Source organism: Schistocerca gregaria, chromosome 7, assembly GCF_023897955.1.
Source record: "Schistocerca gregaria isolate iqSchGreg1 chromosome 7, iqSchGreg1.2, whole genome shotgun sequence".
NCBI lineage: Eukaryota > Metazoa > Arthropoda > Insecta > Orthoptera > Acrididae > Schistocerca > Schistocerca gregaria.
The window spans coordinates 461,903,355-462,047,533 of NC_064926.1; the positions used below are offsets into that span (position 1 = coordinate 461,903,355).

Here is a 144,179-nt window from a genome sequence, read left to right on the forward strand (position 1 = left end):
ATCACAGTGCAGGCAGGTCAGTTGGTAAATCACGTGGGTGCTTTCACATGTGGCTCTCCCTTTGATTGTGTACACCTTCCGGGTTACAGGACTGGAGTAGGTGGTGGTGGGAGGGTGCATAGGACAGGTTTTACACCGGGGGCGGTTGCAAGGGTAGGAGCCAGAGGGTAGGGGAGGTGGTTTGGGGATTTCATAGGGATGAACCAAGAGGTTACGAAGGTTAGGTGGACGGCGGAAAGACACTCTTGGTGGAGTGGGGAGGATTTCATGAAGGATGGATCTCATTTCGGGGCAGGATTTTAGGAAGTCGTATCCCTGCTGGAGAGCCACATTCAAGGTCTAATCCAGTCCTGGGAAGTATTCTGTTACAAGTGGGGCACTTTTGGGGTTCTTCTGTGAGAGGTTCTGGGTTTGAGGGGATGAGGAAGTGGCTCTGGTTATCTGCTTCTGTACCAGGTTGGGAGGGTAGTTGCGGGATGCGAAAGCTGTTTTCAGGTTGTTGGTGTAATGGTCGAGGGATTCAGGACTGGAGCAGATTCGTTTGCCACGAAGGCCTAGGCTGTAGGGAAGGGACCGTTTGATATGGAATGGGTGGCAGCTGTCATAATGGAGGTACTGTTGCTTGTTGGTGGGTTTGATGTGGACGGATGTGTGCAGCTGGCCATTGGACAGATGGAGGTCAACATCTAGGAAAGTGGCATGGGATTTGGAGTAGGACCAGGTGAATCTGATGGAACCAAAGGAGTTGAGGTTGGAGAGGAAATTCTGGAGTTGTTCTTCACTGTGAGTCCAGATCATGAAGATGTCATCAATAAATCTGTACCAAACTTTGGGTTGGCAGGCTTGGGTAACCAAGAAGGCTTCCTCTAAGCGACCCATAAATAGGTTGGCATACGAGGGGGCCATCCTGGTACCCATGGCTGTTCCCTTTAATTGTTGGTATGTCTGGCCTTCAAAAGTGAAGAAGTTGTGGGTCAGGATGAAGCTGGCTAAGGTGACGAGGAAAGAGGTTTTAGGTAGGGTGGCAGGTGATCGGCGTGAAAGGAAGTGCTCCATTGCAGCGAGGCCCTGGACGTGCGGGATATTTGTGTATAGGGAAGTGGCATCAATGGTTACCAGGATGGTTTCTGGGGGTAACAGACTGGGTACGGATTCCAGGCGTTCGAGAAAGTGGTTGGTGTCTTTGATGAAGGATGGGAGACTGCATGTAATGGGTTGAAGGTGTTGATCTACGTAGGCAGAGATGCGTTCTGTGGGGGCTTGGTAACCAGCTACAATGGGGCGGCCAGGATGTTTGGGTTTGTGAATTTTAGGAAGTAGGTAGAAGGTAGGAGTGCGAGGTGACGGTGGGGTGAGGAGTTTGATGGAGTCAGGTGAAAGGTTTTGTAGGGGGCCTAAGGTTCTGAGGATTCCTTGAAGCTCCGCCTGGACATCAGGAATGGGATTACTTCGGCAAACTTTGTATGTAGAGTTGTCTGAAAGCTGACGCAGTCCCTCAGCCACATACTCCCGACGATCAAGTACCACAGTCGTGGAACCCTTGTCAGCCGGAAGAATGATGATGGATCGGTCAGCTTTCAGATCACGGATAGCCTGGGATTCGGCTGTGGTGATGTTGGGAGTAGGATTAAGGTTTTTCAAGAAAGATTGAGAGGCAAGGCTGGAAGTGAGAAATTCCTGGAAGGTTTGGAGAGGGTGATTTTGAGGAAGAGGAGGTGGGTCCCGCTGTGATGGAGGACGGAACTGTTGCAGGCAGGGTTCAATTTGGATAGTGTCTTGGGGAGTTGGATCATTAGGAGTGGGATCAGGATTGTTTTTCTTCGTGGCAAAGTGATATTTCCAGCAGAGACTACGAGTGTAGGACAGTAAATCCTTGACAAGGGCAGTTTGGTTGAACCTGGGAGTGGGGCTGAAGGTGAGGCCTTTGGATAGGACAGAGGTTTCGGATTGGGAGAGGGGTTTGGAGGAAAGGTTAACTACTGAATTGGGATGTTGTGGTTCCAGATTGTGTCGACTAGAATTTTGAGGTGTTGGGGGGAGTGGAGCTGGAAGTGGGAGATTGAGTAGATGGGAGAGACTGGGTCTGTGTGCAATGAGAGGAGGTTGAGGTTTGTTGGAAAGGTTGTGGAGGGTGAGTGAGTTGCCTTTCCGGAGGTGGGAAACCAGGAGATTGGATAGTTTTTTGAGGTGGAGGGTGGCATGTTGTTCTAATTTGCGGTTGGCCTGTAGGAGGATGCTATGTACGGCCGGTGTGGATGCGGGAGAGGAAAGATTGAGGACTTTGATTTGGGATAGGAGTTGACGGGTGTGTTCATTGGCCGAGTCGATGTATAGGTGAAGGATTAGGCGGGTGAGGGCTATGGATTGTGCTGTTTGGAACTGGTATAAGGACTGATGGAAAGAAGGATTGCAGCCAGAGATGGGAACTTTAAGTGTGAGGCCTTTGGGAGTAATGCCAAATGTCAGACAAGCCTGAGTAAATAAAATATGGGAGCGTAATCTGGCTAGGGTGAAGGCATGTTTGCGGAGGGAATGTAAATAAAATTTAATGGGGTCGTTGTAGGGATGTTGTGAGGTTGACATGGTATTGGTAGGTGGAAAGGGTAATATGAGGTTAAAGTGAAAGTAAAGAGAGATTTATATAGGGAGAGATAAAGGTGTGAAAAAAGTCGAAAAAGTGTTGGTTTGAGATGAGCTATGTTGATCATGTGCTGAACTTAGGTTGGTGAACAACAATGGGTGCAAAGGTTGGGTAGTTATGTTGTCTCCAGATCACGTTAAAGGGTGGGGAAATTCAAGAAAATTTCGAGAAATTCAAGAAAATTTCGACAAAAAAATTTTTCGAAAAAAGTTTCGAAAGAATGATTTGCGAAAAAATAAAATTCGAAAAAATTTTTGAATAAAATCTCGAAGAATATGTGTGTAAATGTATTCAAAGGACTGGTTATGTACTGGCAGGTTATGATAATGAGGCTAACAATTGTTTGATGAAGAAATAATAACGTGTAAACCTGTGGGAAGCTGCTAGAAAATGATCGGTTTTGTGGGAAAAACGGGAATGGAAATAAAACGAAAGTTGTTGAAAAAAAAAAAAAAAAAAACTGAGATGGTTGTGTAATGGGTGAAAGGAACTGAAGCTGTGAAATAGTATTCACGAGTTTACACGAAATGTTTGTACACTTGGAACAATGGATTTTATAGCAGCGGTTATGTTGAAAGCGTTGAAAATTTTAGGTTATGGTTTGGAAGTAAATTACGTATTATTGAGTATAATTAGGCAGGATAAAATGTATGGTAGATTACGGAAAAATGGAAGATGAATACAAAGTGGAACTTCTTGTACAAACGAAAAGAGAAAGTAAGACGATAGAGAAGATTTCGAAATGCAACAGAGACAATAACAAACGTAATTGTTGGGTTCAAATTAATGACGATGTAAATAAAACAGAAAGAAACTTCCACATGGGAAAAATATATTAAAAATAAAGATTCCAAGACTTACCAAGCGGGAAAGCGCCGGCAGACAGGCACATGAACAAAACACACAAACACACACACAGAATTACAAGCTTTCGCAACTGGCAGTTGCTTCGTCAGGAAGGAAGGAAGGAGAGGGAAAAATGAAAGGGTGTGGGTTTTAAGGGAGAGGGTAAGGAGTCATTCCAATCCCGGGAGTGGAAAGACTTCCCTTAGGGGAAAAAAAGGACAGGTGTACACTCGCACACACACACACACACACACATATCCATCCGCACATACACAGACACAAGCAGACATATTTAAAGGCAAAGAGTTAAGGGCAGAGATGTCAGTCGAGGCGGAAGTACAGAGGCAAAGAAGTTGTTGAAAGACAGGTGAGGTATGAGCGGCGGCAACTTGAAATTAGCGGAGGTTGAGGCCTGGCGGATATCGAGAAGAGAGGATATACTGAAGGGCGAGTTCCCATCTCCGGAGTTCGGATAGGTTGGTGTTGGTGGGAAGTATCCAGATAACTCGGACGGTGTAACACTGTGCCAAGATGTGCTGGCCATGCATCAAGGCATGTTTAGCCACAGGGTGATCCTCATTACCAACAAACACTGTCTGCCTGTGTCCATTCATGCGAATGGACAGTTTGTTGCTGGTCATTCCCACATAGAAAGCATCACAGTGCAGGCAGGTCAGTTGGTAAATCACGTGGGTGCTTTCACATGTGGCTCTCCCTTTGATTGTGTACACCTTCCGGGTTACAGGACTGGAGTAGGTGGTGGTGGGAGGGTGCATAGGACAGGTTTTACACCGGGGGCGGTTGCAAGGGTAGGAGCCAGAGGGTAGGGGAGGTGGTTTGGGGATTTCATAGGGATGAACCAAGAGGTTACGAAGGTTAGGTGGACGGCGGAAAGACACTCTTGGTGGAGTGGGGAGGATTTCATGAAGGATGGATCTCATTTCGGGGCAGGATTTTAGGAAGTCGTATCCCTGCTGGAGAGCCACATTCAAGGTCTGATCCAGTCCTGGGAAGTATTCTGTTACAAGTGGGGCACTTTTGGGGTTCTTCTGTGAGAGGTTCTGGGTTTGAGGGGATGAGGAAGTGGCTCTGGTTATCTGCTTCTGTACCAGGTTGGGAGGGTAGTTGCGGGATGCGAAAGCTGTTTTCAGGTTGTTGGTGTAATGGTCGAGGGATTCAGGACTGGAGCAGATTCGTTTGCCACGAAGGCCTAGGCTGTAGGGAAGGGACCGTTTGATATGGAATGGGTGGCAGCTGTCATAATGGAGGTACTGTTGCTTGTTGCAAGGATTTACTGTCCTACACTCGTAGTCTCTGCTGGAAATATCACTTTGCCACGAAGAAAAACAATCCTGATCCCACTCCTAATGATCCAACTCCCCAAGACACTATCCAAATTGAACCCTGCCTGCAACAGTTCCGTCCTCCATCACAGCGGGACCCACCTCCTCTTCCTCAAAATCACCCTCTCCAAACCTTCCAGGAATTTCTCACTTCCAGCCTTGCCTCTCATTCTTTCTTGAAAAACCTTAATCCTACTCCCAACATCACCACAGCCGAATCCCAGGCTATCCGTGATCTGAAAGCTGACCGATCCATCATCATTCTTCCGGCTGACAAGGGTTCCACGACTGTGGTACTTGATCGTCGGGAGTATGTGGCTGAGGGACTGCGTCAGCTTTCAGACAACTCTACATACAAAGTTTGCCGAAGTAATCCCATTCCTGATGTCCAGGCGGAGCTTCAAGGAATCCTCAGAACCTTAGGCCCCCTACAAAACCTTTCACCTGACTCCATCAAACTCCTCACCCCACCGTCACCTCGCACTCCTACCTTCTACCTACTTCCTAAAATTCACAAACCCAAACATCCTGGCCGCCCCATTGTAGCTGGTTACCTAGCCCCCACAGAACGTATCTCTGCCTACGTAGATCAACACCTTCAACCCATTACATGCAGTCTCCCATCCTTCATCAAAGACACCAACCACTTTCTCGAACGCCTGGAATCCGTACCCAGTCTGTTACCCCCAGAAACCATCCTGGTAACCATTGATGCCACTTCCCTATACACAAATATCCCGCACGTCCAGGGCCTCGCTGCAATGGAGCACTTCCTTTCACGCCGATCACCTGCCACCCTACCTAAAACCTCTTTCCTCGTCACCTTAGCCAGCTTCATCCTGACCCACAACTTCTTCACTTTTGAAGGGCAGACATACCAACAATTAAAGGGAACAGCCATGGGTACCAGGATGGCCCCCTCGTATGCCAACCTATTTATGGGTCGCTTAGAGGAAGCCTTTTTGGTTACCCAAGCCTGCCAACCCAAAGTTTGGTACAGATTTATTGATGACATCTTCATGATCTGGACTCACAGTGAAGAACAACTCCAGAATTTCCTCTCCAACCTCAACTCCTTTGGTTCCATCAGATTCACCTGGTCCTACTCCAAATCCCATGCCACTTTCCTAGATGTTGACCTCCATCTGTCCAATGGCCAGCTGCACACATCCGTCCACATCAAACCCACCAACAAGCAACAGTACCTCCATTATGACAGCTGCCACCCATTCCATATCAAACGGTCCCTTCCCTACAGCCTAGGCCTTCGTGGCAAACGAATCTGCTCCAGTCCTGAATCCCTCGACCATTACACCAACAACCTGAAAACAGCTTTCGCATCCCGCAACTACCCTCCCAACCTGGTACAGAAGCAGATAACCAGAGCCACTTCCTCATCCCCTCAAACCCAGAACCTCTCACAGAAGAACCCCAAAAGTGCCCCACTTGTAACAGAATACTTCCCAGGACTGGATCAGACCTTGAATGTGGCTCTCCAGCAGGGATACGACTTCCTAAAATCCTGCCCCGAAATGAGATCCATCCTTCATGAAATCCTCCCCACTCCACCAAGAGTGTCTTTCCGCCGTCCACCTAACCTTCGTAACCTCTTGGTTCATCCCTATGAAATCCCCAAACCACCTCCCCTACCCTCTGGCTCCTACCCTTGCAACCGCCCCCGGTGTAAAACCTGTCCTATGCACCCTCCCACCACCACCTACTCCAGTCCTGTAACCCGGAAGGTGTACACAATCAAAGGGAGAGCCACATGTGAAAGCACCCACGTGATTTACCAACTGACCTGCCTGCACTGTGATGCTTTCTATGTGGGAATGACCAGCAACAAACTGTCCATTCGCATGAATGGACACAGACAGACAGTGTTTGTTGGTAATGAGGATCACCCTGTGGCTAAACATGCCTTGATGCACGGCCAGCACATCTTGGCACAGTGTTACACCGTCCGAGTTATCTGGATACTTCCCACCAACACCAACCTATCCGAACTCCGGAGATGGGAACTCGCCCTTCAGTATATCCTCTCTTCTCGATATCCGCCAGGCCTCAACCTCCGCTAATTTCAAGTTGCCGCCGCTCATACCTCACCTGTCTTTCAACAACTTCTTTGCCTCTGTACTTCCGCCTCGAATGACATCTCTGCCCTTAACTCTTTGCCTTTAAATATGTCTGCTTGTGTCTGTGTATGTGCGGATGGATATGTGTGTGTATGTGCGAGTGTACACCTGTCCTTTTTTTCCCCTAAGGGAAGTCTTTCCGCTCCCGGGATTGGAATGACTCCTTACCCTCTCCCTTAAAACCCACATCCTTTCATTTTTCCCTCTCCTTCCCTCTTTCCTGACGAAGCAACTGCCAGTTGCGAAAGCTTGTAATTCTGTGTGTGTGTTTGTGTGTTTTGTTCATGTGCCTGTCTGCCGGCGCTTTCCCGCTTGGTAAGTCTTGGAATCTTTATTTTTAATATATATATATATATATATATATATATATATATATATATATATATATATATATATACTCCTGGAAATTGAAATAAGAACACCGTGAATTCATTGTCCCAGGAAGGGGAAACTTTATTGACACATTCCTGGGGTCAGATACATCACATGATCACACTGACAGAACCACAGGCACATAGACATAGGCAACAGAGTATGCACAATGTCGGCACTAGTACAGTGTATATCCACCTTTCGCAGCAATGCAGGCTGCTATTCTCCCATGGAGACGATCATAGAGATGCTGGATGTAGTCCTGTGGAACGGCTTGCCATGCCATTTCCACCTGGCGCCTCAGTTGGACCAGCGTTCGTGCTGGACGTGCAGACCGCGTGAGATTACGTTTCATCCACTCCCAAACATGCTCAATGGGGGACAGATCCGGAGATCTTGCTGGCCAGGGTAGATGACTTACACCTTCTAGAGCACGTTGGGTGGCACGGGATACATGCGGACGTGCATTGTCCTGTTGGAACAGCAAGTTCCCTTGCCGGTCTAGGAATGGTAGAATGGTAGAACGATGGGTTCGATGACGGTTTGGATGTACCGTGCACTATTCAGTGTCCCCTCGACGATCACCAGAGGTGTACGGCCAGTGTAGGAGATCGCTCCCCACACCATGATGCCGGGTGTTGGCCTTGTGTGCCTCGGTCGTATGCACTCCTGATTGTGGCACTCACCTGCACTGCGCCAAACACGCATACGACCATCATTGGCACCAAGGCAGAAGCGACTCTCATCGCTGAAGACGACACGTCTCCATTCATCCCTCCATTCACGCCTGTCGCGACACCATTGGAGGCGGGCTGCACGATGTTGGTGCGTGAGTGGAAGACGGCCTAACGGTGTGCGGGACCATAGCCCAGCTTCATGGAGACAGTTACGAATGGTCCTCGCCGATACCCCAGGAGCAACAGTGTCCCTAATTTGCTGGGAAGTGGCGGTGCGGCCCCCTACGGCACTGCGTAGGATCCTACGGTCTTGGCGTGCATCTGTGCATCGCTGTGGTCCGGTTCCAGGTCGACGGGCACGTGCACCTTCCGCCGACCACTGGCGACAACATCGATGTACTGTGGAGACCTCACGCCCCACGTGTTGAGCAATTCGGCAGTACGTCCACCTGGCCTCCCGCATCCCACTATACGCCCTCGCTCAAAGTCCGTCAACTGCACATACGGTTCACATCCACGCTGTCATGGCATGCTACCAGTGTTAAAGACTGCGATGGAGCTCCGTATGCCAAGGCAAACTGGCTGACACTGACGGCGGCGGTGCACAAATGCTGAGCAGCTAGTGCCATTCGACAGCCAACACCGCGGTTCCTGGTGTGTCCGCTGTGCCGTGCGTGTGATCATTGCTTGTACAGCCCTCTCGCAGTGTCTGGAGCAAGTATGGTGGGTCTGACACACTGGTGTCAATGTGTTCTTTTTTCCATTACCAGGAGTGTATATATATGATATAAATAAAATAGAAAGAAACTTCCACATGGGAAAAATATATTGAAAACAAAGATTCCAAGACTTACCAAGCGGGAAAGCGTCAGTAGATAGGCACAATAAATAAAACACACAAACACACACACAGAATTTCTAGCTTTCGCACGGTTGCTACTTCAGGAAAGAGGGAAGAAGAGGGAAAGACGAAAAGATGTGGGTTTTAAGGGAGATGGTAAGGAGTCATTCCAATCCCACGTCAGGGTTGTGAATCTGATGGAACCCGTGGTTGATCGTCGGGAGTATGTGGCTGAGTGACTGCGTCTGCTTTCAGACAACTCTACATACAAAGTTTGCCAAGGTAATCCCATTCCTGATGTCCAGGCGGAGCTTCAAGGAATCCTCAGAACCTTAAGCCCCCTACAAAACCTTTCACCTGACTCCATCAAACGCCTGACCCCACCAACACCAAGCACTCCTATCCTCTACCTACTTCCTAAAATTCAGAAACCCAAACATCCCGGCTGCCCCATTGTAGCTGGTTACCAAGCCCCCACAGAACGTATCTCTGCTTACGTAGATCAACACCTTCAACCCATTACATGCAGTCTCCCATACTTCATCAAAGACACCAACCACTTTCTCGAACGCCTGGAATCCTTACCCAGTCTGTTACCCCCGGAAACCATCCTTGTAACCATTGATGCCACTTCCCTATACACAAATATCCCACACGTACAGGGCCTCGCTGCAATGGAGCAATTCCTTTCACGCCGATCACCTGCCACCCTACCTAAAACCTCTTTCCTCGTCACCTTAGCCAGTTTCATCCTGACCCACAACTTCTTCACTTTTCAAGGCCAGACATACCAACAATTAAAAGGAACAGCCATGGGTACCAGGATGGCCCCCTCATATGCCAACCTATTTATGGGTCACTTAGAGAAAGCATTCTTGGTTACACAAGCCTGCCAACCCAAAGTTTGGTACAGATTTATTGACAACATCTTCATGATCTGGACTCACAGTGAAGAACAACTCCTGAATTTCCTCTCCAACCTCAACTCCTTTGGTTCCATCAGATTCACCTGGTCCTACTCCAAATCCCATGCCACTTTCCTTGACGTTGACCTCCATCTGTCCAATGGCCAGCTTCACACATCCGTCCACATCAAACCCACCAACAAGCAACAGTACCTCCATTATGACAGCTGCCACCCATTCCATATCAAACGGTCCCTTCCCTACAGCCTAGGCCTTCATGGCAAACGAATCTGCTCCAGTCTTGAATCCCTGAACCATTACACAAACAACCTGAAAACAGCTTTTGCATCCCGCAACTACCCTCCCGACCTGGTACAGAAGCAAATAACGAGAGCCACTTCCTCGTCCCCTCAAACCCAGAACCTCTCACAGAAGAACCCTAAAAGTGCCCCACTTGTGACAGGATACTTGCCGGGACTGGATCAGACTCTGAATGTGGCTCTCCAGCAGGGATACGACTTCCTAAAATCCTGCCCCGAAATGAGATCCATCCTTCATGAAATCCTCCCCACTCCACCAAGAGTGTCTTTCCACCGTCCACCTAACCTTCATAACCTCTTGGTTCATCCCTATGAAATCCCCAAACCACCTTTCCTACCCTCTGGCTCCTACCCTTGTAACCGCCCCCAGTGTAAAACCTGTCCTATGCACCCTCCCACCACCACCTACTCCAGTCCTGTAACCCGGAAGGTGTACACGATCAAAGGAAGAGCCACGTGTGAAAGCACCCACGTGATTTACCAACTGACCTGCCTACACTGTGACACTTTCTATGTGGGAATGACCAGCAAGAAACTGTGCACTTGCATGAATGGACACAGGCAGACAGTGTTTGTTGGTAATGAGGATCACCCTGTGGCTAAACATGCCTTGGTGCACGGCCAGCACAACTTGGCACAGTGTTACACCGTCCGGGTTGTCTGGATACTTCCCACCAACACCAACCTATCGGAACTCCAGAGATGGGAACTTGCCCTTCAGTATATCCTCTCTCTCGATATCTGCCAGGCCTCAACCTCTACTAATTTCAAGTTGCCGCCGCTCGTACCTCACCTGTCTTTCAACAACTTCTTTGCCTCTGTACTTCCGCCTCGACTGACATCTGTGCCCGAACTCTTTGCCTTTACAAATGTCTGCTTGTGTCTGTGTATGTGCGGATGGATATGTGTGTGTATGCGAGTGTACACCTGTTTTTTCCCCCCTAAGGTAAGTCTTTCTGCTCCCAGGATTGGAATGACTCCTTACCCTCTCCCTTAAAACCCACATCCTTTCGTGTTTCCCTCTCCTTCCCTTTTTCCTGAAGAAGCAACCATCGGTTGCGAAAGCTAGAAATTTTGTGTGTGTGTTTTATTTATTGTGCATGTCTACAGGCTCTTTCCCGCTTGGTAAGTCTTGGAATCTTTGTTTTTTAATATATATATAGTGATTCGAGAATTTCTGCATAAATTCTAGAACCACTCAGCCTTCTACCATCTCAAACACACAATATTCTAGAGACAAGTGCGGGATGGTAACGTTCTACCTACTGCCCATCACATGTTTGTGTGTGCAGGTTTAAAATCAGTTGCTAGAAGAAAGTAGATGTGTCAGTTGAATGTCACCAACAAGTACTTGTCAGGCAATACATAGATGTTTTAGAGGAAGAACCATGGAGTTTTTATGCAGCTCTGTGCCTACTGTCTCATTGACTATTGTTATGTGAAAGAAGAACATTTGAAAAAGTAATCTTGGGAATTATTAATCCAACCTTGTCAGAGGCAAGACCTTTTTTATGGTTCATGTGAAGTAGAGTCATGGTTATTAAGACAACCCTTTTATAACAACCCTTTTATAACTGTAATTAAATTTCTTCTGATGTTGGATGGAGTGAGTGACTTACTGGAAGTCAGATATGTATGTGGAAAGTATGAATTTTATTCTGTATGGAGTTCAAATATACCACTGGTTGATGCAAAGTAAAGTTTGTGTTATCTACTTATCTCACAAGTTGAGAGAGAGGGTTAAATCTTCCCATACCTAGCATCATTCTATGGAGACGAAGTCAAGAGAGTTTTCCAGCAGCCACCTAGCCAACAAAGAAGATCGGCTGCAAATCTCAAGTAAGTCACCTCATATGAAAGAAGTGGGAAGTTTGTACATCTACCTTTCACTTTAAATCACTGTAAAAAATGTTAGACAGCAGATGCTTGTCACACAATGTATGAAATCTGTGTCTATGCAGATAAATGTTTTCAACTGAGTGAACATCATAATTATTGTGCACCTTGTCTGAAATCTCTTTGGTAGCCTTGCATTCCCAAAGGTAAAGTGAAATCTTGGGGTCACACAACAGAATTAGGTGTTTTCTTGCCTTTGCATTGTCCTGCACCTATTTGCATGACCATTTATGGAATTTTGAGCATTTTTTTCTGGCTTAATCAATTTAACACGAACAATGTCAAAATTTTCTTCATACTCTAATCCAGTTGTCATTATAACTTGCAGGTTCACCAGTTTTCTTCTTGTCTTTCATATGCCAATGTCTTGTCTTTACACCTCTATAACATTATCGTTGAAGTCACATACAATTGTTGCACTTCATGAAAACTTTACCTACCATATCTCTCTGCTACAAGACAGGCCATTTTCAAAATAAAATATTTATTTGAAAACTTCAAAAGTCCAAAAGCACAGCAAGCACACCTCAACAACCTATGAGATTCTATAATGTCGTCTGACTACATTTAAGGAATATTAATGTGTAACAACATTGAAAAACACTGATACTTTCATATCAAGGAATAGTTATTCACAGTACTAACCTGCAATTTTTCAATGTCAGAACTGTCTAGTTCAAACCATTCAGAAATCTGGCCTAAAATTCGTGTTTTTGCATCTGATTTTGATTCCCAATTATGCTCCAATATAGGTTCTGGTAATTCTGCTGTAGCAAGTTCTTCAATTACATCTTCAATAGTTTCTGATGTTGCATCATCAAATGGGGATGGTTCATTAAGTGGGTTCCAGGATACTGTACGACCTGCGAATTTCAAATGGATTAAAACACTTGGAGTGTGCTAAAATATGTAGCAATGATCTATTTCTGAAGTATCTAGCTGTTGACTTCAATTTCTATGAAAATCTCTATACTCTAAGTCTGTAATTACTATTCACACAAATGAGTAAGATAAATAATTATGCAGCATAAATCACAAGAACAAGGAATATGTTCGCAATTGTTAAATTTATTTGTAGACTATATGTACCAGTAACAGGAAGAAATTCCTGAGGAGATAGTAATAATAGGGATAACAACAACAACAACAACAACAATAATAATAATAATAATAATAATTATTATTATATTATTGCTATTCATGTTATTATTCTCCTGTTCAAATATATTACTTCTTATTGCTATGAAAAGAAGTACAACAAAGTACTGAAAATTTTGCTGACCTGTGCAGTGGAGCACATAGATTTAGTAAGAATATAACTCAACATTAAACACTTAAAAAACAGACATGGTATCCTCTGCATATTCATGTATGGGCTTAGTGTTGTCATATTGCAGGATCCAATGATGTACACTATACATCATTTAATTATAATAAGTACAATTTCATTGGTCTGAAGCATATACATACATACATCCATGCATACTCACATATATCTAGTTGATTTCCGGTACACACATGTTTATAGTTTTGCATCACAACCACAGACTGCTCCCAAAGAGCTTGGAAAACAAAAATGTTAATACCTGACTTGGTCGATAGTCACCACATTAGCCAGCCAACCCCCCACCCCCAGAGTGTGAAGCACGAAGATAAATATGAGGGAAAATATGTAAAAGAAGCACCCGGGTGGGCAGGGGAGTGGGGTAGGGGGTGGGGGGTGGTGGGAAGAGGATATTTAACATAAAACAATACGCGACATTAGTAAATTAAGTTCTCAAGCCAGCAAAGGGGGCAGATGGCCCTGCCCAACTGGCGAATGCTCGTACCGCATTGGAGAAATCCAGGGAGGGGACGGTGGATTGTGAGGAGCCAGCATACCAAACCTGAATGCCTGTTGTGGTACGAACCACTTTGACTGTTGAAGGGTCAGTACCAACAGGCAAGGGGATAGATTCGAGAAAGTGAAAAAAGTGAATGTGGATCAAGTTGTTATTGGGGAAGCTCACTCGTTTGTAGAATACAAACACATTATCAGGATACACAACAAAAAACACTTTAGAACCACAAATGAAATCAGTGTACACATTAACATTTTCTGAGGAGGTGGTGAAAGAATGTCCACACGAATCGCTGTCAGCGACGTCACACGTTCTGAGGCTGGCCTCTGATACATCCTTAAATCTTAATAAAGGAGAGGCAGGGCAGCTGCCTATAGGAGGAGGAGTCATCACATGTCACACTCTGTAAGTGATGTCACACACACACATGTAGCACTGTCATATGACTGGGGGTAGGTAACGCCAAATGTGCGGGAATGGTCATCACTCACCCGTGAACCGTCAATAGATAGCTCATGCGAGGTAGGTGTAGCAGGAGGTGGGGGTTGCTGGGTGGAGTATCGAGCAGTTCTCCTACAGACCACACTGGTTTGAGGTGGCAGACAGATACGGTTTGAGGTGTGCAAATAATGAGCACATCAATCATGTTGTTACACTGTGAGATGACTTTGTGTGGGTATGAGTATGAAAGGCTGAGTGCAGGTCAGATAGTGTCATTGCACAGCATGATGTGAGTGCACAATGCTAAGTTCTTGTGCAGGAATATGGGGGGTAGTGAGTGCAGCTGAGGAGGGGGCACATGAATGTTGGTGATTAGCTGCTTAACATGCCCGAGGAAGGTCGAGTCACAGATTTGATCCTGAGGGAGTGAAGGCTTGACTAACTTAGCTGGGAGTGTGAGGGGTTCTCTGTATAGTACTTCTGCCAGAGACCCACCAAGATCTTCTTTGTATGCAGCCTGAGAGCCTAACGTTACTCATGGTAGAGCATCAGCTCACTCACCTCCATGGCACATCAGTGAACCTTTAAGTTTTTGGTGCCAGCATTTGACAAGCCCATTGCTCTGTGGATGGTTGTTTCACCCCACACAGTTCCCAAAGCTGACGGAAGAGGGTGGACTTAAACTGGCGGCTCTGGTCAGTGGTGATAGACGCTGGGCAGCCAAAGTGCGAGATCCACGTTAATAAAAGGGCTTGGTCCACCACATCATCTGTGATAGTAGTGAAGGGAATTACCTTCACCCAGTGGATAAACCTGTTGGTGGTGGACAGTATGTAATGAAAGGGGCCCGAGGGGGTATGAGCCCAACGATATCGAGGTGTATGTGTTGAAATATTTGTTTTGCCAAATTGAACGTATCCATGGAAGGCTGTGCATGATGTCCTACTTTTGCACACTGATAAGCCACACATTCTTCTGGCCAAGTGCAGTGTTGTTTAATCCCTCTGAGCCAAATGAAATGTTTGGATCAGACATCAGTGGTGCATATGCTAGGGTGTGCAAATCGTGAATACTATTAAAAATGTCTGGGCAGAGAGGTGCAAGAATCACTGGATTGATGCATCCTGTTGAAATGTCACACAAGATGGGTGACGAGAACCCGGGAAGTGTCTTAGTTCAAGTTTGAGCCCTGCTTTAGTATCATAAAGCAATGCAACAAGTTCAGTATCATCTGTTTACAATCTAGGGAGTTTGCTGAGGTTCAGTTGTAAAGATAATACCAACACACAAGATAAAAAATCAGTGACGACGCTGTCTGCCCATCTGATGTAATGCACGTCAGTCGTAAATTGACATATGAGGTCCATATGATGGAAACGCCTCAGGGATGAATCCTTGCCTGGGTTGCAAAAATCGTATATGAGTGGTTTGTGGTCAGTAAATACCATGATATGGTGACCTTTGATATTGTCTTGGAAATGTTTGATAGCAGCGTAAATTGCAAATAGTTCCTGGTCAAAGCTCAACCATTTGCACTAAGAAGCAGACAGTTTGTGGGAGAAAAATCTCAGCGGTTGTACAACATAACCCACAGATTGCTGAAATATCACCTCCACTGCTGTATCACTCACATCTGTAGTAAGCAAGATGGGAGCATCAGGGATGGCAGTGAGTAAGAGTAATGGCCATCTGTGAGGCTGACTTGAGGTTATCAAATGCACATTGCATGTCTGAGGTCCACGTGACTGCCCGAGACCCTGAAGTGGTGTTGTTTGCGAGGACACCTCTCAGTGGGGATTCTATGTTGGCAGCTTGGGGAATGTGTTTGTGTCAGTAATTTACAGTGCATAGGAAGTGACAGAGGCACTGAAAGTCTTTGGACAAAGGCACCGTACTAATAGCCTCGAACCGTTCGGGTGAAGGGTGGATGCCGTCAGCAGAAACCATGTGACCCAGAAAAGTGACACTAGTGCGGCAAAGCTCCGACTTAGCAACTTTATTGTTTGCCATGACACTGTTTGCTTGTTAAGAGTTGTAACACCATATTTAAGTGGAGTTCATGTTCCACGAGAGAAGAAGAAAAAGTTAACAAGTCATCCAGGTATGCATATGGAAAGCCCAGTTTTCCAACTAATGAGTCAATGAACCATTGCCACATATGTGCGGTGTTTTTAAGGCAAAAAGGCATAAATAGATACTCAAACAATCTGAATGGGGTGATGATGGCGTTTTTTCAATGTTCTGGGATGCCACTGGCAGTTGGTGGTAAGCTTTGTCACAGTTGATTACACTGAAAATTTGTGCCTCGTGCATTTGGGAAGCAAATTCTTGAATATTAGGGATGAGATAATTGTCTAAAATTGATCTGGTGCTAAGCACTCAATAGTCTCTGCAGAGATGGAAAGTGTCATCTTTCTTAGGCGCCAAATGAATGGGCGACGACCAACTACTAGAAGACGGGCAAATAGTCTTACAGTCTAAAAGTACCTGAATAATCACTTTGGCGTGTTTAAGTTTTTCTGGATTTAAACTCCTAGCCTTTGTGCACACCAGTGGACCTACCATGGTACTGATTCTAAGGACAGGACCATTATTGGTTGCAAACACTGACGGCAATGATGGACCCACATCTGATAAAGTATGACTAACCTGTAATGCACACGCTTGTGTGTCCCAGGCCGGTGGATCAACAGCAGTGGTGGTAATCCACTGGTACTCCCTGTCATGGAGCTCGGAGGGTTACTTGAACGTAGAAAAGTCATGCGCATGAGCAGCGGGTGCAAGGAGGCGGTGTGGGGCCTCTGGGCGTGGCCATGCAACCTGCTTATGAGCATCCATGAGCTAGGCTTGTACGGAGGCAATGCGTAAGCGGAAGGCCTCGTTATAGTCCAGAAGCTCGTCACTGTGTGATTTAAGAGAGAGCACTCTAATGGTGGCTTCAGCTAGCTCGCACAGTAGAGTAGCACTCTTGGATGAGAGGGAAGAAATATTGGAACCAGTGGTACAGTCTACCAAGTTAAAGATCAGTGTACCTCACTGTAGGTTAGGTGAAAGAGCACGGGCTATGAGAAAATCAACCCCAAGTACAGGTTCATCCACATCGGTGATAATGAAATGCCATTATAAGGGAGTGTTAATGTCCTACAGTAGAGGGTTTAAATTAGTTATGGCACGAGATAGAAACAAAGAATTATTGGCGGCTCAAAGTGGCTGGCAAGACTGATGCTCAAATTTAATACCTGCAGACAAAGAAGTGATACTGACCTCGGCCCCCATGTTGACTGGAAATGAAAGACAAGACACTGCGTCTTTCACATACAAGCGTTCTGGAGCATGAGGTGAAGAAGTATTAAGAGAAAGGTGTCCACGAGAACATTTCTTAGCTGCATCCACAAAGTGGCAATGGAAATAACCCCAAGCAGAGCAGGTTGTAGCATTGTCCATCAGGCAGCCTCATGCCAAAGTGGCAGTAAGGGGGATCATGTTTGTACATTCCTCCAACAGCAGCACTGCAGTAGATCTGGTAAGCGAGGAGTTACAGTGGTGGCTGCCAGGCGGCATTGGATCTGTGTGCATGCGCTGAGAGAGTTGTGCACATTCTGGCATGAGGTCCCCCCGGGGGGTCACGGGGGTGACAAGATGTTGTAAACCTCATCTGCAATCTTCAATTTAGCGTCCAGTGATGCCGAAGTTAGATGGAAAAGAGGAATTTTAACTCCTGGAGGAAGTTTAAGCAACCAGATGGTCCAAATTGCAGCATCCAGCATATGATTTGTGACAATTGTAGCACGGAGTTTCCTCTGTAGATCTAGATGTACACTCAAGGATGGTGTGTCTGGTGAATGCATATTTGCTTGCAGAGGGAGGCGAAGCCACAATATCACAGATCAGGTCTCAGTTCATCATGGAGGTGACACAGTAAGCAAAAGAACTTACAGCTGTTGTTGGCAACACCATATAGCTGCAGGACATGGTTGACCAAGGCAAACCATGTGAGTGAGTGATCCTTGTGAAGGGACAGTAGTTTAGGCCAATGGATGGATGGATGGATGGGGGCATCTTGGCATAAAAGTTTGTAAAAACTGTCTCTCCCTGTCCGTAGCTCTGCACCATAACTGGCTTGGGTGCAGTAGTGGTGTACCAGTTCATAACACCGTCAGTGGCATGCGACACGGTAGGTGCAACTGGTAGGTGCAGCTGGCTCGACTGTCTTGAGAAATCGAGTCGGGCATTTGATGGAGTAATGCCAACAGGCATAGAGTGGACTGGCGTGGAAGAGTTGACTGTAAAGGTGTATTAAAGTTGTTGAAGTCATCTAACATTTGTGGAAAACTCGCAGCCTATGCGGCAGGAGTGGTGTGTGCCATTGGTAACATTCATAAAGCAGAGACTGGTAATGTGGGGGGATGGGGAGGGGCTGGCGCATAATCCGGAGTTCCGGGATGAACATGAAAATTCCTGACCTGAGCATCCCGCTCGATTTGTAACATCACTGACGTGGGTGGAAAGTTCACACTGGCACTTTCGAAATTTGTAAACATAGTCATTGGTGTTTGAGCAAATTGTCAGCTGTTGTTGAGCACTCGGTGTTTGTGGAAAGTTCACATTCAATGTAAAATGTTCACATCTGAAGTTTTGTGAATGAAAAATGTTCTGTTGGTACAGAGCATTTCCGCATGATAGCTGATTCCTGTAGGATAACGAAAAGTTATTGATCATACCTGATGCCATCACATAGCATTTGAGAGTTGTAGCATCGCGCTTTAGTACCTGAATAATGTAAATTCGCGTAGTCGTCTGTCTTCTGTTTTTGTTTTGAATGGCCAGTGTCAGTTGGTCACAGCCAGTGTGCTCCCTGCCGCTGTTGGATAAGCAGCTGCCAGCAGAAGGTCGTATACTCCTAGCTCCCTCATTTGTTACATAGTTTAATTCTTAATTTCTTTGTGTGTTTTTGTACTTGCATTGTTTAATTCATAAATTTCTGGCGTATTATAGTATTTGAGAGTTGTAGCATCGCATTTTAGTACCTGAATAGTGTAAAATCGCGTAGTCTCATTCTGCCGCCAAGCAGTGTGTCAGCAGTGCGCAAGTAGCAGCATTACTGCATTTACTAGGCAATGTTGTATTTTAATAACCATTTAAATTTTGTGTCGATTTGTTTGTGCTCTCTGTAGATTAATTCAGACGTTCTTTGCACAACAGTTTTTATCATGGATAGGGACTGCAACTGCTGTATTCGGATGCACGCTGAGTTGGCATCCCTTCGTTCCCAGCTTCAGGCAGTGTTGGCTTCGGTCACACAGCTTGAGGCTGTTGCCAATGGGCATCACTGTGGGGGTCCGGATGAGGGTTTGTCAGGGATGACCAGCTCGTCCCACGTATCCCCCCATTGGACTACGACTGTGGTTGCCCAGGATACTGCCCACATTGAGGGTGATCCCTCACCTGTGGTAGAGTGGGAGGTCGTCTCGAGGTGTGGCAGGGGGCAAAAGACATTCTGGAGGGCTGAACGGCAGTCCTCTCCAGTTTGTCTGAAGAACCAGTTTCAGGCTCTGTCTCCGGCTGATACTGATGTTCGGCCGGAGATGGCAGCTTTTCCTGTTCCAGAGGTTGCCCCTCAGTCTGCAAGATCCGGGCAGTCACAGAGGGTGGGCTTACTGGTAGTTGGGAGCTCCAAAGTCAGGCTGGTAATGGGACCCCTTAGGGATATGGCAGCAAGAGAGGGGAAGAAAACCAATGTGCACTCCGTGAGTCATTCCAGATGTGGAAAGGGTCTTTCTGGATGTCATGAAGGGTACAGGGTGCACCCATCTGCAGGTGGTTGCTCTTGTCGGCACCAATGATGTGTGTCGCTACGGTTCGGAGGAAATCCTCTCTGGCTCCCGGTGGCTATCTGATTTGGTGAAGACTGCCAGTCTCGCTAGCGGGATGAAAGCAGAGCTCACCATCTGCAGCATCGTCAACAGGACTGACTGCGGACCTTTGGTACAGAGCCGAGTGGAGGGTCTGAATCACAGGCTAGGACGGTTCTGCGACCGTGTGGGCTGCAGATTCCTCGACTTGCACCATAGGGTGGTGGGGTTTCGAGTTCCGCTGGATAGGTCAGGAGTCCACTACACGCAGCTAGCGGCTAGACGGGTAACAGGGGTTGTGTGGCGTAGACTGGGCCTCGGGCAAGTACAGAAAGGGCAACAGCCTCAAAGGGTGTGGGGCCAAGTCAGGACATGCGGGTACCAAGCAACAATCGGTATTGTAATTGTAAACTGTCAAAGCTGCATTGGTAAAGTACCAGAACTTCAAGAGCTGATAGAAAGCACCGAAGCTGAAATCGTTATAGGTACAGAAAGATTGCTGAAGCCAGAGATAAATTCAGCCGAAATTTTTAAAAAGGCACAGACGGTGTTTAGAAAGGATAGATTGCATGCAACCGGTGGTGGCGTGTTTGTTGCTGTTAGTAGTAGTTTATCCTGTAGTGAAGTAGAAGTGGATAGTTCCTGTGAAATATTATGGGTGGAGGTTACACACAACAACTGAGCTAGGTTAATAATTGGCTCCTTTTACCGACCTCCCGACTCAGCAGCATTAGTGGCAGAACAACTGAGAGAAAGTTTGGAATACATTTCACATAAATTTTCTCAGCATGTTATAGTCTTAGGTGGAGATTTCAATTTACCAGATATAGACTGTGACACTCAGATGTTTAGGACGGGTGGTAGGGACAGAACATCGAGTGACATTATACCGAGTGCCCTATCTGAAAATTACCTCAATCAATTAAACAGAGAACCGACTAGTGGAGATAACATCTTGGATCTACTGATAACAAACAGACCCAAACTTTTCGACTCTGTAAGTGCAGAACAGGGAATCAGTGATCGTAAGGTCTTTACAGCATCCCTGAATATGGAAGTTAATAGGAATATAAAAAAGTGAGGAAGGTTTATCTGTTTGGCAAGAGTAATAAAAGGCAGATTTCAGACTACCTAACAGATGAAAACGAAAATTTCTGTTCTGACACTGACAATGTTGAGTGTTTATGGAAAAATTTTAAGGCAATTGTAAAATGCGTTTTAGACAGGTACGTGCCGAAAAGAACTGTGAGGGACAGGAAAAACCACCGTGGTTCAACAACAAACTTAGGAAACTACTGCGAAAGCAAGGAGAGCTTCACTCCAAGTTTAAATGCAGCCAAAACCTCTCAGACAAACAGAATCTAAATGATGTCAAAGTTAGCATAAAGAGGGCTACGCGTGAAGTGTTCAGTGAATTCGAAAGTAAAATTCTATGTACCGACTTGACAGAAAATCCTAGGAAGTTCTGGTCTTACGTTAAATCAGTAAGTGGCTCAAAACAGCAGATCCAGACACTCTGGGATGATGAGGGCATTGAAACAGAGGATGACACGCGTAAAGCTGAAATACTAAACACCTTTTTCCAAAGCTGTTTCACAAAGGAAGACTGCACTGAAGTTTCTTTTCTAAATCCTCACACAAATGAAAAAATGGTTGACATCGAAATAAGTGTCCAAGGAATAGAAAAGCAACTGGAATCACTCAACAGAGGAAAGTCCACTGGACCTGACGGGATACCAGTTCGTTTCTACACAGAGTACGCGAAAGAACTTGCCCCCCTTCTAACAGCCGTGTATCACAAGTCACTAGAGGAACAGAAGGATCCAAATGATTGGAAAAGAGCACAGGTAGTCCCAATCTTCAAGAAGGATCCTCGAGCAGATGCGCAAAACTATAGACCTATATCTCTGACGTCGATCTGTTGTAGAATTTTAGAACATGTTTTTTGCTCGAGTATCGTGTCGTTTTTGGAAACCCAGAGTCTACTCTGTAGGAATCAACATGGATTCCGGAAACAGCGATTGTGTGAGACCAAACTCACTTTATTTGTTCATGAGACCCAGAAAATATTAGATACAGGCTCCCAGATAAATGCCATTTTCCTTGACTTCCGGAAGGCGTTCGATACAGTTCTGCACTGTTGCCTGATAAACAAAGTAAGAGCCTACGGAATATCAGACCAGCTGTGTGACTGGATTGAAGAGCTTTTAGCAAACAGAACACAGCATGTTGTTATCAATGGAGAGACGTCTACAGACGTTAAAGTAACCTCTGGCGTGCCACAAGGGAGTGTTATGGGACCATTGCTTTTCACGTTATATATAAATGACCTAGATAGTGTTGGAAGTTCCATGCGGCTTTTCGCTGATGATGCTGTAGTATAAAGAGAAGTTGAAGCCTCAGAAAATTGTAGCGAAATGCAGGAAGATCTGCAGCGGATATGCACTTGGTGCAGGGAGTGGCAACTGACCCTTAACATAGACAAATGTAATGTATTGCGAATACATAGAAAGAAGGATCCTTTATGGTATGATTATATGATAGCGGAACAAACACTGGTAGCAGTTACTTCTGTAAAATATCTGGGAGTATGGGTGCGGAACGATTTGAAGTGGAATGATCATATAAAATTAATTGTTGGTAAGGCGGGTACCAGGTTAAGATTCATTGGGAGAGTCCTTCAAAAATGTAGTCCATCAACAAAGGAGATGGCTTACAACACACTCGTTCGAACTATACTTGAGTATTGCTCATCAGTGTGGGATCCATACCAGATCAGGTTGACGGAGGAGATAGAGAAGATCCAAAGAATAGCGGCGCGTTTCGTCACAGGGTTATTTGGTAACCGTGATAGCGTTATGGAGATGTTTAGCAAACTCAAGTGGCAGACTCTGCAAGAGAGGCGCTCTGCATCGTGGTGTAGCTTGCTTGCCAGGTTTCAAGAGGGTGCGTTTCTGAATGAGGTATCGAATATATTGCTTCCCCCTACTTATACCTCCTGAGGAGATCACGAATGTAAAATTAGAGAGATTTGAGCTCACACGGAGGCTTTCAGACGCGACTGGAACTGAAAAGGGAGGTAATGACAGTGGCACAAAAAGTGCCCTCCACCACACACCATTGGGTGGCTTGCGGAGTATAAATGTAGATGTAGATGTGACTGTGGAACTGTAGAAACACTGTCCTGTTGACTACAGCTAGTCGGTGTGTTCGGAAACTGAGTCAAACTGTTGTGAACATGAGGTGGATAATTGGAAAATGATACCAGGGCATCCATTGGAAAACCTAGTTGGCTGGTGTGCGGTGTAGCAAGTGGGAAGCGGCCCATTGTGTACTGCATGATGGAATGAGAGTTCATTGTAGCACTCGCAAATAAATTCGGGGTCACCAGTATGGGTTCAGTGTTGTCGGATTGTAGGGTCCAATGATGTACACTGTACACGATATAAAAAGTATGATTTTACTGGTCTGAAGCACATACATACATGTATCTAGTTGATTCCTGGTACACACATGTTTACAGTTTTGCATTGTGACCACAGACTGCTCCCAAAGAGCTTGGACAACAAATATGTTGATACATGGCTTGGTTGATAGTCACCACACATTCTTATACTACAGAAATAAACTCAATATAAAAAACCTTTTTGGCATGAAGTGCAGGGGGAGTGTAGAGTAACATTCAGAAACCCTGCAAATGTTATGTCAGTCTCATTCACCAGTTATATACTGTTAATACTAAAAATATGAAGCATTTTGTGAGATCTGTGTAATGTGACATTTTTTATCTTTGTTATGCAAGTGCAGTTGGATCTGTGGGCTGGTGAAACTGAAAGTGTCTTTGCTGTTTGTTGTAGTTTGTCTACATCTTGTCTTGTAGTTTGTCTAAATCTTTTGTAGTCTGTTTGAAATAAGTAATCTTAACAGTTTATGGGCCCAAGCATGTGAGAAAAGCTACAAAATATTTCGATTTTGTTCATGTATAATTTTTTTTTGAAATAAGGTGAATTGCCTTTTTTATTGTATCCAACAAAAATGGCAGCTGGCATTGGTGTTACTTCACCCAGTCTTCCTGGTTGGATTTTGTCTGTTAGACATCACAGTTGTTGACAATAAATGTCAGCAATGATGATTACACATCAGAAAAGCAATTCCTTGTACACCATACCATTGCTGTTCCACCAGATGCACAGAATTAACTTTTGCTGACACAAGCAGATCTTTACATGGGGAGTTGCTGCATTGTTTGGGCTTAACCATTCCTTTCTTTTCCTCATGTTAGCATAAACACACAATTTCTTATCACCAATAACGTTAGCGGATAGGAGCCTTTGTTGTTCATGAGTTGATTAACGACGATCAAGCAGATATGCACATATGGACACCCACTGATTTTTGTGATTCTGGCTTACAACATGCAGTATCCATACACCTGATTTTTGAACCTTCCTTATTGCATGCAACTGTCACATCAAGGTCGAATGATCACGGATCATCACATTTACTAGTTCTTGAGTACACTGACATGGACCATTATTGATTAATGTATTTAAACAATCTTCAAACACCAAATGTCTTCCTGAACGCGGCCAGTCACTAAGGCCAAAATAATCTTCCTTAAAACGAGGAAACAATTTTCTTGTTGTGCTCTGTCCAAAGGTATTATCCCCATACATGGGACAAATGTTTCTGGCTGCCTCCACTGCTCTTGCCACTCTATTGAAGTCAAAAAGAAGAATATGTCAGAAATGATCCAATTTCTCCACTTGACACTCCATTTTCTAGCGTCCACAAGTGTCCACGGCTCTGCTCACTATCTTCAAATGACAAAATGACAATACATGACAAAATGACAATACGTAAACTTAAGTAGCAGCAATGAACTATAAACAAAAAATTATAATCTAACTCTTAGCAACTGGTATGCCAACATACAAAATAATAAAGCTATGAACTTATGCACCAACCTAATAAAATACATGTTCCAGTGCTTTTTCCAATCTTGCAAACACTTCTGAAGCTCACTTTCCTTTATGGGGTTCAGCTCCTCTAGTGTTTCTGTTTTTATCTTAGCTATAGTGTAAAAAGAACATCCTTTCACAGTTCTCTTCAGACTCGGGAATAGAAAGAAGTCACAGGGGTCCATGTTGGCAAAAACAGATGCTAACGCAACACAGCTGTTTTGTTTTTTGCCAAAAAATCACAAACAAACATTGAGGTGTGCATGGAACCATAATTTTGATGGAATTTCCATGACTGCTTTTGCCACAATTCTGGTCTTTTTCTTCAGAGTGCTTCACACTAACAGCACTTAACTTCCAGGTAATATTCCTTCCTGACTGTATCACCACAAAAAAGCAAGAACACATGATGCACTATCCCATTATAATCAAAGAAAACAGTAAGAAAAACCTTCTCATCTGATCGAACATGTCGAATTGGGTCTTTGTTTCAATGTCATACCCATATACCCATGTTTTTCCACCTGTTACAATATACTTTAGAAGTTCTGGAAAATTTTCAGAAAAAACTTTGCTGCTACACATTTCATGCCAAAAACATCTGAAAACATTGCTTGACATGAAGCAAAGGATATGCCAACATCATGAGCAGCCTCTCTGACGGTGATTTGGCAATTCTGCTGAATCATTTTCTTTACTTCCTGCACATCGTCATCAGTAATTGATGTGTTAGGATGTCCAGGGCAGTCATCGTTTTGAACATGTTCTTCACCTTGTTTGAAATATTTATATCAATTGCACCTCTTGCCTTGCTCACAGTAGATTCACCAAAAGCCACATCAACATTTTGAATGCAGTGCTGCATTTTTTTTCCATTTTGAAGCAAAATTTAATGCACATTAAGTCTTCTCAGAACAGACAAATACAGGTCCTGTATGGTTTTCAGGGAGAGAAATAAGTTGAGCACATTCTAAATTAGATGCTAAGTTAGATGACCAGAGAACAGAGTCAAATGCACAAAATGCTTCATTGAGAGATGAAATGAGTGCGAATTTAAGTACAAATTTAGAAGCACAGAGTGCAGTTTTAAATGTGCAGTCTTAAGTTAGATTCAGGGAATACCCAATTAAATATTAAATTAGATGCTCAGAGGGTAATTTTAAGTAACCAGAGTGAAACCTTGAAATAGTTTTATTAAAGACTGAATTTGAGTCTTTAAATAATAAGGTAGACAATCTGAAGTTAGATTTAAAGAGTGAACTTGCTAGTTCTTTGAATACTAAAGTAAATCAACTATTTACTGAATTTAACCAGAGATAGGATGAGCAACTTCAGAGTTAAATAAAAAATTAGAATTTGACACTGAAGATAAATATAATAATATAGAATCTGAATTTAGTGAAAAATTAAAATCTTGTGAAAATGTATGTAATGTTAAATTTAATTTCAAAAGACAGGAAATGAATACTTTGAAAGAACGCACAGATCGACCTAAGGAAGTAATTCCAATTATTCAATTGAAAATCCCAGGTGTTACTACAGGCATTGTTAGTTCATGAGTAGATAATATAGGAGGAAGTTTTAAAGGAAAAACAGTCAACTTTGACATTATAAATGTAAGTAGTTTGGCGGAACCATTTGAACTAATTAAATATCAAGAAGTTACTGATAGTATACTCTCTGGAAACATTTTGATGGGTACTTTTTTGGGACTTAATGATGCAAGCAAGGTTATCGATGACTTGTGCAAAGAATTCAAACTTGTCCATGACAAAGTAGAAAATAGAATAACTTTACCTAATGTTGTGTTTCCCAGTAAATTGGTAACTGTTTTGTTAGGGGGAGGCTTTCACACAAAATTTAAAGAGAAGTATTGGTCTGTAAGTAATTGAGTGAGGTTAAGGTTAGATCCATGGAATCCAGGTGGAATCCATCTGTGTCCCAGGGACGCTAATATTCTGTGTTAATGGGTGGAGTGATGACCGTCGGATCCCTAGTTGTTTTCGGTGATTCTTCAAATTCAGTTTTCCTGCACCAAATTCCTTTCAATTCTTCAACTAGTCTGTAATCTATTCCTCAATTCTTAAGCTATCCTATACTGTTAGTAATTAGGAAACTTGATATGACTATAAGATTGAGACCTATTTAAGAGAATCACAGATAAACAGTGATCTCTAAACATGGAATGGAACGAATAGAATATAGTACTATGAGAATGCAGGCTTTCTCGGCGAATCTTGATGATAAATTCTTCTCGGGTTGACAGCCCAGTCAATGTGTTGTTCTCCAGCAACGTTTCAGCAAGTTTGTTACTTGCCATCTTCAGGCGAAGTGTCGGGTTCACGTCTCGTCCTGGTCTTTATAGCCGCTGGACCACGGGCATCTCTGCATCCTCGGCACGGGTGCGAGCGAAATCGGCGTGGCGGCGCATGGTGGGAGGGGGAGCCACGGGAGCCGGGTCCTGGCGTCTCGTCTCGGTGCAGCCTGTTTATTCCATACACCGCCACCGACCTACCTCGATCGGAGCGCTCTCGTCTCATTCTTGATAATGTTGTTTTCCACGCACTGCTGAGTTGGAAGCCACTGTCCCAATTGACCAGGTTGTCACTAACCCGTATCTCCACTGCCTCTTTAATATTTGAGTCCCAGAAACCTTTTGCTCTACACAGTCTCTTTGTTTCTTCAAACTGAAACGTGTGTTCTTCAATGAGGCTGTGCTCCGCTACCGCAGGTTTTTCTTTTTGTCCGAGGCGGACGCTTCTCACATGTTCAGATATGCGTTACATTATGCAACGCTGCGTCTGCCCAATATATTGTTTCCCACATTCACAGGAAATACTGTAGACACCCGGAGTTCTTAGACCCAAGTTGTCGTTCATTGAGCCCAGCACATTTCTGATTTTTGTTGGAGGATGGAAGATGGTTTTTATCTTGTTCTTCTCCAGTATCCTTGCAATCTTGGCCGTGGGTGGTCCTGTGTATGGGAGGAACGCCAGACCTTTGTTGTTCTCATCTTCCTGAAGGTTCTTCTCCTTCTTCTTGCTCATATGGAGAGCGCGCCTAATCTGCGTTTCGGAGTATCCATTCATCTGGAAGGTTTTCTTCAGGTGCTGAATCTCAGCAGATAAACTGTCCTTATCGCATATGTCATGATCTCTGCGGACAAGGGTAGTGAGCACGGATTTCCATTGTGCTGGGTGATGGCAGCTGTTGGCATTGAGGTACAGGTCTGTGTGTGTTTTCTTTCGCTAGACCGAGTGTCCCAGTGTGCTGTCCATTTTCTTCTTTATAAGGATATCGAGGAAGGGTAGGCACCCATTTTCTGGCAAGTAAGAAACTTGCTGAAACATTGCTGGAGAACAACGCATTGACTCGGCTGTCAACCCGAGAAGAATTTATCATCAGAATATAGTACTAGTATAAAGATAATATCATGGTACTATTCAAGCAGAGTGATATCTAGATGACTTAAACTGAACAGAATATTTTATATGTGTACAAGTGTAAAGTGATTAGCTAAACAACTATTTGATTGTAGTGTATAATTTTCTATTTTTATAGGATATTTTGTGCCTTTTGTGAGGTGTAATGTAAATGGGAGGGTTTGTATCACTTTCGGAAGGGGTGGGTAGTGTAAGTACAAGCATGACTAACACTAATCGCACACCCCACCTTTCAGACAACCCTCGCAGACAGGTGTGACTGATTCTTCACCATCTGCCATTCCATAGGTGTTGCTAAGATTTTTCGTTGGGGGCTTCAAAGGTGAAGGTGAGAATGTCCATTCTGTAGGAGACTTTTAACATCATACCTCCTCAGGCTTCTCACTCAAGTACCAGTGAAGTAGGGATCCTAGGGAAGGGAAATGGGAAGGGTTCTCCTGTCTTTGGGGCTATTTTCTTCCTCTTCTTCGATCTTAGCAACAGTTTCTACTTTTTCCTTCATCTGAATACCCTTTCCCTTTTTCCATATGCATATACTTCTATCACTGAAGTCCTTTCTATTTTCCGTAGTTACCATAACTTTCAACTTATCTCGTATAAATAGGCCAAAGAATCAGGATACACGAACACACATTTACATACACACAAAGGTATAATTAAACACAAACAGGAAAATTAAGAATTTAAACCTGAAGTGTATGTCAGAACTGCCAAGGGATGTAGAGGAATAAAGATATATGTACATCTGAGTTGATGCACATATTGCATTGTTGATATGTCATGGTTCATCATTATTTTTTGTCACACTCATACATATATTTACATGTATATAAAGACCAGAGAATAACAATCAATGCATGTGCTGTGCTAGTCCCTTGAGAAAAGGCATAGTATCTACTGGGAGTTGGTAAATACAGGTAGACATTGCATCTACTATGTGTGGGCACGATATCTGTCTATTTAGTAGGAGTGAGGAGTGAGAGAGGACTCAAGGGTATAAGATGAAGTATTAGAAAGTGGAATAGAAGTGTAAAGTAGATTTGTAATTTTACCAGAGAATATTTAAGACTTGTATTCATAAAGATGTATGCTAGAGCAATGAACCAGGAGACCTACTCAAGAAGAATACGGAGGGCATACTCGACTTTTATTGGATGAGAAAAAGGGCAGATAGGCAGACCTATGAAAGGCTGACCTATACTGCACAGACAGGGGCAGCAAGAAGAGGATTGACCTGTACATAGGAGGATAGGAAGTACTAAAGAAAGAAAAACACTACAGAATGGTAGTGTAAAGAGCAACCATAACTAACGGTCTGTGACACCTGGAGTTTACGATAGGAAATTGAGACAGACTCCTAACGAATCCTTAGGAAAACTTATCAGAGTACCATTAAATGTCTGAGTTTGAGATCAACTCAGTGTAAGAGTAGAATGAAGGAAAAAATAGTTAAAGTTTTCTCTAAATAAGTACAAAGAGCTGTGTTGCAATGTATACTGTTAGAATTGTGTGTGATATAAGTTTACCTAATGATTTTATAAAATATCGTGAGTTCGATTTAAGGGGGGGATATGTAGTGCTTTGAAAATTTTCGAGGAAATTCTAGAATAACTCGGCCTTCCACTGTTTCGAACACCGAATATTTTAGATATGAGTAGGAGAAACGAATCAGCCAACTGCACATACTTTATTTGTATGTGCAGGTCAAAAAGAACAGCCACAAGGAAAAAGAAGGACATGGTGGCCAAATGTCTGCAGACAAGTACTTGCTGTATGGTCCAGAGAGTTTCATGTATGGGCAAAGAAGAACAAGAAAAGTTTATGTAGTATTCTGTGCTCTTTAATGTCTGTGATGATTGTAAAAAGACTAGTGGACAGTTGAATAGTAGTCTCCTAAGGGCAGTCATGTATTGGAATTGTTTGAGATTAGAGATGTTAAAATTATTTCATGTCTTGAATATGAATGAAAAAAGACATACATATGCTTTTTGAATATGTGTAAATGATTCTTATGTTCAAATAATGAGTTAGCTTGCCGAAGTTATTGTATTTGAACGTTGAAAATATATTGTGATTGAAATGAAAAGTTTTCTACAAGTACACAAATTATTTCAAGAATAGAAAAGTAGTTAGTAAATTCCTTCAACCAACACCATATCTTGGAGAAGAAGCTTTTGGGAGATCGTCGCAGCAGATTAACCAGAGAAGAAGATTGGCTACACACAACGGGCCAGTTAACTGAATTGAGAGACGTGTGAGTCTTGCACCCCAGCACCACGCTGTCTCTTGACATCATCCAGAGAATGTTAGAAAAGACCCTTCTGTTAGACTGTCTAGATGGGCATTGAGGCTAAGCAAGTTCAAGTATGAAGCCATACAAATGCTTGATTGAAAACTTGCAAACACAGATAGTTTAAGCCAAAAAGTAGAAGTGATACAAGCACTAGGTCATGACCTTGCACAATGGCAAGCAGTGCAACAGGCTCACACAGAATGTAAACAGTATGCATCACAGCTGCTAGTCACTGTGTAAGACGACAAGCTTGGGACCATGTGTAGTAGTGCCAGTGAAACTAAAAGAGGAAGTGCTGAAAGAAGCACATGACCACGTATTTTCACAACATGGGCGTTTAGACCAATGATTAGGTGAGTAGCAGAATGCTACTGGTGGAAACCTAGGAAAGAAGATGTGGATTGGTTGATGAGGGATTGTGTATAATGTTTGCACTGGGTTGATATAAGCCACAGGTTAATATCTTTGCAGAAGCTGATTTATTGGGCTGGCTGTCATTGGATCATGTAACAGACTCTAGGAATTGACTTGTGTTATTATTGATTGTTTTTCTAGATATGTGGAAATGATTGTAATTCCTAACCAACAGACAGCAACGGTACTACAAGCACTGGTCAACACCTGAGTGCTCAAATTTGGAGTGCCAAAAGCTAAGATCACTGATCAAGGTTAATCTTATGTCAGATTTCTTAAAGCAACTGTGTAATTTCCTAAATTCTAAAAAGTTAAAGTCCATCGCACTTTCAGACTAATGGTAGGACAGAACGGATACTTTACAGTATTGGAAGGATGTTGAGTCATGATGTGACAGTATATCATAATGGTTCAGACATGGGGTTATCTTTCATTGTGAGTACTTATAACTGAAAACTCCATTCTGCTAAAGTATCATCAGCATTAAGGTAGTTTGCAGGAGCATATGTGATGTAATTAGGTTTAACTTAATGCGGTTACCATCATTCGAATTCAGCCCTGTTTCCAGAGCACTCAGAAATCAGGGGTTTCTAATGTATGCTTCTCTTCTCTGTATGTGCTTCTTGGTGCAGTTTGAGAGGGGCACAAAAGACTCCTCTGTGACAAGTATGTAGTGTACCGGTAGTGTCATTCTATATATTGTATGTGTGTGTTTTCTTTTATACAGTTAACAACAGTGATGATGTGTGCATTTTAATTCAGCCACCAACCCATGTTCTTGTGTTACTATGCACTGAACATGAAATAATTGCAACAGGTTATGGCCCCAGTGCTTAGGTGTAATGAGTATGTACACAATGTACATGAAGTGAAAAAAACAACATATCCGGCATTCTTCCTTAGCTGACGATGAAGAAAAGAATTCAGAATGACAGAACCATCAGAGAAGACTGATCGTCTGTACAGCAATAACTATTTCACCTGGTGAATTTGTGTTTGTTCACTGATACAACATTGTGAGGCATGGGACGCCATAGGACCTGGATTTGGAACATATTAGGGGAAGTAATCACAAAGCACACAGCAACAGCTGATCCACACAGCAACAAGATGACATCAGACAATACCAATATGGTGCAGTTGTGCTTCCCTGAGCTATCAACAGATGACGACCAGTAGAAGACAATGTGGTTGACAGAGCAGCTGTTAAAGGAGATGGGAGTTAAACGCGGGTTGGAGAAGAAGATGGATATGATACTGAAGGTAATGTATTTATCACTGGTGATGTGAGTGGGGAGTGTGATACCATGTTGGAAAGTGAAATTTCTAATGCAAATAGTGAATTAGGGTTTCAACAGTCTTTGTGTCTAGCAAAACGTGTGGTTCATGTTTCTTTGCATATTTTTTTGCTGTCATGTGCCAAGTGAATCCTTCTGATCCAACATCAGTAGAAGAGGCTTTAGCCTCAGTTCACAGGGATAAGTGGTGTACAGCCATGGAGTCAGAGATGAGTAACCTAAAATGCTACAATACACGGCAACTTGTCAACAGATCAAAAGCTGATTGCGTTACGGGAAGTAAGTGGGTGTTTACTACAAAGAGAAACAGAGAAGGTGAGATTATAAAATTTAAAGCAAAGTTAGTAGCTCTGGGTTATAGCCAGATATTTGGAGTATATGTTGTTATTGGGAAAGCTACAGCCCAGTAACGAGACAAAGTAACTTGAGGATTCTGATAGCAATTGCAGTGCTTAGGGGATGGAAAATCAAACACATTGATGTAGAAACTGCTTATCTCAATAGCCCCATAAGTGACATTGTTTTCATGGAGCAACCAAAATTGTTTAGTGTGAGAAATATGGTGTGTTTATTTAACAAGAGTTTGTATGGGCTTCACCAAGCACATAAGGATTGGAATGACTTATTCTGCTCTCTGACAAAAAAGTTAGCATTGAAACAATGTGAAAAGTTCCTTGTGTATTCTTCTCTAATAATTTGATCATTGGGGTTCATCCTGATGATGCTGTTGTAGTAGATGAGAAAGAGAGGCCTGAAAAATTCAAGAATGTTTTGATACCTCACATTAGCATTGATAACATGTCATTTATTTTGAGACTTAAGAGTGAGCTGTCTCAAGGACAAGTGAAATTAACGCAGATTACTTTCATTCAGCAGACACTGAGGGAGTTTTAAACGCATGACTGGAAGGGCATAGCTACAACATGTAATGATAACCATTTTGGTGAAGATGAGAATGACAATTCATTTGATGAAAAATTGTACTAAAAGGTGTTGTGACTCGCCGATCATTCAAAGTGTTGCCATGCAATTACATGCATCCTCTACGTGCATTGCTGTCTGCCAGCCATGCAGCAGCTGCGCCACCTAAGCGGCCAGCCGAGCAATGGCCGCTAGACTGTGACTCAGTTCTTATTCGAATGCTAACGTGTACACGTGTCTTGCTTGTCAACTTACTCTGTAACTTATATGTGTTGTGTCGTTCTGAAATATATGTGTTAAACTTGATGTTGTAACAAAAGGCATTGGGCTGTTTTTTGCATACATCTAAATGTTATCAACCTGATACTGCCTTCAATGTGGGAAGGTTGACTCAGTTCAACTCTAAGCCAAGTGTTTCTCAATGGGCCACAGTAAAAAGGGTGTTTCATTACCTGCATCAGGCTAAATATCTGAGCTTATGTTTCAATGTCATTTGTTTTGATCCTAGTGCATTCAGTGATACTGACAGAGCAAATGATTCAGCTGATAGTAAATCTGTAACAGGGTACACAATTTAGTTAGCTGGAGCAGCAATCAGCTGGAAGAGTAAAAGGCAATCCATGGCAGTCATCTCCACAATAGAAGCTGAACACATTGCAATGTTCGAAACAGGCAAGGAGGTGGGATGGTTTGTAATTTTTAAAATGAGATCAACTGTTCTGAATTTGTTAGACTACCTCTTCAGGTCAATGCTGCCAACACAGGTGCCAATGAGATTACCAAGAAAAAAGGGTCCATCAAAAAGAACCAAGCACTTCAAAGGGCTCTATCGTAAAGTTATGCAGACTATCTTGGACGGATTTCTTAAGTTTCATCAACTGATGACAATGCTGCAAGGGTCTTAGTGGTATTAAAATTAAGAGATTCAGAGACATGTTAGGATTAAAATAAGTATCATATCATGTTGAACTATATGCCTGTGAAATTTTGTCTCATTTTTGTGAAACTGATAAGTTATTCTCTTATGATGCCCACCGAGGGGAAGTGTTGGTAGGCTTACTTAATGCTGTAATCATCATTCAAATTCAACGCTGTTTCCACAGCACTCAGAAGCCAAGGCTTTCTAGTGTATGCTTCTCTTCTCTGTATGTGCTTTTCTGGTGCAGTTTGAGAGGGGTGCGGAATACGTCTCTGTGAGTAGCATGTAGTATTAATGTAGGGCCATTCTATATTGTATGTGTGTATTTTCTGTAATACATTTATGAAAAGTGACGATGGGTATATTTTAATTCAATCACCCACCCTCATCCATGTGTCAATACTCGTCGCACATGTAAAAATTACAACAGTATGCCATTGCTGTTTGACGAAGTAGGGCCAAGATTTGGCAAGGATGGGGAATCTGTCATGGAATTTGCTAAAACAGAGAGAAAAATATGGAAGCTTGTTCAGGCAGTGAACACCAGAGCCTTAAAATGCCAGGACTAACTGGTAAATAGTGTGGGCACATTACCACACCATAAAGTTGATCAGTGGGTAATGTTATTGAACCCATACATTCTGAAAGGCAAGACCAAGAATTCTAAAATTCCTTACGAGGGGATACATAAGGTAGTTGAAACAACATTTCTGGTAAACTTTAAGCTTCAGTACTGATTCATACAACTATTGTTCATGTTTGACATCTGCAGAGACTTCAAGATGCTCCAGATGCATTGATGCAAGTGACATCAAGGTCTGAGGGTAAAGCTATATGTAGTGGACAGAAGGGGAAATATGCAAGCCTTACAAAACCTTTATAGGAGATTACATTCAGATTAAGATCAAGAAGGTTGGATAGAGTAGTTTACATTTTTGTTAGGCTGTATGTATTTTTCAGATGCATATATGACTAGTGTGTCAGTTTAGGATGACGCTAGGAGGAAGGATTTTTTTTTTTGTTTCATGTTATATGTGATGTTATACTTCTGTATACATGTGTGTGTACGCTAGGTTTTTTTAGGGCTGAGTTTCCTTTTTGTTTGACTACAAGACTGCGTACATTTCAAAGGGAGGAAGGAAGTGATGGGGGTTCCCTGTTCCTAGGTTGCCAGCAGGTGAGGGAAGACTTTATCTTGGTAGTGTTGCACCTCTTCACCAAGATTGGTGTTGGTGTGCAGTGGATGCTACTATTGGAGAATGTAATACTTTTCACAACAAGTTAGGATGTAGAACTCACAAGCCACCATTGGGCACTGAAGCTGACACTGAATGCATTATGCGATGAGATGTTTAGATGATGTGTTTATGGCATTACAGACGCAGATGGAAGAAAACAAAGAGTGAGTGCAGTAAGTGTCACAAGTCATACCAGCAATTGTGAAGCCAAGTCCAGCAGATAGTGGAAGTAATGCCATACATGGTATGGAGACTTAAGCAAAGTTGGTTAAATGTGGAGGATAGGCTACTGAAAACAGATTTTGCAAATGTAGATGTTGGTGACATCCAGAAACTGAATGGTAAGACAGCAAGAGTAACTATTGTAGAAAGCAGGAATAAGGCTACCATGGAATGCTATGCTACACAGTTAATCTGTTTGGAACAAATGGTATTGAACAACACATGAGCATTAAAAAGGTTAGCAATGGAGTCAACACAGCTTCTAAAACTGACAGTAAATGCTATGAACAATGACCTAAAAAGTTGTACAGACTCAGTGGTAAGGTTGCTGCAGTCTTTAGCTGATAGCTTGTAGGTTGATTAGGTAGTGGTAATGGATTTGCAGGAAGCACTATTACATGCAGCACATCGGCAGCTGAGTCCGGCTCTGTTAATACTGGAGCAGTCCTTAGCAGGCCTGCAGAAAGTGCAGAAGGAGATGCTGCTGGGATGTGAACATGTAGGTGAACCGGGCAAGTAAAATAGTCCACTGGATGAACACATAGCAGTGGTCAACTTTAGGATGTATCTAGCACAATTATATATACTAATATGATTTACAATTAGCAATGAGCAAGCCAGATTCAAATGTTATACCACACAAGCATACGCATTAAGTTGGGGAACCTTAGGGAAGTTTATCTGGGCAAAGACACAGGTGGTACTGTTGATCACAGAAGATGGTGTTAGTCACATGGCAATGTCACAAACTGCACTTGAACATTGTCAGAGGGAGAGGGTAACCATCTGCCTGACCCAGGTCCAAGATGCAGTTGTACTTATGCAAAGAAGAAGGTCAGAATTGTCCATGTGATGTCCCACAGCTGCAGCCCTATTTCCAGCAAACTGGTTTACACTGGTTTTATTCTGTATACAGTGCCAAAGTTATAGTAACAAACTGCTACAAACTGTGTAGGCTTTGGGGAGTTGAATGTTTGGAACTGTATGAGAAAGGAAAAATTATTAACAGGACACACTGTGACATAACAGGACAGACAATTTACCTCAGCCTCTGTTACAGGGGAAACCAAGCTGAGCTGAACATAATACAGACAACACTGTTGGTTGGTTGGCTAATTTAAAAGAGGGGGGAAGGGACCAAACTGCTAGATCAGCAGTCCCTCATTCCAATTCAAATAATTCCACAAGGTTGGGAGTAAAACAAACAAGACATACAAAACAAAGCTGGAAGAAAGGAAAATCCACAAGAATGACAGAAGGGCAACAAACACTAAAATGGAAGAAAGTGGACAAGAAAACGACATAGAGACATAAGAAACTGGTAGAAGGGATAAAAACAAGATAGCAGATGACCTGGCTGGCCAACCATGAGAATAAAAAGAATAAGCCAGCAACTTTGCGACACATTAAAACCTCCAGCCTAGAAGCACTAGGGTGGAGAGCACAAATTCTCAAAGGACATTCACTAAGACTTAAATCGAATGATAAAGCCCACCCTCACGTATGAAATGTAAAAATGAATTAGCCTGTGAGGCAACGTCAGCTAAAATTAATGGTAATGAGTCCGGTAACTGAAGATTCCATCTCAGGGCAGCCAAAGGAGGGCAGCTCAATAAGATATGTCAGCCAGGCACTACACCAACACTGAGGTGGGTCTTCACAGTGCAGGAGGTAGCCAAAGGTCGCCCATGTGTGGCCAATGGGGAGCCGGCACAGAACCACAGAGTGCCTGCGAAAGGCCCACATGGAGGACTGCCACACATTCATTGTCTCCTTAATGGCACATAGTTTGTTGTACATACCCAGATTATGCCATTCCGTCTCCCAAAGCTAAAAAGCCTTACAACCTAATAAGGAATGCAGGTCAGTTACAGGAATGCCGATCTCCAAGAGCAGTTTCCGCGTAACCTGTTTGGCCGGCCAGTCAGCTAGTTCATTTCCTGGGTTTCCAATGTGTCTCGGGGTCCAGACAAATACCACTGAACAGCTTGGCAATTCCAGAGCATAGATGGACTCCTGGATGGTCACTTACCAATGGATGATGAGGGTAGCACTAGTTGATAGCTTGTAGGTTGCTCAAGGAGTCAGTACACAAAAGAAACGACTCGCCAGGGCACGAACAGATGTGCACGAGAGCACGAGATATAGCCACCAGCTCTGCAGTGAAAACACTGCAGCCCTCTGGCAAGGAGTGCTGTGCAATGTGTCATCCATGAGCATATGCAAAGCCAACATGACCGTCAGTCAATGAGCTTTCGGTGTAAACCATTTCATGTCCCCAGTGCATATCGACAATCGAGAGAAGTAGCAGTGGAGAGCCGCAGGGTTAACTGAGTTCTTAGAGCCATGTGAAAGGTCCAGGCAAAGCTTCAGCCAAGGTTTACACCATGGAGGTGTACTGGAATGGACCTCGAGCAGAGGTGGTCAAGGGAAGGACTCCAGTTCGGACAGGAGGGAGTGGACATAAAGCACAATCGTAAGCCCTGACCTGGGTCACCGATGCAGGAGATGAAACGCCATGGGTGGGAAAAGGAGATGGTAATTCAGATGCTCATGAGAACTACGAATGTGTGCAACATAACTGGTGAGCAGTTGTGCATGTCGGATCTGCAATGGAGGGACTCCAGCCTCCACCAGGATGCTGGACACCAGACTCGTTCTAATAGCTCCCGTCACTAGGCGAATGCCGCAGTAGTGCACTGGGTTGAGGAATCACAATGCTGAGGGCGCTGCTGAACTATAAAGCAGACTCCCATAGTCAAGGTGGGATTGAACAAGATCTCTGTGGAGCTGCAGCAGCATAGAGTGATCTGCACCCCAGTTGGAGTTCCTCAGGTAGCAGAGGGCATTGATGCGCTGCCAGCACTTCTGCTTAAGCTGACGAAGGTGAGATAGCCAAGTCAATTGGGTGTTGAAACCAGTCCTAAGAATCGATATGTCTCCACTACAGTGCACAAATTGTCATTAAGGTAAAGTTCTGGTTCCGGATGAACAGTATGACTCCAACAGAAGTACATGACACATGACTTTGTGGCTGAAAACTGGAAACCATGAGCTAGAGTCCATGACTGCGCCTTGTGGATGGCACCCTGTAGGAGCCACTCAACAACACGAGTGCTGGAGCAGCAGTACAAAATTAAGAAGTCATCAGCATACAGAGAAGGAGAGACAGCCGGCCCTACAGCTGCTGCTAGGCCATTAATGACCACTAAAAATTGAGATACACTCAATATAGAGCCCTGCGGGACCCCATTCTCCTGGATATGGGGGGAACTATGGGAGGCACCACCTTGGATATGGATAGTATGGAGAGACAGGAAATTATGAATAAAAATTGGGAGCAGGCCCTGGAGACCCCATCACATACTGTGGCAAGGATATGATGTCGCCAGGTTGTGTTGTAAGCTTTTTGTTAGCTGAAAAAGACAGCAACCAGGTTTTCAAATCTGGAAAAGGCTGTTCAGATGGTAGGCTGGAGGAGCACGAAATTATCAGTGATAGAGTGACCCTGGCAGAAACCACCCTGGTATGGAGCCAGTAGGCCATGTGACTCCAACTGCTGACACCAAATACGTTCTGGCAGCTTACAAAGAACAATGGTGAGGCTGATTGGCAGGTAGCTATCGACATCAAGCAGATTTTTACTGGGTTTGAGTACAGGAATGATGATGTTCTCCCACCATGGAGATGGAGAGATGGAAAGATGCAATCGCACCAGATCTGGTAGAAGATGACGAGGACATGTCAGTTGTAGTCGGACAAGAAATGTTTAAATATCTGACTGTGGAACCAAACTGGCCCAGGAGCTGTGTTGGGGCAATGTGCAAGGACGCTGAGGAGCTCCCACTCTGTAAACGGGGCATTACAAGGTTCACTGTGGCAATTATTGAAAGAGAGGACTTCCCTTCCATCTGCCATTTGAGGGTGCAAAAGGGCAGAGAGTGATTTTACAATGCAGAGGCTCGAGCACAGTGCTCAGCAAAATGCTCGGCAATTGTGTTTGCGTCAGTAGATAACAAACCATTGATGTTAACGTCAGGGACACCGGATGGTGTCTGGTACCCAGAAACACGTCCGATCTTTGCCCAGACTTGGGAAGGTGACATATGGCACCCAATGGTCAAGACGTACCTCCCCCAACACCCCAACACTCCTGTTTCCATCTTTTTACAAGCTGGTGAATGCAAGCACGCAGCCATTTAAAAGCTACTAGGTGCTCCAGGGAAGGGTGCTGCTTATGTTGTTTTAGAACCTGCGAATGCTCTTTAATGGCCTCAGCAATTTCCGGTGACAAGCAAGGTATTGTCTTTTACTGGGGTGACACCAGAGGTGTCCCAGTCTGCCATGTTTAGAGCCCATCTGGGTAGACGCCCATGGGCATGATGCTGAGGGAGTGACAGGAAGATGGGGAAATGGTCACTATCACACAAGTCATCGTAGACTCTCCAGTGGACAGATGGGAGAAGTCCTGGGCTTCAAAGTGATAAATCAATGGCCGAATAAGTACCACAAACCATAGTGCAATGTGTAGGAGCCCCAGTATTTAGGAGGCAGAGGTTGACTGAGACAGTAAAGTTTCAACCTCTCTACCTTGGCCAGTAAGCATGCTGCCACCCCACAAGGAGTTTCCCAGAAGTAGGAAAGGTTTATTTATTTTTATTTTATTTAATTATTTATTTATTTCGTGTTCCGGTGATCCATGTTGTGCATACATCACAGGATATGGAACGTGTCAGTTTTACAAACTTTTTATGGTATTTTGTAAGTATTGCTATTATTCATATTAAAATTATATGGCTTAGATTAACATTACAAACTAAAATCACAAAAAATAAATGTTACAAAGTTAAGTATTACAGACTCTATACACGTACATACAGAAAATATACTACTGAAAACTTAAGATGTTTACAAGTAATAGATATACAGGATCACAAATGAAGAGTGGGAAATGTATCTGAAACTTATCCGTACAGGTACTAGGGTACTATTCATCGTGATTCGGGAACTCTTCTGTAGTATAAAATGACCTTTGCAATAGGAACTGCCTTAAGCTTTTCTTAAATGAGAACTCATCATCTACTAAACACTTAATTTGTGAAGGGAGGGCATTAAAAATCTTACAACCACTGAAGTGGACCCCCTTCTGTACCTTACTCAGGTTTGCATGCTCATAATGGATATCATCTTTTCTTCTAGTATCATGATTATGATAAACACTATTAGGTTTGAAGAGGGGCTTTTTTTTTTCCTTATGAAACACATCAAGGAGAATATATATTGTGCAATGGATGTGAAGATTTGAAGTTCTTTAAAAAGATTTCTGCATGTGGCTCTCAGGTGGGCTCCACTCATGATTCTGATGGATCTTTTCTGTGCAGATAGCACTTTCCTAGCAAGTGGCTGATTTCCCCAGAATATGATTCCATATGCCATAATGGCTGAAAATAACCATAATAAGATGATTTACTGGTTTCCGTATTTCTGTAAGAGCAGATAATGCGTAAAGCATAAGTTGCCAAATTCAGCCTTTTGCAGAGATCCAAGATGTGGTTTGACCAGTTTAGTTTGCTATCTATATGTAAGCGAAGGTACTTTGTACTATCGACCTTAGCTATCTGCATGTCACCTAGTTTTTGTTCTTGTTCATCTTCTTTTGAGACTGTCTGAAACTGGACATAGTTTTTTTTTTTACTGTGATTAATAGAAAGACCATTTACATTAAACCAGTTCACAATATCACTAAAAACTTTATTAGCTGTCACATCAAGTTCATCCACTGAGTTATCAACCAGTAGCGTAGTGTCATCAGCAAAGATGGTGAATTTACAAAAATCTGTACATAGAGGAAGATCATTAATAAAAATAATAAAAAGTAGGGGGCCCAGAATGGAGCCTTGAGGCACTCCACAGGTGATTGTTCCCCATTCTGATGATGCTGATGCACCTTCTTGACTATCCCGTACAACTTTCTGTTTTCTGTTTGAAAGATAAGAATGGAGCCACTTCCCTGGTGCCCCACTTATGCCTAGATATGAAGCTTTATGCAAAAGTATTTGGTAAGTGACACAGTCAAACGCTTTTGAGAGGTCACAAAATATTCCAACTATCTTCATCTTTTTGTTGATGGACTCCAAAACATTGGCAGCAAATGCAAATGCAAATATTGCATCTTCTGTTGATAACCCCTTCTGAAATCCAAACTGACTTTTAGTGATGATCTTATAATTCAATGAGGTGATTAACAATCCTGCCATGCATTAGTTTCTCTAAAACCTTAGAAAAACTCGTCAGTAGTGAGACTGGCCGATAGTTAGCAGTATCTGCCTTATCTCCCTTTTTATACAGAGGTTTCACAACTGCATACTTAAGTCTTTCGGGCCCTTTTCCTTACTTAAGTGATGCATCAAAAATGTGGCAAAGGATTCTACTTAAGTGGCCACGGCAGTATTTTAATAATTTGCTAGATATGTTGTCAACTCCAGTGGAGTTTTTACTTTTCAGGGATCTAATTATTCTTTCAATTTCTGGAATAGTGACTGTTGTTATTTTGATTTGTGGTACTGTGCCAGGTACGCTGGCTTGCAGAAAACTAATGGCTTGATTTATGGAGCCTTGCAATCCAATTTGTTCTGTTACTGTTAAAAAATGTTTGTTGAACATATCAGCAACTGTTTTTGGATCACTAGCAATATGATCCTGAGTTTTTATTTGAATATTTTCACTGTGAACTGCACTTTTCCCCGTTTCCTTCTTTACAAAATTCCAAATAGCTTTTACTTTATTGTTCGAGTTATCAATTTCTGCCTTTATGAACATGTTCTTTGATGCCTGTATGGTTTTGTTAAGAATTTTACTGTACAATTTGTAATGCTTAATCTTATGTGAATCATCTGATGTCTTGGCTCCTGCATAAAGCTCCCTTTTTGTTCTACAGGAAATTTTGATGCCCTTAGTAACCCAAGGCCTGTGATCTGATTTATACAGATTTTCTCTAATTAACTTTTTAGGAAATGTTTCTTCAAAAATACTTGTAATCTCGTTGATAAATATATTAAATTTGGAGTTTACATTAATAGCAGCATACACAGAAGACCAGTCCATGTGCTGTAGTTTCCATCAAGGCGACAAGTGGAGTCCAACTGCACTGGGAGCCAACTGTAAGTGGCACAACGGATGAGGGTGGAACAGTAGTTATAGCAGCAGCATAGGATGATGTCATGTGCATGGGATGGAACCTTCCAAATTTCCTCTTAGCCTCAGTGTAGGTCAGTCAGTCCTGGGTCCTGTATTCCATGATTTTTTTTTCTTTCTGTAAAATTCTGAAGTCTGGCAAGTTTTCATATATTTTTGGATTTTGTCATGCATTTTATGTTCATTAGTGATCTAAACTAGTTAACGGGGATTCCAGTGTCTTTAAACTGTGAAACATCTTGTTCGTCATGAAGAAATACCATACTTCGTATATGCAGCTGTCTCCAGAGAATCATACCATAAATCATAAAAACAAGTTTTTTTAATGACAATCAATTTCATAAAGTCTCTAGTTTCAAAGCACATGTTTCTGTACAGTTCTAAAGTCATAATATTTACTGAATTGTGGTAAAATCAATTGCACATTTGTTTGCAGAAATAACCTATAGATTTTGTAAACCGTTCCACCATTTAGTCAACATTTTCTACAACAGCTAAAGATGAAATCTAAGAATTGATGTTTTCTTCCAAATAACTGTGTTTATACCAGTCCTGTAAAATCTTGCTCTGATTTAAGGCACCATTTCCTGGGACAGTTACAAACAGTAGCTACTGAGATCTTTGCAAGTAGAATAAAAGGTGATGAGCTCACTTCCTGTAGATTTTGCTGTATTCTCTGCTGGTGCAGTTAGTTGAGTTTCTGAAGGAACTGTGCTTCCTTTGCTCATAGCTGCAGTGCTTTTCCTGTTCATTTCATAAACAGCATCTGCAAACGTTTCCTGAAGAAAAGAAATGCACGTAACAACTTAAAAAGATATTCTCTACAGATCTGGCGATATGTCCATGAAAGTGACATGCTTTTGTGGACTGTGTCAAGTGAATCTAATATACTAATGGTAGCATCATACCAACAAACATGATACATAGAGAAGGCTACTAATAATATACTTACCAGCATGGATGATGTATAGTATTCAGCTAATGAGTCAAGAACAGAAATCTAAATGTATCAAAATGAATTTGTGAATTGTGTCAAATGAATGTAATCTACTAATGGTAGTATCAAACTAACAAGCATGATATGCAGTAATGACTATTAACATTATACTAACAGCAAGAGGAATGTCTATTTCTTGGCTGCTGAATCAAGAATGGATCAAAATATACATAAATTTAAAAATATGTTTGAAACTAAAGATTTTTTATTTCATTAATGAAATAATCTATATTGTGGTTCATGGTGTGGGTTCCTGTAGTCATGTCCTACTTCATGAACCACAGGCAACGTATGAGTGGCCAAGTAAGTGGTCCCGACAGTTTGGATACCAGTTACTTTGGAATAAGGCTGGGCATCTCGGACATATTCTGAGTCGTGGTCACCTTTGTGCTCATACGGCAAAGACTACCAAATCCACCGGTTAGTCCCTCAGCTGTTAGGGGTAAAACCCAATGGGACTCGGGGCAAGTAAGGCTAGCAACCTGCTTCCCTGGTACTTTAAATATGATGCTGGCAACAATCAGAGCAAAATGCCTCGGACCTTTGGAGGTGACGGAGTCCCACCTCTAACTGACAAAACAGGGACACCTAAAATACAACTTGGCAAACAAGTGGTAATGGGAAGGGGAGCTATTAATATCAATGGGGGGTACTCTGGGAAGAAGGTAGAGCTGGCAGAGGCTGCAAGTAAGATGGGGCTGGACGTTTTAGCTGTTAGTGACATTTGGGTAAGGGGTGAGAAAGAAGAGGAAGTGGGAGAATACAAGGTCTACCTGTCAGGAGTCAAAGCAGGAATAGCACAATGGGATGTAGGGCTTTACATCAGGAAATAAATGGAACCCAGCGTAGTTGCAGTAAGGTATGTAAACGAATGACTGATGTGGATAGATTTGACAGTGTCTAGCAAGAAAATTAGGATTGTGTCAGTATATTCGCATTGTGAAGGGACAGATCAAGATCAGATGGATAGTTCTTATGAGGCACTCAGTGATGTAGTTGTCAGAGTAAAGGACAAGGACAGTGTTCTGTTCATGGGTGATTTTAATGCCAGGATTGGAATCCAAACAGATGGGTATGAAAAGGTTACTGGTAAATTTGGAGAGGATATGGAGGCCAACAGGAGCGGGAAACAACTCTTGGATTTCTGTGCCAGTATCGGCTTAGTAATCACAAACCCCTTTTTTAAACATAAGAACTTTCACCGGTATACTTGGGAAGGCAGGGGAATCAGATCTGTCATTGACTATATAATAACAGATCAGGAATTCAGGAAGGCTGTGAGGGACACACGTGTATTCAGGGGATCGTTTGATGACGCTGATCATTATTTAATCTGCAGTGAAATTGGGATTGTGAGGCCGAAAGTGCATGAGGTCAGGTCCATATGTAGGAGGATAAGAGTGGAGAAACTTCAGGATAAGGAAATCAGGCACAAGTACATAACAGCGATCTCAGAAAGGGACCAGTTAATTGAATGTACTCAATTACAGTCATTGGAAAAGGAATGGACAAGGTACAGGAACACAGTACTAGAAGTGGCTAAAGAATGTCTTGGAACAGTAGTGTGTGAAGGTAGGATGAAGCAAATAGCTTGGTGGAATGACACAGTCAAGGCAGCTTGTAAAAGGAAAAAGAAGGCGTATCAAAAATGGTTACATACTAGAACTCAGGTAGACAGAGGAAGTTATGTTGAAGAAAGAAACAAAGCCAAACAGATAATTGCAGCATCCAAGAAGAAATCTTGGGAAGACTTTGGAAACAGGTTGGAGACTATGGATCAAGCTGCTGGAAAACCATTCTGGAGTGTAATTAGCAGTCTTCGAAAGGGAGGTAAGAAGGAAATGACAAGTATTTTGGACAGGTCAGGAAAACTGCTGGTGAATCCTGTGGAGACTTGAGCAGATGGAGGGAATATTTTGAAGAGTTGCTCAATGTAGGTGAAAATATGATCAGTAATGTTTCAGATTTTGAGGTAGAATGGATAGGAATGATGATGGAAATATGATCACATTTGAGGAAGTGGAGAAAATGGTCAATAGATTGCAGTGCAATAAAGCAGCTGGGGTGGACGAATTTAAGTCGGAACTCATCAAATACAGTGGAATGGCCGGTCTTAAATGGCTACACAGGATAATTGAAATGGCATGGAAGTTGGTACAGGTTCCATCAGACTGTACAAAAGCAGTAATCACACCAATCTTTAAACATGGAAACAGAAAAGATTGTAACAACTACAGAGGTATCTCTTTAATCAGCATTGTGGGTAAAATCTTCTCAGGTATTGTTGAAAGGAAAGTGCGAGTATTAGTTGAGGACTAATTGTATGAAAATCAGTGTGGGTTTATGCTTCTTAGAGGTTGTCAGGAGCAGATCTTTAGCTTACGGCAAATAATGGAGAAGTGTTATGAGTGGAACAGGGAATTGTATCTATGCTTTATAGATCTAGAAAAGGCATATGACCGGGTTCCTAGGATGAAGTTATTGTCTGTTCTACGAGATTATGCAATAGGAGGCAAACTTTTGCAAGCAATTAAAGGTCTTTACATGGACAGTCAGGCAGCAGTTAGAGTTGACGGTAAATTGAGTTCATGGTTCAGAGTAGTTTCAGGGGTAAGACAAGGCTCCAACATGTCTCTACTGTTGTTCATATTATTTATGGATCATATGTTGAAAACAATAGACTGGCTGGGTGAGATTAAGATATGTGAACACAAAATAAGCAGTCTTGCATATGCAAATGACTTAGTTGTGATGGCAGATTCGATTGAAAGTTTGCAAAGTAATATTTCAGAGCTAGATCAGAAATGTAAGGACTATGGTATGAATATTAGCATCTCCAAAACGAAAGTAATGTCAGTGGGAAAGAAATATAAACGGATTGAGTGCCAAATAGGAGGAACAAAGTTAGAGCAGGTGGACAGTTTCAAGTACTTAGGATGAATATTCTCACAGGATGGCAACATAGTGAAAGAACTGGAAGCAAGGTGTAGCAAAGCTAATTCAGTGAGCGCTCAGCTACGACCTACTCTCTTCTGCAAGAAGGAAGTCAGTACCAAGACTAAGTTATCTGTGCACCGTTCAATCTTTCGACCAACTTTGTTGTATGGCAGCGAAAAACTGGGTGGATTCAGGTTACCTTATCAACAAGGTTGAGGTTATGGATATGAAAGTAGCTAGGATGATTGCAGGTACTAGTAGATGGGAACAATGGCAGGAGGGTGTCCACAATGAGGAAATCAAAGAAAAACTGGAAATGAACTCTATAGATGTAGCAGTCAGGGTGAACAGGCTTAGATGGTGGGGTCATGTTACATGCATGGGAGAAGCAAGGTTACCCGAGAGACTCACGGGTTCAGCAGTAGAGGGTAGGAGGAGTCAGGGCAGACCAAGGAGAAGGTACCTGGATTCGGTTAAGAATGGTTTTGAAGTAATAGGTTTAACATCAGAAGAGGCACCAATGTTAGCACTGAATAGGGGATCATGGAGGAATTTAATAAGGTGGGGCTATGCTCCAGACTGAATGCTGAAAGGCATAATCAGTCTTAAATGATAATGATGATGAATAATTTATAATTTATAATCTGTTATTACCAGACAGACCATCTTCAGATATATGACTAGAACAAAGAAAAAGATAAACATTATATATTCCCTGTTATCTAGGCCATTTATAGCAATGGGGGCCTACACGTAAAAAAAATACAGAACTGAATAAGGTTACATAAAATAGAGGACTACAACTGTACTGTTACTGATCTGTGTGGGTTGCCTAATATAATGAAAACTATTCTATCTTTGCAGATGGCTTATGTGGAGTGCCTCCTCTCATAATAGAAAAATATGAAGAAGAGCCATGTCTGGTACTTTTGCTATCGGCAACTTAATTCATATTAATACTTGACAACAACAATCAATCATGGATTTTATACCATTTGATGGCATTGTTTTTACATCACCTTGTATGCTTTTGTAAATACTTTGTGAAACATGATCATCTGTTGACCAGAACTGGTTATACAGAAAGAAATTTTTATCACAAGGTCTTGGTAGTGAATCATATTTTACAACTAGACACTACAGTGAGCTCCAGGTCCATAGTATGATACCCGACAATACAGCATTCATCTCAGAAGCTTCCTTATTTGTCAGATGAAAGGTGCATACACGCAGCTGCTATTTTGTACTAAACTCCACAGTCATAAAATGCCAGTATACAAATAAATTTCCACCATTTGAAACTGTAATTGTTTAAATTACATCAACACAAGTAACATCTTGTTCAAGTGTAATAAATACACTGAGTCATGTCCCTAAGATTAACTTTATAGGGTAACAAAGATTTCCATAATAGTACTACTGCCTTGCAGATTCATGTGTTAGAACAAGTAGAATTATTGTACATAATGGATGAAGTTATCTTTATTGTGGGCAGGAGGGACATATATATATATATATATATATATATATATATATATATATATATATATATATATATAGAGATAGAGAGAGAGAGAGAGAGAGAGAGAGAGAGAACTCTATAGATTTTAATCAATTGATCCACTTTCATTTAGCAGCATTAAAGGAAGACTCACAGAACCGGTGAAATCCGATATGTAGCTAAAACTAGCAAAATCATAGAGAAGGTAGATGTTCACAGAAAATAATAGGAACAATGGTAGAAGGTCACAAAATTGTGGCTGTAAAAGTAAAAAAATTATCAAAATTCCTGGATGGAAAATAAATAAGGGAAAGGTCACCACTCTCCTATATCAGATTGATGTGTGGTGCACAGAAACATGTAACAGAAAACAACATTCACACTAGATTTCAAGTTCTTGCTCTTTTTCTAGTAAAAATAGAAACATTCAGACACACAAACACACAGACACATAAATGTACACTCCCGCAGTCCCAGTGAGGCTGATTATTGATTATCAATTATCGAGAGCTGTTGTATGGGCAGATGCTGGTGGGCAGTGGGTTGGCTGCACAAAAAGGTGAGAGGAGTTTAGAGGGTAGAGCATATAAGACATGAGAGGAAGAAAATTTAGGGGGGATGGGAGGGGATGAAAGGAGAGGTAGGTGGAGGGGATGAAAGGAGAGGTAGATGGAAATGTTGAAGGAGACAAGGAGGGAAGAGAGAAAGGGAGAGGAGGGAAAAGGGAGGAGGGAGAGGGGGAGTGAAGGAATGCCTACATGGATTGGGGGAGGGGGAGTAGTTGGAGAAGACAGTACAAGATCTGGACAGGAAATGAGTGATGTGGATGGTAAGAAGAGAGAAGGGGAAAGGCGGTGTGAGGCAGTGAGAAACAAGTTAATTGAAGCTTATGCCAAAGGGGTTGCAAGAGTGCAAGCTATGCTGGAGAGAGAATTATTATCTGCATAGTTCAGAGAAACTTGTTTTGGGAGGGAGTATCCAAATAGCTCACATAGTGAAGCAGCTGTTGAAATCATTAGTGTTGTGAAGCACTGTACATCCAGCACAGGGATGGTCAAGTTTGTGGTTTGCCACAGTTCAGAGGTGGCCATTCATGCGAGCAGACAGGTGATTAATTTTCAGAGCCACATAGAATGTTGTATAGTAACTGCACAATAGCTGCATATAACATGGCTGCTTTCACACATCCCTCCATTTTATTGAGTAGTGAAAGTATACTCAGGCTTGTTCACTACCTATTTTTCACATGGCTCATGTGCAAAGGAGGTTGGTAGTGAACAGTTGCATTTGCACCCCTACTATTGAGTCATATATTGGCTAGCTTTTGAACAACAGTGAACTGAAGTATACATGTTCAGACTGAAACTTATTTATTCAAAAGAAACACTTTAACCTTGTGGCCATGCATTTTTAAGTTCACTAATAAATCTGATCTGTATAAATAATAATAATAATTGGTGCAATTCATACACTGTTTATTGTCTCGCACCTACACACTTTCATGTGGTTCCTTCACATACACTGGCGTCCATGCTTACACTCAGGCACTTTGCCACTCCCAACTTACCACAACAATGACCAAAGGCCAAAGACCCCAATTTTCCCGCTCATATCCACAGTCCTGAGTTGGGTCACGTGACACTACATTAGTCAAAATAATACCTAAACATGTACACAATTCGTTTACAATTTTTATAAGATTTAAATACTTAAACCTAAATACATTATAAAATTTTATACACATTTATCACCACAGTTTTGTAACTCGTTGCATCAAAAGACAAAACACTATGCAACGGAACTACAATGCCCATCAAAACACAAAACAAGTATTTACTCGTCTATTGTGCCCAACATATTAATCCTGCTGCCATGCTTTAAATTTAAATTACTAACTACTTGAAAGAGCTCCATATTATCCCCTTTTACCTTACAGTAGGAGAGGCCTGTGATTGGACTGGTTGCTCCATTATGTTGGTGGGCCACCATCATTCAGAATCCATGACTAGGCTCCACTCTTACAGTTTACTCATAGGTCCTCATAACACTGACCTAATGCATTACCACACAGCATGGCCAGACTTGCTGCCTGAGTTCCGCACATGAGACCACCTTTTGCTCATCATTATAGCACTCTAATTTGCTGCTCAAGAAGGCGAGTTATTCCTGTCAACTATAGTGTACCAATAAATGAAAATAACATTAGCAAATAAAATGTACAAAATATGTGGAATGTCACAACACCACTAATGTTTCCCAGAAACTGGCAAAATTTCTGTTAAAGTTTTGCATTATGAACAGTTTTATTTAATAACTTCAATGACATTTAAATATATTTGTCTTCCCAGACACGGATTGTTTTGGATTCTTTGTCATAATGGAAATTTATTATTGTTGTTGAGCATTGTTCGTAGACCTCTAATTAAGCATTGTGTTTTTTTTTAATCTTTGAAAAACAGGTTATGGGCCCAGATGTGCTACTGTTTAACTGTTTAAAGAAACTGATTAAACACAAGTTGTAAATTTCACACGTAAATGAAGTGTAAATTTTGAAATTTGCATATTGTGACTTTTGTATGTTAGTGTAACTTTTGGATTGAAGTTGGTGTGGTGTGCGTACTGTAAGACCTTCAGTACACACACCATCAGATTATTTGACTTGTCGCTCTAACAAAGTAGGCGAGTGTCAGCATAATGTCTAGTGGTCTTATTGTGGCGTGTTTATCTTCTGTCGTTAGGTCAGTCGATAGAAATGCCACTTGCACGCTGAGTAGCAGATTGACGGTGACCAACTTTAAACAGAACTTGATTAATTTTCACACACATTTATTAAAATAATAACAAGCGTAAAAATAACTTCACTTTGTTCTGGATGTTATTTACAATTGACAATCTGAAGTTCCTTTGGTCTTGGTACGTTAATCTTATTCTTACATATCTCTGATACTTGACAAAGTGTCTATACATTTCTCTTCATGGCTATGTACGGGAATATGATAATCTTATTAGGCGCAGACTGCAGACTAATGTAGACTCTCTCATCAGAGGTCTATACATTCGTTGTAATACCTCAAGCATTCAGATATCACTGCACGAGGGTGATCCGTGAGGAGAAAAGGTTCTACATTAGCAGCAATCTCATTGGCTGCGTTACATATTAATATGCAGATCGGCAGAAGCAGAATTTGGTCCGTCTCTAAGACAGCGCCCTCTTGTAGTGAGGAGACGGTTGTTGTACTAGCGGGGCGCGCACTAGTGCGAAAGTTGTGTACGCGCTGACTACGCGGAACTATGTATACAACAATTGGTTTACTGGAAGGGCAACCAAATTGGAATACATGGAAATACAATGCAAATGTCTGTCTAAGTAGTATTCTTGGACTGCTTGATGTTATTGAAGGTAGGTTAGTTAAATCTATAGAATATGCAGAAGATGCTACTGCTCAAAAGCGAAATATAAGAACACACTAAATAATTGTCTTAAGACTGACAGCAAAGCTTCAATTGAATTGACCATGAATATGACAGAAAAAACATTCAGAAAATAATGCATCAAAAAGTATTGGCAGAATTGCATAAATTATTTGATGATGTTTCTGAAGATAAACTTTATGGCCTTTGTTTATGATTTTTTGACATATGAAAAATTCTAGTGGTGATGTAGAAACTCATATATCAAAGCTGAAAAATGTGTGGAATGATTTGAAGCAGGAAATGGCCACAGATTCACAAAAATAATTCAGAATTACCTGATTTATTTCTGATCACTAAAATTTTAGGCACGCTACCAGATGAGCATTTTCATTTAAATCATGTTGGATGCTTATGTCGAAAAGTGATAGGTGTTGATAATGTGACAACTCAACTTTGTGCACATGAGAAAGCTTTGTCGAGTTAAGGAGGAGATTTTACATCTCAAGAAACTCATTGAAAAAGTCTTCTAAACAACCACAGCAGAAAAAGAAAGTTGTCTGTTATTACTGTAAGAAATCAAATCATGTTATCAAAAAATTCTGGAAGTGGATTGAATGTGATGGACCACAAAAGCCTCAGAACAGTGATGTGTTGGAAGCTGCTGAACTTCAAATATGAACATGGTTCTCTTTGCTGAAACATTTGTTGTTATGTCATCTGAGTGTGATATTCATTGCCGGTTTGTACAAGTTACTCATAGCTGGTTTGTACAAGTCATATCACCAATACTGGAAATTTTTTCAAGATATTTTAACCATTTTCTATGACACATACAGTTACATCAGCATACAGTGGTAACGTTGATGCTGTTGGCAAGGGCACAATAGAAATGGAAGCAGCAGTGAATGAAAGTGCCACAAAACCACTGTGAGTGATGTATTGTACACACTAAGAATTAAAAAGAAACTGTTGTGCATTGTAGCAGCGCAGCTCAAGACAAAAATACAAAAAATACGTTTTTGTCCATAACAGAAAGGTGTCATTTTAAAATTGGTGAAGTCGTAAACTAGATAGACTTTCATTATTATTATGGAAGACTGTTTAAATTAATGATGAGAAGATTTCCTCCGGAAGGAAATGAAATCAGTCAATAAAATTTATCACAATTGTACCTTGAAAGCTTTGGACATCAAACTCAGTGACATGTCAAGTTGTTAATCTCCAAGATCTTAGGCACAAACATGGAACTGGACTCTAAGCTCTCTGAAGACTATATTTATGGTAGGACATCAGCTTCCATTTGGCATCCGTAAGAGAGCTTCTGAACTGGGAGAGCTGATTCTCGCATATGTCATGGTCCTTTTGAAAAAGTCCAGTTATGGGTATTGCTACTTTGTATGTTGTTAAAAAAGGATTACAGTAAATTTAGAGCAGTTTACTTCATCAGGGAAAAATCAGAAATTCCTAATAAACTAAGACAGTTTATAACTGATGCAATGAGTGCTGGGCATACAATTAAAAACCTCTTAAGTGATAACGGAGAAGAGTTCAACAATAAACAGACAAGGCAGACTTTATAGAAGGAGGGCATAATCCAACATTTTACTATGAGAGCATAATCCAACATTTTACTATGCAATACACTCCACAGCAAAATGGATACAGTGAAAGAGAAAATCGTACTCCTGCTGGAATGGTGAGGGCTATCATGCATGCTCATGGAAACATTCCTCAGTCATTTTGGGCTGAAATGATAAATTCTTCAGCATACACCCGGAATTGTACAGAACCTTCCAATATTTTATGAATATCTCCATACAAAACATGGTATTGACAGAAGCCTGACATGAAGCACCTATGTATGATAGAGTATAAATGTCATGTCCAGATTCCAAAACAATTAAGGATGGAAATGGATCGAAAAGCAGAAAAAGGGATCCTGATTGGCTACGACCATGATGGTGATTGGATCGTGGGATGTTATGTTTGAAGAGTAAATTATGCAAAAGGAAATTTCAGTAGTTTCTGTGAATTTTGATCTCCTTCATCGGAAGTCGCAAGAGTCATCCTACAAAATTAAGAGCAAAGTGAATTTTAATTTTCCAAGAGAAAGTGAGTTTGACAATTATGACGATTTACAGGATGAAAGAGAAGAGAAATTAGAACAAAATGATTTTACTTTTGTATGGAGCCACAATCATACAAAAATTTCTGAAAGATATAACCACCACTTGACTGTACAAAGTGTATGATTAATGGAGCATGGCAAAGTAATTTCAAATTTTTTAAGAACAAAATGAGTTCGATAATAATGATGATTTACAGATGAAACTGAAGAGAGATTAAAACAACCATATGATGGAAGAATTAGGCCACAACTGCATGAACATTTAACACTAAAACGTCCAAAAAGACTTCAAGATTATGTAACGCAGTTAATGACCTTTGAGGACCCAGAATCTTATTGTGGCGCCACAAATTCAAGTCGAACAGATGATTGAAAAGCAGCATTGGATGAAGAAATGGCAGCACATCAAGAAAATGGAGCTTGGACTTTGGCAGAGTTACCACCTGGAAAGAGGGCAATTCAGTGTAAGTAGATCTATAAACTGAAGATGAGGCTAATGGATCAGTTGACAGATTCAAATCAAGATTGGTTATAAGAGCAATTTCTCACAGAAAGGTACTGATAATGAAGAAACTTTCAGCTGTGTGGCAAAGATGTCAACTATTCAAACATTACTCACCATCACAGCCAAACAGAAGGTGTGTTACACAAATAGATGTGACTACTGCCTTTCTTTATGTGTAGCCTGAAGGAAATGGTATTTATTACACAACCTGGAGGTTATAAGGATGGTTCTAGAAAACCTTGTCAATTAAGGGAAAGCTTATATGGCCTGAAACAGGCACCTCTCTGCTGGAATGAGAGATTCACTACTTATGTAATTGAATTAGGACTTACGGGAAGTGAAATTGATCCTGCCTGTTTATGAGACATAAATGTTCTTATAAGATTTTCTTTGTACTCTATGTTGATGACTTATTGATTGTGGCAAATAATGACAGTGAACTTAAGGAATTTATTGGAGATCTTGAAAGAGAATTCAAAATAGAATCAAAGTCAGCATCATATTTCTTAGGCTTGTAAATAGATAGAAAAGAAGATGGGTAAATTCAAGTTAGTCAGTCACACAACATCAAGAAGTTTTTGGAGCACTTTGCCATGAGTGACTGCAGAGCTGTAACAACTCAATTATCAAGGACAACAGCATGGAAGAGAACCCTTTCAACACTGAATATCCTTACAGACAAGCATTTGGATCCTTGAGGTGTCTGATGTGTAGGACAAGACAAGACATACCATATGATGTTAGAGTTATATCAAGGTGTCTTGAAAATCCAACAGAGCTTGATGTAATAAGGGTAAAAAGAATTTTTCACAATTTCAGGGGCCAATATGATTATGGACTTACTTGAATGTTATAGTGTTGCCATTCGTGGAGGTGATTTAGGGTCTGGGAGATCTACCTCAGGTGTTCTCTACCTATACTTTAGTGCACCTGCCAGTGGCATGAGTCAGTGACAAACTTCAGTTGCACTTATGTTACACTAGCTGAAGTTATAGCAGCTAGCAAAGCAGCATGAGAAATGGTCTGGATGAAGAGATTTTAACTGAACTTTACGAGTTGAAGGCTTCGAAACCTTGCCTACAATGGACAATGAATAATCTGTTCAAGTCACTTCTTTTTTCGAGAATTAGTTACAGCTGGGTGAAATTACCATTTCAAGAGTAGATACAGAAAATCAGGCTGCAGATTTATTAATGAACCATTATTTGCTGCCTGACTAAGACACTGGTGCAAAAATATGAGAGTGTGTAAGTTATTAAATAAGGGAGAGTGATTTGCATTGTGAACAGTTTCATTTAATAACTTCAATGACATTTAAATATCTCTGTCTCATCAGACACACATTGTTTTGTATTCTTTGCTGCAATGGAAATTTATTATCACTGTTAAGTGTTGTACTATAGACTTCTAATACACAAGTATTTTTTCTTTTATCTGTGAAAAACTTGTTCATTCCTAAATAACCAAATAATTCCAGCCATAAGTGAGAACCAATGAAAGAGCAACACAGAATTGCCAGGGGTTTTTATCAGTACTAACTACGAGCAGTGTTGGGCACAGCCGCTTTTGTAACATGTTTGCTGGAAAATAGCACACTGTGAAATAGACATTTGAACATATTCAAACCACTCAAGAAACATGTACATCCAGCTGCATTTGTATGACCATTTTGTCATATTTGGCCTAGATGATGGACAGGTTACTAGTAGATATATTTCTTATGTGGTTACATACAAAGAGACACAGCACTGTCAGCTACTGAAGCAGCTGAAAATTATCAAACATACCAAGAATTTGAAAAATTCTTCTTAGGAAATACTGACCACAAGGAATTCAGTAGGAGCTATGAACTGCATCAATGACAAATACAGAATCATTGAAATATATTTTAAAAAGTAAAATATTGGGACATAAATATGTCACAACCAGATTTATATATCTAAAAACAAAGATTCTGTAACTTACCAAATGAAAGCGTAGGTACATTGATAGAAACAATAACAAACACAAACACACACACAAATTTCAAGCTTTCGCAACCCATGGTTGCTTCGTGAGGAAAGAAGGAAGGAGAGGGAAAGACGAAAGGATGTGGGTTTTAAGGAAGAGGGTAAGGAGTCATTCCAATCCAGGGAGCGGAAAGACTTACCTTGCGGGGGAAAAGGAACAGGTATACACACACACACACACACACAGACACACACACACACACACACACACACACACATATCCATCTGCACATAACGGACACAAGCAGACATATGTAAAGGCAAAGAGTTTGGGTAGAGATGTCAGTCGAGACGGAAGTACAGAGAGGCCTGGTGGGTAACAGGAAGAGAGGATATATTGAAGGACAAGTTCCCATATCTGGAGTTCTGATAGGTTGGTGTCAGTGGGAAGTATCCAGATAACCCGGACAGTGTAACACTGTGCCAAGATGTCCTGGCCGTGCACCAAGGGATGTTTAGCCACAGGGTGATCCTCATTACCAACAAACACTGTCTGCCTGTGTCCATTCATGCGAATGGACAGTTTGTTGCTGGTCATTCCCACATAGAAAGCTTCACAGTGTAGGCAGGTCAGTTGGTAAATCACGTGGGTGCTGTCGCACATGGCTCTGTCTTTGATCGTGTACACCTTCTGGGTGTTTCCCTCTTTTATATTCACAACCAGATTTCTTACATGTCTTCTAAAGTTAGTTACTTGATTTATATAGATGAAGAATAGTTGAAAACTGAATTATTAAAATCAAACTAAAGTGATGCGAAAATGACACACCATGGCTGGAAGAAACACAGGAAGTGTAAAATGGTCTGAATATTGTTAAAGTGTTAGGTACAAACATGTAAGAGTACAAACATCTAACAGCCATTTGTAGTTAGGAAATACACCAATTTCTAAACAGCATTATGAAAGTTGCTTGATTGGAAAATTATGGAAGAAAGTTAAAGTTCTTGCTGGAGTCTCCTTCTTGTTGTCAGTAGACAATGAGGAAGAGTAGAAACTAGAAATAGTAATGAGGCATTAATAGATGAAATAAGATATATGCAGTGTTTCTTGACTTTTGAAAGGCACTTGACTCAGTATCACATCCACATTTATTATTGAAGTGTGACAGTATGGGGTACCAAGCAAAATTTGTGAGTGAGCAGAGGATTTCTTGATAAGGGGGATGTAGCATGATAGGAACCTTGTTGTTCATATTGTGTATCAATAATTTTGCTGTCCATATTAATATAAATCTTAGACTTCTGCAGTTAATGCAGTTATCTATGATGAAGCACTGTTTGAAAAGAGCTGTGTAATGTCGCTTAACAAATCAAAATGTGTAAAGATTGGCAACTTGGTTGAATGTTCAGAAAAGTCAAACTATGGATTTCAGAAAATGAATAAAAAAATTAAAAAGCAATTATCCTATGACAAAAATATTAATGAATCACATTTGGAATAGTCAACTGATACAAATACCTGGGTGTAACAGTTTATTAGCATATTAAATGTTACACTCACACAGGCTCAGTTGTACATAAAGTGGTTGCCAAACTTCTATTCATTAATAGGACACTAGTCAACAAAAGACATAGTCAACAAAATATTGCCTGCAGACACACTGCTCAAATGTGTGCAACACGTACAAATTATGACTAACAGAGAATACTGAATGTGTACAAAGCAGGGTGGTAAAGTTCGTCAGAGGTTTGACTGAAAATAGGAATATACTACAATCCTCTCCATATTATTCTTGTAGGGACTATGACGACAACATTATATGAATTACAGTATGCAGTATGCAACAGGCATTTAACTCTCACATCACCAGGCGGGAGGGTGGGTACTTGACACCCACCTTTTGGAAATATTATAATCTAGTCAATGTTTTTAGATTTTAAAATTTTGAAAAAGGTATTGTTTTTAATGAATTGTTCTACCAGATTCCAGAGATGATTTACATTTTTTAGTTAAACCAAAAATGTAAGTTTTAGTAGTAAAAGTCACTTTTCCCACTGAATGTCATATTCTATATTTTCAGGTTCATAACTTTATCTACATACCAGTATTTTTTTTAAAAAAAGTTTTGTGAATATAACTTAATAAAAATTAATTACATTCACATTTTAAATTTTTTTGTGGTAGCCATAGTACAGATGGTAATTCACACTACTGAAAGTGCCTTGGTATTGTTAAGAGTATGATAAACAACATTTTCAGTTTGTGGACCCACTTACACATCATTACCCTTTTAAAAAATATATGTTTAATGTAATTCAACAACAATTAACAAATTTTCCTTTTTTAAAGATATTTTTTTTTTTTTAGTGTGGACTAAAATACCTTTCCTCTCTCCCCTTGGTAATGTACGTTATGGAAAATGCATTCATACTGGTAGGGTCAAGTAATCATTCTTCCAAAATTTTGTAAGCAAGTGGAATGGAAGAGGACCTAATAGATAAAATAATGGAAAGTACCCCCTGCCGTGCACTTCACAGTGGTCTGCAGAGGGTAAACGTAGATGTAGGTACCAATATGAACAACACAGAGAATTTGTAAAGATAAATGTAAAAAAATTATGATGTTCAACATTTGAAAAATATTGACTTAAGTTTCTGATATTGGCATGTTTTACTACAACTGGAATCAAGGAAGTTTACGGGATTTATTCTTGCAGGAACAAGTCATGATTTTCTTAAACTAATAAAATATATAATATGTGGATTAATTTTTAATTGCAGCTGCAAAATGGAATTATTGAAAAGAATACTAGAAGATTTTAGGAAACGCAGCGAGACAGCAAGTTTAAAGATGTCCACATTTGATAAGCAGGAGTTAAATTTTCTGGTGCATGTCATCATCCCAGAAGTAAATTTGATCCAATGAAAATAAAGTAAGGGTGGTAACGAATTTTTCAATATCTCAAACTAAAAAGAAATAAAAGAATTTCTTGGGTAGCATATTTATTACATACAAATCATGTCCTAAAAAGTGAAGCTATGTGCAGTTTATACAGTTTACAAAGGAAAAATTCTGAATAGGAATCAAAAGGTCAAAAATATTCTGGGGCAATCAAAATAAAGTGAAGTTGACATGTTATGCCATCCAAACATGATGAAAATTTTGTGGGGGCTGGAACTGAAGCTTCTTTAATTTAAGTCTATGCTTGAACCAAGGACTGAAGACACAACCCAATTGGTTTTGTAAGGCAAATGTTAATAGTTTGAGAAAAAGTTTATTTATGGAACTTGAAGGCTTCATCACAGTTTGGGCATTCAAACATTTTCATTCTTATCTTGCCAGATATCAAACAGAAGTATAAAGTTCATAGAGTCCCAAGGTCTTTGTTGAACTATAAATTATTACATGACACAATTATATTAGGCTCATTCATTAAAGTAAAAAATACTATCATTGATTGAGAAAAAGAATACAAGGAGCTCCATTAAATACTACAGCAAAGAACTAAGTTATCTGGATGTATATATAGGTCTGAATGCAGAACATGTTTGAAAATGAAGTGTTTTTTTTCCGAATGTAATATAAAAAGTGACAAATAATTTGTATTTTTGCAGATGTAATGTAGAAAAAAATGAGAAATAATTTGTATAGATTCCTAAAGAAGCGGAAAAATCTATTTTTGTACACACATTGCATGGTGGCAATTTGCTATTGTAAAATATGCTGAGAAGTTAAGTGAATATTGCTACTTTCACAATCTGGACAGTTGAGTTCAAAAAGTATTGAGAATGTGCACATTGTGTGAGAAATGAAAGCCATCCAGCAGATATGGAACAGTCAAATTTCAACCAATTTCACAAAGAAAAATGACAACTAGCAATTCATAATCTCAAAATTTCATCCAGAAGCCAACCAAACAGGAACACTCCATGAGTTAACTTGATGTATGCGTTATGTGTATCCAGAACGTAAAATATCTAGATTTACAATACTGAAGAATTTGACGACATAATGAATCAACTTCCACATCTGTCAACCAACTCTATGCCACACTAATTGCTTTCCAAGAAAAAGAAAAAAAAGCTGCGACAGACAATTACCCAGATACATGTTAGTCAATCTGTAGACAGGAAAAACTAAATTAAGGCTTTACTAATTTAACAGCAAAGGCAGTTCTGAGGAAGGTATAACACAGTAAAGATATACCACAGAAGACAGTGTGCACTGCAAAAGACACACCATCCAAAGTCATCACTGATTTCCAAAAAGATAAAAAAAGAAAACAGCATTTGTATTTAGGACCATAAGTGATAGCAATAATCCACAAAGAAAAGCATATTGCTTGTGCCTTCCAAACTGACACAAAATAAAATGACTTAACTGTTACTATGACTGAAAGAAATGTTACAGGTAACATATCTAAAGATAAAAATCAAAAACTACTCACCATGCAGCAGCAGGAGAAAAAACAAATAAAGCTACTGAAATCTGCAGGGTTTCAGGGCCAGTGATTCCTTCGACAAAAGGGTTGAAGTGAAAAGAGGGATGAAGGGAAAAGATTAATGAGACTAGCAAATGAGGAGAGTTCAGAACCTTGGGCCAGGTGAGAGTTACCAAATGGGATGAGAAGGAAAGAATGATCATTGGGTACTGCATCTGAAGAGATTTGGAAATCTGAGAGCTTGTAGGTGGAAGATTTAGTAATTCACAAGACAGAGATTAGCAACAAAGCACCACATGCGAGTTAATGTATGGAAAAGTATGTTTGTGTTATGTGCAAGAGGAGGGAGGGGGTGAGGGCTTGGTAAAATAGGCAGGCCGCAAAATAAAAGACACTCAAAACTAAACAGCAATGAACAAAAGAACAGTTACTGAGAAAAAATCCTGAGACCAAAGAAATTAATGTAAATTAAGGCCAGGTGGTGGTGAGAACCAAAGACATTTGTAGCACAAATTCCCACCTGGTGAGTTCTGAGAAACTGGTATCTGGGGGAAGAATGCAGATGGCATGTATGGTGAAACAGGCACATCTATTATGTAGTAGAGCATGCTCTGCAACAGGATATTGTGTGTCAGCAGTATACACCCTCTGCCTATGTCCATTCATACAAACTGATAACATGGTGATAGCCATGTCAATTTAAAAGGTGAAACAGAGTTAAGTTGCTGAATGTTGGTTACACAAAGTCAAACCCTAATTCACACCATAAGCAGAGGCAGCCTCTAGGGTAGTGCCACTCTGCTGTTTAGTTTTGTGTACCAGCAAGAAAGGAAGAGAAGTTTATATGAATGGCAGATAACATACTGTTTCCAAGAATATGTTCTGTGACTTGAAGAGGTGGGTTTAGCAGTATGTGCACGCTGTTCTGGTAGTTTTCTGAAGCTTGTAGTCAGCTCTAGATTGACACTTTCTATGCCTGTGTGACGCTGATGAGGTTGACACCAGAATCGATCTGAGTATTGTCTTTGAACTAAGCTAAACACTATCTTTGTGCAGTGCTGCCATGTCAGTTCTGTGTAAGCCTTGCTTGTGTAAAGAGGTGAATAAATGAACTATTGCAAAATGGGAGTATTGTTTGGTGTAACCGACCCCAACTTCTCCCTCACTGGTGACCCCGAGTTGTAACATCTTCTGTTTTTGCCGTTTTACTGGGTCTGTAGCCTCTGCGTCCGTTATGTTCACGTGTATTACTTCAACACAGCATTCGAACAATGACTTCGGCCCAACGCCTAACACCGGATTTTGTGATCGACATTCATCATGTTGTGGGTGATGTACACCCACCAGGACTGCAACATGATGCCTCTCACTCGACGATTAGGCCAATTTTGCTGGACGTTTTTGAGCCTGGAACAATAAGTGAGGTTAGGAGTGTGCATGACTCCGGCTATCTGACGCCTTTGTTCCCACCACATGTGCCCTCCTTCATCGACGGTGCAGTTACCTCTTACGGATCTCTGTGCAGTGCAGGACCAATGCCGATTTCTGAAAATGCTTCATTGGACAACTTACCACCGCCAGGACAATGATTTGTCACACCACAATCCGTGCAGTACCATGCGGATTCCTGCCACATGGCCAGAACTGCTTTGTCACAGGTCAACATCCTCATCAACCGACCTGCCTCAGTTAAGCATCAGCACATGCCTTCCTGCTTCAATACCTCGGCCTGCAACAGGAACAATAACTTGTTATCTGTGCCTGACCTCTATCACCGTCCCACTGCTATGCCTCAGTGTTTTGTGCATGACATTCACTTTATCCGCACACCGTTTTGAATGGAGTGACTACGAACAGTGAACATTCACACATTCCGTCCAACATTCGACATCATTTTCCACACTGTGTTTCTGGACAGCCGGCACCAGTCGAGCTTCCACTACCATTCTTGGCACATCCAGGTGCCTCATCCGCATCAGTCTTCCACGACACACCAATTCGATCACAACTGCAATGTGTTGAACTTCCGCAACTGCACTCGACACATTACAGTGTCTCACCTGCGTCGGCCTTCCATGTTGCGATGGATCCCGCTCAACCACAACGCGACACCTTCAGGCTGCCACCCGGCCAGCTGTCGTCACCACATCCCTGGCAGGCACACGCTCCTGGAATACTACAGTAACAACAGCTTGTTTCAGGCAGTGCCCCAATGAATTCAACTTAACCTGTTCTTCCGAACATTCTAAATTGCTTACCAACGTTGCTGCCATTTAATCCCGACAGAGCAACAACCTGGTTCAAAATTGTGGACGAAATGTTCAACCATTACAAACTCGACTAGTCAGCCAGATTTCTGTGCCTCATCACCCACCTGCACGACCAGGAGGTCTTGATTGCTGATCTGGTTGATGCCCCGGACCCGTCTACCCGGTACACTCTAGCCAAAGAGACAGTTCTACATCGGTTTGCTCGCTCAACTGAGGCAGCAATACGGCAAGTGCTCCATGTCAAGCAACTAGGCAACAACAAACCCTCCCAACTCTGTAGATGGCTATGCGCCCTGGTCAGAGCTGATCTACTCTCTGACACAGCTCTCCTCGCCATCTGGTCAGATAAACTATCTCCTCATATCCGCTTTGCTCAGGCTCAGAGGCCTCCCGAACCTGTCGAGCAAACAGTGACAATTTCTGACAAGCTACACGATGCATCACTGCTCTATTTTGCTAGCCACTGCTTACCTGACAAGTCTCAGGTTCAGGCCACTGGCAACGAACGTTCTGCAGGAAATACAACCGCACCACCCATACTGTTACTTCCACACATGGTTTGGTGAGGTGGCACGGGAACTGCAGACCACCCTGCTACTTCCCAAATGCCTCCTGCACACAACATGACATTTCCCCCCTCCTCCCCCCCAAGTGATACATTCTGTCTGGGGACGACTGATAGTTGTGGACGACTTTACATTAAAGACATTTCTTTGAGATATCTTTTCCTAGTGGACACAGGCGCCGATGTTTCCCTGTTGCCCACGTCCTTAGCGTCGTTGAACATCTGCTCTCATCATACTTCACTGCAAGCCGTGAATTCAATTAATCTACAATGCTCGGGTTCAACTTCACACATCGTCTCACTCTCCACAAACTGCTAACTCAAGTGCACCTTTTTAGTGTGTGAACTTGACAAAGCTATACTAGGCACTGACTTCTTGCGACACCACAAACTTTCACCGGACCTAGTGTAAAACACCATGTTTCATCACCTGTCCAAGGCTCACTTCCCCTGTGCTCTGTCAAGCAAACCCACACAGATAAATTGATCCGGACTCATCTCATCCATACATGCTCATTTCTGTCGACGACGTTACAAGAAACCACCCATAAGTGCCTTGTCGAGCTTGAAAACGTCGCTCGCCTATGCAAGGAAAACTTCATGCTCTCCCTGCAGCTCCATGAAACTCAGCTCCAGCTCTCCGATGCAGCAAAGGAGTTACAGACACTGCAGCAAGGACAAAGCAAGGTCAGTAATTGCACCGAATCTGCTTCCAGTCCCAGCAATCAATGTGCTTACCTCCCACTACCCCTCACAACTGTGCTATCAAGTCTACCAAACGTGTACTGACAGTTCCACAGCACCACACCCCTCTAACATGGCAGCATTTGACACTCGGCCAGACACTAGTGTGCATGTGCGACGAGCGTCATGTGTTCCCGAACTGACAGCTCCTACCCCTCCCCTCATGGACAGCACCTCAAACTATGCAACTTCGGCTCCTGTGCGCAACTGTCCAACCACCACTGACAACACAAACAGTGCACTCACACCTAGAGCTTCGCCCGCGACCATACTAACACAGGCCGCGCCCTCGGACAATGGACTCACTAACGCTTCACAAGCTCTATTGAGCTCACCTGACCACGGTGCCACTGCTTCGGGCCAACGGCCATCTTGGCACGTTAACTCCCATCGGATCCGCTGAGTGACTCCAATCACCACCACCACGTCTCGCCTGCTACACATTGTAAACAAACTGCCTCCCGTGCCGCTGGCAACATTTCCATCGTCACCAATGGCATGGTTCACAAGCTTCGCCTCACGCCAGGCCCCCTGATCTTCAGTAAACCACGTCAACTTTGTCCCAAGTGCCTCTCTGACCTTAAAAAACAGATTTATGAACTACTAAGCTCCGACGTCATTGAACCCTCTGCCAGTAGCTGTTCTATGCCCATTCATATGACATTCTAGAAAGACGGGTCCTGGCGCATGTGTGGAGACTACTGTCGACTAAACGCATGAACAATTATGGACACCTACCCCATACCCAACATTGCAGACTTTACCAGTTCCCTCGCCGGTGCGACCACGTTCTCTGTCACTGATTGCAAACGGGCCTACCACCAGATCCCCATGGCTCCTGAAGACATCAAGAAGACAGCAATCACCACCACAATTGGGTTATTTCAGTTTCGATTCATGCCCTTCGGTCTGAAAAACGCAACCCAGACCTGGCAACGCTTCATCAATGAAGTGCTATTCGAACTAAAATTCTGCTTTGCATATCTTGATGACATTCTTGTGTTCAGCTCCTCCATCAAGGACAACATTCGACATGTGCAAACTGTTATGCAGACTCTCGCGGCAGCAGGCATTGAGACCAACCAGGACAAATTGCAGCTACATCAACCAGATGACAATTTTCTTGGTTTCAGGTCTCTGCCAATGGCATTTCACCGCCCCCTGAGAAAGTACAAACAATACTAAACATACCTAGACCTTCGTCATTCTAAGAGCTCTGGCGCTTTCTGGAGATGGATAATTATTATCGCCAACATCTACTTCAGGCTGCAGAGATTCAGGCTCCACTGACGGACACCTTGGCAGGCATCAAGACTTCTGGATCTCGGCCCGTTCCACGGACCCCTGTTGTGACTGCCTCTTTCACTGCCCTCAAAAATCTTCTTTCCAAGGCCTGCACCATCGTGCATCCTCATCCCAATGTGCAGCTTTTCATCACCACAGATGTGAGCGATACTGCCATCGCTGTCCTTAGCCATACTGTCGATGGCCAAACTTCGCCTCTGCAATTCTTCTCGCACAAGCTCACTAATGCACAAACGAAATATTACGCGTTTGACAGGGAGTTGCTCGCAGTCTCCGAAGCGATCAAGCATTTTAAGACTGACATTAAAGGATACCCTTTCTATGTTTTAATAGACCACAAACTCTTGGCTGCAGCCATTACAAACCCGCCAGCTGACCTGCCTCCTCACCACTTCAGGTAGATGGACTTCATATCTCAGTTCACCACCGATGTCAGATACATAAAGGCTGCTGACAAAATAGTTGCTGATTTCCTTTCACGAGTCGACACCGTTCATTCACTGTTAGACCTCTCTGAACTGCCTAACCTCCAACCCAACGAGGACACGCAAAACCTGATTTCAGACCATACCTCTTCACTACACTTCGTCCCCACCACCTTCCCTGGCATTTCTGGTGAGATCTGGTGTGACAACAGTACGGGCACGTTACGCCCCCTCATCCCAACCATGCTCCGTCGAGCTGTCTTCAATGCACTGCATAATTTAGCCCACCCCGGTAACGGGCTAGTTGAGCAGTGGCACCACACTTCCAAGGCAGCTCTTCGATACCATGATTCTCTATGGATGGAGGCCCTTCTCCTTGTGCTACTCGGCATTCATCCTTCTATAAGGAAGACGTCAAAGGCTCAACAGCCAAGTTCGTATATGGCCAGAACATTGTTCTCCCTGGCGAACTTGTGAGCCCTTCCGCTTCTCTCCCTCAGTCTGACTTACCTTCCTCTGTGGACCACGTCAGACGCCACTTCATCAACCTCCACATCCCTCCAACTGCCAGCCATTCCTGCCCTAAGCTTCACATCCCAAAATCTCTGTACAATTGCGAGTACGTCATGCTCCAAGATGACACTGTCCGTGCTCCCATCCAACCTCCATATACTGGCCCATACCGAGTTCTCTGGCGCTCAGCCAACACCTATGACATCCAGATGAAAGATTCAGCTGTTTCAGTCTCTCTCAACAGACTCAAGTCTGCTCATGTCGAGCCTGCTTCTACCCCCCTTCAGGCCACGACCACACCACTCATTGTCGTGCCACATGATGCTCCGACCACTCCCTCCGTGTCAGACTTGCACACTTGGTCGAGTGACTTCCAGCTCCAATCGTCAAGCTCTTCTCAGACTTCACCCTCTACTCCAGTCTCACACACTCTGTCGAGTGCTGTACACATTGACCTTACCTACGATCACGTCCTCAGTGCCGAGCCCTTCGCCAGTCCCTTCGACCTCTCTCCCATCGCCTGCCTCGCCCTGTCGAGGTTTCTCACACACCCCTATCTTGAATGTGCCTTTGCTCAAGGTGTTTGTACCTGTTTCCCTGGACATAATCCACAACATCTCTATAATACTTTGCAATGATGCACTGTTTGTCATGTGTTTCCCATCATCCAATGCTCATGACACAACCTCCGCCATTCCCTGCCACCTGGTAAAATGTGTTCCCCTGTCGCCCGACGTCGACCTGGACATGCTTCGTGTGTTTGCCACACTCTTTGGAGACATTTTCATCGGCCTTCCGTTCCACCTGGAAACCACCGGCCCATCACAGCTCCCTGATGACGCTGTTGAGCTGACCATGGTCTGGCTCCCATGGAACACCCCTGCTGACACCATAGCCGCCCCCTCCCCCTTGTTGCTCAAGAGTACTCCGTAATGGGGGGGGGTTATGCGGCAATGATGAGGTCGACACCAGAATCGATCTGAGTATTGTCTTTAAGCTACACATTATCTTTGTGCAGTGCTGCTATGTCAGTTCTGTGTAAGCCTTGCTTGTGTAAAGAGGTGAATAAATGAACTATTGCAAAATGGGAGTATTGTTTGGTGTAACTGACCCAAACTTCATTGTGCAAAAGGCTAGGGGTGTCGGTTTCTAAAGATTTCTTGGATTAGTACCAAGATTACTCTGACTCAGTGCTTAACATTGCATCTGCTAGAGATCAGTAGAGTACTGAACTTGCAGAGGCATGATTCTGCCCCCTGGTGACAAAGGTAGAATACATTCCAGTCACAAACATCCATTTATGTAGTGTTACAGTCTTGCTGTGAGTTAATACTAATGCATTGGGGGAATGCAAATTGATGCTTAATGTAATCTAAAACTGAAATAATGCACATAAATATCATTATAAATAAAAATGATGATGTAAATAAAATAGAAAGAAACTTCCACATTATATTATAAATAAAAAAAGTTTTAAATTCAATTATGCCATAAGATTTTGAAACGAACACTGAAGAGGCATTATTTTCTATCACATCACGTTTTCTCACAGTAAAAGTGAGTATTTTTGGGTATAATAACAAAATTTAAGCAATTTATTATATTTTTCCAGCAATATAAAATTTTATTTCATTTATAAATCATGTCCTAAACTACATTTCCAGTACACTTCCAATTCTCTTTAAGCTCATAAGTCCCTATAATAATGCTTTCCCTTTCTGTTGAAGCTTCTTTTATTGCTTTTCAAGCTGTGGACTCATTGAGGATCATCTATTTTTATCATCCAGCAGTAGTCCACTATGATGTTGATGTTCCATCTTACTTGATATCTTCTTTCCATTTCTTGAATGACTTGGAGGAATCTTTTACCCTGCTCTTCACTTACATCACGAAGGTTTGCAGGGAATTAGTCAAGATGTGAGTGGAGAAAATGAATTTTAATGCTCATGTTACAGCCCAGCTTCTTAAAGTTGTCAAGCATGTCTGTGACAATTGTCTTGTAGTTTGGATCTCATTTGCTTCCTAGGAAACTGGTAACAACTAATTTAAAAGATTTCCATGCTGCCTTTTCTTTTGTTTCCATTTTGACCACAAAGTTGGGATCTGTCATTAGTTTTCTAATATCTGGTCTGGCAAAGATTCCTTCCTTTAGCTTTGCCCCAGATAAACCAGAAAACTGTCCACAAAGGTATCTGAAACAGTCGCTTTATTTTGGTAATGACTTAATAAATTGTTTCATCAGCCCCAACTTAATGTGAAGTAGTGGAAGTAACACCTTTTTAAGATGCACAAGGCTTTTCCTCTCAACATTTTTAATCCATACCTGTAAGGTTTTTCTCAAGCACCAAGCTTTTTGTTACGTAGTGTTGCTTTCTGTCTCTACTGCCCCATTCACAGAGAAAGCAAGGGAAATTTGTATAGCCACTCTGTTGACCATGCAGCATTGAAATCACTTTTAAATCACCACATAGTGTACAGTTTTTGTCTGTATAGCAGTTTGTTTAAAACCACTTCAATGTTTTTGTAACATTCTTTTAAGTTAACCGAGTGTCCAACCGGTATAGAAGCATACTTAATGCCATTGTGTAGAAGCCTTCTTTTTGAAGAATCAATAAAAAGTCTCCACTCATCAGGAGCATATTCTATTTTGGAACATGTCATAAGTCCAGAAACATCACTGCAAAATACCAGGTCACCTTCTAGAGAGAAGAAAGATACAAACTCATTTTCCCTCAATCAGAACCAAGAAAAATGGAGCCAACATATGTTTATCTTTCAATCTAGATCCTAAAACCTCTGCTGTTTCTTTAGAAAGGCCTAGGTCTCTAACTAAATCGTTCAGTTCGGATTGTGAGAATGTAATGGGATCAGTTGTGCCAGGATCGTAGCAATCCCTGTCTTCTCCACTATCACCTTGCTGAGGCAATGGCTTGTGATCATCTATATCATCCAAAGAATCTGGAGGAGAGGGTATTGGTACTTGAGGTCCATGAGGAACAGGGCAAATGACTGATTGAATGTTAGGATAAGAAACATCATTTTTATTTTTCAAATTGAAACCTTGTATGTTGCAAAATCAAAAATTGAAGTCATCATCACTATGATTTTTGGGCTCCCTCCAAACCATTGGTATTCCAAAATGTAAGGACTGACTTTTACATTGAAACCAATCCTCTGTTCTTCAACACATACTGAGCAAACTTTGTGTGGGGTCCAAGGCTTATCTTGATCGCCTAACTTTATACCAAAATAGGCAAAATATACTTTTTCAACAAAATCTTTGCTGCTTTTTAACAGTATAGTTACTACAAATGTAGCAGAAGCAATCTGACATGTTTATACATCATCTGGCAGCCACTGTCCTTTTGCATAAAACAACTTCACAACACAAGAAAACAGTCACTAGTTTAAAGCACTAGGAACAACAACATGTGAACAGCACAGATTGAAGAGGTACCATGAATTGAAGGACAATAGCAGAAGCTCACTGCTTGGTGATGGCAGGCGAAGGGGCAGCATGACAGACACGAACTGACATGAAAATACTGCTGGTTTCTGCTAATTACTCTTTATTTCACATATATCTAGTATAAAAATGGCTATATAACAGTTTATGGAGATCCTAAAAACCAAAATTCAAACTCACTAGAGTGCCGAAATATTGAAAAAACCTAAAACTAGATCAGCAGTTTGTGAAATAACTGTACGTGATGGAATTTTTTCATTATTTTTCCCAAAATCAGCTTTAAAAAGACTGTAAAAATCACTTAATAAATTTGAAACAATTTTTATGTTGCAGACATGTGAAATTGATGCTAACAAATGGATTTGTGGCTGTGGTATTGTTTTCTATTTTCCTTGCCTGTTATTTAGGTGAAATGTTCATTGCTGTAAGACCAGAATAACAGATATTGAACATAATGTATATGATCTAAAAAGAATGCACATGTAACATTAAAGTAAAACTTGCATAATGTTCTGAGTCTTTCATTTCTAGGCAAAACAGAAATTAAGATTCCCAGTATATGCAAAAAATTAATTGCCAAAATAAACAGGTAGACAAGTACAGTTATATACTTCCAGCATTCTGGAAGATTTGGTATCAACAGATATTCTGGTTAATCAAAATGCACAAGAAGCTGCAGAAAACCATTACAGTTGCAATATTATTATTTTTTTATTATTTGATGACTAGTTTTGAGCTAAGCTCATTTCTGCCGCAATTCAGTTTCTTTTGCTGAATGTATAGGATGGGTTCTACAAAACTTTAGAAGACACTGTTAAAGTTTTTAAACTGCTAACATAATGCATATCTCATCAGAAGCTGAGAATTGTTTTTCATTGCTCAAGAAAATTAAAACATTTCTACAAAACACAATGACAGAAAAGTGACTGAGTGCCTTAGGGATGGTATCCTGTGGAAAGCCATTCATGTGTAAAATTGAAAATGTCAACTCAAGAGGGATGGATTTATTTGCCAACAAGAAGGAGCAATGAATGGGTTTTCAATACTGCTCCTTGTTGATCCACACTTCATTATTTTACACACAAATGGCGCTAATGTCAGCCTATGAGTAGTGAAGAAGTGTGCAGTCAATATGTGCACATGCATGGGTGGATTTGGGTGTGCAAGAGAGATTTTCAGAGTTGCTGTTATGTTTTATTTCTCATGCATGTGTGAAAAAAATATGGCCAAAGCAACCGCCTCTCTCTCTCTCTCTCTCCTCTCTCATCTCCTATCACATTCTCCAAAAATGTGATATATAAACTCCTACAGTGCATAAGAAGAGCACCATTGAAACAAATTTTTATTTCTGTTTCCTTATACACTTTGTTTTATACAGTATATTATGAAGTATATGAATTATTGATGACAGCCTAATACAATTGATGCTACTGAACAAAGTTGGTAAACTTCTTTCTCTTCTTCTTCTTCCTTTCTTTCTTTTTGCAGCACCAATAGAATGTCTCAGCAGCCACCAATTTACATAAATAATAGTGGGAGCATTTCATACAAGTCAAATGATTTGTGTCTTGTTGAGTCCTCAAACATGAAACACCTGTGTAAGCTGCCATGGCTCTCTGCACCATGACTGAGTTGTAAAAGTGGCAGATGCCACCCAGTAGAATTCAGCAACTGTCAAAGCCAACCTTAGCTGCTATATAAGAGAATTTTGGAGGCTGCTTCACTGTTGGTTTTCTAGGATAGGACGTTTTTACAGCACCTGACAAAACGTGTTGAAATCAGCTTAAAATTCATGACATCCCATGCTCAGCTACAAGTGAGGACAGGGAAGGAAACATGATGGATCTGAGTTGAAGATCTTGTAACAAATACAGTGGTAGGGTCTGATTTCTGTCCTGTCAGTGGGGTATGTAATGTTTAAAATTCTCTTGACATAAGTAAGATCTTGTGCAAGTATAATAAAAAAGGCAGAACTACACAACAGAGATTAATAGAGTAACAGTTGTTTACACTCTTTAAATGACCTACACATGTAAATAAATATTCACACTGTTCCTGTGTGGCAAAGATATTGTATAGAGGTATGACTATCTGAGTAAGATAGTGAAAGAGTACACTATCAATTTATTTATGTACCTCATTTGTTTTTTTTCATCGATCCTGGTGTCTGTCAGTCTTATGAGCTGGTGCAATAAAGATGTATGTGATAATACTGCATCAGTATTGTATTAAGTAAGGATTATAATATGCAAAAATTGCAAGTTTTCATTCTACTGCCAAGCTACATCCTAATTTCCTTCCCCTGATTTGACCTGCATTTTTAAATGGACCTCTTCGGAGATGAAGTCAACATGAAGAGAGAATAGCCACCGTAGTCACACTGGCATTATTGCACATTACTGGGAACAAAAGGTAAATTACCATGCCACACACCAAAAGTTAAAAGAGATTAACACTTGTTGAATGTTTTTAAACTGCCACAATGTTCTTAACAAACACACATCTATGCATGCGGGTGTTTCTGGGCAGACACGTTTGGGGTGGCTTAAGGATAATTACTGCAGATCAGGATAATTCATACTACCTTTCTTGCCAAACCACTACATCTGGCAATCTCTATTAGGATATCACTATCAGGAGAAATAGTTGTCATGTTTATAATAATTTAAAACAATTATATAATTTTGTAAATTTTCTATTATACTAGGTGTTGTCTTTCTTTGTTTCATGAATGGAATACAACGTTATCGCAATGAGGATGGAAATCACACAAGGTACAAAGATTAAACATAATCAGTTGGAGAACCCTGGAAGGAGCAAGAAGTTCAATGAGAAGGTACGAAAATTTACGATCCATTGCATGCATTACTGCACTTAGTAGCGTCCCTGCCAAAACTTTCCCTAGTCCAGTTCCCAAACTGAAGCATTCTCATAAAATCCAGAAACATTTGGGCAGAAAATTAATTTTAGTGAGAGAAATGAGGGCATATAATTGAGATATGATGACAGTGTATTTTGATACATTAATGAGGCACCAACTGAATAGGTTTCATAGTGGTATTCTATTACAAATAGAATATTTCATTTTCAATAGTAGTCATTTATTTTGTCATTTTGTTAAGGTACCAAAGAATGAATACAAACAACAGGCACATTGTTGCCAGTCCAATGCCAGATAGCCATGTGCAATACGTCTCCAAAATGGATGCAGCAACAAATGAAATCGAAACTGAAAATGTTGGTTGCAGTGACGATGACCAATTATATTTTTCAGTTAACATGGACACAGGTGATAGTAAGATTATCATCCAAAATGACAATGATGACAGTAGATGAGACAGTTTCACAATTTTCTCCAGGAAGTATTTTTTTACCTGGTAAAATGTAACACATAACAGCATGACTTATTAAATTACTCTTTGCCTATCACACTAATGTCTAATCCAAACGTGACTGGACAGGATGCACTGCACACACCAGAAAGCTTAATTGCAATGCAAATATTACAACAGTTACTTAAACAAAGCTTTAATGAATTTAAGAGTGAGTTTAGGGAAGAGCAAAAAGAAACAGTCAAACAAAGTACCCATGAAAAATTTAATGACTTTTCAAAACAACAAAATGAAAAATGTAATGATTTTACCAAAGAACAGAGAAATACACAAAAGAAGTTACTTGAACAGCAAAAGCAAACTCTTGATGCTTTCAAAACTGACACACAACAACTCAATGACTTGGCAAAAGATTTGTGTGCTGACTTTTCAAATGAATTATCAGATAAACCTGTAAGTATGGGTAAAGATCTAAAACACAACTGCTCACTCATTTGCCACAAGACACAAACAATTTAAGCCAAAAAGTGTCATTAGCAGGCAAGACACAAATACAATTCACAAAAAAGGTGAAGACGTTATCTGTGGGTCTGACAAAAATGTAGCAGGAGCAGACACAATTGTGCCAGAACATAAATAAACGCGCAGGTACATTTGATGGGTTGTAAACAGAGTACAAAGGTCTACCTCAACAGGTGCAGGACCTGTCATTGCAACTAAGTAGCATAAGTTTAAATACTCAGTTCACGAGAAAGGAGCAAGAAAGGATAAATAAAGATATTAAGGAAGTAAAGCATAGAGCTGGCATTAGTGTCCTAGATCAAGGCAGTACCCTGGTGCAGAAGATAGTCAGAACACAAGAGTTATGCAGATGTGATCAAAGAAGCAATGAAGGCACAGAAGGCAGAACTAAGAGCTGAAATAGATCAGAAGTTGAAAGCAGTGGAGGAAAAATAATGGAATAACACTGTCCTCTTGAAAGGAAAGGGTACATTCAGCCCCAATTTATCAGGTGTCAACAGACAGGACAGATAATCTGAACATCTATCCACACTTGTACCATAACAAGTCAGGTGAAAAGATCACAACCATAACATGCAGCAGGTGCTGCTAACTTCTGCTCCTGTCATGCAGAGGTATTTGGAATATGATACAATATATCAAAACACTGCCACGCCATCAATGGACAATACTGCATGCCTTTCTACTTTGCTCACATGTGAGGGCTTGTTACAACAACACAGCTTCCTATCTTTTTCTTCTGAAGGTAAGCGAACAGAACCAGTCATGTTCATAAGAGCCTTCTGGAACATTCTGTCAAGGAATTGGACTGAAGTGCAGAAGATATGCTTTGTGGTAGGTTATACACAGGGTGATGTCTTGCTGTGGACCAATGAGATGGCATAAAAATGTCATATATATGAACTGTTTGAAAGGGCATTCCTAGAAAAGCTCTGGTCCATCACAGTACAAAAGAGTTTGAGACACGAAATGTTAAACCCAGTGCTATTGAGCAGTAAACTCAGAGGGCTCAGAAGATACTTTGAGAAATATCTACATAAAATCTGTTACTGGACAAACCCGATAACACTCATAGATGTCCTAGAAATGTTGAAAAGCCAACTACCAGCTAACATACATGAGAAATTAATTACCATTGCTGAGCATGAAATAGAGAATTTACTCTCTGTTCTTGATTCCATTTATCTTATCTACAAAGATATGCACTACCACAAAGTCACAGAGCATAGACAGACCACACAAGAACTAATGAACAACATGGTGGGAATGGCAATAACAACCAATATGATTGGCAGCCATATCTCCCTCACAGCAATAGCAACAGGAACAAATTTGGTAACAGAAAGGGACAAAAATTCAAGTGATGATACAAAAACAACCAAGGCCAGAATTTCAGTCAGTCAGGATTTAATGGCCAGATAGGTTCTAGTCAGAAAATGCACAATGTGCTGCCGACCAAGGGCAATGGCACACTGCAACCAGTATACAAAATTGCCCACTGATGCCTGACTATAATCAGTATAAACAAAATTGTGTTTAGAATGATGGCCAGGGGCAACGAAATTTTGAATCGAGAGCCACACAAGATACTAACTGGAAAAACCAGACACATAATATGCCCATAGTTGAGGTTCCCCTAACGAGGAAGTCAGAGCTCAGGGTAATTTGGTAAACTTGAACTGGTCTTGAGAGGCCCCGTTCAATGACCAGTAACATATGAGTGGGCATGGAACTAGTTAAAAGCTGTTTTCTTAGGTATGACAACTGTGGTAATATGACAGATGATCTGGGTCAGGAAGACAATAGCAATTGTATAGATGAAAATGAAGACACAGTAAAGACAGTAACCAGTGCACAAATACTTGGTTTAAGGGTACCCATAGTACTGGACACTGGAGCTACAATGAACATAATTTCACAGGGTCTGTTTGACCAATTACAAAGATGAAGGCACATACTGATGCTTCCAGTCCAAAACAGTAAAATCCATACAGCTGTTTGAGGTAAGTCTAAAGGAATAAAATTTCAGGCATAGATTCTTATTCAGACTGATAGATTCTCTTTACAATGCATCTTTCTTGTGATTGAAAAGCTAGTAGTAAACTACCTCATCATCAGGGACACCTTTAGGACATACCAAGCACAAACTGAGATTGGTAAGGGGAAGTGTCATTTCGTTATGAATGACCAACAATATTCAGCAGACCCAGTGAAGTCAAATGACAGAGAAAGCAAACCAGAAAACACTGATGACGTTCAAATACAATTCTTCTATTCTGCTGTCACATCTGTAAACACACGGGGAACAGAGCAATCACAGGAAGAGGAAGTAAAGGATGAAATACAAAATGGAGGTGTATCCACAAGAAACCTTGTGCTTTTCATCTTACCCTATCCCATGGGCCAAGGAGGAGGCTGTGAGGAACAAGATCAGTAGAATGCTTCTGGGAAGTAATGTGACTATCCTTATCTTCCTACCCCATTTAGGCTGTTAGCAAATCAGATGGTAGGGTCTGCCTCATTCTCAACACGAGAAATATATTACATTATTGTGACTGCCAGGACTCAGCCTGACAATCTAGAATAACAACCCCTAAAATTCCATAATGTTAAATACCCGACCATAACAGATCTCTGAGGTCCTTACTGGCAAATTGCACTACATGAAGACAGCCAAAAGTACACTGCCCTTGTATGTGGAGGCAGAAGCAATATGTTCCATGTACTCCCTTTCACTTTAAACATCAGTGTAGGTGTATTTATTTCTGCTTTAGATTGAATCATTAGGACCTGTATTGTTAAGTAGATTCACCGTGTATGAAGATGGTTTACTTATTGCTACCCCCCATGTGGTCAGAACACTTAAGGCTCTTGTAAAGGCTTTCAGATGTCAAGTCAGACTAATGGAGACACACTTCATTAAGGAAAGGGTTAAAATCCTTGGACAAATAATGTCACCTCAAGGCATACTTCCAGACCATAAGAAGCTCGATGCTATCAGACACCATCCTGTGCCTCAAAACCAAGAACAGTAGAAGGGATATCTTGGATTAGCATCTTTCTTCGGATAATTTGTACTACACTAGCTTTTAAATAGTGATGTTCTACTGAACCTTCTACTGAAGAACCACCAAGCAATTCCAAACTGATTTTGACAACATCAAAAAAATTCTTTTGGATGTCAACATCTTATATCATCCTGAAATGACCCAGCCATGTACAGGTGCATCCTCCCAAGAGCTTCGTGCTTGTTTATACCAAATCAGCACTTTCCCCCAACATAATTAGTTTTGTTAGCAGGACCCTATCTGAAGCTGAACAAGCATATTATGTGACAAAATTTAAAGCTCTCATGGTAATATGGTTATTAAAAAGTTCAAATATTACTTGCAGGGAAAGCATACCAAGGTGTATTGCAATCATCAGTCTTAGTTCTTCCTTCTCACTTGCAAACTCTTGCACTGGAGGATAAATAGGTGGTGATTGTATTTACAGGAATCTGATTTTGAGATTGTGTATATGAAAGATAATCAAAATATAACTAATGATGCCTTGTTGAGGCTTCCACAAGGTTTAGATGAATTCCTGGAATTCATGGAGAACAATTCAGAAATAAGGGTTTTGTTGTTGAAAGATAAAATGGAACAGCCATACTACGTTATGATGTGTAAAAGCATGGAGTAACTACTGCAGAAAGATCCCAGATGGCAAAAGCTAAAGCTAAAACTGCTTCAGATCAATGATGACACATTGAAAATTTTTTTATGGTTTATCAAGGTGTACTACTTCACTGACATCAACCCAGAGCAGAGCCAGTGGTGTATTTGTTTACCACAGGATCACGTTAATGACATTATATTACACAATCACAATGTTTGGGGCCACTAGGGTGTCTACAAATGGCTTAGTAAGATAAACAGTTACTGTTACTGTCCAAATTTAAGACAAAAATATCTCCACATAGTATGGAAATGTGTTGAGAGTCAGAAGGCCAAGCATACAAATAAGTCAGAACTAAATGAGCTACACCCAATATTGCCTAAAGACCCTTGGAGGTGTGTCCTTGGATTCAGATGGGCTGTATCCGCAAGGGAAAAAAGATGTATGATATGTTTTTGCACGATATGACATTTTCTCCAAGTATGTCAAATTGTATGCTGTGTGATCAGTGACTGCAAGCATCATTATCATCAGAAGACTTGCAATGGATCATTTACCCAGAGTAGGCAAGCTGGAAATACTGATGATGAGCAACATGTCATACTTCATAGGCACCCATGGAAAGAGTTCACAAACACTTGCAACATTAAACATATATATGTATCCAGGTTTCACCCATAATCAAGACAATGGGAAGGACATTTAAGGAACTTAACAGATTTATCAGGACTTACACCCCTCACACAGGATGGATCAAATACATTAATCCATTCCAACAAGTTGTTAACAATCTGCCACATAGCTCAATGAGTTTTACACTACAAAATTGTTGTTTGAGAAAAGACAAGTAGATGACTGGGAAAAACCTCCACCCAGTGAAGTAAATATCACATGAGGAGAAAATACAGTAGGCACTGGTTAGCATAGAAGAAAAGGCAGGACAACAAGCATTCCACAGGATCCAACCAAAATTGAGAAAATATGGTAAGTTGAACTGAAAGTGGCAACTGCTGTTTTCGTCAGGAATTACTCATCCAAAAGCTGTCGGGCAAATGTCTCAGTGTGTGTGTAAGGAGGAACCATGGAGTATAGACAGGGTGTTTCAAAAATGACCGGTATATTTGAAACGGCAATAAAAATTAAACGAGCAGCGATAGAAATACACCGTTTGTTGCAATATGCTTGGGACAACAGTACATTTTCAGGCGGATAAACTTTCGAAATTACAGTAGTTACAATTTTCAACAACAGATGGCGCTGCAAGTGATGTGAAAGATACAGAAGACAACGCACTCTGTGGGTGCGCCATTCTGTACATCGTCTTTCTGCTGTAAGCTTGTGCTGTTCACAACGTGCAAGTGTGCTGTGGACAACATGGTTTATTCCTTAGAACAGAGGATTTTTCTGGTGTTGGAATTCCACCACCTAGAACACAGTGTTGTTGCAATAAGACGAAGTTTTCAACGGTGGTTTAATGTAACCAAAGGACCGAAAAGCGATACAATAAAGGATCTGTTTGAAAAATTTCAACGCACTGGGAACGTGACGGATGAACGTGCTGGACAGGTACGGCGACCGCATACGGGAACCACAGAGGGCAACGCGCAGCTAGTGCAGCAGGTGATCCAACAGCGGCCTTGGGTTTCCGTTCGCCGTGTTGCAGGTGCGGTCCAAATGAAGCCAACATCCACATATCGTCTCATGCGCCAGAGTTTACACCTCTATCCATACAAAATTCAAACGCTGCAACCCCTCAGCGCCGCTACCATTGCTGCACGAGAGACATTCGCTAACGATATAGTGCGCAGGATTGATGACGGCGATATGCATGTGGGCAGCATTTGGTTTACTGACAAAGCTTATTTTTACCTGGACGGCTTTGTCAATAAACAGAACTGGCGCATATGGGGAACCGAAAAGCCCCATGTTCCAGTCCCATCGTCCCTGCATCCTCAAAAAGTACTGGTCTGGGCCGCCATTTCTTCCAAAGGAATCATTGGCCCATTTTTCAGATCCGAAACGATTACTGCATCACGCTATCTGGACATTCTTTGTGAATTTGTGGCGGTACAAACTGCCTTAGACGACACTGCGAGCACCTCGTGGTTTATGCAAGATGGTGCCCCACCACATCGCATGGCCGACGTCTTTAATTCCTGAATGAATATTTCGACGATCGTGTGATTGCTTTGGGCTATCCGAAACATACAGGAGGCGGTGTGGATTGGCCTCCCTATTCGCCAGACATGAACCCCTGTGACTTCTTTCTGTGGGGACACTTGAAAGACCAGGTGTACCGCCAGAATCCAGAAACAATTGAACAGCTGAAGCAGTACATCTCATCTGCATGTGAAGCCATTCCGCCAAACACGTTGTCAAAGGTTTCGGGTAATTTCATTCAGAGACTACACCATATTATTGCTACGCATGGTGGATATGTGGAAAATATCGTACTATAGAGTTTCCCAGACCGCAGCGCCATCTGTTGTTCACAATTGTAACTACTGTAATTTCGAAAGTTTGTCTGCCTGAAACTGTACTGTTGTCCCAAGCATATTGCAACAAACGGTGTATTTCTATCGCTGCTCGTTTAGTTTGTATTGCCGTTTCAAATATACCGGTCATTTTTGAAACACCCTGTATGTAGCTCTGTACTTATTCTGTCATTGACTACTGTTATTAAAACAAGGACAGTTGAGAAAGCATTCTTGAAAACTCTTGACACAACCTTGTTAGAGGCAAGACCTTTTTTATGATTCATGTTACGAAATGTCAGGGTATCTGAGCCAACTTTCTTTTAACTGTAACTCTATTTGTTTCTAATGTCTGACTGTATGAGAGAGATTTTTATTGTGTATGGAGGTCAAATACATCGTTAGTTGACAAAAAGTAAAGTTTGTATGTCTACCTATTTCATAAGTAGAAAGAATTTACCTGTACCTAGCATTATTTGAAGGAGAAGAAGTCAAGGGAGTTTCCAGAAGCCAGCTATTCAGTAAAGAAGAGTGGCTGCAAATACCAAGTAAGTCATCTCGTAAAGAAGTGGAAGGTGGTTTGCGGGAATAAGCCGATATAACCCAGGTCTACACTCACACTTTAAGATGTCAAAACGTTAGAAGCTTTACATTAGTTTGTGCTCTGAACAGAATTTGACATTGATCAAGCATGGCTTGGAAGAATGTATATAAGCATATATAAGAGATGACTTACTGTACTCTTGAATATACTTATTACAATTGATGTTTAATGTTAAGGAAAGATTTCATTTCTTGCCAATTTCATGTGTGTCCCCGCATTAGGTTGTAAATTTTACTTATCTAAGATCCTTATTGTATGTTTATAGGCCAGAGAGCTCAGTAAAATTACCCTCACCAAGTGTGATAAATTGTTTAATTTGACACTGTACTGATACAGCATATGTAAGTAGTAAAATGCAGTGAGAACATACTGCACACACATAGGTGCTACATTTAATATTGAACATTAATAGCCTCCACACATGGGGACAGCACAGCATAATCTGACTGATCACTGGCAGTCGACACAATCTACACTTTGAGAAACCTTATGAGTCCTTCTGAGTTTACTAGTAAAGAAATAAAATGTCTACACTACAGAAATAAAATAAGATTAATAAATTAGGGTGAACTAAACTAAGGAACACACACACACACACACACACACACACACACACACACACACATATCCATCCATACATATGGATGCATGTATGTATGGATGGATGGATATGTGTGTGTGTGTGTGTGTGTGTGTGTGTGTGTGTGCGCGCCCTTACAACTCATGAGAAAATTGATTAAGAATGAACTGTGTACTGACAGAAATTGAATATATGAATACTGAAAGTGTGATGCATTAGCATCCAACAACCAACTATTCACTTAGTTTTAAGCTAGTATTTAAGTGTCCTTGCAGCAAACGATGCAGAGTCACATCCTTGGTAAAATAGAGATCACCGTATTTTTGTGTTTTGCACCAAAGCATAAGGGCCATACCAAAAATAAATAATTTTACATATAAAAGTATGTGCGAGTGTGATGATGCGATTGTGTGTATGAAAAAGTTACAGTGCTGCCAGAATTTATCAGTCAGTTGTAAACATGTATTATAAGACAGAGAACAAATAAATTTACATTAAAACTGAATGCTTCTTCCTGCCCATAACATACACTGTAGACCAGTAAACACATCCTAGTAAACCTGTCAGAGTTGTAGCTAAGTGTGGTTATGTAGGCTTATCACAATTGCATGTTATGAAGTTTTCCTTCCTCCACATGTGTAACAAAGGACACTCGGATTAGTTGTGGTATATGAACACAAAATGTGTACACATCATTTGATAATGTTATAAGCAGATATTTTTTCAATATTGGAAAACGAGTCTGAAAAAGTGACAATCTGGGTAATGTTAAGGTAAGATTTTTCACAAATTATCATTCAAAAGGATAATGCCCATGAGTAAAATGTGATAAAAATGAAAATGTAAAAACTGAAAGACATTATGTGACATAAACTCACAGGAGATGTACATAATATTAACTGTCCTGCATGTATAATTTCTGCACAGTGTTTATGTGAATTTTTGCATAATATTTATATAAAGAAACATAAATTCCATATGAAAATGTATATCTAAAGAGTAAGAAACGTGTAAACCAGCATGTCAATATATCCTAAAATGTAAATACCTACATTATTGTAAATATGATTAAATGTAAAAACTATGACACAACATAAAGCTATATGTTTTCCAGGATTGCAAATGTGCTACAAACCTTTTGTGAAGGTCTAAAACTCATAATTCCATGTGTGTTCCCATGAAAAATGCATGCTAGGGCTTGTGTCTGTGTATGTACGGATGGATGTGTGTGTGTGTGTGTGTGTGTGTGTGTGTGTGTGTGTGTGTGTGTGCGAGTGTATACCTGTCCTTTCTTCCTCCTGAGGTAAGTCTTTCCACTCCCGGGATTGGAATGACTCCTTACCTTCTCCCTTAAAACCTACATCCTTAGACAAAAGGATGTGGGTTTTAAGGGAGAGGGTAAGGAGTCATTCCAATCCCAGGAGCGGAAAGACTTACCTTAAGGGGAAAAAAGGACAGGTATACACTTGCACACACACACATATCCATCCGCACATACACAGACACAAGCAATATATATATATATATATATATATATATATATATATATATATATATGTGTGTGTGTATGTGCGGATGGATATGTGTGTGTGTGTGTGCGAGTGTACACCTGTCCTCTTTTTTCCCCTAAGGGAAGTCTTTCTGCTCCCGGGATTGGAATGACTCCTTACCCTCTCCCTTAAAACCCACACCCTTTCATTTTCCCCTCTCCTTCCTTCCTTCCTGACGAAGCAACTGCCAGTTGCGAAAGCTCGTAATTTTGTGTGTGTGTTTGTGTGTTTTGTTCATGTGCCTGTCTGCCGGCGCTTTCCCGCTTGGTAAGTCTTGGAATCTTTATTTTTAATATATTTTTCCCATGTGGAAGTTTCTTTCTGTTTTATATATATATATATATATATATATATATATATATATATATATATATATACCAAGCGGGAAAGCGCCGGCAGACAGGCACATGAACAAAACACACACACAGAATTACGAGCTTTCGCAACTGGCAGTTGCTTCGTCAGGAAAGAGGGAAGGAGAGGGAAAAATGAAAGGATGTGGGTTTTAAGGGAGAGGGTAAGGAGTCATTCCAGTCTCGGGAGCGGAAAGACTACCCTTAGGGGAAAAAAAGGACAGGTGTACACTCGCACACACACACACACACACACACACACACACACACACACACACACATATCCATCCGCACATACACAGACACACACTCTTTGCCTTTAAATATGTCTGCTTGTGTCTGTGTATGTGCGGATGGATATGTGTGTGTGTGTGTGTGTGTGTGTGTGTGCGAGTGTACACCTGTCCTTTTTTTCCCCTAAGGGAAGTCTTTCCGCTCCTGGGATTGGAATGACTCCTTACCCTCTCCCTTAAAACCCACATCCTTTCATTTTTCCCTCTCCTTCCCTCTTTCCTGACGAAGCAACTGCCAGTTGCGAAAGCTCGTAATTCTGTGTGTGTGTTTTGTTCATGTGCCTCTCTGCCGGCGCTTTCCCGCTTGGTAAGTCTTGGAATCTTTGTTTTTAATATATTTTTCCCATGTGGAAGTTTCTTTCTGTTTTATTTACATCAACTTCCACATGGGAAAAATATATTAAAAACAAAGATTCCAAGACTTACCAAGCGGGAAAAGCGCCGGCAGACAGGCACATGAACAAAACACACAAACACACACACAGAATTGCTAGCTTTCGCAACCGATGGTTGCTTCTTCAGGAAGGAGAGGGAAAGACGAAAGGATGTGGGTTTTAAGGGAGAGGGTAAGGAGTCATTCCAATCCCGGGAGAGGAAAGACTTCCCTTAGGGGAAAAAAAGGACAGATGTACACTCGCACACACACACACACACACACACACATATCCATCCGCACATGGTCTGTGTATGTGCGGATGGATATGTGTGTGTGTGTGTGTGTGTGTGTGTGTGTGTGTGCGAGTGTACATCTGTCCTTTTTTTCCCCTAAGGGAAGTCTTTCCTCTCCCGGGATTGGAATGACTCCTTACCCTCTCCCTTAAAACCCACATCCTTTCGTCTTTCCCTCTCCTTCCTGAAGAAGCAACTATCGGTTGCGAAAGCTAGCAATTCTGAATAAATGTTTCAGTACCCTGAAAGGTCAAGAATTTAAAGTAAAAAAAAGTCGTAAATAATGTAATGTACCATCACTGTACATTGATGTCAAGTTATATGGATTAAGCTACAGTATAGAGTGTGGGGGGCAGAATGGCTCTTTAGATGAACTACACATACAAATAAATATTCACACTGTCCCTCTGTGGCAAGGATATCGTAGGAAGGTGTGATTAGATTATCTAAGTAAGATAGTAGAAGGGTAAACCTCATTTGTCTCTTTTTACCGAACTCAGTGTCTGATGGTGTTATGAGCTGGTGCGACAAAGACGCATGTGATTAGGCTGCCTCAGTAGTGTGTTAAGTGAAAGATACAATACACAAATGTTGCAAGTTTTCATTCAACTATGAAGCTCCATCCTAATTCCCTTCTCCCAATGTGACAAGGACTTGCATTTTCAAATGGACCTCTTCGAAGATGAAGTCAGCACTAAGAGAGAATAGCCACTGTGGCCCCGCTGTCGTTGTTGTACATAATTGGAAACGAAAGGTAAATCATCAAGATGTGCACAAAAAACTAAAAGAGATTAACATGCAATTAAAGTTTTTAAACTGCTAAAACATCCTTAACATGCTCTCATCTATGCCTGCATGAGTTTCTGGGCAGACAGATTTGTAATAGTTTAACAATAATTACTGCAGATCTGGACAATTCACGTTACCTCTCTGCCCAACCAATGTACATTACTTTCGTAATGCTGTTGATGCCTTGAGAAGTCTTGTAACATGTAGGACATGGATGAACTAATACGTTAGCACTGAAATCATCTTTATTAACTCTCAGAATACTGAATGAAGCACTGCACATTAAATTGTATTACCTGAATAACTATTACTTCTCTTAATTAAAAATGGTGATTTAAACAGGTTGTCCTGCATTTAAGTCCCAGTATTTTCAGAAATAATTTGCATGTTCACAAGACTGAAGTAAGAGGAACAGAAAGAAATAGGAGGCATACACTATAAAACATCATGCAGCTATGGCGAGTTGTTTGTCATAGAAGAAGGTTCTTATGTCTTAGAATACTGTTTGGTGATTTGTTTGAATACTGAAATAGACTACCAATATGCTTTCTTGATGCAGACTGTTTTTCTACATTCTATGAATGTTACATTGCCCTTGGAAGCCTCCAAAAAATCTGCAAATCTGAACAAGGTTAGTGGTAACCCTGATTGATACACTGTCTTTTGTCAAATTGTCATAACTTTTCTAGCAGAAGTTGTTGGGTGACAACATAATATGCTGCTCACAGGCCAACAAAGGCCACATGTGTAACAATGTTAGATTAACTAGTCCATCTTTTACCAGGGCAAAATCCATCTTGCTATAGTATTACTAGAGGATCAAAGAAAGACATAATTTGATTGAAAATCAGATTTTCAGCAATTTGTAGATGTAACACAAAAATTTTACAGACCTACAATATTTTGGATCATTGCCTTTTGTTCCATGCTTCAGCACTGTAAGTACTCTAGACTTGACATACGTTCAAAAGGTTAGTGAAGACTTGTAAAAACACTGCTCTAATCTTAAGTCAAAATTTGTAATTTGCCAGTATTGGATGCCATCTTGGCCTTTTGACTTCCCTATTTTGTACAATTTAACAACTTTTTTCTGTTTCGACATACTGAGTGCTACAGTGAGAGTGTTGTTTTTTCTTGGTTATTTCTTCATATTTTTAGTCCTTCTATTTTTTCTTTTCATACAAGACTGACTAGTGGGTAATCTAGTTATTCAGGACTAACTAATGGGCAATTTAGTTTGCTCTTGTATTAGAATATCCAATGAAAATGTTCCACTAAGACGTAAGGCAAGTGTCATTGTATTACTCATCTTAGATTTTCGCTACATTAGTAATATCACATTAGGGTTAATTGGACTGCCATAACTTCCACTAACACCTTCGTGATTTTTAACTTGATTCTCTTCCTTTTCCTTCTTATTATGCCCACCCACCACCTACAATGTTACACAGTACTTCATTTTTGCCTTCCTCCAGTCAATGCTTTTCATCACAATCATTTTTCTATATTGTTCAGTATCACTTTTCTGCGGTAACATTCCTGTAGTTCACTAATGGAAGTGGCACAGTTGTTAATGAACTGACTTGCATTTCAAAGTGGCAGGATTCAAATTTGTATCCAGCCTTGCAGATTTAGGTTTTCTGTGCATTACCTGAACTGAACAGCATTAATTCCAGAATCAGTTCTTGGGAAAAGATGCAACTGACTTCCATCTTAATTCTTGTCCTATCAAAGCTTGTGTTTGATCACTAATGACCTTGTGATCAACAGCATGTTAAACTCTAACCTTGCTTTTTTTCTTTGCTAAATTTTTATTTCCCTCCTTTCATTTCCCTTAAATGATTCTCATTTTAAGCTCAGCAAAAAGAAAGTAATTCTTATTTAACATTTCTCTGCATATGGACCTCCACTGTGCACCAATCAGTGAAAAACATATTTATGCAATACACATAGAGGCATGAATTATCTCTATACTTTCAATTCCTCACAACTCAGTCCTTGATCACTAATAAATTTTCACATGAATTCTGATGCAACACAAATTAATTTTGTGGAGTCAACTCAGGGTGAGCCACATAAAGAAAAATACATGTTCAACTAAAATAAATTTTAAAAAGAAACAGATTTACACATAAAACATGTTTTGCTGTAGATTTCAATTCCATATGCAAACAAATTACTCACCAGTAAGTGTTTTCTAGCTCTATATTCATCAAATAATTTCTCCCTCCGTTCTTCTTTTGCATCCTGCCATTCCTTCATTATACCTGCATCTGAAACACAAGAAACATCACTCAGGAAATTTATATGAGTGTGTGGTGGCTGGAAAGGAAAGGATAAACTTTAAAGTATAAGAGGTAAAAAATTTTTATTTACAACATATTGTAACTATTTACAATACTTGTTCATAAACAACATTTTTCAATTAGTTATCGGGGGTATATATATGTATAAAAGTTTTGAATTTCCTACTCAAGAGCAAGCTACATACAGTTGACCATAAGAGAAGCAGGAGTCTTTGAGGTTATGCTGCAATATATTAAAGTTTGTCCTCATGCTTTGTTAATTGTAAGACTGTAGGCGAATTTGATTGGAAATTGCAGTCTTTTAAATTGGAATGGCACTTCAGCAGAGATCAGTGGTATTCTTGGGATAAGTATAGTGTGCACCCTTTGTATTTTCCAGTCATATGTTCAGCTTTGATGACATTATTTTATAGCTGTTTGACGATCATCCTTGTTTCATTACATAGTTTTGGTGAGCTGAGACTTCTGAGCAGTATGGTATGAGAGCCACTTTTAAGTCGAAGGCAGTGTTTCCTGGTACCTGCAAAGCATTTATAAATTCTGTAGGGAAGTTCACACTTTCTTCAACATTTACCATTGTGTCGACTGATTTGTATATTCTCTCTCCACTGGGAATTTTCATTTGAATATTAAAGCTGATATTGTCAACAATATTATTTTTAGTTGCCAAAATTGCACTTTCAAATAGCCAGTCCAAAATTATATACTTGTGAACAATGTTTGGATAGATTTGGTCAATGAGTTCACTTTCAGCAGTCATTATATTGCAGAAATCACTGTTGAGTTTAATGAGACCGCTCATCTGGTCAGTAGGATATGTGCCTTCACTTATTTGTAAAAGTTGATGAGCAAAGTGTAGTGTTGTTTCATCTCTCGATAGTTCCACTCTCCAATTTTTTGTTGGTTGCAGTATTTGTATGTGTAGCAAGAGATGTGATTTTTTTTTAAGCGAGCATTGATCTCATTTACTAGTGTTGATTTGGGGATAACTGGAAGCATTTCTCAAAAATCTTGTGAGAGGTTCCTCGTAAGTCTTGGTAATGTTCTGTCCATGGATTTGAGTGATTTTTTAAGTGCCACTGTGCATTTGTTCTAGAAAATAATTTTAGCTTGCTTTGGTAGAAGTTCACCCCATCCACATGCTCTTGGAGATTTTACATACCGGGAATTGTTGTTTGGTTATATTCAACATTAGTTGAAGAGCACAATAGGCAGTTCATTCTCTTTCCATATGTGTGGCTGCAATGCTGGATGATGCCAGTGGAAGTGCAAGAAGTTGCTTAACACATATCTCCGCCAGCAACATGTTTTCCCAGCGCCACCTGGTGCATCCAAGTACATAATTCTGCCAGTGTTGCTGTCAGTCAGGTCCATGATAACATTATACATTTCCTTTTGATTGTCACTGAGGGGTGGTCTACTCTGAGCAATATATTGAAGTAGTTTCTTCTTTACACCTAGGCTTTGTCTAAAATATAAATCAAATCAACTTTTTATTAACAAATTCACTACATACACTTTACACAATTTTTACACTTTATTTTTGATTTAGTCAGTCACTGTATCACTTTCACTACTTACACTTCAGTGTTTGTTTTAGTCACCCACTGCACTACTTTTTTGGTTCCTTCCTTTACCACTGATAAGAAACTGACATTTTGCATTATATACTCCTACCAAATTCCAGAACATACTAAAAAGGTTTCAAATAGTACACAATGTTCCAGGACATTTTACAATGTTCAAGAGTGTTGTGGAATGTTCTGCAATGATCTGCGATGTTCTGAGGTGTTCCCAAACACTCTGAAATCTACACACATGTTCCAAGACTATTCCTGAACTTTCAGGAACTTTTGGAATCATTGTGGAACATTCTGGAATGTTGTGGAATGCTGTTCAATGTCCTGGAATGTTCTGAAATAGTCTTGAATGTTATGGAATGTTCTAGAAATTCCTAGAGGGTGAAATTTTGCAGCCTCATATCTTCAAAAGTGTGACCTTCAGGTAAAAATGGGAACTTTCATGGATAGGGGACAGAGGGCTACCACACTACATAACTCCCTTGATCATACTGGGACTCATTTCTGAGTTTCAGTGGCATGCATATTATACACTTACTTTTATAATACATATTGATTAACTTTTTATAAATGATAGTCCCAAAGAAGTCCTATCATGACAGTACCCACAACGTATATTATTTTGGAAATTTCATTGAATTAAATTAATTAATGAAATATAGTTAGTACATGACTTGAGATTTCTCTTCAAGAATTTCAGAACTGACTGTTGAGACTGACTGACTGGTAAAATGTTTGTACAAGAATGGTTAATTATCTGGTAAAATGTTCTTCCACTGAACAAATGTTTGTCAAAGGATAGACTACAGGATGCTAGAGGGCTGTTGATATGATAATCCCAATTGGCGCATTTTTGAGAAGCCTGCAGATGCCAAATTAAAGTCAATCTAGACTGATGACAACACACAAAAGCAATAAATTTTTGTCTAAGTTGTGGAAAATTATGTGAAGTTGACCGTGTGTGTAACAACGAGGTTTAATGGCTAACTAGTACATGCTGGTGCCACATAACTATGGAACAACTGATCATCCTGTAAAACAAAGTCAACTTGGAAATGTATTTACTATGACCACCTGGCCACCCATACACAAAAGCATTGTGAATTGTGGTTTATTAGTCTCATAATGTATACCATCTAAATCATCTCATTCAGGTACAGGAGACACATCAAAATTTTCGTAAAGTTTTACCAGGTACATATTGCACCTGATTTTAACAAATGGTACCATAACAATAATACAATATAAAAATACACATACAATAAAAAACTAACAATTAATTACAACAACTAGTTTTATTAAATAGTATCATAATAATAATATAATTTTGTTACACTTACAGTAAAAGACTAACAATTAATTACCCCTTGCTTAAATTATCATGTTATCCTCTATGAATTCTTCTACTGAATAGTAGCATTTCTCCCACAGAATCTGCTGCAGCCCTATTTTTAGACTCTCTGACTTCATATTAAATATATTTTTGCCCATTAGCTTGTCATATATTGTCATTCTTCTCCTTCTTCTTGTGTTACAGCCTCTGTAGGACAATCGGTAGCCCCTTCATGAACTGCATTTTCCTCTTCTTCTCCCAGAACGTCTTCATTCTTTCTCCTCTCCTCTCCCGCTCTTCTTCTGAGATCTTCAGTTCCCATTTCTCATGGCGGTTCCACTGGTGACATTCTAATCCTGTATTCTTCTCTGTCATTGATCTCTGGTATATTTGTCGGTGTATATTTGTTACTCCAATTTTCCTTTCCTTCGACCTTGATACCCAATTCCAACCAGTCTTTCCAAAGTTCAACAATCCACTTGGTTCCTGTCTTTCCCCTTGTCCTCCCTGTTGTTTCCCACACTCTGTTCATCATTCTGTCCTTACTCATCCTAACTACATGCCCAGCAAACCTTGCTCTTTGGAGTCTGATTTCCTCAGATATTGTTTTCATGTTCCAGTACAATTCTTCCCTAGATCTTCGCATCCACCTCTCTCCACCTCTTTTGGGACCTAGTATTTTTCTCAGTATTTTCCTCTCTTCTTTCTCTAGTTGCTCTGCCCCATTTCTTCCTAGCGTCATCGTCTCATTGTCATCCCCATATACTGTGGAGTTCGTGCATATAATTTCAAATGGTGTGTGGGTAACATAAAATTATTTTTATTTCTTGTGTTGTATGTGTGGTTAAAATGATTTTCCTCAAATAATTTTTGTATGCTGTGTACAAAGATTATAATTTCATAAATGTATATGGAAGGAACTGTTAGGGGGCTGAATGTATTTTCAGATGGCAGAAGAAAGCAATCAGGTGCATGGAGGGATTAGCACCCAGAGAGTCCCGCAGAAATTATTTTAAATCTCTTGGCGTAATGACAGTGCCAAGCATGTACATATATAACTGTCTAATATATGCCAGAGAAAATCTGAAAAAATTGAACATGAGGTGTGATGTGCATGCACACAGTACAAAAAACAGTCACGTGCTGGACTTGCCTTCCACAAGACTTGCTGTATTCCATAATAACTATAAGTATTTAAGCATAAAAGTTTTCAATAAGTTACCACACTCAGCTCATACAGTACCACTAAATAAATATAAGAATACATTGCAAACCTGGATAAAAAACAACGAATTCTATACAACTGAAGAATTCTTAGAAACTAATCATCAAAATATATGTTTTACTTAAGTTATGAAGAAAATGTTTTGATATTATATAAGCTAGTTATTTACTGTGATTCTTTTCTTATGTGTGTATTTAATTACTGTATAAAACATTGTTTTACATAATGCTGAAGAAAAGGTCTTTAGTTCCTTTTCTCCCCTTTCTGTAACTATTTGAATATCGTACTGAAAGTAAAACCCTCTGTAAACTTTGACGAAGCCAATTGTATGAAAAATACTGAAAGGCTAATAAAAATATTCTATTCTATTCTATTCTATTCCAAAATAATGGGCAACAAGATTTTGTTTGTTGTGCACTACACATGTATCTTTAAATTTTCTTTTACAGTTTCAGTATTCAAGAGACACTACTTGAATTTCCCCAGAAAATGATACCATACCTAATGACAGATTCAAAATAACTATGATATGCTATTTTTCGTGTACTCATGTCAGTAGAGTTTGCTGGTATTTGCATGGCAAATGCAAAGCTGATTAGTTTATTTGATAGGAACACAATATGGGTAATCCAGTTTAAGTTGTTGTCCACATTTAGTCCTAGGAATTTGCCTGTGTTAACTTCTTCCATAGCATGATCGTGATGATGTATTTTAAGATCCACACATTTCAAATGTTTGGTTTTGAAATGTACCATATTGGTTTTTGCAATGTTCAGTTTTAAGCCATTTAACTGGAACCAGTTTTTTAGAGTACCCACAATGGAGCTCTGAATTTTTTCTACATCATCTTCAATTAAAACACAAGTGTCATCCGCAAACAGAACTGAATTTATGGGCAAGTCATTTACATACACTAGGAACAGGATTGGCCCCAAAATGGAACGTTGAGGCACATCTTGTGATACTGTAATCCATTTAGAATAATAATTCACTGCATTTGATGTGACACTTACCCTTTGCTTTCTGTTGTGCAAGTATGATGTGAGCCATTTCAAAGCTTTGTCCTTAATCCCATATTTGTTTAATTTCTAGATAAGCAAGTCATGGGTCACCAAGTCAAATGCTTTTGAAAGATTGCAGAAGATACCTGTGACTTCACTCCTCTGATCCTCCAATGATTTGCATATCTTCTCAATAAAGTTATTTACTGCATCCAGTGTGGTTTTTCCTTGTTGGAATCCAAATTGGTTACTTACAATAATATCATTTTTTACGAAAAAGTTTTTGATCTAATTTGCAGCTACTTTCTCTAAAACTTTTGACAGGATTGGGACAATAGAAATAGGGCGATAGTTTCCCATATCTTCCCTAAACCCTTTCTTGAACAGAGGTCTCACTTTGGCATATTTTAACACAATAGGAAAGCACCCTTGTTCAAAATATTGGTTGATTATTTTAGCTAGTGGGGGTGCTATTATGTCACATACTGCTTTAATCACTCTACTTGGTGTCCCATCCCACCCAGCAGAATTTTTATTTCTTAATGACAATATAACATTTTTCACATCCATTATTGTGACTTTTTTTAAATCTGTGAGATACTCAGCTTCTTGCTCAAGTCCAAAGGGATTTACTTTACTCTGATATCCTGCTACATCAACTTCTGACTTTGCTACATTTATGAAGAATTCATTTAAACACTCTGATATTTGAGCTGGGTTTACAACACCATTATCATCTACTTTAATCTTAGTTATTTCAGTACTACTGACTTTAGCACCTAACTCTGATTTGACAACAGACCACAGTGCCTTTTTCTTACTATTATGTTATAAAATAAACTTATTGTTTGCCATTTATTTTGCTGCCTTTACAACTTTTTTGAATATGGCTTTATAATGTTTCACATACATAGCAAAATGTCTGTTTTTGTTATATTTCAGTTCATTATGTAGTTGCCTCTTTCTGGCACTAGAAATTTTTATACCATGAATTATCCATTTAATCTTCCTAGTCGTTTTGTTACATTTGGTTTTGAGTGGAAAAGTTTCATTAAATATTTCATTAAAGCTACCAACAAAGTTGTTGAAGTTAGTACTACTTGAGAAACAGCTGTCATAAGGCCATTCAACCTCTCTTAACTTATTGCTAAATATAGTTAGGTTTCTTTTTTTTTTTTTTTTTCATTGAAGTAGTTAAATATAATCTATACCAGCAGATGTCCGTATGTTTTTCAACAAAACAATGTCTTGATTATCATGATGAGCACGGTAATTGGATTCTTTATAACTGGGAAAATGTTTCATGGTGCAGTATTCATTGTTTTAGTTCAGTCCATAGACAGAGGTGAGCAATTTGCTGCCAACCACGTAAACCCATCTTGCACAATGTCCATAATGCTCTCTTGATAAAATGTACAGAATTGAGAATGCTTCAATGGAAGGAGCTTTGATACCTAGTGCTAACAGAGGAATAATTGTATCAAAATCTTTTTATGTAATGAACACATATGACAGTATTTTGTTTTTTCTGAATTGTGATATTTGAGAAAAACTGCACTTGGACTGCTGGAAATACCCTCTCTGGTAACATTTCACAAAGTCTGGTGTGAACCTTTATCATATTATGTATACTACCATAATTACAAAATTGAACCAGCTGAGCACTTGTGCATTTTCATGGAAAAACACACCCAGTTACTCAGCATGTTCTTATCTCAACATAGATATTGAATAGTACTCTGCAAGCAGAGTTTTTAACAATATCTCAAGGATTTCAGTATCTGACTACAACCTACAGAAAACAAAAAAACAAAAACAAATAGAGTACTACATATTTCCCTGTTAGATTCCCCATGCATTAGCTACATCTATAGTTTATATGCTGCTATTTACACAATTTCAGGTATGGAAATGTTTAATTTAGGTGCACTTGCAGCAACAGCAATATCAGCATGCACATACCAAGAAGAAAATGCTACGGTAACAATGTAGTCTAACAAAGATAAGTTTCAAAAAATGAAAATTTCTGGATGGAATAACAACAATATGGGAAGGATACATTACTACTCATCACATGGTGGAAGCAGTGGTGATTGATGACAGGCACATGAAAAATAATTGTTGTAGTCATTGTTGTTGTGGTTTCAGTCCAGAGACTGGTTTGATGCAGCTCTCCATGCTACTCATCCTGTGCAAAGCTTCTTCATCTCCCAGTACCTACTGCAACCTACATCCTTCTGAATCTGTTTAGTGTACTCATCTCTTGGTATCCCTCTATGATTTTTACCCTCCACACTGCTCTCCAATACTAAATTCATGATCCCTTGATGCTTCAGAACATGTCCTACCAAGCGATCCCTTCTTCTAGTCAAGTTGTGCCCCAAATTTCTCTTCTCCCCAATTCTATTCCATACCTCCTCATTTGTTATGTGATCAACTCATCTAATCTTCAGCATTCTTCTGTAGCACCACATTTCGAAAACTTCTATTATCTTCATGTCTATAATTATTTATTGTCCATGTTTCACTTCCATACATGGCTACACTCCATATAAATACATTCAAAAATGACTTCCTGATGCTTAAATCTATACTCGATGTTAGCAAACTTCTCTTCTTCAGAAACACTTTCCTTGCCATTGCCAGTCCACGTTTTATATCCTCTCTACTTTGACCATCATCAGTTATTTTGCACCCCAAATAGCAAAAATCATTTACTACTTTAAGCGTCTCATTTCCTAATCTAATTCCCTCAGCATCACCCGATTTAATTTGACTACATTCCATTATCCTCATTTTGCTTTTGTTGATGTTCGTCTTGTATCAGCCTTTCAAGACACTGTCCATTCCGTTCAACTGCTCAAGTCCTTTGCTGTCTCTGATAGAATTACAATATCATCGGCAAACCTCAAAGTTTTTATTTCTTCTTCATGCATTTTCATTCCTACTCCGAATTTTTCTTTTGTTTCCTTTACTGCTTGCTCAATATACAGATTTAATAACATTGGGGATAGGCTACAACCCTGTCTCACTCCCTTCCCAACCACTGCTTCCCTTTCGTACTGCTCGACTCTTATAAATGCCATCTGCTTTCTGTACAAATTGTAAATAGCCTTTCGCTACCTGAATTTTACCTCTGCCACCTTCAGAATTTGAAAGAGAGTATTCCAGTCAACATTATCAAAAGCTTTCTCTAAGTCTACAAATGGTGGAAACATAGGTTTGCCTTTCCTTAATCGATTTTCTAAGATAAGTCATAGGGTCAGTATGTAAGTCTGTAGAAATGTTCCAACATTTCTACAGAATCCATACTGATCTTCCCTGAGATCGGCTTCTACCATTTTTTCCATTTGTCTGTAAGGAATTTGTGTTAATATTTTGCAGCCATGGCTTATTAAACTGATAGTTCAGTAATTTTCACCTCTGTCAACACCTGCTTTCTTTTGGATTTTAATTATTATATTCTTCTTTAAGTCTGAGGGTATTTCGCCTGTCTCATACATCTTGCTCATGAGATGGTAAAGTTTTGTCAGAGCTGGCTCTCCCAAGGCTATCAGTCGTTCTAATGGAATATTGCCTACTCCCAGGGCCTTGTTTCAACTTTGGTCTTTCAGTGCTCTGTCAATCTCTTCACGCAGTATCATATCTCCCATTTCATCTTCATCTACATCCTCTTCCATTTTCATAATATGGTCGTCAAGAACATCGCCCTTGTATTGACCCTCTATATACTCCTTCCACCTTTCTGCTTTCCCTTCTTTGCTTTGAAATGGGTTTCCATCCAAGCTCTTGATATTCATGCAAGTGGTTCTTTTTTCTCCAAAGGTCTCTTTAATTTTCCTGTAGGCAGTATCTATCTTACCCCTAGTGACATACACCTCTACACCCTTACATTTGTCCTCTAGCCATCCCTGCTTAGCCAATTTGCACTTCCTGTCAATCTCATTTTTGAGACGTTTGCATTCCTTTGTGTCTGCTTCATTTACTGCATTTTTATATTTTCTCCTTTCATCAATTAAATTCAATATCTATTCTGTTACCCAAGGATTTCTACTAGCCATCATCTTACTCGATCCTCTGCTGCCTTCACTATTTCATCTCTCAAAGCTACCCATTCTTCCTCTACTGTATTTCTTTCCCCCATTCTTGTCAGTCATACCCTAATGCTCTCCCTGAAACTCTCTACAACCTCTGGTTCTGTCAGTTTATCCAGGTCCCATCTCTTTAAATTCCCACCTTTTTGCAGGTTCTTCAATTTTAATCTACAGTTCATAACCAATATATTATGGTGAAAGTCCAGAACTGCCCCCGGAAATGTCTTAAAATTTAAAACATGGTTCCTAAATCTCTGTCTTGCCATTATATAATCTATCTGAAACCTTCCAGTATCTCCAGGCTTCTTCCATGTATACAACTTTCTTTCGTGATTCTTGAACCAAATATTATCTATGATTAAGTTATGCTTTGTGCAAAATTCTACCAGGCGGCTTCCCCTTCATTCCTTACCCCATTCCACATTCAACTACTATGTTTCCTTCTCTTCCTTTTCCTACTATCGAATTCCAGTTGCCTAAGACCATTAAATTTTCGTCTCCCTTCACTATCTGAATAATTTTTTACTAAAACTTATTAAGACTTATAAAATATAAAACTTTCAGAAAGACACACACACATGTGTTCATACAAACACAGCTCACACACACATTATCTCTGTCTCTGAGGACTGGAACTTAAATGCAACTGTATCTGGACTAACAGCTGGGGTGGGTGGAATGTGGATTACAGAGAAGACATTGAGTGGGAGGGTGGATCGAGGAAGATCCTTGCTGTCTGTGGGAGCATGTGTGAAGTGCTGGTGTGAGAGCAAGGAAGGGGATAGGTGTATGGAGGACAGGGACTGGCAAAGACTGAGGCCACACAGGTCACCTGAATGAAGGATATGTTGTAGGGAGAGTTCTTACTTGGACACTTCGTTTCAGAAAAGCTGTAGGAAGAACCCACATATTGCAGGCTATGAAGCAGCCATTAAAGTGGAGTACATTGAGTTGGGCAGCTTGTCCAGCAACTGGGTGGTTCAGCTGCATCTTGGCCACAGTTTCGCAGTAACCATTCATGCAGACTCATGGCTTCTTGGTTGTCACACCAATGTAGAAAGGGGCGTAGTTGTTGCAGCTTAGTTTGTAGACAAGATGTTTCTTTTACAGATAGCCTTGCCTCTGAGGGGGCAGGATGTGCCTGTGAAAGGACTGGAGTAAGTGGTAATTGGAGGATGTACAGGACAGGTTTTGCATTTAGTTCTATACTGAGATATGAGCTATGAGTCAAGGGGTTGCAAGGAGATGAGTAGGGATGGACATGGATATTGCTTGGGTTTGGTAAGTGGCTGAATAGTGATGGACAAGGATACTTTGTAGGGTTGGTGGGTGGTGAAATACCACTGTGGGAGGGGTGGAGAAGATTGTGTGCAGGATACTGTGCATTTCAGCTAACAAGGAGACGTAGTCGAAACCCTGGCAGAGAAAGTTATTCAGTTGCTCCAGTCCTGGTTGATACTGAGTCATTAGGGGAGTGCTCCTAAGTGGTCACGCAGTGAGTAAGTAGGTGATAGGTCACTGAAACACTGAAAAGACAAAGCACAAGGAGATCTGTTTCTGGACAAGGCTGAGCGGTTAATTTTTGTTTGTTAAGGCCTCAAGTGAGACAATGGGCATATTTGGAGTGGGACTGCTCATTGCTGCAGATGCTCAACCACTGATGGCTAGGCTGTATGGAAGGGCCTTCTTGGTTTGGAATGGGTGGCAGCAGTTGAAGTGGAGGTATTTTTGGTGGTTACTGGTGTGATGCGGATGGTGATACTGATGTAGTCATCCTTAAGATGGAGGTTAATACTGCTGGAGGTAGCTCATTGAGACAGAGAGAGGCAAATAGGGGAGAAGCTGATAAAATTCTAGAGGAATATGAATAGGGTGTCCCCACCCTCCACCCAGGTCACATAGGTGTCATCAGTGAATCTGAACCAGCTGAGAGGTTTGTGGCACTGGGTGGTTAGGAAGGATTCCTCTAGATAGACCAAGAATAGGGTGCCTTAGAGTGGTGCCGTTTGGGTGCCCATTGCTGTACCACAGATTTGTTGGTGGGGATCCCTTCAAAGGAGAACTCAACCCAACAAACCACCTTTATTGATTCTGAGCTCCACCTCAAGGATGGCTACATCAGCATTTCCATCCACATCAAACCTGCCAACCACCAACAATACCTCCACTTCAACAGATCCAGCCATCCCATGTCAAGAAGACCCATCCATCAGCAATTGTTGCATCCATAGTTATGAGGAAGCCCATTCAAGATAGGCCAAGGGTCTCACTGAGGCCGTCACAGAGCAAAATTACCCTTCCAACCTTGTCCAGAAACAGATCTCCTATGCCCTGTCTCTACAGTCACCTACTCCTTCCACATACCCTCTATCTGGCCACAAAGGAAAACTCCTCTTGTCAATCAGTACCAATCCAGGACTGGAGTGACTGAAACACAATCTCTGCTAGTTATCTACTACCTCTGATCGTATTCTGAAATGGGGAAAATCATACCCACTATCTTCCCCAACCCTCTCAATATGGCGGCCAGTGCAAAAGTATGTCATGTATCACCTCAGAAAAATGTAAATATTGCCAGTAAAAAGAAATCGTGTGCAAATTGTAAGGATGAAGTATCGAAACTACATGAACAAGTATCCAGTCTACAGTTTATTATCAGTACACTAAAAATGGAAGTTACTGAACTTCAAACACCGAAATGTGAACTGCTGATAAAGAAAAGTGTGCTGAAAATTCTGCCAGAAATAACGCCCTTTTCTCAAGTGATCAAGAACAAAGTTAAAAAAGTGTTGCAAGAAGAAAACAGTACTATTAAGATTAAAATCAAAGATTCAAAAGCACAAATACCTCATAATGAGCAAAATACAGTGAAAAACCATAACCATGTTTCGTGTGAAAACTCGCAATCTGTTAGGCCTCAAACAAGTACTACAAAAGGAAATAAAGTTCTTGTTTTAAGTGACAGTCATAGCAGAAACTGTGGGGGTATACTACACAATGAATAAGGCAAAAAATTCAGTGTGCAAAGCATTATAAAACTTGGAGTGCCAATTAAGGAAGTTGTGAAAAATGCTGACAAATTAACTGATAACTTCTCCGTCAACGATACTTTAAGCATTATTGGTAGCATAAATGACACTGATAAACCTCTGGAAGAATTGCAGAGGAACATGAAAGATTCTTTGGAATACATACTTAAACTCACAAAAAAACAAATGTAATAATTTATCCAAATTTGCTTAGACATGATGCACAAAGTCTAAATGGAAAAATGAAAATTCACAGATAATCTCTTCCTACACACGCCTGTGGCAATGTTGATTTTTTATAGCACAATGAGGTTTGCAGCTTTCATTTTTTTTTTTTTTTCAAGATTTCGAAATCGAATTCCTGAAAAGAAATGAATATACAACTCATGGTTTACATCAAAACAAACAAGGAACGATTAGCATTTGTAATAGGCTTGCTTCTTTCATACACATGGCGAAAACTGAAAAACCAAGTACCAGTACAGGAAAAAAGCATACGCAAACAGGCAATAAGATAGAAAGTGCCAGCCTCAAAGTGAAAGTGCCACCCACAATAAAAAACAGACAGTTATGGACCATTTTATAATAAAAAATAAGACCAATGAAAGTCAAAACACACTTACTTGGTCGAATTTCAAGTCATCAAATGCAGTAACATGGCAGTCATTAATGGACGGATCGGTGAAAAAGGACAGAAAAAAGTGAAAATTGGGAACATTTTGACAGAAGAAAGGCAGGAACCCTCAAACGGTGAACCAGCAAGCCACACGGCAATCACCATGAATACCATTCCTAGAAACCATGAGGATTTTTTTCCACTAAGTACACTAGCTCAAATAGTGAGGTAAGTGGTCAAGCAAGAAATGATTCCCTTCCTGTCCTTGATTTTGAATTACTCCATCAAAATGTTCAGTCACTTCCAAGTAAACTAAATTAAATAGAAATAATATTAAATGATCTAAATGATATTTCTGTACTATGCTTTACAGAACAATCGCTCAAACAAGATATGTTAGAGCTGACATACCTTCCTCAGTTCAAGCATTTTTGTAGGAAACTATCAAGTCATGTGGGTACTTTTATATATGTTAAAGAAAATATTGAATTCACTACTGTAACTTAATACCATAAACTGTCCTGTGAAAAAGATATAGAACTCTCTACTGCTGAACTACCAAGGCAAAATACAGTTATTATTTGTGTATACAGGTCAATAGATGGAGACAAAAAAGTGTTTTACAATCACATGTAGGAACACTTGGAAGAAATTCACTCCCCCAAGAAAAACATAATTATATGTGGTGCTTTAATATTGATTTCTTGAAATCCAATAAATTCAGAGATGACATTATAAATTTACTACAATCGTTCAACATCAGTCCAACGGTAACTGAATCAACTCAAGAAACCCCTACTTCTGCATCTATTATTGATCAGATATTCATAAATACGTGCAAATATGCCTATAACACACAAGTTGTAAACATGGATTTTAGCAATCACTATGCTCAAATTCTTGCAATGAATGTTTTGAGACACCAAATTCCCAGTAAAATACAACACACTGTAAGGAATTTCAGCATAAAAAACGTATAATATTTTTGTTCCATCCTAGAGGGTGAAAGTTGGAAAGATGTATATGAAGGTAATGAGAACGATGAGAAATATGATAAGTTTATGGCTACATTCAAACCCTTTTTTTGAATGGCTTTTACCAAAAAATAAATAAATAAATAGATAAATAAATAAATAAATAAACAAAAACTGTGTTGAAATCTACTCAAAAAATAAACAAGTTGATTACAAAAAGGATAAGGATATCATGTCAAAATAAAAGAAAACTGTATGAGAACTCCAAATAATACCAGCCATGACTTCATTGCATATTTCAAAAGATACAAAAGAATAGTTACACGAGTTATTTCAAAAGCAAAAAACTAGAAAATGACAAAATATTGTGTGATTCCAAGGATAAAACTAAAGCAACCTGGCAAATTATAAGGAAAGAAATGGGTACCAGGCCAGTTAATCACAGTAATATAGAGCTGATCATGAATAAAAATAAACTAAATGACCAAAAACATGTTGCTAGTGCTTTGAAAAATTATTTCTCAAATGTAGCATAGCAGTTAATAAATACACACCATGACAAACAGTCACTCAGATCAAAAAATTCATTCAAACACGTTATTCCTGTATTCAACAACACCTGAGGAACTGTCAAGAATCCTAAAAGAATTATCTAACAAATATTCAGTGCACGTTGATGAGATACCAGACGCTACTATCAAAGCTAGTGGAACATTTATGGTGGAACCACTAAGATACATAGTAAATTCATCTTTTGAGAGTGGTGTATTTCCAAATAATCTAAAAACCGCAAAAGTAACACCTTTGCATAAAAAGGTGCAAGAAGTGATATTGCTAATTACAGACCAGATACAGTTTTGTCAGGCTTCAGAAAAATGATGGAAAAAATGTTCCTTAGAAGACTAACAGTTTTCTTAAATAAAGAGAAGTTGATAAGTGACTCTCAACATGGGTTCCGAGCTGGAAAGTCAATTCAGTCAGCAATTTTTGCCTTCTTAAATGAACTATTAAAAGCAGTGGATGATAAACAACATGTATCTGGGATATTTCTGGATCTCAGTAAAGACTTTGATGTAACCGATCATGGCATTCTCTTGTGAAAATTAAGTAATTATGGAATTAGATGCCAGTCTGAAAAGTGGATCCAGTCGTACATCAGTAAACATCATCAGATTACAGAATTAAAACACAAAGATAGTGAAACACAAAAAAATTCTAGTTTTTACAGTGATGAGCAGAAAATCAAGTATGGAGTCCCACAAGGGTCAGTTCTAGGACCTGTCCTATTTCTACAGTATGTAAATGACTTGGCTAGTAAAATATATGATGGAACCACTGTACTGCTTGCAGATGACACTAATATTCTAATTAAATCACAGAATGAGGAAAATCTGCAGGAGGCTGCAGTATCAGTTATGCGTACTTTAACACACTGGTTCAAGAACAATAGGCTCATCATAAATTCTGAAAAAACTGTGGCAGTTAACTTTCATACCACACAAAATCTCCATCCTGCAAACCCTGTTTTCACAGTCGAAGGAAAAAATGTGTTGCACGTCAGTCATACAAAATTTCTAAGTGTACATGTTCAGGCAGATCTGAAGTGGGAGGTACACCTAAACGATTTAAATAAGAGACTGAAATCACTAGCATATGCTGTTAGGATCCTCACTGACAATGTATCACTGCAGTATACAGTCGCTACTTATGTACAGAATAATTTTTTGGGGGAATTCCACAAATACTACAAAAACATTTAAAATAAAGAAAAAGATTATCAGGACAATAAAAAAAGCTAAATGTAAGGATTCATGTAGACTCTTTTTAAAACTCTGAAAATATTGCCACTGCCTTGCTTGTATATATACGAAATACTAATTCTCACAAAAGGGAGCATCTTAAAAAAGGAAAATATCTCTAAACTATAATATACACACATATGAAATTAGACATAATATGAACCTATGCAGGAACACAGTAAATACAAACTTATGCAAAAGTGGGGTGATCATTCTGGAGCTATGTTATATAACCATATGCTTTCTTACCAACATTAAATGCATTTAAAATAAAGTTAAAACAGTTCTTGCTTGACCACTGCTTCTATTCTTTATCTGAGTTTACCTCATTTACCAAATATCACTAATTGTCAATCATAATATAGTTTACACTGTGCTTATCAAGTCATCTCACTTAATAACTGCTATTATCACATGTTGAAGCAATGTAGTACGCCAACCTACATTATTATGCATTTTTATTATCTCAACAATGCAGTCAAAATAGCTACTGTATTGTAAACTACCTAGGTTTACCACTGTCCTATATCACATGTACAAACAATGTATGAAACTCTTGGACCAATAAATAAATAAGAACCTACAAAATGTCCTTGTCCATCCACACTCCACCTCTGCTCCCAACCTCTTGCCTCATATCCCTATAACAGACATAGATGCAAAACCTATCCCGTACATCCTCCCATTATCACCTTCTCCAGTTCTGTCACAATCATCTCCTGCTCCATCAATGGCAGGGATACCTTTGAAAGCAGCCATGTGATTTGCAAACTAAACTGCAACCACTGTGCCACTTTCATTGTGGGAACTGCAGTCAACTATCTGTTAAAGTACGCATGAATAACGACTTCCAAACTGTGGCCAAGAAACAGGTGGACCACCAAGTTGCTGAACACAGTGCCCAACACAGTGTGCTAAACTTTAATTATTGCTTCACAGACTGTGCAATCTGGATTCTTCCTAACAACACCAGCTTTTCTGAATTGTGCAGATGGAACTCACCCTACAACATATCCTTCATTCCTGTAAAGTCCCAACTCCAACTTTCAGTAGTTTCTGTTCCATATACATCTACACCCTTCCTGCTCTCACTCCAGCGCAACACATGCCTTCTGTGCCACAAACACTCCTACTAGTTTTTTCCTCTTCTCTACATCTCTCCTCTTTCCCTCCACATTTCCGTCCACTGGCATGTCTCCTAACATTGCACCTAGTAGCCCTATCCTGTCCCAACCAAGACCCTGAACATGCACACAAGGCAGCACAGCTCATTCCCCCATCCCTACCTTGTTATCCCCTTGCCTCCTACTCCCCCACACACCTAACCCCCCCCCCCCCCTCCCCGTCCATTCATTCAAGCAAACTGCTGCTCACATCAAACACAGTTGTGATTCCAGTGCTAGATGACAGCAGACCTGTGTGCAAGTTGTGTGTGTGTTTCCTGTTTTTGAAGACTTTGTCAGAAAGCTTAATTTTTTACCAGCCTTTTTCTTTGCACCTGTCTTTGACTCAATGCCTCCTCTATGAGGTGAGTAGTTTTAGCTTCACCAAAAATACAAGCACATTTGTGCAACTATTAGTTTTGTGTCACTTCAGCATTCACAAAACTATTAGTTAAATATAACCTAATGGACACATTATTACAATTTGTCTTGACTGTGTAGTGGCTGCAAACTAAACCAACCTTGCTTTTCACAAAAGTAAATATTTTTATCAATCATAAACTATATCTCCATCCATCACTACTTGGATAAAAAATCCTGCTCTTGCAATATGGGGATCATCTTTCATAAATAAATTTATCTTTAGGGATCATTTTTCATTTTCTCTTGAAATATTGCAATATATTTAAGCTTAAAAGCTTCAGTTTAGGTGGATAATACAGGTGCAACTAATTAATTCTCATTTACAAACTACATTATCAAAAATATAGATTTATAAATCCTACAGTTGTTACCTTTTCATGGGTAATGATCTTTATGCAAATACCTGAATCAAAACAGTACTCTGAGGCTCAAAAAGTGTGCTAGCTGTCACCAAAAAGTAAAACGATACAGCAGACATTGAAAGTATGACAGTTTCAATCTAGTTATATCCAATACCTTTGAAACACTGCCAACCAAAATATTCAAAAACAACCACATAGTACAGAGTGTAAGGTGTAAGTAAAAACTAGAAAGAAAGGTTTTATGGACACCAGGAAGGTCTATTGGGGAAAAGGTACTAGGGGTGGGAATGCCAATAAAAGTACAGAACTCTTTTGGAGTTAATCAGCAGATACTTAATGTGTAGTGAGTCAAGAATTTCTGTGTAAATTCTAGAACCACTCAGCCTTCAACCGTCCCAAACACACAATATTCCGGATATGAGTGTGGGATGGTAGAATCCCACCTACAGTGCATCAAATGTTTGTGTGTGCAGGTTTAAAATCAGTCGCAGTAAGAAAATAGATGCGGCGGATGAATGGCACCGACACGTTCCTGCCGGGCAATCCATAAATGTTTTAGTAAGTGTATAAGGAAGAACCATGGAGTTTATATGCAGTTCTGTATTGTATTGTAGTGCTTACTGCATCATTGACTATTGCTATTAAAACAAGGACAGTTGAAAAAGTATCCTTGAAAACTCTTGACCTACGCTTGCTAAAGGCAAGACTTATTTTCTGATTCATGTTAGGAAAAGTTATGGTATCTAAGCCAACTCCTTTTAACTGTAATTCCATTTGTTTCTGACGTTCAGCTGTATGAGCAGCTTACAGGAAGTTGAATATTTATGTGGAAAGTGAGAGTTTTATTGTGTATGGAAGTCAAATACATCATTAATTGCAAAAAGTAAAGTTTGTATGTCTACTTATGTCATATGTAGAAAGAGTCTGAAAATTCCTGTACCTAGTGTTATTCTATGGAGAAAAAGTTAAGAGAGTTTCCAGCAGCCAGCTAGCCAGTAAATAAGAGTGGCTGCAAGTTCCAAGTAAGTCATCTCGTAAAGAAGTGGGAGGTAGTTTGGGGTAATAAGCCGATGTAATGCACATCCACACTCACACTTTAAGTTGTTAGAATGTGGCGACCGTGACACAACCAAGAACACAGGAAATGTGGCGACCATAACACAACCAAGAACACAGGAAATTTGAGTCAAAATCAAGAGAAGAAGCTGTTAAATGTTGCCATAGCAACCAAACATAATTAGACAAGGGAATTACTCCGAGAAATTGGAATATGTTCAAGTATCCAATGGAGCAAAATTTAAATAGAAAAAGGATGAAGAAATGAAAAATTTACAATGATAAAACAGCAAAGAATATTTCAACATATTTGTCTCAGAAGAAATATGCATATAACACTTGAACCAAGAAGACACAGAGCAGTGAGTTTACAGCTCTCACACAAATCACAGAGACGCAGACGCAGAAACCAACATACACTCGATACCACCGACACCAGCTGCTGGTCACCAGTGCTGACTCCGGTGGTTTCCAGTGACTAGGGGGAACAGTGTGGTGTTGTTGTGCATAATTCACGCTCTCTGTTGATTATTGAACTTGTGTGAAGTTGCTTTGATAATCTTCTTTTCAGGACAGCCGGCTGCGATGGTCTGCCCCACTTCCTCTCTGAAGATAAGATGCTGTTTTAAAGGAATTTTCTATACTCTTAAAATAACTCCACACACTCGAGATACTTTGAACTCAATCCCACTATATTTTCCCAAAACATAGCAGTTTTCACGTACAGGAGTCATTTTTTGTAAGTCAGATACTATAACATATTCTTTACCATAAATACAGTACTATAAATCTTTCAAAGTTCTAGTTAGTGCACCATCTGGACCTAATGAAACTAAGTGAATGATTAAGATAAGAAGTGTCTTTTCTTTTTCTTTCAACAACATTCAACTGTTCCTAATAATGAGTGACATCACATCATCACAGAGTACAGTGCGCTTGCTCCTTGCACTGGGCATGTAACGTCTGAGGCAAGCACTGCAGATACCTGCCCATGGTGATCAACCGCCCAATTCATGCCAGTCCTGCAGACACATAATCATGGCAAAGTAGACACAGTATCACTTTCACACACTCGTCTTCAAAATAACTCATGTTCGAGATGGTGGAAATATAAGTGTCTCTAGAATTTGCCCTGAAATTATCGAGGCACTTCATATCCCTCCCATTAGCTCGAACGCATGATATTCTATACACGTTCTCTGTGTACAACAATATCTTGTACCTATGACATTAATTTATGTTTCAATCAGTTTGAATGACATTCCTTTTAACAATTATGTACTTAATATAGCTCCTCCCTTTTTTTCCTTTCTACTACACCTATAAAACTTGAACATTTTGATCAATGTTGGAGTTAGCTCTTTAAAAAAATCTAAAATTTGTGAGAACAAGAATCTTTCTGTCTCCTTTCCAATCATAAATTCCAGGTGCAGATAACTCATGAATCTTCTGTTGCTTTGTTCTTACATCCTGTACTACCTTTTCTCAGTATGTACTTAATCATTACTTAGTGTAATCTGGAGGAACTCTGGGTAAAATAGAAGTGTTCCCTTCTTGGACATTTTTAAACCCGACAAGGCTAGTGGAATAGAGAACTCAAACTTACCAGAATAATCTCTGTCAAATTGTGTGACCTCTGTCACAATACTGTTCTTCCCTTTAGGAACAGTATCTATAGCTTATATGGGTTGATCCTAGTAGTACCCTCTCTCTTTCCATTTTGGTGGGTATGCACCTTTTAAAATCCTAATCTACAGTATAGGTTGATTCTCTTCTTGGTGCCCCTGCCTGCACAGTATAGGTCAGTCTCTCTTTGGTCTGCCTACCTGCCCTTTTTTCCATTCAATAAATGCTCGGTTCACCTTTCTCCTTCTTCCTGAGTAGGCTTCATGGATCATTGCCCTAGCGTAAATCTGTATGTACACTATAATAAAATACCTCCTAGAAAAATTAAAACTCTACTGTACCCCTCACACTTGCTTCACAATACTTCCTTTAACCCCTTAGACTCCTCCATTACTCTTCCAGTCCGATGTTTCCCATAGACACCACACTTGGAAATATCTATTTGTCCCACTATCCTACAATTCATCAGAATAGTTGTTAGACTGACATCCAATCCAAATATATTTCTGTACACTTAAGTATACAATGTAGTATGTTCATAGTGAGCCACAAAGTGTATCTCCTTCTACCATGTACACATACTAATGTAATACTGTCATAACAAGCATGAATTCTCTTAGTCCTTATATATATATAAATTTATCCCTGTACATACCTGTATGTGGTGTGGGACTGTCACCTCAAATAACAGTTTGTGCATACCCAACGTTGTGTGCACAGTTTTCCCCCTCCAACACATGACGGTTCTCACATTATTTTTTCTGTTTGTGTCTTTGTGTTTCATTGTGTGTATGCGTACAGGTAGTCGTGTAGCCTGATTCTTCAGCCAGCTTATGTAAAATAATTTAAAGGTTATAGAAAACCATGGAAATTGAGAAGGACTTCAGTGATAGAAGTGTATGCATATGCACAGAGGGAAAGATAGATCGGTACTCAGATGAGAAGTAAGAAATGAAAAAATTGAAATGGTTGCTAAGATCAAAGGACTCAATGAAGATAGCCCCAAAGACAAGAAATCCTCCCCCCCCCCCCCCCTTCCCAGGATCTTTACTTCTCTTGTACTTGAGTGAGAAGCCGGAGGAGGTATGATGTTATATGTCTCCTACGTAACGGACATTCTCCCATTCACCTTTGAAGTCCCCGAAGAAAGAACTTAGTAACTCATACGAAACGGCAAATGGTGAAGAATCAGTCACTCTTGCCTGCAAGGGTTGTTTGAAAGGTGGGGTGTGTGTAGTGTTAGTCATGTTTGTGCCTACACTACCCACCCCTTCCATAGTTTGTATAACCCCTCTCCATTTACATCACACTTCACAAAAGAAATAAAATATTCTATAAAAATAGAAAATTATACACTATAATCAAATATTTAATTCAGCAGTCACTTCATATTATATTATTCTTAAACATAACACTCTATTCCGTTCCCTCTGTCTTAATGTCACTCTGTTTACACAGTACCATTATATTATACTTTCTACCAGAATATTATTCTCATCATTCCATTTTATGTTTAGAGATCACTGTTTACTTGTCATTCTCTAAAATTAGTCACAATCTTGTAGTCATATTCAATCACTTAAATACTAACATGATAGGATAGCTTAAGGGGTTATGAATAGATTACAGAATTTAAATAACTGGATAATTCATTCTTTAAATCTACCGTCAGATTCTTGACTTTATCATTCAGAGTGTCAAATTCAGTCTTTAGCAGACTTATATGTGTTACTTGATGGTTTAAGATTTACCTTTGGCTACTTAGAACGACACTCTGAGCATTTAATTTGATGTTCAATTGTGTATTTACTGAATCTAACTTAAGACCTTGAGCATTTAAAGTTTCATCCAGTTCCTTTCTTAAAGTAACACTGAGTTCCTGCCTTAAACAAACACTTTGATCACTTAGTTCTTGTCTTAAAGAAACAATTTGATCATTTAGTTCTTGCCTTAAGGAAACACTTTGATCATTTAGTTCTTGTCTTAAAGAAGCTGAATCTGCATCTAATCTAGCATTTAATTGTATATCTGATCACTTATTTCCTGTCTTAAAAAAAAACACTTTGATCACTTAGTTCTTGTCTTAAAGAAGCTGAACTTGCATCTAATCTAGCATTTAATTGTTTACTCTGGTCTTTGATTAAATTTATTACTTCAGCCATATCTGGCATGTCCTTACTCATTGTTATGGCCATGTCTTGTTCTCCAGTTTCTGTAGGTTGTTGTTCCTGCTCCATATTTTTAATCTTTTTTGACCTTGTGATCATTAAAAAACATTCACCTCTGAGAATAATGACCACACTACTTTACATTCAAATAGTTATTGTCTTCAACTCACCCGACATAGAATTTTGTAGAATTGGCACTGGTAAATAACACAGGTGCCGACAGCGTCAAACGTTGGTCGCGGCATCGACGTCAATGAGTGGACATGAGTCAGCAACTCAAATGGCAGCCATTGCAGTCAGTGGCGGGTTACTGCGTCAGGAACTGGTTACTGTGTCGGTGTCTGCTGGTACTGTGTTGGTGTCTCCTGGTTACTGCATCAATGTTGGTGGCTGGTTACTGCGTCAGTGTCGGCTGGTTACTGCCTGCATGAGGATTGCTTCCTTCCCACATCTAAATCAAATTCTGCAGACCAATTCTATCATCTTGTTATTATGGGTTGCTATGGCAACTCTCAACTTTATCTGAATTTTATCCAAAAAATTCCTCCTTTTCGTGTCCTGATCACTTAGGTTGCCACGTTCTGGTGGTTCGTCAGACATGTGTCAAAAAATAATGTCTTCTTATTTTCCGTAATCTGATGATCACATATAAAAACTTTACCATCGACATATTCACCAATTAGTGATGTAGTCTACTCGAATAACAAATGCTGACTTAAATATAAAGCTTCCAGAGACCCATTCAATAACATTTATGAGAAAGTTGCTTTAATAACCATTCCTTTTCTCCCAAAATTGTAAATATGCATCTTGACTAGAGCCCAACAACATCGACTCATGAAAGTAAGTGAATAATTAAGATAAGTTTCTTTTCATTTTCTTTCAACAACATTCAATGTTCCTAATAATGACTGATGTCTCACCGCCATGGAGTACAGCGCGCTTGCTCCTTGGGCTGGGTGTGTAACTTCTGAGGCGAGCACTGTAGATACTTGCCTGTGCTGATCAACCGCCCAATACATTCCAGTCCTCCACACATATAATCGTGGTGCAGTAGACACAGTTCCACCTTCACACACTCCTCTTTAAAATAACACATGTACGAGATGGTGGAAATACAAGTGTCTCTAGAATATTTATGTGGAAAGTGAGAATTTTATTGTGTATGGAGGTCAAATACATTGTTAATTGATGAAAAGTAATGTTTGTATGTCTACTTAATTCATAAGTTGAAAGAGTCTAAAAATTCCTGTACACAGCATTATTCTACGGAGACGTAATCAACAGGGTTTCCAGCAGCTGGCTAGCCAGTAAAAAAGAGTGGCTGCCAGTCGCAAGTAAGTCATTTCGTAAAGAAGTGGAAGGTGGTTTGGGGTAATAAGTCGGTATAATGCACATTCACACTCACACTTTAAGTCATTAGAATGTTAGAACATGGCGACTGTGACAGGACCAAGAAAACAAGATATTTAAGTCAAAAACAAGAGAAGCTGTTGTTACGTGTTGCCATAGCAACCAAACATAATTTAACAAGGGAATTACTCTGAGATATTGGAATATGTTCAAGTATCCAATGGAGTGAAATTTAAATAGAAAAACACGGAAGAAATGAAAAATTCACAACAATAAAACAGCAAAGAAGATTTCAACATATTTGTCCCAGAAGAAATACACATATAACACTTCAACCAATAAGACCCAGAGCGGGGAGTATACGGCTCTCACACACATTGCAGGGACGCAGAAGCGGAAACCAACATACACCCGACGACACCGACACCAGCTGCTGACCTGCCACCACATCCTCTCACCTACACAACATGAATTCTATGGTGGGTGAGCATGAAACAAAACTTGATTACTGTAGTATGAAATGATATGAGATACAGTTGAGTGAACTTGTACTGTGTAATTATCATATTTAAAGTTAGTTTTAATGCTTACATGAGCTAAGGTGTATAAAAGAATGAAAAATATACAACAGTTTGGGGAAACTCAAGACCCAGCTGTGGCCATGAAAATTAACAAAGAAGTGCCTGACTGGGCTGAGTTGATAAATTTCATCTAAGCTCAGAGTCTTAAGTTAAACTCATTAAGTTCTCAATTAAAAACCCAGAGTGAAGCTTTAAATGCTCAGATTGCAACACTAAGTAAAGAACTAAACTCATTAAATTCTCAATTAAAAGCTCAGAGTGAAACTCTAAACATTCAAATGACAAATTTAGGTTTGTTCAATGGCAAAGTCAACTCTCAAAGCAAAGAACTTAGTAATCTATGAGAAGGCATGGGTGCTTTGAAGACTGAGTTTGATGCTATAAGTAATAAAGTAGAGAATTTAAAAGTACTTTCAAAGAATGAATTGACAAATTCTTTGACCACTCATATGAATCATATGTTTACTGACCTTTGTCAGAAACAGAATGGTACTTTTCAAGATTTATCAAAAATGTTAGAACTTAACATTGAGAACAAATGTAATAATATAGTATACAAACTTACTGACAAGTTAAGATCTATTGAAAACTTGTACAATATTAAGTATAATGATGTAAGGCAGCAGCTGAATAATTTGAAAGAGAGTGTAGATAAGCAAAATGAATTAAGGACAGTCATTCAGTTGCAAATTACGGGTGTCAATAGATGGGTAGATAATGTAGAAAGGAATTTTAAAGAGAAAATAGCTAACTCTGATATTATAAAATAGAAACAAACTTCCACATGGGAAAAATATATTAAAAACAAAGATTCCCAGACTTACCAAGCAGGAAAGCGCCGGTAGATAGGCACAATGAATAAAACACACAAACACACACACAGAATTTCGAGCTTTCGCAACCGGCGGCTGCTTCATCAGGAAAGAGGGAAGGAAAAGGAAAGATGAAAGGATGTGGGTTTTAAGGGAGAGGGTAAGGAGTCATTCCAATCCCGGGAGCGGAAAGACTTACCTTTGGGGGAAAAAAGGATAGGTATATACTCGCGCGCGCACACACACACACACACACACACACACACACACACACACATATCCATCCATCCATACATACATACATACATACATACATCCATATGTATGGATGGATATATGTGTGTGTGTGTGTGTGTGTGTGTGTGTGTGTGTGTGTGTGTGGGCGCGCACGCGAATATACACCTATCCTTTTTTCCCCCTAAGGTAAGTCTTTCCGCTCCCGGGATTGGAATGACTCCTCACCCTCTCCCTTAAAACCCACATCCTTTCATCTTTCCTTTTCCTTCCCTCTTTCCTGACGAAGCAGCCGCCGGTTGCGAAAGCTCGAAATTCTGTGTGTGTGTTTGTGTGTTTTATTCATTGTGCCTATCTACCGGCACTTTCCCGCTTGGTAAGTCTTGGAATCTTTGTTTTTAATAACTCTGATATTATAAATGTAATTAGTTTGGAGGAAATAATTTGGAGAAATTATAGAATGAAAGGTTACCAAGAGAATAAAACCTGGAAATGTATCGCCTATTCCTTCTTCCAAACTTAGTGATACCAGGAAAGATATGTATGATTGTGGAGAGAAATTAAGCTTATCCAAGAAAAAGCAGAGAAAAGGGTAACTTCACCTAATGTTGTATTAACTAGTGAAGTGGTGACTGATTTCCAATGGGGAGCTAATTCAGGGTTATCTTGAAAATTTGACAATTCCCTAAATTTAAGCCAGACGGAGAGGTACATACGGCCCATTTCTTAAAAAGATTTAACCAAGCATTACCAAAAAAAAAAAAATGTTAAGATTCCAAGAAGATTGAATTTGCTGTGGGGTACCTTCTAGGGGAAGCCTCAGAATGGGGTACAGTAAATATTGAGAATTTTTGCTCTTGGGGAGACTTTCAAAAGAAATTTAAAGAGAAGTACTGGTCTGGCAGAGCGCAAGAAAAGTTAATATATTATAATAATACTTGGGGTACTACACAGAAATATTTCAATTGGCATTTAACACATGAAAAAATGAAGGAGAAATACAAAGTAAAGGATGTAAAATTGTATATCCCCCAAGGACATTAACATTGTGAGTTAACGGGCGGAGTAATGAGCGTCGGATCCAGAGTTGTTTTCGGTGTTTTTTCCAAAACAGTTTTCCTGCACTAAATTCCTTTAAAATCTAGAACTATCCTGTGTTCTTATTGCTTAGAAAACTGGATATGACTGTAAAATAGAGAACAAATTAACAGTATCACAGGAAAAAAGTGATATCTAGATGAAATAAATTGAATAGGATATTATATTTATCGAAAATATAATATGATGTGACTAGCTGAACAACTGTTATACTGTAGTGTATAGATTTTCTATTTTGTACAGAGTATTTCATACCTTTTATGAGATGTGATATAGATGGGAGGGTTTGTATAAATTTTGAATGGGTGGGTACTGTAGCTAAAAGCATTATTTACAAGAACAGATAAATCATGACTGACACACACACACACACACACACACACACACACACACACACACACACACACATCACACCTTTCAAACAACCATCACAAGCAAGTGTGCCTGATTTTTCATCATTTGCCATTTCAATAGGGTTGGAAGAGCTTCCTTTCTTTGGGGCTATCTTCTTTTTCTTCTTCGATCCTAGCATCCACATCTATTTTTTCTTTTCTTACTTCTGATTTGAGGACCTGTCTATTTTTCCCTCTTTTCATATTCACAAACTTCTATCGCTGAAGTCCTTCCTTATTTCATAGAAACCTAAATCTTTTCTTTAGATAAGAAGGCTGAAATATCAGACTATGCGAACACACATCCACATATACACTTCTACACAAACATTAGATTACATAAGACAAAGCCAGTCACAATGTGAGAACCGCCAGGTGTTGTAGGGAAAAATGTATGTACATATGGAGATCTGCACCTATATATAGGAAGCTATGATGGTTCTACATAGAATTTACATAAGAAGATGTGCAAATAAACAAGGAACACTACCAGTTGTAAATAGAGATTAGAATAGGCACAATGAACTCATGAGCAAGGAGAGACAAAAGCATATATAAAGTAGTAATGAGTGATGGATAAATAAGAAAGAGGCATGAGCAAAGAAAGAAAATGAAAGTTAGAAAGGAATTAGTCATGTTGATCATTAAGAAAATTAAATGTAATAAGTACTTTGATGAATTGAAGGATAATTGGACATAAATAGTATATGTAAACATAGTACCTATTGAAAATATATAAGTTGATAAATAGAGAAGGACTCTGGGAGTAAATGATATATTAAAGAATGAATGCATAGTTTAAAATAGATTTATATCTTTACCAGAAGATACTTAATTATGCTATACAAAGAAATAAGGGGGGTGTATCCGGCATTCACTAAGTATAAAGGGCAGGCATACCTACGTGGAGATAGGACGATCTGTGGCCTAAAAAACAGGGATGTTTTTTAAGGGGATACCTACCAGAATTGAAAGAGGGAGTGCTTTTATAAGGTCAACCCACAAGCAAGGAATAGGTGCTGATCCTAGGAGAAGTCACAAATTTTATAAGGATTATTCTGGGAAGTGTGAATTCTATGAACAATTAGCATTATTATGTTTCATGGAACTAAATGAGTGTCAAAAGAACACTTTCATTTTGTCCAGAGTTCCTCCAAGCAACTAATGAAAATGGCACATACTAGGAAAAAGACAGTGCAAACGATAGGAACAGAAAATAGATTACTCATGTGTCATAAACACCTGAAGTTTACAACTGGAAAAAGAGAAATAAAGAAATGAAAAAGAGTTCTCACAATTCCTAAATATTAGTAAAGCTGACTAAAACCACAAGTAAATGCTCATGTCTTAACAACAAAGTAAAATAAGAAAAGAGTAGAGAAACAATAAGTGAAAGATGGTTCATGAGAGGACAGAGAATTGTTATTGAAAGGAAAGATATGTATATAGACATATGTAAGAAATGTATACTGTTAAGATATGAAATGTTATATTATTTGCATAATGATTATGTATAAAACATTGCAAGTTCAATCTGAAGGGGGGGGGGGGGGGGGGGGGTATGTAGTGATTCAAGAATTTCTGTGTAAATTCTAGAACCACTCAGCCTTCTACCACCTCGAACACATGATATTCTGGATATGAGTGTGGGATGGTAGAATACCACCTACTGTGGGTTACATATTTGTGTGTGCAGGTTTCAAATCAGTTCCGGGAAGAAAGTAGATGTGGTGGACGAATGGCATCAACAAGTACCTGTCTGGCAAGTCATAAATGTTTTAGTGAGCGTGTAAGGAAGAACCATGGAGTTTATATGCAGCTCTGTGCTTATTGTGTCACTGACTGTTGTTATTAAAACAAGGACAGATGCAAAAAAAACCTTGAAAACTCTTGATGTAAGCTTGGTACAGGCAAGACTTATTTTCTGAGCCATGTTAAGAAAAGTTATGGTACCTAAGCCAACTTCCTTTTAACTGTAACTCCATTTGTTTCTGATGTTCGGCTGTATGAGAGACTTACAGGAAGTTAAATATTTATGTGGAAAGAGAGAGTTTTGTTGTGTATGGAGGTCAAATACATTGTTAAGTGACAAAAAGTAATGTTAGAAGTTTGTATGTCTACTTATTTCATAAGTAGAAAGAGTTTAAAAAATCCTGTACGTAGTGTTATTCTACGGAGAAGAAGTCAAGATGGTTTCCAGTAAAGCCAGTAAAGAAGAGTGGCTGCAAGTTCCAAGTAAGGCACCTTATAAAGAAGTGGAAGGTGGTTTGGGGGAATAAACCAATATAACCCAGATACACACTCACACTTTAAGTCGTTAGAACATTAGAAGTGTTTGCCACATGATGCCGCTCTTGTCCCTGTCAAAACCACCTCCCGCTACACTAACACTTCCAATACCCTTGGTCTTGCTGCACCCCCACCTCCATTACAATTATGGCTACATGATTTTCTCCATCCACATCAAACCCACCAATCACCAACACTACCTCCATTTTGGCAGCTGCCACTTGTTCCATACTAAGAAGACCCTTAAATATAGCCTACCCACTAGTGATTGTCAAATCTGCCTTGATAATCAGACCCCCTCAAAAGATGCCAAGGATCTCACTGAGGGCTTCACAGGCCAAAATTACCTTCCCAATATTGTACAGAAACAGATGTCTCATGCCTTCTCTAGCCCATCACCTAATATCTCTCAACTACCTGCTGTCCATTCACAAAAGTGCAACCCTCTTGTGAATCACAAGGGAATGGTACAATAAGACATGCTGAAACTAACCCTGATAAACAATCAAAGAAATGCACTGGAAGTATTTTGCAAAAAATGTTGAAGTTACACATTTTTGCTGCATGAAGAACAGCTTATAACAGTGGTTTGTACAGCTCTGCTGAGCTAGCATGCGACTCAGCAAATCATTCAAGTAGCTCTGGGTAGTGGAATTATTCAGAGTTCACAGACATCAATTTTAAGCACCTAAAGCCTGGTTTACAATGGGGTGAATGGAAGCAAACACGTGCAAATGAGCATTTGCAGAAAATTCACTACCATTTCCTTGTATATGGGTAGAATACTGTCCCTCTGATAAACCTAAAATGAGATAGAGGTATCAGAAATAATGTTTTCTGATAATTTCTTGAAAAATGCTTTCCACAGTCAAAAAAATTCTGTAACGAGAGGTTGAATTGCACTAGAAGTTGCAGGCGGAATTCAAATTACTTCTACAGATTTTTCATCATCCTCCACACAAACAAACACTTCATTAAGTCCTCATCATGAATCCAACAAAAGCAATGAATTAGTTTCTGTGGATGGTAACAACACATTTCGAATGAAATGTTGAAAATTATTCTTTCCCATTTTTCCAGATTTTGATGCGCTAATTACAAGATTTTTGCAACTAAACTGTCATTTTTGGTCCTAATTTGTCTAGGGCTTCTTGAAGACAGATATAAAGCTGCAGAAACAGTAAACCACTCATACTTATCACTTGCATTATCATAATGAATGTGTCATTGCATTCATTGATTGGACAACCAACTCCATCTTTTTTTCACCCTGAAATGATAAAGTGCAGTGTGCACACAATTCTTTCATGGAACCTAACTGATTAGCACTATAAACAGCAATTGCAATGATAACAGTAAGTTTTATCTTTACGTCAGCTATGAATTCCCTTATAGCATTGTTTATCACTGGCAGCTGCTCTACATCATCCAAATCACAATTCATGGAATCGTCACTGCAACAAAAAACACGTTTGTTTTAATGATTAACACCCCAGCTTGCTATCACATCCATGATACTATCTCTCCTATTTTGCAGTTTTTTGGTATCCTCCATCAATGTGTGTGTGTGTGTGTGTGTGTGTGTGTGTGTGTGTGTGTGTGTGTGTGTGTGGCCAAAAGCTTCCTTTTGTTGTGCCTGTATGCAACTCAACATCTCCACTAAATGGTGAGTACAGTCTATCCTTTTCATAATATTGCCGCTGCTCCTTTTCTTAGACTACTCACCTGGTGTTTTTATCTGCCACTTCATACAAAGCATTTATGTAACTTTACTGATTTTTTTGATGTGTACATCCCCTATTCAGTACCCACTTTCTTTTTCTCTCGTTTCCTATCTCATTCTTTATCCTTTGAAATGATTATTCCAAAAGTTATAGCCTGAACACAAAATGAGGATGTCAGCAATGTTCCAGGATGGGCTGTTGATAGTAGAAGTTCTTCTAATACATGCACCAAAATATTAATATCTATGCACTGAGTACACACTGTTTCTTTAACTTTTTTACACTGATACCTCTTTCTGCCACAATTTGTTTCAATTTTTCTTGTCTCTTCTCCCACAGATCCATATAAATATGGAAAATTCTTTTCTTGAGAGTATTTTCTGGTACCTGAGAAATATAAAAAGGTGAGAGTTAAAACAAGTGGAGTACATTGACATCACATACCATAATTTAAATCACTGTGGCATTTGGCATGTTATTGTGAACAGCAATGAAAAATAACGTATTTGACTACATAAATTTTAGAGAAATAAATGAAAAATCACAAGACATCCTGAAATGGCACGCAGAACTACAAGAACTTTCTAAAACGGCTGACTGAAATATAAGTAAATGAATGAGAATCTGTTCTCAAGAGGTAATCAAGGGAAGTTAATAAACAAAATAGCTATTTAGAACTGGAGACAGTACCACAAGTAGACACTGACAAAAAAGACAATTCAATTGGCAGATAGTTTGTTTGCAGCATTAAAATGTTAGAGAAACATGCAGAGTAGCTGGGAGACAAAGAGGCACTATATATATTAGGCAAGAATCATACTGATTACTGACAGAAAAATGGTGTCAGACTGTGGCAACCGGCTCCAGCCAACACATATGTTTTGAAGAAACTCAAACAAATCAACATCAAGACACATATTATCAATTAGTTTGCTGGTATATAAAACTTTTTGCATTTCCTCTCATGAGATGGACTTGCTTGTCGGAGATACAATTCAGATGATTACTGAGAAACAGCTCATGTGAATTTAACCCAATTACAGTATATGGAAATTTTTGCCCTTTCATATACTGCCACAATAAAATGATGACCAAGAACTACATTCCCCTACTTAAACATTACTTACAGATCATATTTAATGACATTTAAAAATACCTACTTCAAGAAAACATAGCAGCTCAGTATCATATACAGGGTGATTATAATTGATGTTACAGTTTCAAAAAGCTGTAAGTGAGCAATGAATAGCCATGGAAAATTCTGTGGACTAATGAAGCCCATTTCCATCATCAAGGCCATTTCAATAGGTGTAATTGCAAAATATGAGCAATGTTCATTGTAAAGCCATATTCTTTTGGGGGCAATTGTGTTGTACAGATCCTGTTACCTTTACTGTCACTGGTAAAGGGTCTTTCGAACACAAACTTTATTCCAACCCTTCAAAAACTTGGATGCATGAGTAGGATCATTTTTATGTAAGATGGCACTCCTTTGCACGCTACACAATCAGCAGAGCTGTTGCTGTAGATGAAATTTGGAAATGCTAGAATTATCAGCCATCATTTCCCAATAGCCTCGCCATCCAGATAATCTGATCTTAATCCATGTGACTTCTGGTTGTGCACTTATCTGAAAAATGTTGTGCTCAGTGCTCCAATTACAAATGTAGCTGAACTGATGGCACACACTGTGTGACACCTTCTGAAAATGATCCCTGAGACATGCTGATAAGATGTGGAACATGCTGCTTGTTGATTTTAACTTGCATCAGAAAATGGTGAACAAAGTTTAACATATCTTGCACCAGTCTCATGACAGTTAAAAACTGATTTCATTGATGCTTTTTATGCAGTTTTTATCCTTTGGACTATTAAAAACCAGTGTCATTGTTGCTTTTATGCAGTTTTGGCCTCAGAGCAATTAAAATCTGACTTTCCCCATCCAATATGGTATTATTGCCTTGGTAGAAGAGCTTACCTCACTAACAGTGCCACAACTGTTGGATGCCAAACTTGTGCAGTTATGCACATTGCACAGAACACTTGGTTTAATGTGCCATTCACATCATAGCCATCATATTGAAATTCGTGTGTTATTTGTAGCTAATGATGCTTATGACACCATGTAATGGAAAAATTTTCATTTTTTTAACATTTCCCCCCTTTTCAGTTATACTCCATTCATTCAAATTTGATTTAATTCTGTGCAGTATTTTGAAACTGGAACTCTAATTATAATCAGCCTATGTTTCTAAATCATATGACGTTGATACATGAGGCATGTCAACAGTTTGTGATAAAACTCGAATCCAATAAAAGTATAATATATGCTAACACCAGTAACCAAATATTAATGCATTTTTGTTATGAAAACATTAAAGCAGAATTTAAAGAACAGACTTGAAACCAAGGCACTCTTCATTGCGTATAAGACAGTCAATGAGTCAGAGATAGGGAGTGACAAACCAAATTAACAAAAGAAATACGCTTAGGTAAAGAAGTAATAATGAAGTGGAATATTTAAAGAAAAAAAAAACATAGGCACAAAAATGGACCAGGCAAAAGAAGAGGGGTGTAGCAGATGAAAAAAAAAAACAGTAATTACTGCCAGATTTGTGATCATCATACTATGAGAAACAACAAGTTTAACACAATTGCATATAAGCTATGCATAAACAAATATAGTTTAATACATTTGATTTTCTTTAATGAGGCAAATTTTAATCAGTGTGCATCTTATGTAGCCTTGAAATATATCTTAATTAAAAATAAAAGATAAGTTCTTGGTTGGTAGAGAAGCCTATAATAATTGGTAGTAAGGTGGATTTCAATGGCACCATTTACATATACTTACAGACAAATACAGAAATGCATCTGGAAAAAAACCATGTCTTCTGATGTAGTCTGCATCTCCACTTCGAAGTGGGTAGCCAGCATAAAAGAATCCTGCTGAAGAACCAGGATCACTCTGCCACCATGGGGCAACAAGCACATTTAATATGTGGTCTGGGAGGTCTCCCCCATACAACAAGTAATTTCGAACATTGTCTACATCTTCAGAAAGCTGATAATCCTCTTCAACTGGATATTCTTCACTGAAATTTTTCATATTGCTGTCTCAAAAATTTGGTGATTCTACTAATCCATCAATATTTTAAAATCTAGAGAAGCTATATTACCCTAAATTAAAACTGTGAGAAGTAAATATTTAAAGTGCTTAAATAAACCCAGAAACAAAAAATACAGAAAAATGATAAAATTAGCCACTGTCATTAATTATTGTATGCTTTTGGTAAAGCTCTGTTCTTTCACATGCAACTATGATAGTCCCAACATTCATGTAGAATAAAGGGACCAGTGTTAATAATTGATACATGAACTGAAATAATTTCATAGTAATTCCAACCTTGCACTAACCTTTTGATCTGATATAACCTGAGCGGCCTAGGTATCAGTATCACTGTTAATTTATTTGCAAATACCTTCTTATCTGACCCTGTAAGAATGAGTGAATCGCATACCAGATCTTTTCACCATAGGTAAATTTGAGATGGCTACTAGAAATCAGCATCAGGTTATCAGTGTTACCAGAAATTAGTGCTAACAACTAGCTCCTGGAAGTGTTATTGTGAAATAAAATGTATTGTGGTACAATACAACCCATTCTCAGGCAGATATGTGAAATTATAATGATAGTGCTTTGGGGCTAGAAAGTTAGATTACTAATAAGTAGCTTTACAGGTCATCAACTTTTTCTGTGATATGATTACATAATAAATGGTAATGATCAAAAGTCAATAGAGTAACACTTATTTATTAAAGGAACAATACAAACAATGAGATTTGACAATAAGAACCATGGGTTTGTAGTGACTTACTCATATATTTGCTTCCAATCACTTCTGTCTCAATTGAAGTACCACTTAGATTAATAACAATGAAGATAATCAATTTTTGACAATATAATGCAATTGGATCGATAAAAAAAATCTACTCACCAAGCAGCAGCAGGAGAACATATGTATTTAAAAAGTTTTACTTATGCAAGACTTATCAGTCTTTCCTTCTCATCCTGTCTGGCAAGTCTCCCCTGACATGGGATTCTGGGTGACATTTCTGAACTCTACCCCTTTTTCTACACCTCTCCGGTTCCTTTTCCATCACCCTTTAGCTCTTCTGCTGGAAGAAGGAGCCAACAGCTCCGAAAGCTAGGTGTGTTCTCCTGCTGCTGCTTGATGACGAGATTTTTCTTATCTATCCAATTACATTACTTAGAATTTAACCCATTGACCCCTTTATCAGCAGGGTCCTCAGCCAGATTCCATAACTGGTTTGAGTGAGCTGGTATGGAACTGCCCTTTAAATACATTAACTGTGACTGTATCCTTATGTTATCAAGGGCCAGTCTTCAGAGACAAAAATTATAAGTCCTATGAATAAGGCAGCTTTTCATAGCCACAATAATATCTAGATAAGGTTACCTCAATTTTTTATCATTATTTAAAACCATAACAATGCTGAATGACCTTTATGATGATATTGCATATAAGATGGTAGAAAAATGCACTTTACCTGAACATTGTAACATTTTAAGAGATTAATGAACCGCAACTCACTGTCGAAATTAATCTTATATTGGTTTCCAAACTGAGTTGTGTCCTGTTGAGCATAACATTTTTTTTTAGTATGCAAACATAGAAGGGCACAAAACCATTCCTAATATATGTACTTTCTTCCTCTGCTCTCAATTTCACGTAATATACTTGTTCTGTGCATGTATGAAATCTCCTTAATTTTATCCAAGTTCTATTTCTTACAGTTTTATAATTCAGTGAATAAGTTTCATGCTGCTGATAAAATTTCAGGCTGATAAAATCATGTGCACTGCAAAACCGGACCCCACAAATAATTTTTTGTTTTAGGATTGACATATTTTGCTTGAAAACCCTTAATTTTTTCTTTGTAAAGAGCATCTTATATTACCCGAAACTATGAATTTCAAAAGTTATCACCAATCAAAACTCTTGTCATCATAAGTATTCCAGAATTTTTTAATCTTAAAGTCAAATACTTTAAAAATTTTTAAAACCTAATGCTATAATCTTGTAGACATAATTTGTTTCCAAAAATATGCATTTTTACTGTACCTGAATAATGTGATAGTTAGTCAAATATTCCAATTAGGACATTTTAGTTTCCTGAAAATTCTTGGCAGGCCTCTGTGATTGCCTATCACTTTTTGTGTCTGTATACTATACTTTCCCTGTTTTTTAGATTACTATCAAAAACATAGTAACTTCTTTTTTTAATATTATAAGACACACTTCCTGAAACATTCACACAAGTACAACTCACACAAACACGGCCACTGTCTCTGGACACTAAGGTCCAAGTTGGGTCATTGCACACAGAAACAATGTTCATGTTTATGTGAGTAGTACTTGTGTGAATGTGTGTGTATTTTCTAGTTCAGAAGATGAGCTTTGTCTGAAAGCTTAAAGATTTTTAGCATCCTTTCTTTGTGCCTCTCAGAGACTCGATGCTTTCTCCATGTTGTGAGCAGTCATCTATCAGTTCCATATTGTTATTCCATAGGATTATTCCATAGGACTTTCCATTTTCTAATAACTTGGAAACTATTAGAGTTGATCATTTTGGTTTATTGTAACATGCTTAGCAGATATCAAAGTTTTTTTTCTTTTTCTTTTTTTTCTATTATGCCATAATTTCAATGTGTGCCTCACTCATTGCTCATAGAACATCAAGACAATATTTAAGTTTTGTCCACGTACACATCAGCTCTGTAGCATCAAAAGTTCTGAGTACTTCATGCATGAAGAGTAGTATTGTCATTGACTGGTGTTTTGTACAAACAACTTTTGATGTAACCCAACAAAAATAAGCATAACATCATGACAGTGAGAGAGTGCAGTGCCCATGTGATGGGACCTCATAAACCATCCACTTCACTGGAAACTTTGTTGGAAGAATTTGGCCTGAGCCAGTGAGGTGTATGCATCACTGCCACTGCACGCTATGCTTTCTTGGCCAAAGAGGTTTCGGAAGAAGTTCTGTGGTGTGGCCATTGCAAGAAGCAAATTGGCATGTGTTGTTTTAACAGTGCAAGCAGATTGTTGTGTTCTGCACAACCACAGCATGGGAAAGAAGTCTATGCAGAAGAAACCTACTGCCATGAGGGGGTCATCAGTTCTGTAACTCACTGAGTCTATCAACAAAGCCGAGAAGAACCGGGAAGATGAGTCTGTCTGTCCCCCATTTGTATGTCAAATGCAGAGGCATGTGGACAGAACTGTTTGACTTAATGATGAGCTGTGCCAAGAACAAGGTGGTCTAGGAGTCTGTCAATTCAGACTTGCTGATCTGCATTCTGGCAGCAAACTTGTCTGATCACAGGGCGCTTAAGAGCACTGTGGCTGCTCATATTGCTGGAGGGAAAAAGATGGCGAATGCCTTGGTGCTGTGAAGTGCCTTGGTGCTGTGATGAGGAAGCAGTCCGATAAGGGGTGCTGTGAGCAGGTTTCAGTAATGCACCTGCAAGGTTACACAACCAGACCAATAAGAAGAGTCCACCGATCTATGCCATGACTGTGTAAACGGGCGATGGTGATGGCGACATTTTTGCATTGCGGAAGCTGCTGGGCTTCCCTGTCATGACAGAAGCTCTCCCATCTGGCATGGACCCTCAGCCCCATTGCTTCAATTGCCAGGATGAGGGCCTGGCACAACACGATGCACTGCGGTGCTTTGGCAAGCAAGACAGCTGCGCTGGCAACCGTTGTGCCTGGTGCGGCGGTTGCACACTGCACACTGCCAGCTGGCGTGGTTATCTGGCTTTTTCCAAGACACAGCCGTGCCAAAGGTGGTGAGGCAGCCACAGCCACATCAATGCAGTGTAAATGAAGACAATGATGGCGGCTCAGCTTAGACACAGCACAGAAACAGCTCCTCCCATCAGCTGCAGAGACAACCATCCAGGATGCAGCTCACACCCCTGTAAGGAACAGCGGCATTGACTTCCGCACTGCCATGGAGGAAGCCACAGCAGTCCTCAAAGCCATCATGGCAGCAGAGAGGGCTGCTTTTGCAGCAGCTGTGGCTGCAGAGAAGGATGAGGCCTTGAGGCAACTGTGCGCAGCCCTTTCCCCAGGCCTACAATCAGCAGAATGGGTTTGAACTCCAGTGAATGCTTCTGCACCCTCAAAGAAGAGCATTTGGGTGCCTGCCCCTGTGACCACCCCAGCAGCGCTGCAGGAAAAGGGCACCCAGAAGACATCTGTCATCCTAATGGCAATGGTAGCAACGCCGAAAGCCATGGGGTTGACCAGTGTGAAGGAAAGAGTAGAGAAAACGGCAGTATATATCGCCCACTCACAAGAGAAATGACTGCAGCTCTATGACGCGTCTGCAGTGCAGCACACCAAGGAAGCAGAACTGCTTGAGGTGTAGCTGTGGAAAGACTGTGCCATGCAGTAACAGGAGACACTAACCAACAGAGAGCTGCCACCATTCACCATCAGCCTGATGATGCAGTGCCAAGTCACTAATGACACAGTGCAGCAGAGGGTTCAAGGCAGCACACCATGCTGCCGCACTGGACTCCTTTCACTCTCATGGCACTGACACGGTATCCACTTGCATGATACCCACTATGAATATAACCTACCCTTGTATGATGTATTTCAGTCAGCAAGACATCCGCTACTGCTCTTACTATCGGACCCAACTACTGCAGAGGTTTTTTTCCCTCGGCTGTTACCTTGGCACTTTTTTCCAATGCACATTCAAACTCTAATGTGGGGGTGCACCATATTGCTAGATGATGATGGTCGGTTGCAGCTCTTCATTCTGTTCAGGCATGTCCTGGTACACACTTCTTCTTATTGTTTCCTCTGCAAATAAGAATGGGCCTATCACCCTCCTGTGCACTAGGCCTCATCAAACATTAAGCTACATGCTATCACTGATGTGTTCATGTGTGTTGTATGTGTTTCCGAGCTGCAAATCCTAATGCTGAAACCAGGCCTTTCAGGTAATCAATGTCAGCATCTATGGAGGGAGCACAGAACCATACAGTGGATCCTGCACAGGCTAATCATTTGGCTCCAAAGCTTGGACTATTATCACTTTGTGCACAATGTACAGACAGTTGATTGTGCTTCCTGCAACTCATGTGATGCATGACGAATTGGCTTCTGGGGTCTGCACTGATTTGCAGTGTGCACTATGTTGAGATGTTCTTGAGATACAGGGGGACATTCACTTCAGGGGGTCTTTGATACTGCTTACCTTTTTAAATTTTTTGAACAGTCTCATTATGCTTGTTTTTGTCCAGGGTGCTCTCCCATACTGATGTCAAGAATTCAGCCATATCACTGCCACAAATTTTAATCCTGCATACTAGATGACACATTTTGCCTTCTCCTGGGCTGTTGCCATTTTGGTGCACTCCGAGTCAAAAATTGCAGTAAAAGACAAATGAAAAATCTTTGAGAGCTGCTAAAGTTCTACAACAAACCATGATTCTCTATTACTAATAGATTCAAAGTTATGAGTTTTGGGAACTATAGTGTGACCTTAAGGATGCTCCATAACAGTTCTGTACAGCAAACAGAATAACACCAAAGTATGCATGTAGTGCATGAAAAGGAATCTGTATCACTTCTTTCTTTGTACATAATGTTGAAAATCTGAACTAGAAGGAGCATATTATTGAGCTTCACAAGCTGCAATGTTTAACAACTTTTCCTCCACATATAACTAATAATCTCTGAAATATTTAAATCAAATTTTTGTTATTTTATATATTTCCACTGACTGATATCTAATGTTCATTTAAACAATGATAGAGGAAGCTCAACAAAATTTCTTGGAAAAAGAGGCTTGAAAGACATACCATGAAGTCAACTTCTTTAGCCCACTGACTTGTGTGTGTGTGTGTGTAATGCACCGGGGACCTAGAAACATCATAGCTCTCAGTGGTTCACAACGCCACAATAGGCTATAGCAGTCCACCCACCCGCCCCCCCCCCCCCCCCCCCCCCCCTCCTGGGAACATCTCATACCAGACGAGTGTAACCCCAAATGCTTGCATGGTAAAGTAATGATGGTGTATGGGTACATAGTGCAACTGAGGCGGAACATGGGGAACATGCCCGCATTTGCTGAGGCAGATGGAAAACTGCCTTAAGAGCCATCCACAGGCTGGGCGGCACACTGGACCTTGATGCTAATTCAACTGGCGGATTTGTGTCGAGGACCGTTAGATCACATGGTTAGCCGGGTGGGATTTACTAATTTTTTTCCCCATTATTGACCCTATATTTACTATTTAAATTTACAAATATTAGCATATTTTGCCCTAACCACTTTCCTCAAACTTATATAATTCTTTGATAGAAATTCTTTATAAATCTATCCCTATTATTTATTGACATAATGGGGAATGAATATAATACTGTTTTATAAGTTTTTGTTGGTGTGGTACACCTGACAAAATACAGCATGTGCAATGCCGCTAGATATTTCTCACACTCATACTCTATATCACTTTTCTCGTTCCTTGCTTTGCACACTACACAATTTCCGGAGGTGTTTTCTTGATTGGATTGAGGGTGAAGGGGGGAGGGGGAGGAGATAAACCCAAAAACACCTGAAAACGACTGCTTATAACTTGCAAAATATACAAAGAAATAAAGTGTATTATAATCACTAAGCAGATCAGTTTCTCAACTTTACAATAGTATATAGCATGTTATGCCATCTACTAACAGAGAAGAAGCAGCTTTAGCTGCTTGGCCCATCTCACGGCCAGTATTGTAATAATGGACTTGAAACCTATGGCCAGCTGTGGGCCAGTTGTATAATTCAATGGGTTAAGAAGGGATACTAGAGCCATCAATTCTTTATCAAGGACAATAATGGGATCATGCACATCAATGCGAACAACACTGTAAAGAGAGGGAACAATACTTCATGGAGCTCCTCAGCTATGATTAAGCTGTTTAAGATATGTTTGAAGTACTAAGTCCTGTCACCTCAGATTCAGACTACCCACCATGTACATTGGAAGAAATAAAGAATCAGATAATGAGGCTGAAGAGGACAAAATTTCAGGAAAAGAAGGTGTCCACACACGAATCATTCAAAGGCGAAAAATATAGACTTCACAAGATAATTCACCAAAGAAAATATTGATTATCGGGGGGGATCCTACTGTACACACAGAAAATGTGACAAAATGGACTGCGCCAACTACAAATCACTCACTCTCCTGAACATCTACTATAACATCCAGCCCATTTTTACTGTGTGGAATGAAGCCATTTGCGGAAGTGATGGGTGAATAACAGAGTGAGCCCAGTAAGGGCCATTCGACTGTAGACAAAATCTATGTACTGTGGCAATTCCTTGACAAAATTTGGGAGTATGATGATGACCATCATGCAGTCTTCATACACTTTAAGTACGCATACAGCTGCAGACATCAAGACAGTTTGATGTATTGTCTAGCTGAGTATGGAATACCTGGGAAACTCCTCAGTATAGTATTGCCTCACCAAATAAAAAGGCAAAATTAAGCTCAGAGATCAAAGTCATACATATGACTAACATAAACACAGGGTTGAGACAGAAAGGTGATGTGTCACTGATATTGTTCAGTCTGGCATTGAGTAAGATAATGAGGGAAGCCTTTCATAAATATTTTGCGAGTGACTGAGGCTGTAAATAAGACACTCACACATCCCGCGTTTGTTGGCAATGTTTCCCTGTTATCCACACCTAAGGAAGAACTGATGCAGATGAGCAACAGTGCAGAGGCTGTGGCAAGCAATATCAGACTCCAAATGAATGAATCAAGGACCGAGTATCCAGCATGAAACAGTACTCCACTCACTGATAGTCAGCAGATTATCTTACAAAAGGCTTCTATTTGTTAATGTCTGCATGTCTTATTCATAGATAACAAATCATGTAATCCAGAGATCAAAGCAACCATCCATGTCAGAACCTTATCATACTTTAGTCTCTATCACCTTTTTACATCTTACAGTCTCTCAAGGAATTTATAACTCCAGTCACACTAAACAGCAATTCAACCTACAGAGCTGTGTGACTGATAAAACATGGAGGGTCTGGAAAAAGTACTGAAATAATCTTCTTGTTTTTGAAAAAAATATCATAAGGAAGACGTATGATACAGTACAAGATGAGATCACTGGGAAATGGGGGGCATACAGCATAATTGTGAGCTGACTGAGAACTACAACAGATCAAATATTGCAGGCCTAATGAGAACCAAATGGTTTGTATGGGCAAACTTCTGTTGCTCAGACGGACAAACGTCAACACCCTTCGAAACCCACAGATTTTACTCCTTGTGGAAGAACACGACTAGACATGATGACTTGCTGCAGATTGGCCTAGAACATGACTGGTGCCAAAAAAACAGTAAACAGAAATGAGTGGAAGAGGAACCTCCCAGCTGTGCGCGATTGTCTGAGACTGATAATGTTAAGCTAAAAATCAGGTTATCCACTGCACAGTTTTAGCACTTGACTCATCCACCAGAACAAAAGTACTGAAAAAAGTAAGCAGTGAGAACCATATGTGGTATTCAGCCACAGTCATCTTGAAGGTGTCTCTTCAATGAGTTGAGTATTTTAACCACACTTTCACAATATATGTTGCACAATGTGGCATAAATAATCCATCATAATTTGAAGTCCAAGCAATGTCCATAGCTAAAGTATTATAACAAGAAATTACCTTCATTACTTATTACTAAACCTGTCAGTGGATGAGAAAATTGTTCAACATACAAAAACCTTCCAGCAAGGTAATTCCATAAATATACTTAAAAACTGTGATGGTAAGTGAGACGTCTGCACTCATTTCAACAAACAACATGAAAAGAAATATATTTTCTCACCATAATGATACATAAGTTTGGCTCAAAAAATAGTGTGACATGATAAACTGTGATCAACAGATCACATGTGCAGTGTCCACATTATACTGTAGTAAGTCTCAATATGCAGCAGAAATGACAACTTAAACAACTGCTACTACAGAAAACCAGCTGAAAAAGATGAGTAATATATGAAAAGCAAACTAGTACATTACTATGGATATGCTGACATTAGTCCACACCAGGCAACTTGGCTGTTTAATAGATAACATGAGAAAGAATTAAATCATCCTCCCTTGCACTGGGCAGAAGGGATTTGAGAGTTCTTGTAACTCCACCACATGTATCAGTTTATCACTTGATACAATTATGCATAATCTGGTTATGTAGTTATGCATGGCACAGAATGATTCATCTGCTGGCAGTGTGTCACATCCTGAAACACACACTGGAAGTTTAAGGGCCGCCGCCAACCTCCATAACCTCACTTGTCACCTAGCTGATATTTACACCAAGCTCCCTGGTGCATTGATTACACACTGGAAGTTTAATGGCCACCTGATTGACAATGATCCTGCGCTATGTGGTTTCAACTGAAATGCGATTCAGACTTTGTCGGTGCCTACCAAATGCATTTGGCTAGTGTCATGGATTTTTCTATCTGCCTAATATGTGACTGTATTAAATCACCATTGAACTGATGTTGTGTTTTCAGTGAGCTAACTGATGGCGTATGGGTACACTAAGAGTGTAATTTCTATTTTAGTGTTTCCTGAATGTATCAACAGTGTTCGCCAGCATCGACATGTTAGTGATTCCACAAACAGTCAGGGTCCTGTGCTGGCCACGAGGTGTCCACTACCAAAAGTGTTTTGTCTTGTGCATTTCCATAAGAATGAGCAACTAATACTTTCTATGGTTTATTTGTAAATAATCTGTACTTAATACAATCTGTGTTATTGAAGAAACAGACCTACAATACTATTACTCTCATGTGTGGGTTGTGATGTGATTTATGTTGTCATTGCTGCAATTGTAACATGATTGAATTCTCAGTAGACTTACAATAGAATAACTTTTGTGTGTCAGTAGTGATGTGATGCATGTTGCCATTACTACATTTCTAATTACAGCTGAATGCCCAGCATAGCTGTCCACAAGGGGTACAAGGAGGGCACTACAAGGAGGGCACTTGCCTCTCCTGAAATCTGGATACAGGCTCTTTATTAAAGTATTTTCATGAGGTTGTTTGCTATTCTTCTAAACTGCACAATTACAGAAGCATTCTCTTCTCCAAATGGTTTGGAATTTTCACAAACTCTGTTGGGTGCAACCCAGTGCTATATGCAGTCTGAAGACTTCCTTAGTTCAGGTAGCAAGGCATCACAATAACATGTCAAACTTATGATTAAGACTGCATTGGTTCAGCTGTTGAAGGTCAGTTCTACTGGCCAATGTGAGTGAAGTGTAGCAGTCCCAGGCTACACTTTACCAGGGCAAACTTCACAAAATAGCATTCTAAACGATTTGTTCAACATTAGCAAAACCAGTCAATATTAAAATACAGAAAACATGAAAGTAATGGAATAAATTCATTAACAGCAGCAGATATGAAGTTACATAGAAGACAAAGTGTTTTAGATGCAAACAAGGTTGAATAAACCTTTTATTCTCCACTATGAGGAACATTAATTTGCCTTTTCAGTCTTTTTGATTATATCCAGCGAGACTCCTGAATCATTCTGACCTTTCATCCATAGCTGACTTTTTTTATTTTTCAGTTTCCATCTAATATTATAGGAATTTTGTGAAGTTGTTGTGAATATTTTGTAGCTTTACTTCATGACTCATAATCTATCCCAGATGTAATTGTATGAGGATGTAATTTCATATTGTTGCATCAAAAAGGTGGCATCCATTTTCAGGTTAGCAACATAACATGTTCTTTGCATATACTATTGAAATATGCTTACAGTTTAGGAAAACATTTTGTGTATGTCTTGTCAAATGCAGTCATTGCAGAAACAAGTTTTCAAATACACCAACTCAGCTATAAATGTAACATCATTTTCCAAATAACACTGTTGTTCAGTGTATCTTGGTGCGAATGAGTGGGAAAAGTAAATATTTGCCATTCAAGGATATCCTCCGAACATTTTCTTCTCGAGGAACACATGTGAAATTACAAAAATGACCCTGACCCTAAGCTAGAGGCATACACTGAATGTTGTCCTTTCACAGAAAATACATAACTGGGGGTAAAACAGATAACAGATGTTAGCATTGTAGGAGATAAGGGGACAAATTAATTTCGCAGTTATGTTAAAGAAGCATAAATAAACACTTTGGTTTTTTTTGTCACTATGTGTATGCACTTTCTGAATATTAAGTATGTCATTTTCTACTTGTTAATGGTACTTTACTGTGAGTCCATAAATAAGTCTTTATAGTCTACTTTCACCTTTAGGCTGTCACAGATAGAGATTGTCACTTAGATATGAGATCTCTGCAAAAAATGCCACAAAGATTTCATAGTCTTTAAACATTGTAATAACAACTAATACTTGCCTAAAATGCTTATTTATTGCAATTGTGATTTCAAGTATCCCCCATTTCATAGTCTTTAAACATTGTAATAACAACTAATAGTTGGCTACAATGCTAATTTATTGCAATTGTGATTTCAAGTATTCCCCATTTTCAACAAAATATGACAAATGCAAATGGAATGTAACAATATTATGAAATGGAAAGTTGCTACTCACCATATAGCAGAGATGCTAAGTCACAAATAGGCACAACAAAAAGCTTTTGGTGAATAAGGCCTTCATCAGCAATAGACCACCCACCCACCCACACACACACACACACACACACACACACACACACACAGAGAGAGAGAGAGAGAGAGAGAGAGAGAGAGAGAGAGAGAGAGAAAGAGAGAGAGAGAGAGAGAGAGAGAGAGAGAGAGAGAGAGACAAATGCAACTGACACACACAACTGCAGTCTCAGGCAGTGGAAACAACAAATGGTATATGCTTGAAATTGAAATCACAATGAACAACAATATTGAAAGACATTATCAGTAATTACATGAAAGCCATAGACTCATCCCACATCAAATTACCTTGCTAAAATGCTAGAAAATTTGATCTTCTTGCAACAATCATAGCCAAATAAAATTGTAAAAAAACCTTTAAAATATTCTCCAGCTTAAAATTATTACAATTCTCTGAGCTATTATGCCAAGGTATTCTGCTGCCTATTAGAGAACCCAGCATTTTGTCTCTACCTGCAGAGGATATTGTTGGGAGGAGTGGCAGTAACAGCTGTGGGTTCACTGTTGTTCTGGAGAACACAGTAGCCTGCCACTGACAAAGTGGTCAGTGGTGAGGTGCCATATGTGTACCAAGAGAGAAGCCATGACCATTTCTGAAGATGCCTTCCACAGAAAAGTATGCATCACTGTTTTACCTAGCAACCCCAGAAGATTATGGCATAACAGCCCACAGAATATTAGTGATTTTAACAATTCCAACTGTGAAATTTAGTCTTCTTCTGGTTTAAAATTGAGATCAGTTGTGCATTTCAATTAAGTCTTCTCATCTTTGGGAAATCTTGAGTATATCATGTGTAATTTAGTAATATAATAAAAATAACCTTATGTTTTTGTCAGGACATATTTCACAGCCCACGCAATGTGGCACAAAAGTAACTGTGCAGCTGTTCTCACAACCTGGCTTACACATCCAGTAATACCCATAATAACCTGTCATGATTTGAGAAACATGTTTTAATTATAGGTAGGTGAAGCTGCTTCCATACTTCCAATGTCACAAACAAATGTATAGTCCAGCACCTTCTAGTTCTTTTATTATTCTTTCCCAGGGCTCATTAGCCATTTTGACACTGATATGGTGATGTACTGGCTGCTTCCATGTCACAAATAAATTGCAGGCCATATAAACTGTCAAATCAGTAAATCATACAGACCCAGGTGAAATTAATTTTGTGATTTCTTTTAAAATTCCCAGACTTTAATCTTCTTTAGAGTGCTGAATGGCTAAAGGAGACTACTGTGTCTTCAAATAATTGTGTGCTTTGAGAGAAATTGCTCTTTAGCAAAAGTCCAACAAAGATAGTGAAAATTTTCTTTCATTCAGTTGTGTGTCAAACTACGACACAGTTTAACCACTAATAACAGCAAAAATGGAAGCAAAGAGAACTTGGTTCTTAATATTGGTTCCAACAGTTCAGGATATTTCACTGAAGACATAGCATACAGTATCTGGCAGGTAATATTGCCTTCAAATGGAAGAACATTGACAGTTCACTTTGAGGTCAAGCAGTAAACTATCAGCCTGTTATAAAAGAAATCACAGATCCACAGTGGATTACTATAATTTCTAAGGGAGGATCACATCTCCATCACCTGAATGGCTATCTATATTGATATAGTTCAAGCATATTTTCTAAAACTCCTATGGAGAAAAGATACCAAAATACAAAAACAACATTATAATCTAAATTTGGAAAAGTTTACAAAAAATGACATTTTCTTGCATCTGAAGACAAGGACTCTCTTGTGGTTTGAATGTCTAAACAGGAAGGCTAAATAGGAGGGCATTTTAAGGGGACTGAAGCAAGAAGAAACCAATTCTTGAACTGCATTTCTTTTAACATTCACAAATTAAATATCTTGTGCTAGTATTAACATAATTTCTTTTTCACAGCATATCTGATGCGAAACATAACTAAGATTAAAATGGTAATTATGTTCATCTGTTAACTATTTTAAATGGTAAACAAACACAACTATGAGGGAACAGTAAGCATTTGTGTGCAATATTCTGGTAATCAGAGCAGTCTCATTCCATTTTTAATCCTCTTATTAGGTAGTGATTTTAGTTTGATCAGCTAAAATATTAGTTGTTTTAAACTGTACCAGAGTTAAATATTGTAAATTTATGATCAGTTCAAGAAATAATCCAGAAACAACATCACAGTCATCGCTTAGCACAAAGGAGAACTGAAGCCCACTGTGCTGTAGTCTCCACAGTGACATCAGTGGGAGCTGGCCAATGGCAGCTCATTGGCCAGGAGAAGCCTACATGTTATATTTCTACCTACCTTGAAATATACTCACCAAAGTGAGGGTATAGTGAACCATTGATTAAATATCTGGGTATAACATTGCAAAGTGAAATGAAACATAGGGTCAGTTGTAGAAAAGGCAAAAACTCAACTTTCATTTGCTGGAAGAATTCTAGGAAAATATAGCTCATCTATGAAGGAGATACTTACAGAGCACTTGTGACTGAACAAGGTGATACAGTGGTTAGTGCATGAGGATGACAGTTCAAATCCCTTCCAACTATTCAGATGAAGGTTTTCTTTGATTTCCCAAACTCACTTCACTTCAGGCAAATGCCAAGATGCTTACCTTGAAAGGCCTTCATCAACCATAGACCACACACACACACACACAAACAGACACACACGCAAATGCAACTGACTCACACAACTACAGTCTCTGATATGCATGACCAATTTCCCTCCACATCCTTCTCTAAGCAAGATTGTACTCTATCTCTAATGATCTTGTTGATGAGACTTTAAACACTAATCTTCCTTCCTTTCAGGCAACTTGTAGACCCCATTCTCAAGTACTGCTTGGGCATTCCAGAATCCTCACTACACTGCATTAAAGGAAGATATCACAGCAGTTCAGAGGTGTGCTGTTAGATTTGGGGAAGAAGATGCTTTTTTAGTGAAACATTTCTGAGAAATTTGTGGAAAATCATTGTTCATACATAGCTGTACTGCCACTTCATTAAATGATCAGTTTTGTTCAGAAAAGAACCATCTTCAGGTATACTGTGATTTCATACATCAGATGCATGACATATCATAACGATTAATAAGTATCATGTGATAAACTAACACATTAAATCCAACTATAATACTGGAGTACGTACAGCACACATGTGGCAAAGGGTATGGCAAGCAAATACCCAGGTTATATTCTTGCAGTATTTGAGAATGAGAGCCCTTAGTGACTTACAACAAACTTTAAACATAATTTAAAACCTTCAAAATCTTTTTCTTGCCTCCATTCCCAACAAAATTATGAAATAAAGGAAGTTTCACACTAATTACATTTTCACAGCATCAGGCACACTGAAATAATTTCTTGCTTCTTTACTACTAACTATATTTCCAATGTTTCTAAACAGTGTCCACATATACCACTGAAATGTATCTGCAAAATTATGTAATTGTATCTCACATGGTTCAGGAGATATGACACTAACACAAGAGATGTTTGAAAAATTTGCTTTTGCTTAAAATGTATTGCAAATTATCCTGTGATTTCAGATGCCTGAGACTACAGTCATGTGTGTGAGCAGAATTTGCATGAGTGTCTGGGTGTGTGCATATGTCTCTCTATTGTTGACGAAGGTCTTAACAGCTGAAAGCTATAATTGTGAAAGCCTTTTTGTTGTGCCTATCTGCGTCTCAGCATCTCCGCTGAATGGTGAGTAGCAACTTTCCTTCTCATAATATTGTTACCCTGACTATTCTCATCCAATATTTGATAGTTAGAGCACTTAGAGATTTCCAGCAAACTTTAAACATAATTTCAAACCTTTTCTAAACTATTTCTCACTTACAAGCTTAACATCAAATATCTGACACATTACCTCACTTGCAAAGTAATCAGACATAGGAAGTTGTTTTATACAAGGCAATCTCATTCTTCAAAGAATCTGTGGTTTATTGGTAGTCACTGTGTAAATGAGATAAATGCACAGATCTTCCTGATTCACAACAACTGAAAGTCATGTAGTGTGTCACTTTTAATTTGAATATGTCTATCAGGGAGATTACACGGTTAGTCTACTAAAGCTATGTCCTAACCAACAATTCTTTATTGTAATTTATTAATATTCTCAACTGAATTTTGTATTGATACAATAACACAAAATTTCTGACTTATAGCAAATTTTAAATCGAAACTAAGTTTGTTGCTATGAACAACTCCCAGTCAAAAGATGCATATTTAATTAAAAATTAGTTGTAAATTATGTGTATTAGAGAAGATGTTTATTTTTGTTTTTAAATTAAATATGTTTTACTAGAAATATAAACAATGTCATTTATTAATATGTTCCAGTTTACTTAATTTAAGTGATATGTTGTGACACACATAAATAAATCACTAATACATAGACTGTAAATTTATTTGTTCTCGATAGTTTCAATAGAAATAATGGATATGGTTGCTGAAATAAGAAATGGGCTAACTAACTTCTGTATGGAACTACATTTAATTTTTCCACTGCTTGAACATATACATAGTAAATATATATATGTGTGATTTCCACACACTACTAAAATACAGTTTTTTCTAGAATAAATGCATTCATTTAACTGTCGACTCATCTTGAAATAATAACCCACATGCATAAATAAATAAGTATAATTTATTATTTTCTTTGGTGATACTACTTTGTTCAGTTTGGTAATACTACAGTCATTTGTAAAATAATCTAAATATGCCTCTTGATTGATATAAAATAATATAACATTTACATATTGTTAGAAAGGTAACTGACCAATGCACCTACTTTGTGAAACACCAACAGTAAATTGTAACTATGTAAGGAAAGTGGCAGCATTACATGAATTACTTGAACAGCCTAATGTTACTGCCTGCATCCCACTCTCTAGGAAAGAGTTAAATCTGAGATATAGTAAGACAGATATTTCATTGACTCGTTAAAGAAATATCTCTAACAGGCATAATCAAAGGTGAGAGACTGGCAGGTACTTACAGATATCTGTTGAATTGCTGTTTTTTACAGACATACCTAACAATACCAAGTTTTAATCTCTCTCACTAACTCTCAGAAAACTACAGATCACATTATCACTACTTTTCAGATTTGATCTAATTATATGCAGTATTGTAAAATATGTTGTAACATGAAAACAACTTACTATCCTTCAACTAAGTCCTCATATTTTCGTCCAATTTTTTTCATTTCACCAGGTGTTATTTTCTGATCTATATCCTCTAAAAAGTCACCACTCAGGACTCCAAAGATAGTGGAGAGTGTTTTAGCAACAGTAGACTTCCCACTTCCTACAACACCTGTAAATTTATAATTTTAGATATCACTTTTCTTTGCACTCTGATATCAATGGTTAAATGAAAGTAAAGATCAAATATTTTGTGAATCTGTCGTGAATTAATTTTGCTAATCACAAAATAAGTTACCAAGCATCAATGTCCCGGACAGCAAAAATATGAGAGTGAATCAAATACAAACCAAAATTTTTGTTTTAAATGCCTTTTTGTACACAGAGAGAAGCACAATGTCTCATGATTGTTGCTTTCATTTCCAGTGGTTTTTCTCAAAATGTAGAATGTTTCTTTAGTCAGAATCAAAATGTCACAGCATGAGGTGTGCAATGCATTATAATCACATTTCTCACAATAGAGGGTGTAAAAAATAAAAAATTTTGAAAAGACTTATGACGCAGTTAGGGAATAACACCCTGAAAAAGACTCAAGCGCATGCATGGCATGTCACAAACAGCTTTTACAAGGATAAGAAATAGTTGAGATGAGAAGCAATTGAGAATGCAGCTCACCAGAAATTGAGAATGCAGCTCATCAATACCGCCTGATCTCCAGTATGACTGAAGACGATGTTAGCATTGTTAGCCAGCTACGTGAAGAGGAGCTAATAGCTGCAGAAATTGCTACTGAGGTTGCCATAAGCTATGGCAGTGCTCAGGCAATCATTACTGATAACCTTGGAGTCCAGAAAGGGCCTGTAATGTGAGTCCTCATCATCCCCTCGCAGAGCACAAATTTTATAGTCTTGAGGTGTGCAAACAGCTACTGATATACTACCAAACTGAAGAGGAACATTTTTGGATGGGATCATGACTGGTGTTAAGACATGTGTGCACCACTACACCCCAGAATTGAAAAAAAGCAGCATGGAATGATGCAAAAAGGATGAATCTGCACCTGTAAAAGCAAAAAACTCTCTCTCTGTGAGGAAGGTTCTTGTAACAGTTTTTTTCTTTTTTTTTTTAAAAAAAAAGGAGTTTTTCTCATTAGTTTTCATCACAAACATCATACTGTGAACATTTCATACTACTGCCAACATTCAGATCAAATACAATGTGCATATCATCACAAAAGGCATGCATTTCCAATCCAGGATGTGATCATGCTTCATGATAATGCTCAGACCTGCACAGTTGCCGGAACTCAACAAAAGATTCAAGAACTGTTCTAGACTGCACTAGAACATCCTCCCTATAGTCTGGGCTTATTATGCAGTGTTTTTTCATTTGTTTGGATCACTAAAGAAAGCAGTTGGGGGATGCAGTTTTGATGACAATGGCTCTGTGGGAGTTTTCATGCACAGCTGGCTGCTGTCACATCCACATTCGTTTTATGAAAATAGGATCAAAAACCTGCCTATCCACTGGGAAAAATGTGTTTCCCATTCATGAGACAAAATAGAAAATTAATTTTGAGTGTATGACTTTTTCTGAAGCTTAAATGAACTTATAAAAACAGTTCTGGTTTATATTCACTCTCGCAATTTGGTTACAATTGCATTGAAGATAAATTGAAATAGAAGTAAAAATCAGAAGGGAATGAGTACATACATACATGATGGGAAGTCAAATGACTAATATTTCCTTTCTCCAAAATGTACATATATCCAAATGTACGAACAATTCCTTCATCAGACAATACTAAAACTCAGTATTTGAGACCACCTCTTCTAGCTATGTGGCAACTGCTGAAACAGAAATGAACTGCTTTCCTCCTAGTTCATAAAAACATTTTCTTTCTGCTTCTCATTACGTGTTTCTTAATCAAGCTCTGCTTCTCACTGTCTTTGCATCACCTGTGGACTGAAGCTGGCACAGTGCTTATTACTCAACTGCATTTGACTTCCTATTCTCCTTGACACCACTCCCTTCACCTATGTATCCCTTTGCCTTCAATTGTGTCACTCCCTCTCAACCTGGGGTCTTCTTTTCAGCCTTCCACAATCTATCCCCCTACCCATCCTGATGGGCACATCTAAAAATTTCAAAAGCTAGACAAAGAATTTTTAGCCTTTACACAAGTATATTAACAGTATAGCTACAAAAGCTTGGAATTTTATCTCCCACAACGTACATAATGATCAGCCCTCCCATCTCCTCAGAATTCCAGTTTCCTCAAGGAAATGTTCTTTTTAACATATATAACATGAGGACAATGGTATGTAATATTATATCCATTGTCACCGTACATGACACTGCAGCAATTTAATTCTCCTTGACTGGGCCAACAATTTAAGATATGGATACATGAAAGGCAGATGTTATGATCAATCTAGCGTTCTCAGCATAAGACAATGCTAAAGGAGGTTTCAACATCAACAAATATCAGACAGGCTGTAAAAGCAGAAGGGGATACAAAAAATACTGTGTTCCAGTTTGTCTACATCAGACATTTTTTAATTTCAGTACGACTTTTTTACAAGCCATATGAGGTGACAGTAGAGGAAAATTAAAAAATATGAAATATGTATTTTTAAAGGTGTTAATAAAATGCACAGACAAAAAAACTTAAAGAGACAGAATGAACTACCTTTTGACAAGATTGGAATATGTAAAATGAAAATAGGAGAAACATGTTGGTCAGACAGGTAACATATTATGTTACTAACATCAGGATTCCAACAGATTAACCATGACAAATGGATTGCTGAGCTTCATGTCTCTCTCAAAAACGTTCATGAATTAGCATGACACTTCTGATTCAATAGACCCAATTAAGATTAAAGGCTGTTACCAATATCTAAAAACATAGACTTAATAGTCAAAAATATAAGCTGCTAGCAATATTTAAATAAGTAGAAGTAATAGACAAAAATATATGCATTCATTACATAGGTGTGGTTTGATAAGTCTGGTAAATTTCCATAAAAGAATGGAACACTTTCGCTGCACATTCGTGATTAGTAAGCTTGATTATTCCAAGGATCATACAAAGAAGTTCAACAATGTACACTGTAAAGTTCATTGTTGACAGAAGTTGGAATTGAGATCACCACAAAGGAAACCAGTGACAAAATCCATGATATTGTATGAAAGACTACTGAATAAAAATTGCTGAGACTGTAAGCATCTCATCTGGAATTGAAAATGGAGAAAACTGAGTTTTGTGTTGTTATTAAACATTCTCATTTGAAATGTTGGACTGCTGCACAAATTAAAACAGAACTGGATGATGTTCACATGGACTCTGGATCATCACCGAAGACCATTTAATTTTGGGTTAATGAATTTAAACATAGTCATAACAAGCTGAAGACGAAGCTTGCTCCACCCATCCACTTGAGGCCACCACAAAAGAACCCAGTCACAAAATCCATTATATTCCAATGCAAGACCATTGAATAAAAATTTGTGACATTTCTGAGATTGTAGACATCTCATCTGACTGACTACATGATATCTTGCATGGATATTAGGCTATGAAGAAGCTGTGTGTGATGTGTATGCCACAGTTATTCAGTCATGAAAAAGTGCATTCAGCACATTTCAACACAATGTCTGGTGATGTTCATTGCTATCTGCAGGACTTTTTGTTCTGATTTGTGACTAGCAATGAAACCTGGATCTATCATTAAACTCTAGAGTCAAAATGGCAGTCGAAACAATGGACAAAGGCTGGTGAAAATGCACCTAAGAAGGCAAAGACCATTTTGTCAGTTAGTAAGATGATGGCCACTGTTTTTTGGGATTCCCGAGAAATAATTGTCATAGAGTACTTGGAAAAAGGCAGAACCATAACTGGGCCCTATTATGTTTCATTCTTGGATTATTTGAAACTTGCATTGGCTGATAAAACACCAAGGTTGGCAAGCAAAAACGTGCACTTTTACCAGGATAATGAAATATCCCACACATCAGCAATAACAATGGCAAAAGTTAATGATCTGGTCTGTCAACTGGTTCTTTATCTACCCTATTCACCAGACTTAGCCCTGAGTGACTTCTTCCTGTCCCCTGACATGAAACTTTGACTTGCAAGCAAGAAATTTTCATCATATGAGGAAGTGATAGTTGCAGTCAATGAGTATTTTCCTGAATTTGACAGAAGCTATTATTCCCATGTGATGAAAAAGCTGAAGGATTGCTGGAGCAAGAGTACATCCCTTAAAGGAGACTTATGTCGAGAAGTAAGGTGAGTTGTTTGCAAAACAAACATTTTCTTCTTGCTTTTATACCAGACTTATAAAACCAGTCTCATAATAATATGCTGTTCATCATATATTTTATTTTTGTTAGTAGAGTACCAGAGTCTCACACCTGTGTACTTTATTCTTTTCTGAGTCAACATGAAACCACTACATTATAATTTGTTTTCCATTTCCTTTTCTTTCCTTTCCTGTATTTGTGAATAATACCACACGTTTCTGGCATCAGTGGATAACCGCCAACAAGTTTCTCTGAAGAATTAATGAAAAAAATTGGTCTAACTGCTTAACACAGTTTACATAACTCTAATTGCTTTCTTTCGTGTTCACAAATACTTTTTGTCTAACTGAAGTGCTACTCATTTAAAGACCCTACTGAGATGCTACATACCATAATTAGAAAAAATTGTCTACAATGCTATGCCTTTGTACACACATAGTACTTTTGCCTTTTATCAAAGACACACATTACAACCAAACACTAGTAAGAATGTATAATTAAAACTGAAGAGCAGGTATTTCATACACTGACCAATCACATATATTCGCAGTGGAGGCAAGTTTTTCAAAGCACTCTGCATCGGACCAAAATTCCAAGGTTTCATCTTGAATTCATCATAGGCTTCTTGAGATGACATGTAATGTACCTGAAAATACAGCAAAATATTCAGTCTGCCTGAACTCAGGACTGAATAATAACATTTACTTTTGCTGAAATACAAGAGAAGTTTGGCTGTGTACTGTGATAATATGCAGCCTAACACTCTGTACAGCAAGGTTACAGCTTAGCCCTGACTTGCAAAAGTTGAGACCTTACTAAAGCCACAGGGAATAAACAGAAGCAGTTTACAAGAATTGTGCTTCACATTGAAATGGATGTCCCATTTAAAGATTTGCCAAAAGCTGGGGGATGCCACCACATTCCTGAAGATATGAGACAACTCAGCAGGTGGCTCAAGGCCTCCCCACAACAAACAAGCAAACCTGATGTTAAGCTGCAGCTTTTATAGTGGCTCAAGAATACAGAGAAAGGGAATGGATACATTCACAGCCATTGCTCCAGAAATTCTGGCTAGAAAGCATTTAGGAAACTTGCAGTAGCAGTGGCTGGATCAATAACTTGAGATGACATGGAATCACAATGGGAATGCCACCTGAATTAATGTGTTCCACGTCAGCCTCCATCCAGTGATTTTTCAAAGTGAGGTTGAAAAGGATGGCACCCTACAACCAATACTAACAAGTAAGGTGAGTTGTTTGCAAAACAAACATTTTCTTCTTATACCCATAACTTCAAAGTGCTGTTCATCACACAAGGAATTTAGGTCTAGTTTGGTTATTGTACAACTGAGTGACTGGTTGGAATAAATTGCCACACCACCTCTAATGTGCTCTTTCCTACAGTAGCTATTTACTACACTAAAATTGTCACATTTGGCAACTGCAAGTTCATTCTCATTAGCCCAGTGTTCACTCAAACAAAAAATATCAAACTGGTTATCAAGACCAAACTCATTTATGATAAGTTCTTTATCTTTCAGTCCATGAACGTTAAGGTAACATATTTTAAGATCCATGCTCTTATTGCTAACACACTGAACACTATGGTGATTGGTTTTCAAACCTTTTTCAGGGCTTATCTTTTGGATTTCTGCCTCTTGTTGCCTTTTACTAAAAATTGTTCACTCGGAGTGGTAGCACATCTACTGTTGTATGCCT

The 144,179-nt window shown here is 39.5% G+C and overlaps 1 protein-coding gene across 1 annotated transcript; it reads right to left on the reverse strand.

The window, feature by feature from the left end:
* Positions 1 to 12,588: 12,588 nt before the first annotated feature.
* Positions 12,589 to 118,301, reverse strand: LOC126282431 (uncharacterized). Its single transcript, XM_049982088.1, has 4 exons — positions 118,240 to 118,301; positions 87,185 to 87,273; positions 43,666 to 43,792; positions 12,589 to 12,839 (listed from the first exon to the last, which is right to left on the reverse strand). Exons 1-4 carry the CDS (start codon positions 118,271 to 118,273, stop codon positions 12,589 to 12,591), a joined length of 501 nt encoding a protein of 166 aa, XP_049838045.1. The 5' UTR covers positions 118,274 to 118,301.
* Positions 118,302 to 144,179: the final 25,878 nt, after the last annotated feature.

What these genes read in the sequence shown, in the direction of transcription:
- LOC126282431 (XM_049982088.1), bottom strand. Translation starts at nt 118,273, where the DNA reads ATGCTTTGTATGAAGTGGCAGATAAAAACACCAG. An exon ending in GTGGCAGATAAAAACACCAG is followed by an intron (nt 87,274 to 118,239) that starts GTGAGTAGTCTA and finishes CTTGTGTTTCAG; the next exon opens with ATGCAGGTATAATGAAGGAA. An exon ending in GAGCTAGAAAACACTTACTG is followed by an intron (nt 43,793 to 87,184) that starts GTGAGTAATTTG and finishes TCTTTTCTTCAG; the next exon opens with GAAACGTTTGCAGATGCTGT.